This window comes from Argiope bruennichi, chromosome 9 (assembly GCF_947563725.1).
Source record: "Argiope bruennichi chromosome 9, qqArgBrue1.1, whole genome shotgun sequence".
NCBI lineage: Eukaryota > Metazoa > Arthropoda > Arachnida > Araneae > Araneidae > Argiope > Argiope bruennichi.
In genome coordinates this window covers 86667591-86811769 of record NC_079159.1, presented here as the reverse complement: position 1 = coordinate 86811769, position 144179 = coordinate 86667591, and the positions used below count along the sequence as shown (strand labels likewise).

The window sequence follows — 144179 nt, the reverse complement described above, 5'->3', positions numbered from 1 at the left end:
TTTCTATTTTTAATTAACTTTTTAAAATACTTTTAATGAAATTTACAATACATTTCTGTGTTAAAGCAAAACTGAAATTGTTTTTTACTTTTTTTTTGTTACTATCAATCTATCAATATTTCATTTTGTCTTTTTCTTTATTGTTTGTGATAAATTAAAATAAACTCATTTTTCCATGTTGAGACCATTTTTTCATAAGACATACTTTTATAAAATTTTATGAATGCTGCGGCAGTTACATCTAGTGTATCAATTCAGAACTAAATAATTGAAAAAAAAATTAATTGCACCAGTTTTTTAGAAGAGTCCTATCTCTCCTTTTATACAATTTAACTTATATAGATATAAATATAGAATTAGAGAAATGTAAAGCAGAACGACCGAACGTTTAAAGCTTCTAAAATAATATGAGTTACATATCTGGAAACATTTAAAGTGTATAAATATTTTCCTGAAGAAGATGTTGTTTGTAATGGCACTTGTCATAGACAAGCCCACTGACGTTATATGTCAATGATTTTAAGCGAAGGGTGCATCTTGTTCGTTTTCGGTAGCGCCATCTAGGGACAAGAGTACGACTTAGCTATACTCCTGAAGAAGTTATTAATACAAAGTTTAAAAAAACTATTTAATTTAAAGTTTAGTAACTATTAATCCTGAGAAACCAATGGTCGCCAAATAATGCAAGTTAAAAAACAATTTCGAAGATATGTCCATTGCCCAAAAAGCGCCAGATGAATGGATTGAATGGATTTGCGTATAATCGATTAATAAAACAGATAATATATGCTGATATACCTTGTTAAAAAATGCATGCATTATATATTTAGAAGAAGACACATCTGGAAGATTATATTAGAGTTTGAAGAAAACAGTGTATAAAAATTTTAAATTATTTAAGTTGCAAAGACACTATAAATATGTGTAAGGTTTAGGCACAATTTAGGTCTTTTTTTATATTTAGAAAGATAACTTGTCAACGATTTGTAAAATCTTTTATTTAATACTAACATAATATCCAAAAAACATACCCATCATAAAAACATTATCTAAGACTATTCCCAAAATTTATTCTTATTTACAAGATAAAATTTCTTCCAAAATCACATCCAAAATGTTCTTTTTCTTATTATTTTGAGCAACAAGGAAAGGAAAAACCTCAGCAAGCTGCCATCCTGATTGACAGCGACGCACTCCTTAAGTAAATTAAGCCACTGGGATAACCGGATTTGTTGGGAAACAGACCGAAAAAATTCTGGGTGAGAGAGAGGGAACCCGATATACGCCTTTTCTCGGATTCGGGTTGAAACTTAACGAAAAAGAACTTTTTCCTCCCGGTGTTCTATTCTAAGTTATGCAGCTCACAATCCAATTAGGGAGGATTAGTAGGTTCAACAGAGAAACAATTCGATAGCTAAAGAATTCCTAGAAAGCAAAAGAAAATGAAGTAAATGGTTATTTCATTGAGCTAAAATATAACTTCTTTGATTGCTTTTTTTTTCTCAATTTAAATAGTAGAGGAACTGGAAAAATAAATATTTAAGTATATATATATATATATATATATATATATATATATAGTTTTATAGAGCGCTCAAATATAGAGGTTTCTTTTATTCTATATTTTATATATTTTCTTTTAGTTTTTAGTCATTCATTTAATATTTCAAATATTACATTAATCTTAAAATCAGTTTATTTTAAAATTTCCTGGTAGATGTTGTCAAACGGAAACATAATTTAATTAAAGAAATCAATTAAAATTGGTCGACTAATGATAATTTAACTTAAAACTTTACATTGCCATAATCAGAAATACGTAAAGGTAAAATTTCCATTCAAATAATATTTGCATTAAAATGACAAGGACAAGTTTATGAAACAACTTCTTAAGTTGCTGCTCCAATTTTCCTCAAATGGGCAAAATATGAATTAGCTAAGTAATACTATTTTAGTCCATCATTTTATTATGTTTAAAAAATTTTTATCATTTTAAATGTTAGTCTGTTAGTTTATATGTTAGTCTGTTTCGTTACTTCAAGTCCAAATCAATTCCAATCAGAAACAAGATTGTATCAAAACTGGATACTAATAATTGCCAAAATGCTCAAATTACATCTTAAGTTTTTAAAACGTTATAAATAAAAAGTGAAATATAAAAAATATTGAATAATTTATGATAGAAGTGTTTCTTTAAATATGGGCTTTGTTGTTTCTAATGGCACTTGCCATGGACAAGCCCGCTGTCGAAGACAGTCGATTTAAGCCTCAAGGGGAACGCCTCTTGTTTCAATAGTAGCGCCAACTAGGGCCAAGAGTACGACTTAGCTACACACACGTCACAACCCTTTTTACGGGGTGGACTTCATTCACGCATTTCATTCACAGATCGTAATTTAGACCTGAATCAGAGAACGATCACCCCTGATCCAGTACCCCCAGGGGTATTACTCTCGACATGGAGGACTTTGTGACCACAACAGATTTAACGCGCGTCAGCCACCAAGCACGCGGGGAATCTTCGGCCGGCGGGGTTCGAACTCGCAACCTAAGGGACGCGAATCCGACGCTCTACCAACCAGGCTATCCCGGCCTTTAAATATGAGTAAAACGTATTAATGCATTTATTATTAATATATAAATGTGTCAAAATATTATGCTATACATATGAAATTAAGTAAACATATCATTTTACCAAAACATCAGTTTTCTCTCTTGTAAAAAACAGGCATTTACGAAATAAAGCAAGGTCAAATCATCATTCTCTTTTTTGCGTTTATTTATTTTTTTGTCACTATTATCTACTCAAAAGAATGTTGTGTTGGCAGGCGTATTTTTACTGTGACGCCTAGCATGATAAAAACACGAAGATTATCTTAAGATGCTGTATTTTGTTGTTTATGCAGGATGCCCTGATTTCTTCTCATTTTCCTTTATCGGAGAAAGTAGGCAGTAGTTATTTTTTTTTATCGTAGACATACATATGATATCTGGACTGAAAGGAAAAGAAAAGAAAGAAAAAAAGCTTGTAAGGAAAAAACTTATTTAATGAGGAAATATTTCTTCTGATATTCTTACTGCTTTCAATTCTATACTTTTCGAAAAAACATAACATCTACCTATAAAAAATTGGATGATGTTGTTTTCATTGTGTTTGCTGTATTTGCATTATATTGCTTTGAAACAGTATATTATTCAAACGTCAATTAAGCAGTTAAACATGTAGCAATCAAAATAATTACGTTTCAGATAGCTCTTATTTACATTTAGACCATTTTTAGATTTTAAAAAAATGGAAGAATCCAAATTAATAGGACTCAACTGAAAACGATATACAATAAATACTATCCAGTAAAGTTTAGATGAAATCATAAACTTATCACGTTTGGTAGAATATTAATTAAAATACCTAACTATTTAAGAACAGTAGTATATTAAATACTTTTTTATTTAATTTGAGCCAGTCTAACAAGTGGTTTCAGGAATCCATTGCTTCACTTTATCGAAAGATTGAATCCTCTATTGGATAAAGAAGTTAGTAGATAATTTCGATATCCTAGAAATATAAATCATTAGTCTTTAGTGAGAAGAAGAGCATTAGTCCATCAATTAATTCTCAGGAGCAGAATTCGCGAGTGCGTCATCTATGGTGCGTGTAAAATTTGTGAATTTTTGTTTAATTTAAACCATTCTAACAAGTGTTCTCAAGAATCCATTGTTCCACCCTATCGAAAAAGTAAATTCACTATTGAACAATGAAATTAATAATTACTTTCGATACCCTAGAAATAGAGAAATAATTTTTGGAGAAAAAAAAAAGCACATTACTCAATCAATTTTTAGAAACGAAGTTTGTGAGTGATTCATCTATCATAATCTATGATATTTTCAAATGTTTTCATGAGATTCAGAAAGAATCAGAATGGTTACGATTGTTCATAGTAAGAGAACGAGAATAGGATACAGATTTGGAGCTTTGGATTGATAATGGTAATACTTGTTGTTCAATGAAATATTATCCAAGATATTAAAGTCCATTCTTCTCGGAATTACTCTACCTCTCCTTCTAAAACAAGATTAATATCTTTGAATAAGCAACAAAAGGAGAACGAGAATAGGGTACAGATTTGGATCTTTGGATTGATAATGGTAATACTTGTTGTTCAATGAAATATTATCCAAGATATTAAAGTCCATTCTTCTCGGAATTACTCTACCTCTCCTTCTAAAACAAGATTAATATCTTTGAATAAGCAAAAAAAGGAGAACGAGAATAGGGTACAGATTTGGATCTTTGGATTGATAATGGTAATACTTGTTGTTCAATGAAATATTATCCAAGATATTAAAGTCCATTCTTCTCGGAATTACTCTACCTCTCCTTCTAAAACAAGATTAATATCTTTGAATAAGCAACAAAAGGAGAACGAGAATAGGGTACAGATTTGGATCTTTGGATTGATAATGGTAATACTTGTTGTTCAATGAAATATCTTCCAAGATATTAAAGTCCATTCTTCTCGGAATTACTCTACCTCTCCTTCTAAAACAAGATTAATATCTTTGAATAAGCAACAAAAGGAGAACGAGAATAGGATACAGATTTGGAGCTTTGGATTGATAATGGTAATACTTGTTGTTCAATGAAATATTATCCAAGATATTAAAGTCCATTCTTCTCGGAATTACTCTACCTCTCCTTCTAAAACAAGATTAATATCTTTGAATAAGCAACAAAAGGAGAACGAGAATAGGGTACAGATTTGGATCTTTGGATTGATAATGGTAATACTTGTTGTTCAGTGAAATATCTTCCAAGATATTAAAGTCCATTCTTCTGTGAATTATTCTACCTCTCCTTCTAAAACAAGATTAATATCTTTAAATAAGCAACAAAAAGAGAACGAGAATAGGGTACAGATTTGGAGCTTTGGATTGATAATGGTAATACTTGTGGCTCAGTGAAATATCTTCCAAGATATTAAAGTCCATTCTTCTTCGAATTATTCTACCTCTCCTTCTAAAACAAGATTAATATCTTTAAATAAGCAACAAAAGGAGAACGAGAATAGGGTACAGATTTGGATCTTTGGATTGATAATGGTAATACTTGTTGTTCAATGAAATATCTTCCAAGATATTAAAGTCCATTCTTCTCGGAATTACTCTACCTCTCCTTCTAAAACAAGATTAATATCTTTGAATAAGCAACAAAAGGAGAACGAGAATAGGATACAGATTTGGAGCTTTGGATTGATAATGGTAATACTTGTTGTTCAATGAAATATTATCCAAGATATTAAAGTCCATTCTTCTCGGAATTACTCTACCTCTCCTTCTAAAACAAGATTAATATCTTTGAATAAGCAACAAAAGGAGAACGAGAATAGGGTACAGATTTGGATCTTTGGATTGATAATGGTAATACTTGTTGTTCAGTGAAATATCTTCCAAGATATTAAAGTCCATTCTTCTGTGAATTATTCTACCTCTCCTTCTAAAACAAGATTAATATCTTTAAATAAGCAACAAAAAGAGAACGAGAATAGGGTACAGATTTGGAGCTTTGGATTGATAATGGTAATACTTGTGGCTCAGTGAAATATCTTCCAAGATATTAAAGTCCATTCTTCTTCGAATTATTCTACCTCTCCTTCTAAAACAAGATTAATATCTTTAAATAAGCAACAAAAGGAGAACGAGAATAGGGTACAGATTTGGAGCTTTGGATTGATAATGGTAATACTTGTTGTTCAGTGAAATATCTTCCAAGATATTAAAGTCCATTCTTCTTCGAATTATTCTACCTCTCCTTCTAAAACAAGATTAATATCTTTAAATAAGCAACAAAAAGAGAACGAGAATAGGGTACAGATTTGGAGCTTTGGATTGATAATGGTAATACTTGTGGCACAGTGAAATATCTTCCAAGATATTAAAGTCCATTCTTCTTCGAATTATTCTACCTCTCCTTCTAAAACAAGATTAATATCTTTAAATAAGCAACAAAAGGAGAACGAGAATAGGGTACAGATTTGGAGCTTTGGATTGATAATGGTAATACTTGTTGTTCAGTGAAATATCTTCCAAGATATTAAAGTCCATTCTTCTTCGAATTATTCTACCTCTCCTTCTAAAACAAGATTAATATCTTTAAATAAGCAACAAAAAGAGAACGAGAATAGGGTATAGATTTGGAGCTTTGGATTGATAATGGTAATACTTGTTGCTCAGTGAAATATCTTCCAAGATATTAAAGTCCATTCTTCTTCGAATTATTCTACCTCTCCTTCTAAAACAAGATTAATATCTTTAAATAAGCAAGAAAAACAAATAAATTATACATATATGGCGGAAACTTTTCTTTATCATGTCTCTTTGAGAAGCAAAAATAAATATGTATAGAAAGATCAAAATTTAACGTAAAAACTTGATGGCAGATAAGAAAGCACAAGAAGCAAAATAGTTCCAACCAATGGGCACCCAGTATTCTGGAATGAGAAGACAACAGGGAGTGATATCTATTTATTTTGTAATATCTTTTATGCCCAAAAGTTTTCACAAAGACTTTGTAAAGATTCAAAAAACCTTTCAAATTTATTTTGAAAGCATTTAAATCGACGATGGAAATTCTTTTACTTAAGAACTCGAGTCGCATCTCTCAGCATGCGAATTTTGTTGATGTTTTTCACACACAATAAGATTAAATTATTATAATTAAGAAATCAGCTACAAAAGAGGGAAGAACGTCTGGTATTGAATTCTTTTGGTGTTTCTAACAATGGTTTCCACCGGGATTTTTCTGCTAGATTTTGTGTTTTTATTTCCATTAACAGAGCACGTCCTTGAAGTTTCGTTACCGAGTGTATATGAAGACTATGTTACTTAGAAAAAGAGAGTTTAGAATTCGAACAATGCAATTTTATTCCATATATACAGTGTGTTTAATCAAAATTTTATAACGTTACAATTAATTAACTCCAAGTGCTTCAGAATGTATTTTTATTCATCAAAAATCTAGAGATAAAACAAAGACGTTAATACAAATTCTCCAGGTAAATTAGTTTGAATAAAATCTAAAATACAATTTAATTTTCTAAGAACATTCAGTAATTTTTTATTGTATTCTTTAGCTTAGTTTCATTATTCGTTTGCCTTCAGTGACTCATGCTTTGTTGCGATCGGTGGATAAAAAAATTTATAGTTTCTCCATTCTCAAAATAATAATTAGATAGTTTCAACATACTACTAATAATAATTAGATAATTTGAACATTTAAATAGTAATATTAATTTAGTAAATTACGTTATTCTTTTTTTTAATTAATGAAATTTATAATATATTTTTCTCAAAGTCATTACTAAATTTTGAAATAAAAGTTTAATCGGATTAAAAGCTAAAATATAAATGAAGTTAAGAAGATATTAAGAAGGTTTGTAGATGTTAAGATAACTTCAGATTTATAGCGAATCTAATAAAATTTTCATCTTAACCCTTAACTGGGGACGTGCGGTCTGTGAGACCGCTATCGATGTATTTTCGGTCACCCCTATTCTATTTTTAGCTCAATTGAATGGATTGACCCTGTAGCTTCCTGTTTTGTGATCCTTAATACACGTGCTCTTCTTCAACCGATTTCAGCTGATGCCTTTTAAGATAACTCAGCTATTTCTTTAAGCGCGGTCTCTGAGACCGCACCCCCCTGTTAGTGTCCCAGTGATAAACAAGGCTTAGCAGATGGCGCTAAGACTTGGGCGCTAAGACCGAAATATCATCCAATTTACTGATCCTATTATGAAGCAGTGTTCCAGACACTTTTAAATGAAGCAGAAAGTGATTTTTAGTGATAAGGATAATTGTACAGAAGTGTTTTTCGATGAAAGTTCGTATTCAACTGATTCTGATATGTATGTTCAAACATAATTAATTTTTCTAGTGATAATGTATTTTGATAAATTTATAAAATATATTAATATACCAAAAGATATATATTCAGAATTTATAGGTTGATTTTTATACTAGTTCTTAACCTGTATGTTTAAAATGCCCTAGAAAACTGTGCTATGAAAGTCACACAAGCCGATAAAAAAAGGAGCAATTTTACCCATTGCCAATTTTTTTTTTTATTTTTCATATAATTGTTGAATTTTACAATATATTGTCTTCTATATACCTTCATATACTGTAAAAATAAATATGATTTAAAAAGTAAAAAGTAATATGATTTTTCAAGAATGTTATTTATTGTAACATGTAATTTCAGAAGAAAACGTTTCTTCCAACGCATTTATTTTTTTCAATGATAATATATTTTAAAAATTTCTAAAACATATCTATATATCAAGAAAAATATCTGCAAAATATAATGGCAGTTTTTCATACTAATACATTCATTAGAAAATTTAATTTGAGTGTAAATGAAATGCTGTCTCGTAGACCGCACCTCCCCAGTTAAGTCCTAAAATTTTATCTCCCCATTTAAGGGTTAACGAGCATTTAATAAGTATTTATAAAAAAAGCAGGATATCGTTATTTAATTATATCACAGGCTCATAATATTGAGTCTCAAACAAGGGGATTGATCATTCGCATTTTTAAACACGAAATAAAAGTTTCTTCAGCATGTTGAATAATTTCAAAATACTTTTGCATAACGTACTGGATATCTAAATAATTGTCATTCCTTACCCCTCCAGTAAATGAGGTTTAAATTAAGCTGTCCAGTTAGTGGACAGTCTCTGCGGCCTTAAGTGAAGTTAAATGGTCTAAATGAAGGTCATTATTTAAGCTTCTAGATAGGATGAATGTGGGAGTTTATCCAAACTCTCTAGAGTGAAATCTGAGAGAACACCACGTATCTGAGCTGAAATATTTTAAAACATACCAGAGCTGGCTGCTAGCTTAACTTGAAATAGGATTCGTTACTCTGATTCTTAACAAGAGAACAGAGTGTAGCAAATAGGAGTCAAGGGAGTGATTGCAGAGAAGTTGGATGCAACACGTAATATTCGTCTTGCTGTTGTAATCCCTGAATAAGGCACATCTCTTTGAGCTTTTGTATGAAGAGAATGTTTCTTAGTTACACTCAATTCTCCTAAACAAGGTGATTTTCAGATATAAGTAAGGAAAATGTTCTTTCTTGAAATGTCATTTCAAATTTTCTTGAAGGAATACCTTTCGGTTTCTTGTTAGTGAGTGCTTGAGACATCGTAAACAAATTAATAAAATATCCCCAGGTTCCTTCTGGAATATCTTAATTCCAGCGAGTTAGATTTTAAGATAGATAGTTTGATATAATCATTTTATTAATATCTTTTTATAGAAACCAATATACATTTCATATAGAGATTGTATCATATCAAGGACGTTTATACGCCTTTTTTATATTATTGGCTCCTTGTGTTATCAGTCATTGTTACAAAAGCCCAGAAGAGCGAGTGTATACCCAATCTGGCCTTTGTATTTTTAAATTTGGAAGACGCCGGACAAACTAAACATGGTACTATTATGGAGATCATAAACCTAGGTATAACAATAAATAGCAATTATATGGAAAGTTGCTAGTGTCAGAATATCTTAAGAATAATCTATTATTAATAAAACAGTGAATTAGTAATGACAGTAACGATTAATCATATTGTCAAAAAATATGTGATTAATTGATATGTGACCGTAAGATCGTTAGACACAGAACAAATAAGGCTTTAAAATATTGAAACTTCTTCTTAACTCTTTAATCGGCACATGGTAAAAGATTTTAGAAAAAATTGTATAGTTTATTTATGTGTTTTTAGAAATTTATTTTAATGAATTGAATAATTAATCAGTTTAATCAAATCTTGGAAATTTATTTTAATGAATTGAATAATTAATCAATTTAATCCAATCTTGGAAATTTATTTTAATGAATAATTAATCAATTTAATCAAATCTTGGAAATTTATTTTAATTATTACCAAGAAATCTGTGTATGAAGGCATGCTTAAACTAATTATGTAAAGCAATGGACATGAAGATTTCTCATGTCAATGAAAATTGTGTTGCTTCTGAACAATCGTACCAAATAAATTATCTAATAGTGAAGTATGTAATCGAAATATTACACACCTACTTACATGTCTTCCTTCATCTTACTATCCTTACCTTATCAGCAAAAAGCTCCCATAAACACACTCTCTTCATAATTATGTACAGCTATTGGAATATCGTATAATTTGATAGAGACGCCGTACAATAACCTGCGCTAATAAGAGTACGGTTTATCCCGTGTTAAATGCTGTATAAACATCAATGCAACCTAAAGGCTTCTTAACATTATATGAAACTAATGTAAGTCATCATAATATTCTGTATATTACAGGAAATAATTTATTATTTTTCTTTTTAATTTTATTTTATGAATGGAAATTATCTATTCTATTCAAAAAATTAATAATAATAAGAAAAAAACTTCATATTAGTTGGATGAAATTTGCATCTCTCTCAGTGTTGCTGTATGGCCATTGCAACATAAAACATTACTTCTTATGAAGTGAAATGCAATCATGCAACATAATTTATAAATGTTTTTTTTTTAAGTGCAGCAATAACAGAAAAAAATATCTAGATTTTAATGCATAAAAGTATCACTTAAGCGAATTGGAAATGCAATAAAAAATGATATTTCAACATGAATACCTTCAGAAATTACACTTTGCTCAATGATTGCTTATAGCATTCTTTCATTTTACCATTACAATTTACATACACTATCTTTTCTCCAAAAGAATGCAACATCATTTAAAGACTACTTCAAATAGGCTTCATCGGGGCCACTGCACATGAGATAAAAGGCATATTGTGTGCATCCCCCCCCATATTTCCCATGCGGTGCAGCACTATTTAGATAAACAATCTTTCGTAGAAGAGTTTATTAGGGGTTTGCAACTTCCATAAATTTGAAGGAAGAATGAGAGGTTTCACTGCGTTCCCATGGAAAACTGTTGCTTTCGCGAAGGTTAGGCCAATCGATTACTACGCGCTTGGAGAATGGCGGAGGGAAATGGAATTCAATTTAAAGCACTCCCTTGAGATAGAAGAATAATAATGTTCTCTTAGAAGAGTTTGATTAAACCTGGTGCTATACCGGCGTATCCGGGGCTTAGATGGTATTTTTCAAACATCGAAAGTTGGAAAGGAATAGATATATGTATATTTCAAGTTTTCGCCTTTGTCGGTCTTTATTTTCTTCCGATGATATTTATCATTGTTTTGTAATATTTTACTGATCAATGCAATGATAAGAAAACATTTCATTATGTATTATTTGAAAGCCCTATTCTTATATACATAAAGATATTTATATTTTAATGTCTTTGTTCATTATACATTCTGCCATATATTTAGAATATATTAGATAATTTATTAGGTAATATGTATTAGGTAATTTGAAGAAATACAGTATGTCAAAAACATATAACAGTTTTCATTAGGATACAATAGTTAATTATAGAATTAGAAATTATGATTGGTTTTGCATATTTAGTAAATAAACTTTCTAAAGACCAATTCATAGATGCTCACAGCGCTATTGAAAATGCCCGGATAGGGATTTTTGTAATAAATATTTGGCAAAGTCATGTTGAGTACACCGTTTCTTATTAGGTATTAAATATATATATATTTTACTTTACGTTGACTACCAACAAAATGCAAGTATCCACACTGAAAATATTCTTATTCGACAATAATAGTCAGGTGAGCATTAGCAGATACTATCTTAGTGAGTAATGAAATCCAGATTTCCAAGGAGTGTATAAATCGTATACCCCTTTCTAGGGCCGTGGGAAGTATGCTTCCCACCAAATTTATCAATCTTTGTATGAAATTATGTAGGTTGGCTACATAAATTCATACAAAGATTTAACAATCTGTGTATGAAATTATGTAGGTTCTGACAAATTTTTTTAGTAAGTCAGAATCTTAGAGGCTTCAGTTCTTTATCACAGACAAAATGATGTGCCTTGATTTGTTACTTAATCATTAATTAACCAAATTAATTAATTAATCAAATTAAATTCATCTAATAAGCTAAATGAATACCTTTTTTTATTTTAATTGCAAGCCTAAAAATATTTTAACATAATATGACTAGAAAAAAATGGCCCTTTAAATGGATACTTCTTGTTCTCTGTTGTATATTGAACATAATGGTGAAAATGTAAAAAACAATTTTGATACCTGTATAAAAGTATTATAGTCTTACATAACGCGATTCACTTAATGGAGAATGGAACTATGTGAGAAGCACTTTGTAAGTCTATTTAAATGAAATATAAGAAGCTTTATTTTTCGGCCACTTAAAGTTTTGATAAGCTAAGCTCAAAGAGGATCAACTCTACTTCTTTGAAAAATTCAAGAGTATTGCAACGCTTTTGCTATACGAGACTTTCATTTTCTTCTAATTCTTCCAAACAAGAATCATGGAAAAATTTTTTAAGAATATTAAAAGCCCAAATTATGTAGGAGTATAAAGTTATACGATTTTCTGCGAACAAATTCGAATAAATTGAATAATGAAATTGATTATATCATTTAAAATTGAATGTAATGCCTTACCAAAATTTAGGCGGATGTGTTTCCTTTCTTTTTATACTTTTCTGTAAATGCGATGGAACTATCAATAAAAAAAGAAACATTCTATGAATTTGATAGTTTAAATAATATATCAAATTTTCATAAATAATTATAAGAAACTTCAAAAGTATTGTCTTTACAATAATTATGTATCAAATTTGATTTAATTTTACGCATAGGAATAAGAGATTGTAATAGACATAAAATTCGAGTTCAATATTTAGACAAATAATCATGTTTCAGAGCTCTGAAAATATATAGCGGTTATTATGTCTGTTTGTCCATCTGTTGTTTGTAAACACGATAACTCAAAGATTCTTAGTTTGGTTTGGTTTTTTGGCAAAAAAGCAGATGTTAACTATGCTACGCCAACCAAAAAGATCCTTTGAGTAACACAAATGAAATTTGGTACCAATATTTAAAACCAAAGTTGAAGATTTACTTCAAATTTTGAACGAAATCCATTCTAAGGAGCTCTGTTTCTTCGACTATTTAAGAACAAACGAACTTGATAGCTGAAAAATTAAAAAATCTAAATAGATAAAATTTATTACATAACATAACGCCATCCTGTGCCCTCGGTGCCTATAACACTAAGTTATCTAACTAGTTGGCTGAGCACAAGATGGAAGGGGGAAAAAAAGAAAATTGTTGATAGAAAGAAAGAGACGACAGATCATCCAGGGTTCTCCAGAGAGAATCCCATTGGTGTCAAATCCTACATGACTGTATTCAATTTTTGGTGATGTAATAACTGGATAGAGGGGACAAGAATACTTAAACAAATGCTGACTTTGAGTTGAACTTACAGGGAAATGAGAATACTAACTGAAAAAATTAATAAATAACATTGAGAACATCTGCATGACATGTATAAGCATATAAATAATCACTGAAGAGTCAGAAATCTATAACGTCCGTCTGAGTCCTGCACTTTTGAGGGACTTTTGAAGTTATAATTTCGGCTAATTTTGACAAGTGGCATTTTGGTCTCAGCTATTGTGTAGTCTTGAAGAGGTCTTGGTATTTATGAATATGGTTTACTCTGGAGTGGATCTTGCCGCGTGAAAGGGTATTCGATGCAACTCTCCTGTACCATTCTTCCTCGAGACTTGTCTCTGGCTTTTTCATGTGCCATGAGAGAGTCAGGCAATAGAGATTTAGCATCAAAACTTCAGATTCTTATAAAATTTGAACTAAATCTGTCAAAGGGTTGATAAATTTATGATTACAGTCTTTGCTTTCGCATGCATGTAAACTCAATAACTCATGACGCAACTCATGACTCAATCAATCAATGAAATTTAGTATGTAGTCTTATGACTACCACTGCAATTCCGCGTTGCATTTTAGTTAAAATGTTAGGAAATATGCGCCCAAAAGGCATATTTACACGACAGATTTAATAAAAATGCTAAATAAACGCCATGGATCTGCGATTTGCAACTATTGTTTGCCAATATTATGCAAGGTATTCGATACCTTACCCAAGATCCACCGTTTATTTCATGGAGAGGGCAATATAGTCTTTATTGAAAGGTATGCTAGCAAACCTTTCAATAAAGACTTCAATAAACAAATGTCGTGGATATCTTAAGTTAAATGAAATCTTATAAGCCTCATTTGCCTGATTTTGTAATAATCTGTTACGCTTATATTCACGTACAAAGAATCAAACAAACAATTATTTTACATGTTTGAAACTTTATTTTATCCTTGGGTTCAAATATGAATTAATAAACAGCATTTGCTATAATTTATCATGTATTTAATAAATAATGATAACGGAAATTCAGCAAAAGTATATAATTTAAGTTTATTTCAAGTAGTATCTTCGTAGGAGGTCTTAGTAGATCTTTTTCCAACATTACTCTTTGTTACTTTCACTAAAAAGGAAAGGGAGAAAAAGCCTCAACAAGTTGCCATCCTGATTGACAGAAACTCACTCCGTAACTAAATTAAGCCACTGGGGTAACCGGATTGGTTGGGAAGCCGACCGGGAAAATGTCTTCCTGGTTGAAAGAGAGGACTTGATACGTTTTTTTCCTTGACTTCCCCCGAGACTTAACAGAAAAGAACTTTTTCACAGACATTCTATTCTAAGTTATGCACCTCACAATCCAATTAGGAGGGATTTATAGGTTGAACTGGGAATCAATTCGATCTCTTCGGCACGAAAGAATTCTAATTAAGCAAAAGAAAATGCTGTAATTGATCATTTCTATGAATTGGACTGTAATAATAGTAGATAAATTTATTTTATCCAGTTTATTAAAAAAGGTAAAGGATAAAATTCCATTTTATCCAGTAAATATTTAAAAGAATAAAAATGTTATACGCAAATGATTTTCTTAAATTTATGTTACAATGGCAATCCTCTTTCGACAAATAAATTCATCCTCTATTGTTGTACTTGTGAAAAATCTGAAATGCTATAAATAAAAACTCTTAAGAAATAATGGCTCAAATTGTTCGTGTTTTGAATAAGGGATTTTATCCCAAAAGTCAGAGACATCATCAAAAGTGTAGCAAAAAGTGTTACTGCATCACATTATTTGAATTTTTTAATCTAAGGAAGTAAGAAAAGCAATTTGAGTATTTCCTTGGGAATCGACAATAACAATCTTCTTTTGACAAAAGAGATTCATCCTCTATTGTTGTGAAAATTCTGCAATAGTATATATGAGAAATTTTAAGAAATAATAGTCTAAATTGTTCACATTTTGAATAAGAAATTATCTCTCAAGAGATAGCGACATCAATAAATGTTTTGCAAAAAGTATTATTACATCGCATTATTTGAATTATTTAATTTAATGTGGTTGAAAAAGAAATTTGAGTAATTCCTTGGGAAACGTTTTCGATTAAAACCTCAGTGGATACATATATTGTACAATATTGTAAAGTACAAAACAATATTATAAATATTGTATAATATAATATTGTACAATTATATGCTAGCTTAGAATCATTCTCCTAAAATTTGAGAAACCATTCTGTCACTACTCTACTGAAAACATAATTGTTTCAGGTTCACACTTTTTCAGTCGTTTTGGAAGAGAGAAAAAAAAGCAAATTCTTTGAATTTAATTCTGTTTAAGAATACATTTTGAAACAAGAAGATGTATTCCACACATTGCAAACATTTCAATTTAAAATATTGAATACCAAATACTTGAGTTTTATCTTTTCGAAATTTTTAATATTTCCAGACAGACAGCATGACAGCATAAAGATTGTTTTGTGATTTTTCCGATTTCCCAGTTATTTTCGCTTTTTTTACAGCAGTCACAGCTTCCTGTTGAAGAGAAAAATTTAATACGTTGTGTATCTTTGACAAGGCAATTATCTTCAAAACAATGTCACTTGCTACTTTCTGTCTTGAAGTGGGTTAGAATTGAAGATAGAAAATTATGAAATGGCAAAGAACGGCTGAAAAATTAATATTGCGAGATGAAATATGAAAAGAATGTTTATTTTTAAAAAGCGATGGGGATTCAATGTTTTTCATTAGCATTTCATTGGCATCGAAGTATTTTAACGAGAAGAAAGGTAATATTAAAAGAAAGGTAATATTAAAAGAAAGGTAATATTAAAAACATAAGAGTATACATATACATATACATATAAGAGTATACATATACATATACATATAAGAGTATACATATACATATACATATAAGAGTATACATATACATATACATATAAGAGTATACATATGTAATGTTATTGAAATGTTCCCTTTTTGTGGGATTTTTTCTCTTAATTCAAATTCAAAATTATTTACGTAGGCTTTTTAAGTAATTTCCCCAATCGTAATGAGCATTAAATTTTCATGTTTCATTTCGTAAGATACTATTTATTTCAATAATTTTTTCAAGGACATGAAATTTTCAAATAATTCTCCTCTATGGATTTTTTTTTTTCCTTCAGGACAGTTTTTTTTTTCCTTCTTTTATTTTTGAGCAACAAAGTTCTGCTTTAATGAAGAAACAAAACAGACTTCTGGAAATAATTCAAATCTCTACTTGTAGTAAAGAAGTGTGTGTGTGTGTGTGTGTGTGTGTGTGTGTGTGTGTGTGTGTGTGTGTGTGCGTGCGTGTGTGTGTGTGTGTGTGTGTGTGTGTGCGTGCGTGCGTGTGTGTGTTAGCGAATAGTAAAGAATACCATTCACTGATAATTCAAATTATATCAGAACATGGGAGATTTCCTGCAAATTTCTAAAAATTTGGAACAATGCAGAAAAATAAATGCATTTGTGGAAGAATATGAAATGTTTACCACTATTTAAAGGAATGTATTGAAATCTCGGAGTTAAGAAAAAAAATCTGAAAATTGTGAATAATGAACTAAGTACGGTACTGATGGTGCCAGGTAATCTTAAAACTCTGAAGGACATAATACCAAAAATTGTCAATTTTCTACCAACTATTTGAGAGTTTGAAAGTATTCAGTTTTCTGTTGTAGTGTAACGAGGATTTGAAGAGATATTTTGAATTTCGAGGGGAGATTTTATCTTAGTAATGGCCGTTTCATTGTTTTATAGATAGATAAGGAAGAAGTACAGTAATTGACCACTTTGTGGCCAATTCCCTCGAAGAGAATGTCAGTTTGACAAATCGGTCAATGCAAGGATGGACAATGCTAAAGATAGCAGTCGCCCACAACAAATCCTGTCGATACTGTTACGTTCAGTGGTGGCGGGGTGGTCGGCTGTACGCAAGAAGAAGAAGAAGTAAAGAATACCGTTTGCCCTAGAGCTACCAAATATGAGGTAAATGTACTTTGGATGGTGAGAATATGTACCTGGAAACAATTTACTTTTTGAAATTTTTTTGATCATAATATTGAAAATATTGCAACACCATCATTATTTTTACTTTATTGTGAATTTCAAAAGTTATTGTTTTAATGATACCAATTCATAACTTATGCCACTTTATTTTCTGCATTTTTGGATTTTTTTTTTCTATTGCTAAATTTCCAAAAATAGAATGTTTTGCTGTCTAGAGATTCTATCGATTTTCAATGTTTTAACAAATATTTAATCCCGTAATTTTCGCTACAGTTCAAAGCTTAAAATTATTTTCATCACACGTTTTAGAGATCACATATTTAGAAAAATAAATTAAATTTTGAAGGAAACTTTGTATCTAAATTTTCATCAAAAGATTAAAAGACATTTTGAATGTTTTTAATAATTGATGCTATTCATCTTTTCAGACATATTTGTTATTTAATAATTTGACCGATGCACTAATTTTATCTTTTATTTAATAACTAATAGACTAACCATATAAAAACATGATTATTTAATTATTAAAACATGATTATTAATAATATTCCTATTTGTATGGTGTAATATTGTATGGCATTTCTTTCAAATTATATCGAAAATATTCTTTTTATAAAGCCAAAATCTTGTTCCTCCAAGCAACAAAGAAAAAAAAACACTCAACAAGTTGGCACCTTGATTGACAGCGACTCAGTAAGTAAATTAAGCCACTGGTATAACCGGATTTGTAGGGAAGCGGAGCAGGAAAATATTTCGCTAGAAGAAAGAGAAGATTTGATATATGCTTTTTTTCCCCGGATTCGCGCGGGGACTTAACGGAAAAGAACTTTTTCCACTGACGTTCTATTCTAAGTTATGCACCTCACAATCCAATTAGGAAGGGTTAGTAAGTTCAGCAGAGAATCAATTCGATCGCTTCGAAACAAAAAGAATTCCAATTAAACAAAAGAAAATGTAGTAAATGATCATTTCATTGAGTTGGACTGTAACTTTCTTTTCTTGTACTTTTTTTTTTGTTTAGTCGATATGGTTAAGGAGCAGAATAAGTAAATAAATTTATTAAAAACACTATTTACTACTGTATTCGAATGTAGAAATTCTTTTCTTTTAATTTTTTTACCTTAATTTTCAGTTTTTATTTAATTATTAAAAATATTGTGGAATCCTGAAATAAGCTTCCCGGAAATTTACTATTATAGAATATCAGGCAGAAATAAAAAAAATAATAAATTTATCAATAAACTTTATTTCCGAGTTCTGAAAATTTGAAATAGTATAAAGCTTTGTCCAATAAATATTAGTATAAGAAATTACAATCTTCTAACGCATTGATTCAAAGCTGAAATGAAAGTCAATTACAAAATTGAATATCTAAAAATATGTAACAAAATATTTCAAATTAAAATGTGTGAAAAAGAAAGTCGTTATTCAGATTACTTTTCATCAATTTTTATAAAAACAATTATAGATGATTTTTGCTTAAACTGTCTAAACTGAATTGTAGCATAAAGTATTTTTCGAAAATAGGCATTAAAAATTTTAGGTGATGCAGGCTGAAATTTCATAGTATCCATCACTTCATTACATATTATTATGTCTTATAAATAATTTAAAAAAATTTCTTATATTGTTAACATTTCATATAAGAGTTTCTTTTCAAGTTTTGAAAATTAGAACAATTAGTTTAGCTTATTTGTACTTTAGTACAATATTGAGTCCACACGAGGGTATTTTCAAATGGATCTCATAAATTTTAACTATGGTCAGATGATAAAGACGTCACAAGAGCTGGCAGCATTTCGTCAAATTTCTTTACCACACTAAAATATAGGATGCTTGATTTTCGATAAATTTAACTAGGGTTTTTAATGGGCATTCTCTGCGGATTTGAGTATTGAACCCGTATTCATCTAATTTTGAATCCTATAACTTGCCACAAAGGTAAAACAGAAACGTTAGAAGAATTTCAAAGAAATTTAATCTTATTTTCGTTTAAGATTAATATTTGTATACAAATGCTATTAGAAACCTAATTTGGTTTAAATAAATTCGACAGAATTCACGAAACCAAAATTTTAACAACAAATTTTAAATATATATATATATATATATATATATATATATATATATATATATATATATATATATATAACGGATAACTATTTTTAGCAATAGACTAGATATATAAGATTAAACATAAGATTCAGAGCTGTATTAAAATCTCTTTATTTTCAACTCCTTACACTTGTTTTGTTTATTGTATGCATGAACCTAACAATAACTGAGGCATTCCCTATGATATGACAGTACTATTAGTAACATGATTGTTTGAATAATCTATCATTAAATTGCACGTTGCAGAGGGACGAGACTTTATAACTTCATTATGAGGTAGAGGAAAATAAAAGACGAGATTCAGAAAAAGTTATTTATTAATTTTATAAATTCCACATTTCACAAAACAAAACAAACACGAACATGAAAATGCACGACACTAAAGTAGAATACAATTTAATGATGACCTCCAAGAAAGATCACGGCAAATATACCTTGATGTTAATAAGGTAACGCCATCTGTTGTATCAAAAGAGAATGTAGTAGAATTATGTAACCACTACAACGTTATCTTAAGTTGCTTAGTACCTACGTACATTTCTTACTTCGCACCTAGACAGGGCAAATAACAAAAATAAACTTTTTTAATTGTCTTCAACATTGGAAAATATTGATGAATTAATAAATTATATAAAAATTTCTTTCCTTGTAACATTGTTTTTATCAACTAATCTACAATATATTTGTTTCCATGTTCAGTTTATTTTTGAGTAACAGAATATCATCTTATTCTTTTACAGAAAGGAAAGAAATATATATATCATGTATAACTAAATATGATATTTATTCAAAATATATAAATTCATTCTGTGCCTAAGCTTTTATTCTGTAGAACAAATGATTGACTTTAATATTTTAAAATATATTAAACTTGGATTGATAAATTCATGGAATACCGCATCGAACAATGTTCACTGACAAAGTGACATTTCTCACAACCACGTTAAAGCGGAATTTAGATCAATTTAAAGAACCTCCAGCTATAAGTGAAAGTTAATAGCTGACAATACTTAAGCGGAGCTTTAGATATTCCTCAACTCGAGATAATCAGACTCAAATTGGCTTCTCTTACAGGAGAAATTCTCTAAGAGTTTATACGAATGGATCCCGGGTAATTGGGAGGAAATTTCATTTGCCGCGGCATCTTAACGTCAAATGCAATTACAGAACCGGACAGAGTGGAATTGCTATTAAAATGAGCAGACTTGTCGGAAGTTTCAGAGTATCTTTTATGTAATTACTTTAAGGATATTAGATGTGTCTGCTGGGAAATGAATGAAAGGATACTGATTGTGTAGTATATACAAATACATGTACTTACCTTGAAGTTAAAGTCACAGTGGAATTGATTAGAAGAAATTAATAAATATATTATTTTTTGAATAAAGATGGATTTTTCTTTTTTTTTAATTTTAAAATACCTGATTAACTGACTTTCCCCTATATTAAATTTAATAAATCTTACAAATTGAAAAAAAGGAATCAAGTTACATAAACAGCAAAGTACGTGGTAATTTTTAAAGAAATATTTAATTTTTTTGTAGTTTTGATGAAACTATAAGCACGTGTTATGATCTGAAAACATTTATAGCGCCTATAAAATTTTACATTTTTATTATCCACTATAACGTAAATAATAAAAGTTAATTTATAATACAAAATTTAAAAAAAAAAATTTTTAGTCTTAAAAAATTAAATGGTTTTGAATCTACTTTAATGTTTCCTTGAGTTTGTGGCTAACGCTGTATGTAACCTAAACAGGCAAGGAAAATAGATCTTGCAAACATGATGGTAAACTTGTAATTCATGTTTTGCCCTTATTTTTAATTTATGTTTATGTTTCAAGCTATACACTTCCTGTGGAGCTTAGCTTTCATGGAGAATTAAAAGAGGGCAATATAAGTAAATTTAATTATTTTTTAAAAAATATAATTAACCCTTAACTGGGGACGCGTGGTCTGTGAGACCGCTAGCGATGGATTTTCTGTCACCCCTATTCTATTTTTAGCTCAATAAAATGGATTGACCCTGTAGCTTCCAGTTTTATGGCCTTGAATACACGTGCACTTTTTCAACGGATTTAAGCAGATGATTTTTAAAATAATTCAGTTATTTCTTCGAGCGCGGTCTCTAAGACCGCATCTCCCTGTTAGTGTCCCAGTGATAAACAAGGCTTAGCAGATGGCGCTAAAACTTGGGCCCCGAAATATCATCCAGTTTACTGATCCTATTATGAAGCAGTGCTCCAGACACTTTTAAATGAAGAATAAAGTAATTTTAGTGATAAGGAAAATTGTACAGAAGAGTTTTTCGATGAATGTTCGCATTCAACTGATTTTGATATGTATGTTCAAACATAATTAATTTTCTAGTGATAATGTATTTTTAAAAAAATTATAAAATATATTAATATACTAAGATATATATATATATATATATATATATATATACAGAATTTATAGGTTGATTTTTATACTTGTTCTTAACCTGTATATTTAAAATTTCCTAGAAAACCGTGCTATGAAAGTCACACAAGCCGATAAAAAAAGGGTCAATTTTACCCATTGTCATTTTTTTTTTATTTTTCATATAATTGTTGAATTTTACATTATATTGTCTTCTATATACTTTCATATACTGTACAAATAAATATGATTTAAAAAGTAACTGTAATATGCTTTTTCAAGAATATTATTCATTGTAACATGTCATTTGAGAAGAAAATGTATGTTCCAACGCATTTGCTTTTTTCAATGATAATATATTTCTTAAAATTTCTAAAACATGTCTATATATCAAGAAAAATATCTGCAAAATATATTGGCAGTTTTTCATACTAATACATTCATTAGAAAATTTAATTTGGGTGAAATGAAATGCGGTCTCGGAGACCGCACCTCCCCAGTTAAGTCCTAAAATTTTACCTCCCCAGTTAAGGGTTAATTTTAAAAGAAAGTTTAATATAGTTAATAGCAGTATCATTAATATTATTTTATAAACAAACAAACATTGAGAAATATATCATATTAAATATTAATATGGAAAGAAATTTCTAAAATCATTAAACGAATGATGATAACATTGAGAACCAAAATAAATGAATAATAATGATATTTCAGAAATAAAGGATTAATTTGTATTGGAAAATACGTATTATTCTTTATTCTTAAGATTTGAAGCATTGTTTAAAGCATCTATTAAATGATGTTTCAAATAAACTGATATTAAATATATGTATGGAAACATTAAAATAATCCAATACGTAATTCATTTACTTCCTTAGTCTTTTTGTTCTTTTGTTTTGGTATTTAATTTCTAACTAATAAAACCATTGAGATTTGCATATTTACGAAGCAGCGAGTAAGATTTGAACGCATTTTAAAAACAAAAACTCTATTAAAAATTCATACCACAAAATGAATTTTCCGATGGTTGCTTTTCCACTCCAATTCCTCTCCTCAAACTATACATTCATTTCCAAAAAGGAAACAATGTTTCATTGTTTGAGACGAAATTGCTTTGTCAAGAGTAGAAAACATTTTAAATATTTTCCTTGAATAGCGAGGTGACTACTCTATAAAAAGAATGGAAATAATCAGTGAATGTAAAGTATCAAACGATAGAAATTCTGACAGGAAAATGTTGAAAATTAAACAAACCGGAAGCAATATATTTGTTTTTTAGCTCTTCTAAGAGGAATTTTCATGTCGTATGAATTATTACTCGCTGTTTTAGAATGTATTTTAAAACAAATTCTATACTTCAGAAGTAAAATATCCTAAGTCCAATCTTGCTCATTTTTCTTTGTGTGTATTTTATCATATATGCAAATACTCATCCTCGTTTTTAGTGAGCAAAATATAGTAATTCTAAATTGGAAAGAACAAACGATAATTTTTCTCAAAAAATAAATGACGCATTATTATAAATTACAATTTAAATTTTTTTCAGCATTCTGGTAAATTGTTAAAATTATTACTTACAATATTTTTTATCTTGCATATAGAATTATTCTCTTATTTTTTTCTCTTTTTTAAATCCTGTTTAATATCATATATCAAAAGTCTTTATATAAATTACTGACTGATTCCTCGTTTTCGATGAGCAAAAATAGTAACTGCAATCGAAAAGAACAAACGATAATTTCTTTCAAAAAATACATTGTACATTATTATTTATTGCGATTAAAATTTCTTTTGGAGTTTTGATAAATTGTTAAAATTATTACTTACAATACCTTTTCTCTAACTTATAAAATTATTCTCTGCCTTTTTGCTTTCTTTTATCTTTTTTTTAAAGACAAACATCGAAAGTTATCGATACAAATCACTATATCGGATAAATTTATTTAATATTTCTGGTAACTTTTCTGCATCTTGCGATATATTGGTGAAAGGATATTTTCTTGTGAATCAACGCTCTTGAAAGATTATTCTTTTTTCTAGTGATGATATATTAAAATATTTGCTAGACTGATTTAAATAATTTTACAGCTTTTAAGATAAAACAAATATCATGCTTAGTTTATTTAACAATATTTAAAGAAATGAAGACATTTAATAAGATTTGAGTTAAGATATCTTGGTTTGTTTGTAAAAGTAAGTAACAATTTTTTTTTTAATTTACGAAAAAAAAGTTATTTACACTTAGAATTAATAATTATAATTATTTTGAACATAATTATTTTGATAATTATTTAATACTAGCCACCTTTGGCGACCAGCCGGTTCGCCAATTTTAATGCTCGTTAAAATTTTAATAATTAAATATTAAATAAATAATTCCTACTTTAATAGCTTCTTCATCAAATATTTTAAAGCTTCAAATTTTGATAGTCATGTAATTCACTCATAATAATATAAAGTCCTTCAGCCATAACATAATATGTATCTCTCTAATTTTCTGTTAGTTCCGGTAGAATTTATGCTTTAAATTAAAATGGAAATGACTAAACCGTAATTAATATAATAATATTTTTTACTGAAACAAAGCATTTTTTTTTAATAATATGATTACTGATAATAGAGTCACTGAGCGTTTAAACTTTATGGACACTAAAGAATATCCTTCTTAAGTTATGTAATGTCTCAAGAATTTGTCAACAAAATTTTCTCAGATTCATCATGAACAGATCGATTCATTAACCTTCCTAAGTTATGTAATGTCTCAAGAATTTGTCAACAAAATTTTCTCAGATTCATCATGAACAGATCGATTCATTAACAATGTTTAATTTTAAATGCATCAAACTTTAAGAAAATGAATAGTTTAAAATAATCGGTCGGAAACAGGTTTAAAAAAACTACTTAAAAAACAATGTACTTAAAACTATAAGCAAATACAAAAAATATATATAACTAACATAAATACAATTTAATTACAAAAGCATGCAACGAACCTAAAAATAATTTAAATCATTGAAAACAGGTTAAAAAAAACCACTTAAAAAACGATGTACTTAAAACTATAGGCATATACAAAAAATATATAACTAACATAAATACAATTTACTTACAAAAGCATGCAACAACCTAAAAATAATTTAAATCATCCGTTGATAACGGTTGTCATGGCAACAATCAGAACATGCGTGAATGCGTGAATTTTCTTCGCCAGTTAAGGCAACGCAAATGCGTGAATTTTTCTACGCCAGTTGGGGTAACGCTATGCAGATTATACATTTTTAATTTCCTTTATTCTGTGTTATTTTAATTCAAAAATATTTCAGAATGAATCTGAAACATAGATTAATTAACAATGTTTAATTTTAAATGCATAAAACATTAAGAAAATAAATAGAATCGTTTGAAATAATCCGCCGAAAAATTTTATCCCTAGGAGAAAAAAAAAACTGAAGCCTTACTCATTTGGCGGTGGGAAAAATGGAAGATTTTTTTGGCGGAAAAATTGGCGGTGGGGAAAATGGAAGATTTTTTTGGCTGGAAAGTTAGTTTTTAATTAATAATTAAAATTTCAAAAAAAGGGACCCCAGGTGCACATTCCCGACCTCTAAGGTATACATGTACCAAATTTGACAGCTGTATGTCAAATGACCTGGCCTGTAGAGCGCCAACACACACACACACACACACACACACACACACACACACACACACACATACACATTGAGCTTTATTATAAGTATAGATATTATAATATATTAATTAATATGGATATTTTTTGATATAATATTATATAATTATTTTGAATTTTACAATAATGTAAATGATTTTTGAGTGGTAGTTCTCTCCAAAGTTTAAAAAAAAGTTATTTTAAAAAAGTTCATTATAAATTTAGATTAAAATTTAAAATATATATATATATATATAAAATTAATAAAATTTAGGCAAAGCCTTTTTTAAAGAGTGCATGTTACGACGAAATAAAACAGACAAAATCTAGTAATTCATATTTGGCAGACTGTTAAAATTTGTGAAAAAGGCAAAATATGTCATGTAATATTTTGTCCGTATTAAAAAATTATAAAGTTAAAATTATTGAAAAAATATTGGTCGTTTATTTAGAAATAGTTATTGTGTTTTATACCAAAATAATATCTAAACATTATGCTTAACCATTTTAACATTTTGAATACGACAAGTTTGAATTATATTTACCTTCAAAAGTCTCATTTGTTTTCTAAGTTACAATATTAAATACTGTAATTTTTTTATGCCTGTTATTGATATCATTCATGATTTAAGTATTATTGTTGATACGAAGTATTTCAAAGAATTTGTAATATTATATAATTATCTACATTGTGTACTTACAGACAAACTTGGAGAAAATATATAGAGAAAAAAAAAGAACGTTTTAAAACAGAATAACGAACTTCTAATGAAAGCAGTGACTACAGCATGGGTTGTTTTCCAGTGAATCAAATAAAAGAAAATGATATATTACATAGAAAGTATGCAGCACAAGTTTAACTCTATAATTACTGAAAGCCTCGAAACGTTCGTTCAATGAAATTACCATTTGTCCTTGGACACGAAAATACTTTACGCTTTTGCGCATGTGTCAGGATGCGTTTTTTAGTCACAATAAGGGAGAGAGGAAAGACGGAAGGAGAACATTTAGAAATAGAGCGAATTTAGATTTCAATGGAATTGGAGGTTTAAAGAGCTATGTTAAAACAATCAGGTATGAATCAAAGTTTAAACCAATTAGGAATAAGATTTTTGCAAATGTAACAGTAAACTTTTTAATAAGCATACAATTTAAAAAATAACAGTAACGAACGGTACTGAAAATTCTATATATGCAGAAGGAAAAGAATTGAAAGTAATAAATAACGCACCGTAAGCAAAAATAATACAGTGAATAATAAGCAAAATCCGAAATAGAGAAGTTTTCAATTTAGTCATGTGTATATCTTTAAATATCGTACTTTACATTTAATATTTTTTTTTAATCTGTGAATTAAAAAATCCAAATATGTTAGTATCCATACTTATTATCGATTTTTATGACAAATTATTTTTAGTTTGAAAAATATTTCAGAAAGAAACAAATGACTTTTTAATCTTTCAATTTCTATATCAAAAACACAAGTCTAATTTATTATTTTTTTTTTCATTTCTTACATCTTTCTAAAACTTCAAAGCTTAGTAAATCTCTCCCTGAAATGTAGTAGGAATACGAAAAAAAAATATACGAGAAAAGGGGAATTTTTCCTGGGCTGACTTAATGTAACATTTTCTAACCATTTTCTTTGAAATCGTCGAGGTAATTCCGTGAGCTTTGGAAGACAATCACAATTGAAAAGAGTGCCTTTCGAGGGGGGGGGGGGAAATGACTTTTTGATATCCAATGGTAGGAGCAATCCTTTCGAAATAGGTAAATAGATATATCTTATAGTATGTAAATTTCAATTACACAAGCTGAAATCTACAAATCCCTATGCATATATGCAAAGAATAAACCTGGGTCTAAAATTTTTTTATAATATATAAAGCCTTACTAATATGCATTATTTCTTTTTTTTTCTCGGCATCTTTATTGAATTAAGAATGTGCGTGAGTATACGTAAGTTTGTAGTGAAAGAATAACTTCAAACGACTTTTCGTTCAGAATCTACCATCTTCATAAAGGATCCAAGAAAACATTTCTTTGGGATTCTTAAAATATTTTTCAAAAATAAAAATAAACTAAATAAATATAAGCATTAAATAAATTGATGAAAATTCAATTTATTTTAAATGAGCTAATTTGAGTTTATATGAATTTTGTAGGACAGGATATATAACTTTTGCAGCAATTGTGATGCGTAGCATCATAATTTTATAGTCAATCTCTAAAATTCGTTCTTAAATTGTATGTAGAAAAATCCAACAATCCCGATAAAAGTAGCGAAGCTTTATTTTTTACAAAACGACGAATACGAAAACGAAACAACGAATGCGAAGGGAGGACCTCACTTGCAGTAAAAAGCATCAAATCAGTAATAATCAACCATAACATTGCAAAACGCTCCGTGAGAATACACAGTAGAGGGACTTCATTCAACTACGCACAATTCTCGGCTCGCCTGCTATTTTTACTGACTAATCCTATTTTATCGCTCAGCTTTTCATAATTTCCTAATCTAGTTAAAGAATTTTCTAGAAAGATTTTGTAACTTCATCCCTAATTGAAGTATCAATAATATTCAAGTAGTTTCAGAAACTTACGATTTTATTTCCGAAGGCGTCAAACTGGTTGCCGTATTTGAGGGTCACTGATGTAGCATTCATACAGCAATCGTTAAGGCTCCGGAAAACTTTTCTACCTGTCATGAAAGTAACTGTCTGAGAAAGCTACATTACTGATTCATAACAATAATAAAAGTGTTTTAGCAATTTATTGCAGTCAAAACAGTAGCAACCGGGACCCCATAAAATGTAATTTAAATTCCGAAATTCTTCACGTCTATTTTTTATCCTATGGTCCTTCAACGTTTTTTTTTTTTTTTTTCCGGCGATTTAAACAAATCCCTTTTTAAATCTGTAAAAGAAATGTTATAGGAATTTTTCAGATATCACTGAAATATGCCATCAAGATCAACAAGATTGACTATATGCGAAGGTCGTTGGGACTATATAACTATGCTTTTGTCTCATTTTCTGTCAATAACGATCCTCAATCTGATGCCCCTTTGTATTATGCACTTATATTTGTATTATTTGAATTAAATTCTTTCCAAAGAACATTCGCGAGCAGTGGTAAAAAAATAAATGTTAGTTTTTAGTTTCTTGTGTACGAAGTATATAGAGAGAGTATTGAAATCGTCAAAAAAATTCAAACTGAAAGTTTTATGTTTTAGACTTCTCTTAGTTAATAAAACACGATTTTGTATATCTGTTTGTCCATCCGTCCGTTCACTGTGACAACCATAGACTGCTACACCGACCCGTCGAAATGCACATTGAAAAATCAGAATGACCTGACCACGGCGACAGCAGCACTGGCTGGAACTATGGTTGAGTCCTAAGGGTCATCACCAGCCAATTTACAATAATTTCCGTATGAGGTACGTCCCGTCATCGACAAGAGGTAGCCGACCCGCACCATTTATGTATCCACCCGGGTAATGAGAACAAACCACCATACTGGAAGCTTCTTAACCTGATTTTTGAGGGTGTTTTCCGGTGAGAGGTCTGTCTATGACAAAGACGAATCAAAAACGCTTCGATCTTGACGGATGGAATTTGGCAGCTTCTTTACAACAAATCTGCATATTTCAATCAAATTTTAAGCAAAATACTTTCAGAGGAAATCTGTCAGCCTGGTCATTCGAATATTTATTAACGCGATAGATACAAAACGTTGACAGCTAGATGGATATAATTCGATATACATGTTTAACCGCGTTGCCTGAAATAGTCATCAAATAACTCGCCAAAGATCACACGATAGATAGATAGACTCGCCAAAGATCACATTTCAGTAAAAAGACTAAATTCATTCTAATAATTACTATTTCGTTATTATTGTACGCGGATACCATGCAACGCATTCTCTGGGATAAGTATACAAGAAAGTAATACTTTCCATTAGAAAAAGTAATTATATGCAAGCTTATTCATTGGATATAAGGATTCCTTTTACTATTATTTTAAGAAATAATAAATGCATTTTTTTATTTTTTTCAATAATTATTTTGTTATTTCATTAACTCTCGATGTATATTTGCCATCGAAATTGAGACGGTTGATCGATTCATTGCCTAGAATATTGCCGCATTGAAAAGAGGCAATCGTCTCTCCATGGCCGAATGGTCATAGCACTGGTCTCTTAATCAAGAGATAGGGAGTTGAATCCCGCTAGAGACAATGCGATTCACAGTCTGTGAAAATATTTAATTCCTTGATTTTATGTCTTCCTTTATTTCATGTTCCAGAAGATTCTGGATATTTCTTTAGTTTACCAGACAAGTGTTCTGGACTTTTCTTACTGTCTCCAGGAAAGTAGCTTGGAACTTTCTCTGCTAGTATAAAAGCAGAAGATCTGTCAGTCACTGTATTCTCAATTCAGAGTTGAGTTAATAAATTGGTTTAGTTCTACTTTTTGTTTGTGTCATTGAGTTCCACACTAAAGAACCTACGTGACAATATCATCTGACAAAAACCGTTATGATGGAAAGGATTAAAATTCATTCCGACTTTTAAAAAATAAGCATTATGTGAATCAAAAGGATTTAAAATGTGTTTATTATTTGCATAAATGGTTTTTAAAAAAAGGAAGTACTAGAATTATTTTTTTTGTTTCGAAAGTTTTAAAACTTTTTTGATTCAAAAGTTATACGAATGGATTCCATTGCCTATTCTCTCGATAACAAAATTAAATCATACTTTTTATATTGTTGCTTGCAATAAATGTAAGAGAAGATGAATATCATCATATTTATAACATTTCTGTTAATTTTGTTGTCGAAAGAAGTTGAACTCGTTCGGTTCTATTGAAATACACGATGCGGTTGCATTATTAATAACTCAAGTCCTATACTCACTGAAAAGGATTATGTTATCTCGGAATATAATAATATCTTACATTAAGTGAATAATTGACGAGAATGAGATTATTGGTATCAGTGATCATTATTGAGTAGGTTCCAATAGACAAAGTCTACTGAATCTAGCCCAATTACAACAGAATTGTTTAATTTGTTATTGGGAATGGACAATAAACGAGATAAAAAAGGATTTAGTTAATATATTGTAATATAGACTTGGGCCATGTAGTAAATAAGAAACTGAGGATCAGTTTAAATTTCGCTATCTAAAGATTATTTTGCTTGATAAGCAAATGACCATGGGACTGTCCAGACAATGATTAAATTTTAATTAATTTTCGAATTCAGTTAACGTGTTGATGAGGTAAAACTTTATTTCGCCCATTATTCAACAAAACAAAGATCGGTCATACCTACTCTAATTAACTAAATTGTATTGTGCAATAAATTATTTACTTGGAAATTTTATTAAAATTAAATCTATTTTTCCTTTGTATTAAAAAATATATACTTTTGATATTAGCGTTTAACACTCATGTAATATTTTAACTTTACGCTTTTTTTTAAAAAAAACAGTTGAACATAAAACTTTCAATACACCAACATAGATAATAGCAAGCGGTTTATATATAACGCATTATTCTAAATAGTACTGTACGAAGTGATTTGTTTTACTTCTAAATAAACTGTTCGACTATATAAATGACGGTCACGTTTACGAAAATCACGCTCTACGAAATCTACTGTTTCTGATTCTTTGGCGCTTTAGAAGAAACTACTCTATGTAGAAGCCTATTGTATATACAAAAAAAAAAAACTTTAAAGTATCGCAGCAGAGCTGTTTTCTCGAATTTTCGACTTTCCCAAGTCGGTCGATAAATAACTCCAGCAATGGCTCCGAATTTTTCCTTTGGAAAAGATTATGAAATACAATATGTTAAGCTCCTGCACAGCATCTATTTAATGAAAATATCAAATGAAGCAAAAAGGAATTCTAAAAACGTTACGTCATTTGTTTTAGAATAAGTATAATAAGCCGGATGGTTAGGAATACAAGATAAATTTATTCTATCTGTTATGAAAATAATTTTACGGAGTGACATTTAATTTTTTTCATATTATAATGGCAACTTGTATTTCTTTCAGGCTTAAAGCATGGTTCATACGAGACCAACTATTACGCGCAATTGAAGTTCACGCCTACTTCAGGAAGATCATGTGACCGCCATGGGGCAATGACAAATAATTGTTCCAATGAGACAACCATTTGCCATTGTCATATCGAGGCGACGTGATGTTCCTGAGGTAAGCTTGGCATTCCATTTCGATCAACAGTTGGCCTCTTGTAGACCCTGTTTAAGAATATAATCATCCTTTTGCTCTCGTATAGCAATACGAATCATTATTCAGTTCAGAGTAGACGCAAATGATTGGAAAAAGTTAATACAACTAACTCAGAATGAATAATACACCATTCTTTTGGTATCCTCCAGACCACAGAGATTTACCCTTGCATTATCTGATCGAAACCAAAAATGATGCCCGTAAAGTCCGTAGGCTATTGCAAAATGGTGCAAACCCGAACGAGAAAAGCTGCATAGGTAACACGCCTCTTCACCTAGCTGTTTTAAATATCGAAGAAAATGGAGAGATCGTCGAGACTTTGATCGAAGCTGGAGCCGATGTGAACGTGAAAAATTGTTACAAGAATACACCCTTAGATTTCGCTGTTATCTATAGAAAACATAGAGTAATTGAAATATTGCTGCTTGCGGGTGCGAACGTCAATGAAAAGGATGAACTCGGGAACACGCCTCTGCATTATGCAATAAAAAACTGTGTATTGTTCAAGAATATGAATTCAAAATACGTCTGTACAGAGAGTAACAAATTTGTCGACCTCTGGATCATCGAGAAACTGTTGCTACACAATGCTGAGGTTAACGCCAAAAATATTTTACAACAGACTCCTCTATATCTGGCTGTGGAAGTTGGAAATCTACATCTTGTTAGAATCCTTCTTAATAAGGGAGCATCAACACATGTTTACGATACCAGGTATGGTTTTACTCCTTTACATTTAGCATTAGACAGACGAACGATAAATCTAGCTATTGTATTTGAGCTTTTAAGTCATGGAGCCAAAACTAATTCCAGGAGCATATATTCTATCACACCTTGGCAGCTTGCAATACAGAAATACTTTTCTTCTCCTTGGTGGGAATATGAAAATGCTAAAATTCTGATCAAAACTTTTGTCTTGTTTACAAACGAATACCGTACATTTCGAATGCCGAGTGCAACACCCAGAACTGTGAGCTTAGTACGCTTTTATCACAAATGCACTTTTGAAGCTGATATCATGAAATCAGATGTTATTGCTTTGAAGTACACAGTTTACGATTTTGTTACTAAAAAACACGATGAAATGAACTGGAATAGTGGATATCCTGAAAGGAAGGCTTACGATTATGTATTCCATAATCTGAAGAAGGGAATATATGCTGTTTATGTTGTCGAGATTTTGAACAGGATCGGAAGATCATATTTGACTGAAGAATTTATAAAAACCAAAGTTTATGCGAAGGGTAGGAGGAATCAACAGAAAGTGTGTTTGAAATCTATTCATTTGCAGCAAATATCATTGTATTTGTCGCTTACAGACATATTCAATTTCATTCTCGCAAAATCAAAATGCAATTGGTTCAATACAAGTAATGGCTTCTTACAGAGAAGCATTCTGCGTGTATTTCATACATTTAGTCCAAATCTTATAAATACTACTTTTGTTTTACGGATATTATAAAAAAATATTATTTTTAAGTTTGAAATAGAAAGTATGTTGTTACTCAACTATCAAATTAACGCTAAAAGTTTTAATGTTTGGTATAATATGTCACTAGCTAACACAAATCATCTAGTAATTTTTTTTAAATTTCACGATTCCACATTAACTGCTTTCATTAATAGAATAATCTTTTGAAGTTTACATAAAATAAATTATTTTAACAAAAAGTGGTGTGCTGTCAAAGCTGAAGACGACATTTTTTTTCTTTAAAAAAATTATTTAAGTTTTTAAAGACCTAATGATCAATAAAGGTGTTTTTATATGAAATATTTGTTTTTGTTCTAATTCTCAGTATGAGAGGATGAATGCAATATTGTTAATAAGCATCCTTTATTCGTTGGTTCGTTACTTTTAAATTCAAATATGTTTAAAATGACTATTCCCTATTTCCTTAACCAAGCATTTTTAACCTTTTGTTCTCAGAAAAATAATTCGATGCATAATTTAACTATTACAAGGAATTGTTTATTGCTTAGATCAAAATATATTTGTTTGGAGTTGAATTTCCCTCAAAAAATTCACCAGCAACTTTTTACCACTCTGTCGGTGTTTTTAACAAAGGAAATTAATAAATAAATAAGCTGTTTGAATGGTAAGTGTGAGGCATCATCCGAGGGCAAATGGTTAAGTATCAAATTTAGCTGAACATCAAGGCTGTACAATTTCTAGCCTTACACCCATTTTTTTTATAGGGAACATAAACCTTCCCAGAGTCGAGTAAAATGATATGAGGGGCTGCAATGGCCTGTTAGTAAAATCTTAGCCAGAGCTCCAGCTTCGAAACCCAATCCCACTAAAGAGCGGTTGTGTATTTATTATAGGTCTGATGCCCTGGAACAAATGTCCTCCCATTAGTATTGAACTTTGAAGAAGGGTTGCCAGTTCAGGTGTCGTCTTCATTTGGCGGGGACTCAAAATTATGAGATCTGTCCCAATATAACCTAGTGTTGCTTTCAAACACAATGGTAATATAACTAATCTAACACAATGGCAAATTCGGTACTTGTAGTCTTATGTGTAAGACCCAACACATACAATCACCTATTCCCATTTATTAGTTTCGGAAATTTGTTATTAACTATTATATTTGTATTATTTTAATGGTTAGCTAAATGTCAGCCATAGATATATTCATTTTATTGACGGTATATATATTTTATCATTCAAAACTAAAACTCTTATTCGAAATCTAAATATTACTCATCTGATAAATATATCATCAGACAAGATTGTAAAGTTTCAGTTCCATTGATGAGAAACATTGATTCCTGAAGATATGATCGGTTTCTTATTCTGTCCTTTATTCATATATGTAATATTATTGTATTCATATATGGGTATACCTGAGTTTTGCAACAAAATTTAACACCTTAACTGTCGTGGGTGTGACCGGTGACGGACTGTACCAAACAAATTACATTGTAGGAAATTCAAGCAATGTGTCAATGCAGTCAATGTGTTAATAATGATTTTTGAATGAACAATGTTCAATATCCATTAAGTGCAAAACATTATGTACAAAATGAGAGCAATTCTTTCTTGTCCAAGCAATTTACATTTTTAAAAAAATGCATCGTTTATCTTTATTGTTCGCCATTTTTTCAGATTTCTTTTTTTTTTTTGCATTGTTGTAATAACCTATAAAATAACAATAAGAACTGAAACAAAATTCGTTATCTGAATTCTACATATTCAGAATATATTTTACCAAAATGTTGTATTTTCTGTCAAATACTTTGGTAGAAGCATCGTTTTTACAAGTTTTCATATTTCTTACGTGATTGCAATAGTTTCAATGCCGTGAAGCTTTCTGTAATCAGCGGACAGAAAAAAGAACAATGAGAAAATATTTATTTCCATCTCAGAAAATTGAATATTTCATCAGCGGACAGAAAAAAAGAATTATGAGAAAATATTTATTTTCATCTCGCAAGATTAAAGATTTCTAGTCGGGAAACAGGAAAGGAAATCCCTAAGCTGCAGTCCAAAAGAGAATCGGCGGTGGCCTGATGGTAAGGTCTTGGCTTGTGAGCCGTAGGGTTTCACCGTCGTCTGTTGCACATTAAATACCGTCATGTCAAACGTCCTCCCGTTGATGTGGTGTGGTGTGGCGTGGCGTGGCGTGGCGTGGAAGGGGGTGCCAGCTCAGGTGTCAAAATTACAAGGTCCGTAACAAAATAGCCCTAGTGTTGCTTTACAACGAGACGTTAATATAACTAAACTAAAAGAGAATCGGATTTGAAAAGTGTTATCTCTAAAGGGATAGTTTCTTAATATATAGGGCGGTTATAATTAAAATTCCTTTTTGAAATGGTCATAAAAGGAAAGCTAAAAGGAAAAGGTTATCAAACTTGGTAATAGTTTAAAGGAGGTCATGGGAATTTCTTTTCCGCCAAAATTAAATAAAGCTGAAAAAATCGCCAGTAGATGTGAACTGGCGCTTTATCAATATTGTTAAGCAAAATAGGACATGAAGACATCGGTTTAAAATGTGTTTAATCATTTCTGAAACGTGTTACAAAGCATATTCAATGTGGTTTCCACCATTTTCTGAAAGCATGTTAAATATTAACTTCTTGCATTCTCAACAGTAGCTCTTAGTATATCAGGATGAATGTTACGCACATGTCGGTGTATCGCATCTTTCAATTCCATCAAATTTTTGACTTTTAGATTATAATCATAAACAGTGCTTTTGAGATAACCCACACTGAACATGCTTTGTAACACATTTCAGAAATGATTAAACACATTTTAAACCGATGTCTTCATATCCTATTTTGCTTAACAATCTTAACAATATTGATAAAGCACCAATTCATCTCTGCTGGCGAGTTTTTGAACTATATTTATTTATTTTTTGCGGGAAAAAATTCCCAAGATCTCCTTTAAACTATTGCCAAGTTTGATAACATATGGTCCAGTAGTTTTCCTTTCATGGCAATTTCAAAGTGGAACCTTAATTATAACCACCCTGTATATTGCAAAAGAACAAGAAACGATTCTTTTATAAGATGAAAGTAATGGAAATATTTTTTTTTAATTTTATAAAAGTAATTTTCAACCTGCATCAATTTTTGTTTAATCTAGCAATTCCTAACTATTTTATATCAGCTTGCAATGGAATTTTTCATTTCTCGCATCATTACATACTAGCTGCTTTTGACGACCAACTGGTCCCTGAAATGAAGGTTTTCCTTTCAATGAATTCTCATGCATAATTTGATGTTCAGGATTCTTTCAACAAAATAATTTTAAGCATCAAATTGTGATGTGTATTATAACCACATAACTGTTAATATAATAGCATTAGTCTTGTTCTATTTATTGTGTGAATGTATCTGTGTAATGGTGACCGATCGCATGATATTATATAAAATTCTGGTTTTGTTTAATTTGAATAAAAATTTTTTGATTCACTTAATTTTCATGACTGCTTGGATGAAATATTTTTTCAAAATCAAATTGTTATATCTATTTTAATCTTATTCCGAATCTGTTAATTGCGCGTATGTGCGTTTCATATATAAACAACTCCCATGACCACCATAGTGCCAATTAAAAACTGAAATATCTTGGTAATCTATTTCAGCCTATACGTTACATTTTTTGGTAATGTAACTTCAGTTTTTAATTCTTTATGTAAACTGGGCAGGTAATGCTCAGAATTTTAACAACAAAAGAAATACCCACGAATATTTTAAGAAACAATGAAAAGAATTTGAATTTTATTGCAGCAATGAAATTGATTTTTAAAAATTACGCAAAAATATTTTTAAATTCGAAACATATTGACGCGGTAGATAAATTCATGCCATTAAAGTAACTTTAATATAATTTTAAATTCATATTAATCTCAGTTTTTGGCAAAAATTGTTACTTGATTTATTTTGGGAAAACGTCAAAATATCATTCAGTGTTTAATTAATTAAAATTTATAAAAATTGTTCTAATGCTCAAATTTTACCCTTCAAAGTTATTTCTATCAATTTTTATAGTTTTTGCCTGTAAATTGCCCCGACACATCCGCTTTTTATATTGCTATTATTTCATTTATCATCACTATTATTTAAATCAAAATGAGACGTATATTCACAATTTGGTGTACAGAACCTATGCTGTGTTCATTAGTCAAGCATGATGCATTTTTTATTATTACGTTCATCTACACAATACAAGAGATCAATCAAATAATTTGATTTGTAACAGCATTTAAGGTTTTTCTACCATTATAATAATAACGCCTTATAATAATTATTGTTACCTCTGAGGATTTTTTTAAACTTTCCTGTAACATCTCTATATGATTTAAATGTATTTTTTAAGCAATCAAAAGACAATTATTGATATATTCTGCAGTAAATTTAGTTTAAAATACAAAAACCAATTCTGTTATTGAGAAAATTATTAACTTTTAATATATAATTTGAAATTAATTCACAATTTTGTTTGTTTCACTGAATATAAACATTATATACACATGGAGAACTTCCAGGTAGATCCAGTTCTCAAATCTGTAATCAAACAAGGACGAATCTGTCTTGTTGTTGTTTCTCATGGCACTTGCCACTGACAAGCCCGCTGTTACGAAGACAGCGATTTAAGCCGCAGGGGGAGAGTCTCTTGTTTTTATAGTAGCGCCAACTAGGGCCACGAGTACGACTTTGCTACTCACGCATCACTCATTCGCTTGCACAACCCCTTTTTACAGGAGGGCACACTCACACATCTCACAGATAGAACAACAGAAGAACAACCATGCCCAAACCGGGACTCGAACCCGGGACTCCCAGATCACGGGAAAGACGCGCTACCCCTATGCCAGGACGCCGGCAATTCACAATTTTAAAATTAGTTTTAAACTAGTCAGAAATTATTTTTTATATTTAACTCATTTATTGGAAAGGCATCCTATTTTCCAGGCATCTGATTAACATAATCAGGAATGCATCTTAAAAGAAAATGCTTATTTCAATATGATTGAAAACTAATTATTTATCACTGTTTAAAAATTTGACATCTATTAATCTGCAAGCCGAATTATTATCTTTCAATACAACTTATTACTCACTTATTCAAACGATAATATAGTTAGAAAGTGGATCCTTGAAGCATAACGTCCCTTTATTACCCAATTGCTGAAAATCCACTTGGTTGGTTTTCTCCCTTGTTAGTTAATATAAATGTGAATTTTTGAAAACATTATAGGTTAGAAGGTAAAAGCATACATTACTAAATATTGGTAAAATTACTTTTGATGTAATCTATAAACAGAAATCACTGAAAAATGATTCCTCGATATCATTTACGTTGACTGCCGTGTCACTCACATTCACGTGACAGCAAATGTTCTCAATCAATGTAGAATCTCATGCAAGTATAGCAAGTTTACGTTTAGTTTATATCTCCTTGTTTTAAAGTTGTTGCTCAGAAAGTGAATCACCTGTGATTCACACAGACTATCTATATAGATATTTCCTTCTCCACTATAATTAAAAGAGCTTAAATAAGTAAGCATCTTATTATATAGTGGTTGGAATTACAGGCATGATTCATGGCAACGAATGTGTTACATTATTAATCTTATTTAACTCTCAGAGTTTTATTATTTACCTTTATTTTTCCATTTAATATCTGCCTGATAAAATAGCCTTTGGTTAAATATTAACGGGACAATATTTAAAATAAGATTTTGTTCAAAATTCATTTCACAAAATGAAATTTCATGACAGTTCCTTTTCTATCCCGTAACTTCCAAATGCAAAAGTAAACCCCTCTAGAAAGTAAAAGAAAATATTATCAAGAATAGAATTTTTTCTTCAATTTAACTGACGATCGAATTGTCAAAAGAATGCTACTACTTCGTACATGTAAATTTACCAAACAATGGAAATGTTGATTTGAAAATATCAAACACTGTGCATTTTTGTTCTGGAGTTTAAAATGGAAAACACAAATCAAATGGAATGAGGCCTGTCATCTTCTAAATTACTTTGTTGACACTGGTGTGTCTCACTTGTAAATTGAATAAAAGAATTTCTGTTGTTAAAATTTAACTGAATAAAGGGAAACAAAAACACATTGTGACGGCAAACTAAAAGACCAAGATACATTCCTTTTATACGGGTATTGAAAATCTCATCCGGTTTTCGGTTTCTCTTCCTCTAATATCGTAACAGTGTGATATATAGGAAAAAGGCTGACGGAAAAAAATAAAATTGATCGTAAATTTCCAAAAGAATGAATTATAAAGCTGTTGAAGTTAAATTTTAAAATTAATCTTCAGCTATTAAATTCTAAGTAGTTAATGTTACTGAAAAACTTCAGTGCAAATATTTTTTGTAATGCTGAGATAATTAAAATTTTTTATTTGTAATTACAATAATGTTATGGTAAAAAAATCGTTCAACTTTTCTCACCAAACTCAGCATTTGCCAGCGTCCTGGCCTAGGGGTAGCGCGTCTTCACCGTGATCTGGGCTTCCCGGGTTCGAGTCCTGGTTCGGACATGGTTGTTCTTAACCTTATGTTCTATCTGCGAGGTGTGTGAAAGAGACCCCCCCTCCCCTGTAAAAAGGGGTTGTTCAAACGAGTGTGTGAAGGTCATCTTCATATGAGCTAGAAGTCAGACTTCTTCCCTCGGGTGTTCAGGGGCCTTTACCCTCAAGAGCTACTGCACCTCTTATCCATGGTAACGAGGACATGACATCATCATTAACTCAGTATTTCCACGAGTTTTCTGCCGGCGTCCTGGCATAGGGGTAGCACGTCTTCCCGTGATCTGGGCTACCTGGGTTCGAGACCCGGTTTGGGCATGGTTGTTCTATCTGTGAGAATGTGCCCTCCTGTAAAACGGGGTTGTACAATCGTATGATTGATGCGTGAGTAGCAAAGTCGCACTCTTGGCCCTAGTTGGAGCTACTAAAAAACAAGAGACGCTCCCCCACCGGCTTAAAATTGCTATCTGTGGAACAGCGGGCTTGTCCATGGCAAGTGCCATAAGAAATAACAACAAGTTTTCTTTGAGTGTTTCTGTATGTCTTCAAACTGGTTCAACATTTTCATCTTTTTAAACCGATATTCTTCTCTGGTATTCAAACATCGAGTTCATAAGATATCATTCGTTAATCATTATATACATATATTTATTAAATTTTAATCAAAATGATGTTTAGGCTTAAAAGTTAAAAAAAAACTGAGTTAACATTTTTTTCTAAGTCTTCTTAAAAACCTTAAAAATTCTTTTTTAAAAAACAGTATTTTATGCTACACCTAAATTTTATATAAAATATTATAGATATTTGGGTTTCTAATACTTTTTTACGAGTCTCTAAATAAATTCTATTTCGATATGACATTCCTCAAGAACAACCCGAAGACAATAATTCAACAAATTTAGATTATAGGTGCAAATTTATTAGATGGACACATCAGTCAACAATGAAGTTTGAAGTTTAGTTTAGTTTAGTTAGAGAAATATCCTGATTAGAATCAGTAGGAAGTTAATTTTAAATTGACCTCATAGTTCTGAACCACAATCGCTTAGGCAAATAATAATTTCAAACTGGGCACAATATAGTAGATATCTGTTATGAATCTGATATGTATGAGGTTATATCAAATTATAATCTTCAAGGGCCATTTTATTGTTTGTTTGTTTGTTTCTTATGGCACTTGCCACTGACAAGCCCGCTGTTACGAAGACAGCGATTTAAGCCTGAGGGGGACGTCTCTTATTTTTTATAGCAGCGCCAACTAGGGCCAAGAGTACGACTTTGCCACTCACGCATCATTCATTCGCTTGCACAACCCCTTTTTACAGGAGGGCACATTCACACATCTCACAGATAGAACAACAGAAGAACAACCATGCCCAAACCGGGACTCGAACCCGGGACGCCCAGATCACGGGGAAGACGCGCTACCCCTATGCCAGGACGCCGGCGGGCCATTTTATATTAATTCTATAATACTTAGGGGAAAAAAATATATTAATATTTGTAATTGCATGTTTTGAAATTAAAAAAAAGGACAATTCAAATATCAGGAATTTAAAGCAGAAATGTTTCTGCATAAATTGAATATAATTTATGCACATTTTACAGAAAGAAAAAAAAAATATGCGAAATGATACAATTAGGTGGTTATCAAATAGTAGTACCAAATTTTATTGAAAAAAATTCCCTGCCACGACTAAAGCAGTCTTCACATGAGACCTACTATTGCGCACAATGAAAGGCTTCGCCTTCCACAAAAACATAATGTAACCCCAACGCGATAACGCAAAAGGTCGCTTCATTGGGACAACTGGAGTTATTTGCCATTGACCTGTTGGGATCACGTGATCTTCCTGAAGTAGCCATGGCCTTCCATTGCTCGAAAAAGTTCGCGTCGTTTAAAAGTTTCTTAACATACGGACAATCTATATATTTGGAAAACCTCCTCTTCATTAGTTCCTAATTAAAGTAGAGAAGTCAACGAAATAGATCTATGGCTTAGAACTGATAGATAAAATTTGTGAAGATAGTCGAATCAACTTGTTAAGCTGATGAAGAAGCTATGAATTATTGTTAATTGTAAAACGCTAAATGGAATTATACCATTAAAATTTAGCTTTAAACTCAACTTCAAAAGGAATTCACCGACTTGGGATTTAGCAGAAAAGAAAATTACCCGATTATTCCATATTATTTTTCAGTCAAGAAATTATATTTTATTAGTTGATATCATCAAAATGAGCTTATTGCATCGCTTAATAACAAGAGGGAATTATTCTGCAACAATTCGTGACCTACTCAGAGCAGGAATGAATCCGAATACGACAGATGAAATGGGAAAAACACCTCTACACATCGCCGTTTGCAAAAATGAAGACAATATACAAGAATCTGAAGCCAGTTTGCAAGTTGTACGGGAATTAATTTATTTTGGAGCCGATGTGAATCGTACGGACAACATCGGAAACACTCCTCTGCATTTTGCCGTTTGTTTTAGGAATTACGAAATGATGGAAATTCTTCTAAAATGCAATGCAGGAATAGATATACAGGATGATCTTGGAAATACTGCAATGCATTATGCTATTGATAACTGTAATTTGTTACAGTGGACAAAGTCTGACTATAAATGTCCTGGAGAAGGATCACATGCCGATTTGGCAGCAGTGAAACTACTTATGAACTATTTTCCGGATATCAACTTATATAATATTTTATCTGAAATTCCCCTGATATGGGCAGTGAAAGAACAGAACCATCAAATTGTTCAAATATTACTCAAGAAAGGTGCATCCTATTCTTTGAGAGATATACATGGCAATGACGCTTTGCATTATTCTTTAGATCAAGTAGAAATAAATGAGGGCATTGTGACGGAACTCCTCAAATATGGAAGTAACCATGAATACAAAAATAACCGTTCAGAAACTCCAGTGGATGTGTATCTAAAAAGACTTCACAATGCATCACCAACAGAACAAAAAAAAGCAGAATACTTATTTAAAATTTTTGTGTTTCAGAAAAATTATTTTAAGAATACACAATGCCGAGAAATAGCAGACATAAGCAGAAAAATGAAAAGCCTTCTGCGCAAATTCTTTTGGTACTGCCGCTTTGAAATTGAAAAAATGAAAATTGATGAACTAGTAACAGATTATACTATTTTTCAATTGGCTTCGAGGGGATTTTATTATAATACTTCTGAAGAGAAACCTCAGTCATTTGAAATATTTGACAAAACACTTGAAAAATTGAAGAGAGGCGATTATACCGTATATATTGACATAATCGTATCTGGTATTTGCAGAGACTATATGGCTATTAAAACTGCAGAAACTGGTTACTGGTTGGACCGAAAAGGTGAACGGGTAGAATTTTTAAATTTTGACACGCGATATCGCCTTTGTTACTATTTGACGAATTTTGAGATGTTTAATTTGATGCTAGCGTTTTCATCAAGACGCTGGTTTCTTAAAACCTGCAGAATCTGCAACGGCTTGTGTACAAATGTTTAATTGTGCTTTATTTCTGTAATTGAATATTTTTAAAAGGAAGAGTTGAACTAAAGGCATTTCTCTCTAAATACTGTTAAAGTAAGGATATTTTTGCGAGTCAAGCATAATTTTTACCATTATGTTAAAATTTTAAATTGAAGATCAACATACAATTTAATGTTTTCGTTTTTATTGTGTAATAAAAAAATCTTTTTAAAATGTTACTTTTTTTAACTAAGCTTTCAGATGCTCCTATGGTTTTAGATTCATGCAGTGGCGGATTTCGTAGGCAGTCTAAAAAGTTGCCTATAATATTGAAGCCGAATGAGTCACACACGCTGGCTAGTAAAAAAAATATAATTAGCCTACAATTCAAATAAAATTCATGAGAAATAAAATTAGCTGTGTAAAAAATTAGTACCTCAGTGTGTATTAACAATAACTTCTTATAGTCATTTATTAAAATGTAATAATATTGTATGACACATAGAAATATTAATATTCCATCAATGGTTCACTCTATATCGCATTTGTTGATTCCGTAAAATAATAGATTTTAATGTTAAAGTTCTTCAAAATTTAATTTTTTTCCATTCTTTCCCACTAATCAAATAACTTGTTTCCAAATTAGGGAATCAATAATAATTATGGTTAAATTTGAATGAATTTTATATCTTTAGCCCTTTTTCTATAACATAAATAAATAAGAAAGTTTTTGCTTTCTTTTTATTATAAGATTGCAAAAAGTTAGAAAATATTATGGTACATATTTTTCGAAGCCGCTGCGTTTATTAAAGTATCTATGGTTTCTGATTTCGAAACAAATATTTTGAATAGCCTTTTTAACATTGTAATTGAATTCAAGTGGTTTCCATTAAGTATGCATCTTTTATTAATGGGACTGAATAACAATATAATAAAGAATTTGTATTAATTGTAGCAATACCTTTATTGCTTGCAAATAGACAAAATAAAATTATTTATATATTTGTACTTTTCATTCAATGGAACTATAACCTTATCTTCTGACCATTTAGAAAGCAAATTTTCAACTGATATTTTAGTAGACAAACAGTATACAAACAAATAAAAGAATGCAAATTGCACACAAAGCTAATTTTTAAGGATAACAGTTTTGTTCTCTAACTGAACATCTTTTGAACTACTAAATATTGTATTTATTCAATCAAACTTATTTTCCGGTCAAAAATTCTCTAGGTTTAATAAGCATTCTATATAGGTTAATATTCCTATGAAGAGCTAAATAAAATAATTTATTATAAGTTTCAAGTATACTGCCATGTCACTCACATTCGCGTGACAGCAAAAATTTTCATTCAGTGTAGAATTTAATGCAAGTAGAGCAAGCTTACATTTAGTTCTCTTTGTTTTAACATTGGCGCGGTGATATTTTGGTAAAGTCTCGGCTTCCGAACTGGAGAGTTTCATGTTCGAGAACGGATTGCACAATCGTTCGAGAACAGTCGTATAAGCGGGTTTAGTGCACATTAAATCCGTTGGGGACAACTGCCCACCTGCTGGTGTGGTGTGGAAGTTTGGAGAGGAGGTGCCAGCTCAAGTGTCATCCTCGTCATTTGACCGTGGTTAAAAATTACGAGGTGCGTCCCAACATAGTCCAAGTGTTTCTTTAAAAAGGGGACATTAATATAACTATGCTAAACCTTGTTTAAAAAATTACGCAGGAAATGATTTATACATACCAAATAATTAGATATTTTCTTCCCTATTACAATTATAAGAACGTAAATAAGTAAGCATCTTATTAGACAGCGGTCGGAATCACACATGATTCATGGCAACGAATGGATTAAATTATTAATCTTATTTAACTCTCCGATATTTATTATTTGCTTTTATTTCTCCATTTAATAGTATCTCGTTAATATCTGCCTGAAACATTAATTTATCTTATTAATTCATCTCGTTAATATGTGCCTGAAAAAATCGCGTTTGGTTATATATAAATTATATTAATTATCATATAATATTAAAGAGATGAATGCTTAAAATAAGATTTTGTTCAAAATGTATTTCACAAAATGAAATTTCTCAACAGTTCCATTCATACCCTGTTGCTTTCAAGCGCAAAAATAAACCTCTCTAGAAAGTAAAAGAAAACATTGTCAAGAATAGAAAACCCGTTCTTTTTTTTCTCCTTCGATTTGAAAGACGATTGCGTTATCAAAAGAATGCAACTGCTTTGTACATGCAAAATGACCAAACAATGGAAATGTTGATTTGAAAATGTCAAAAACTATGCATTTGTGTTCTGGAGTTTCAAATGAAAACACAAATCAAATGGAATGAAACCTGTCTTTTGACTGTTCTGTTGAAATACTTTTCGACACTAGCGTGTCTCACTTGCAAATTGAAAGAAAGAATTTATGTTGTTTAAATTTAACTGAATAAAGGAAAGAAAACACATTGTTACGGCAAAACTGAAAGACAAAGATACATTCATTTTATATAGATATTGAAAATCTCATCCACTACTGCATATTTTGCCTTTCTTCCTCTAAAGTCGTAAAGATGATAGCTACAAGAATAAAGGTTGGCGGAAAAGAATATAATTCATCGTAGATTTCCAAAAGAACTCCAAAGACTGAATTATAAAGCTATTGAAGCTAGTTTTTAAAATTATTCTTCAGCTATCAAATTCTAAACAGTTCAGCGCAAATATTTTTTTTTGTAATGAGATAATTAAAATTTTATATCTGTAATTACAATAATGTTATGCTAAAATAACATTCAATTTTTCTCACCGAACTCAGCATTTGCAAGCGTCATGGCTTAGGGGTAGCGCGTCTTCCCCGTGATCTGGGCGTCCCCGGTTCGAGCATGTTTGTTCTTATTCCTGTGTTTTATCTGTGAGGTGTGTGAAAGAACCCCCTCCCCTTCTTCTGTAAAAAGGGGTTGTGCATTCGATTGTGTGGAGTGTCATCTTCATATGAGCTAGAAGTCAGACATCTGCCCTCTGGTGTTCAGGGGCATTTACCTTCAAGAGCTACCCAAACCCTTTCCTTGATAACGTAGACATTACAACATTATCAACTCAACATTTCCACGAGTTTTCTTTGATCGTTACTGTATGTCTTCCAACTGGATCAACGTTTTCATCTTTTTAAAACCATTTCTTTCTCTAGCTATATTCAAGCAAAATTACTCAAATATCGAATTCATAAGATATAATTCGTTAATTATTAAATGCATACATTTATTAAATTTTAAACGAAATGAGCTAAAAAATTTTTCTGTGTCTTCTTAAAAACCTTAAATATTCTTTTTAAAAAAAACCTTTATTTGATGTTGTATTTACATTTCGTATAAATTATTATCGATATTTGAGTTTCTACAACTTTTGTTTACGAGTCTTTAAATAAATTCAATTTCGATATAATCTTCCTCAAGAACAACCCAATGACAACACTGCAAACAAATTGTAATTATAAGTTCAAATTTACCAGATGTACACTTTGATAAAAGACTTTCATGAACATCAATTTGAAGTTTAGTTTAGTGTAGTTTAGTTAGAGAAATTTTTTGATAGGAATCAATCTGAATTTAATTTTGAATTGATCTCATATTCTAAACAACGAGCTCATAGGCAAATATAACAGATATCTGCTACGTATGAAATTATACCAAATTATAATTTTCAAGCGCTATTTAAGATTAATTCTACAATGCTTAAAAATATATATATATAAATATTTGTAATTGCATATTCTGATATTTAAATAAATACAATTCAAATACCAGGAATTTCAAACAGAAAATTTCTATATTGAATGAATACAATTTGAAGCAATTTTCAAAGAAAGAAAAAATATGTGACATGGTACAATCAGATGGTTATGAAATAGTATTGCTAAATTTTATTAAAAAGCATTTACTGCCACAACAAAATCCTGAAGCAACGTTTACAGGAGGCCATTTATTGCACACAATGGAAGCCCGTGCCTTTGTCAGTAGCACCACGTGGCCCCAAAGAGACAATGGCAAATGGTGTTTCTTTGGGATAGTTATTTGTCATTCCCCCACTGCGGTTTTGTGATCATAATGAAGAAGGCGTTACATTCCATTGCGCGCAATAGCTTACCTCGTGTAAATGCTGCTTGACATTAGGAATATCTATATGTTTAGAAATCCTCTTCTTCAATACGTCTTAGCTAATTTAGAGAAGAATTCATCTAATTAAATCGATGGCGCAGGATACTTAAGGTGGGTTCACACGAGGCTAACAGTTGCGCGCAATTGTTGTCTCTCTACTGTTGTCCCTGTATTGTCACCCTGTGAATGGGACAATGGTTCCCTTGTCGAGGGGTCAATGGCTAATTGTTGTCCCGACGGGACATTCATTTGCCATTGTCCCGTAGCAGTCACGTGATTTTCCTGAAGTAGGCGTGACCTTCTATTGCGCGCAATAGTTGGCTTCGTGTGAACCCACATTTAGACAGCATCTATGAAGGTAGGTGGATCACCTTGTTAAGCCGTTGAAGAAGATAAAGCCGCTAGGAATTATAGTAAATTTTAGAAAGCTAAATGGAGTGATAACTACCCAGCAAAATTTATATTTAACTTCAAAAGGAATTCATCAACTTTAGGTAAAGCAAAAAAAGAAATTGCACGTCGGTTCCAAAAATTTTCTAAACCGAGAAAATATATTTTATTAGTTGATGTAGTCAAAATGAGCCTATTGCACTACATAATCAGAGGAGAAAATAATTTTGCAATAATTCTTGACCTACTCATAGCAGGGGTAAATCCAAATAGTCCAGATGCCAGAGGAAAAACACCTCTACACATCGCCGTTTCCAAAAATGAGGCCAGTATAGAAGAATCCAAAGTTACTGAGCAAGTTGTACGGGAATTAATTTATTTTGGAGCCGACGTGAATCGTGCGGACAACTTCGGAAATACTCCTCTGCATTTGGCCGTTTGTTTTAGGAATTACAAATTGATGAAAATTCTTCTAAAATGCAATGCAGGTACAGATACGCAGGATCGACATGGAAACACTGCAATGCATTATGCCATTAACAACAACCGATTGTTACATTGGACAATTTATAACCAGGATCGTCCTGGATATCGATCACAGGCCGATTTGAAAGCAGTGAAATTACTTATGAACTATCACCCGGATATCAACTTATATAACAGTGAATGTGAAACTCCCCTGATGTGGGCCGCGAAAGCACAGAACCTTCAAATTGTTCAAATATTACTCAAAAACGGTGCCTCCTATACTTTGAGAGATGTATTCGGTCATGATGCTTTGTATTGTTCTTTAGATCAAAGAGAAATAAATGAGGAAATTGTTACGGAACTCATTAAATATGGAAGTGAACCTGAATACAATAACCACCCTTTTGAAAGTCCCATAGATGTGTATCTTAAAAGACTTCACAAGGCATCACCTTCAGAACAAAAAAAGGCAGAATACTTGTTCAAACTTTTTGTATTTCGTAAAAATAATTTTAAGCGTGCACAAAGTCAGGAGATAGCAAACATAGGCAGAAAAACGAAAACCAATCTGTGCCAATACTTTTGGCATTGCCGCTTTGAAATTCAAAAAATGAAAATTGATGAACTAGTAGCAGATTGTACTGTTTATGATTTGGCTTCGAAGGGATTTTATTACGGTATTCCTAAAGAAATACCTTATTCATTTGAAATTTTTGATAAAATACTTGAAAAACTGAAGAGAGGCGAATATACCGTATATAGTGACATAATCGTATCCAGTATTTCCAGACACTATATGGCTGTTAAAGCTTCAGAAAATGGCTACTGGTTGGACAGAGAAGGTGAAAAAGTAGAATTTTTAAATTTTGACACACGTTATCGCATTTGTTACTATTTGACAAATTTTGAAATGCTTAATTTGATGCTAGCGTTTTCATCAACAAGTTAGTTTTTTAAAAATATGCAACGTCTTGTATACAAATGTTTAATAGTATTTATTTTTGTTAATGAATATTTTTAAAAGGAAGACTTAAACTAAAGACATTTCGCTCTAAATAATGTTGAAAGTGAGGATATTTTTGTGAGTCAAGCATTATTTGTACCATTAAGTTAAAATTTTAAATTCATGATCATCATAAAATTTAATGCTTTCGATTTTATTGTATAATAAAAATAATCTTTAAAAATGTTACTTTTTTTAAGTAAGCATTCAGTTTTATGCAGTGGTGGACTTCGTAGAAGATCTAAGAAGTTGTCTACAACAGGGAGGCCGAATGATTCACACATGCAAGCCAGTAAAAAAAAATAATATATAATTAGCCTAAATGTCAAATAAAATTCATAAGAAATAAAATTATCAGTGTAAAAAATTAGTCCCTCGGTTTGTATTTACAATAACTTCTTATATTTATTCTCTAAAATGTCGTTACATTTTATGGCATATAGAAATATTAATATTCCATCAATTGTTTACTGAAAATCCCATCTGTTGATTCCGTAAAATAATAGTTTTAATGTTAAATTTCAACGAATTTTTTTTCTAATCATTTCCACTAAACAAATAACTTGTTTCCAAATTAGGGAATCAATAATTATGGCTAAATTTGAATGAATATTATTCCTTTAGTTCTCTTTCTATAATATAAATAAAGAAGAAAGTTTTTGCTTTCTTTTTATTATAAGATTGCAAAAGGTTTGAACAAAATTAACACCGTAATATTTTGGAACTGTAAAATTAAATCAGTAATTAGAAGAGGGTTCTCATAATATACATTGTTCGAAGCCGCTGCGTTTATTAAAGTATCTATAGTTTCCGATTTGGAAATACAAATATTTTGAATAGCCATTTTGATATTGTAATTGAATGCAAGTGGATTCCATTAAGTATGCATCCTTTATTAATAGGACTGAATAACAGTATAATAATAAAGAATTTGTATTAATTTCATCAGTAAATTTGTTACTTGCATATAGACAAAATATTATTTATATATTTGTATTTCTCTGTCAATGGAACTATACGCTTACCTTTTGACCATTTAGAAAGCAAATTTTCAACTGGTATTTTAGTAGACAACCAGTATACAAAAATTAAATAAATAAAAGAATGAAAATTGCACACAAAGCTAATTTTTTACAGATAACCGTTTTGTTTCTTTAACAATTGAGTATCTTTTTGAATACTATATTTTTTATTTGTTCAATCAAACTAATTTCCTCGTCAAAAATTCTCTAGGTTTAATGAGCGTTCTGTATAGGATAATATTTCTATGAAGAGCTAAATAAAATCATTTATTCAACTTTTCTAGTATACTTTATATTTTTTCATAAGTACGTAATCTAATTAATAAGTCAAATAAATTCGCATGTTATATTAAAAAATATTATTTTCTGACATTTTGTAGAATTAATATTTAACGACGAAAAACTGAGTTGTTCAATTCGTATTTCTTGAGACATTAAATTGCAAATGAAAGTTAGAAAAATGAAGGTCACTCTATCAGTCATATTCTAGATATGTGCTATATGGGTGACGGTAAATGAGAAGAATGGCAAGTTTTCTAGGTCAAAAGGACGTTGTTAAAAAAATCACTTCTATCAATTATGTTTTCATAATGTTTGTTGAACGAACAACCAAAAACCCATTTCCCAAAACCTTTTTTTTTAACCATATGAAAGAATTTGTATATTCGAACAATTGCTATTATTCTGTTTATACTATCTGTGTTATTGCATTATTCGTTTACGAGTACAAAAACAATAATTTTGCTTGTATTGGTCGCAAATATACAACTCTATGTAAGGTAGAAGATATCTACTGTATCTGGCCTGGTGGTAAGGTCTCGGCTCGGAGCCGGAGGGTTTCAGGTTCGAGACCCTATTCCACCGAAGAACCGTCGTGTAAGGGGGTCTGTTGCACGTTAAATCCGTCATGACCAAACGTCCTCCCGCTGGTGTGGTGTGGTGTGGAGAGGGGGGTGCCAGATCAGATGTCGTCCTCGTCATCTGACCGCGGTTCAAAATGACGAGGTCCGTCCCAAAATAGCCGTTGTGTTGCTTCAAACGGGACGTTAATATAACTAAAGTAAACTAAAATAAATATCTACCGTATCTAATTACATATAAAAATACGTGGATTCTAGTGATCAACAGTACTCTTGAAATAATAAATTCGATTGCTAGACTGGTAAGTTAGGCGGGGAGACAGATAAGGCAAAAGCAACAAAACTAACTTTCCATCTTGACTCTTATATCAACCAGTCTCTGTCTCTGAAACCGCAGTGCTCTGCTTTGCATTAGAAGAACTATCGAAAACTGTTATCTATTTTAGTTGAGCGCATGTCATTTTTTTATGCAATTTTAATACAATATGATTTTTGATACAATTTTTCAAATTCTGTATATGAGGGAATCGTTTATTAATTATTGAAATGATAATTAATTTACAACATTGGATATAATGAAGGAGTGATATTTAATCTACAGGCATTAGAATGATATTTTCTAAAATTGAAACATAACGAACGACACACTTATTAATGGACCATTTTCTGTGGATAGGCCGAAGACTTTGTAAAAACTGAATAAATATTCATAATTGAGTTTTTTACGTCTGGAAAAAGTAAAAATAGTGATAAAAAAAGCTATAGATAGCACAGCGGTGAAAAAATCACATTGAACTGAAGGAGCAAGCAAGCATATATCCAATATGAATTATCCGTTTTATTGCTGAGTATCTGTAGAGAAATATGTTCAACGTAATGAGACTATAATTGAATACAATAAAGTTTAAATGCTCTGAATAAAGTCCTAAATAAAGGGTAACTATATTGCAGAGTGCAAATATGTCTAGACTGAAAAAAATATAGCTGTTCATCAGTAAAACATAAAATCCAAGGAATTTTTTAAAACTACTTGGATTAAGTCTCCTTGGAGTTAATTCATTACGATATCGAACAACTATATTGCAGAGTGCAAATATGTCTAGACTGAAAAAAATATAGCTGTTCATCAGTAAAACATAAAATCCAAGGAATTTTTTAAAACTACTTGGATTAAGTCTCCTTGGAGTTAATTCATTACGATATCGAACAACTATATTGCAGAGTGCAAATATGTCTAGACTGAAAAAAATATAGCTGTTCATCAGTAAAACATAAAATCCAAGGAATTTTTTAAAACTACTTGGATTAAGTCTCCTTGGAGTTAATTCATTGCGATATCGAACACAATGCCTATAAAAATAAGAAGACGAATGAAGAAATGTGCACTGATTAGTTCACCAAGTACATTTAATATTTAGTTTAGTTTAGTTATATTAACGTCCCATTTTAAAGCAACAATAGGACTATTTTGCGACGGACTTCGTCATTTTGAACCACGGTCAGATGAGAAGGGCGACACCTGAGCTGGCAACCACATCAAATTTCCACACCACACCAGCGGCTGGACGTTTGGGCCGACGGATTTAACGTGCACCAGACCCACTTACGTGACGATACTTCAATGGAATCTGGACTTGAATCTGAGACCCTCCGTTCCCGAAGTCGAGATCTCAACATAGGCCACCGCGACCCTCGGACTGATATGTAAAGAGACGAACATTTTAATGGTAGTAGATAATTGTCTTGCTCGTAAGATTAGTCTAAAATCACATTAAAATTCATTTTCTGTCAACAAATGCATAAACCGGCTCCTGGCCTAGGGGAAGCGCGTCTTGCCTGTTATCTACGCGTCCCAGGCTCGAGTCCCGGTTTAGGCATCGTTGTTCTATCTGTGAGGAGTGTGAAAGATCTCTCCCATAAAAAAAGGGGTTGAGCAAACAAGTGTGTGAGTGTCATCGTCATATGAGCTAAAGTGAGACTTTTGTCCTCGGATGCTGAGGGGTCCTAACCCTCAGAAGCTACTGCACCTCTCTTTCTCCGATCTCTTGGGATTGGTTTGAATTGGTGTTCAATCCAAAGGTCATAAGCAACAACAACAATAAATACATAATCATTTTACCTGTCTTTTGATCAGGTAATTATTTGTTGTCTATTGGATATCGAGTTGAATTTAGAAGAAACATCATTATTTTCAATGAATAGTGTTTGGAAAAGACCGATACGCTCACTGTCAGCGAAATCATGAAGAAATTTATTAGAAATCTTGCAGTTCGTAAAGTAGGTCTAGATGGAAATCTCTATGTGAGCATAAGGAACTATTTTCGCAATCTGGGTTTCATCAATACCAAATAAGATGATCCCCATGTTTTTGAGAAGATAACTAGCCTTTCTAAAAGATATAACGAGGCCTATATTAAAATTTACTCGATTTTAGAAAATGATTATAAGAAATAGTAGAGAAAAATAGTTTTTTTATGTGCAGATGAATCAACGAGTTAAACATATAAGTCATAAAAAAGAATCTGGAGTGAAATCACGATCTCTCAAAAAGATTTGCGAGTCGTTCCTTGTTAACCCTTTTACTGCTAACTGTTCTAAGCTTCATTTGAGCAGCGTTTGGCAGGCAGTAGAGATCATTTGGGCTTGGATTAATGGCTTGCCTTCGGATATATGTATGCGCCTGCAAGTCAAACCAAACTACAAGTTTTTCCGAGTGTATATATGCGCCCATAGCAATCAAAAGGCTAAGAAAATTCTGTCAATTCTTTCTTGAATCACATGATAAACATTATTGACATGAATTGTTGTTGCTCTACAAAGTAATAGAATTCAGCTACAAATACAAAATGCCGAGAAATATATTTGTAGATAAAAAATCTGAAACTGTAGTGATTTTAAATATTATTAATTGAATTTGAGTTAATTAAAAACCAGGAAAGCCTTGAAATCTTTTCATTTAAAATAAAAAAACCGTTATTGTAGTACAGAAGTTCATTTGATTGCCTCTTAAAATCAAAATATCTTTATAATCTTAGAAATTAAACTATTTTGAAATTTTTTATGAATGTTCATGATTTTTTAAAACATTTTATGTGTAGTGTTTTAAACACATCTTATTGTTGGGGAAACTTTAAAACAATTTTTTATTGTCTTATCAAACATTTAAACACGTGAGTATCTTCAATTCTTAAAACCTAAGAAAGATGAATTTGGAAAATAATTTTACTTTTTAAGATAAATTTTGAAATTTATATTACATAATGAAAGTGTAAAGTAACAATCAATTACCTAAGGGCAATCCTATCCTTAAAGTTATCATCAATAGTTTCAAATCAATATTTTTCAGGAAACGTATTGCTAGTAAGGCTATAAATAAAGGAAAATTTTCACCATTAGGTCTGCAATATGTTACTCTGAAGAATTTTATTTGTAACATTGATTCTGAAATTTGTATGGAGAAGTCTAATATGCTGCATTAAAAATTTAATAAATATTATTTTATGTAAAACCAGTATTACAATATTTATAGATAAAACATTATAGATTTTTCATTTTCTCCTTCTTTCATTTACGAGTTTCTAAATACATCCCATTCCTTTATGATACTTCTCATGAACAACCCAAAGACAACAAATTGTAATCCTAGGTGCAGAGATGTAAGATGTACACTTCTATAATGGATTTATTGAACATTTGTATGAAGTTCAGTTTAGCTTAGTTGGAGTAATTTCCTGCCTGGAATCAATATGAAAATTTGGAGGTGATCACATAGTTCCGATCTGATAGCAAAGAGTCGTTTCAAATTGGGCACAAAGTAACGAATATCTGTTATGAATCTGATAGTATGGAGCTATTCCAAATTATAATATTCAAGCTGCATTTCAGAATGATTCCATAATGCTTTAAAAAATATTAATACTTATAGTTGAAAGTTTTGAAATTGCATATTTTAAAATTAAAGAGCCAATTTAAATGCAAGGAATTTGAAGCAGAAAAGCTCCTGCATTAATAGAATAAAATTTAAGCTTCTTTTAAGGAAAGAATAAAATATGTGAAATAATTCAATCAGGAGTTTATCAAATAGTTGCACCAAATTTGATTGCAAATACATTCACTTCCACAACCTAATCCCGAAGCAGCGTTCATATGAGACCAACTACTGCTCGCAGGGGAAGGCCACACCTACCTCAGGAACATCAGGTGACATGAGTCCAATAGGAAACTGGAAAATGATTGTTTTATTGGGACTCTCAATAGATACTCAACTTCCATTGTCCTGTTGCAGTCATGTGATTTTCCTGAATTAGGCGTGGCTTTCTATTGCATGCAATAGTTGACCACGTGTTAATGTTCCTTGACATTTGGACCATTTATATGATTAGAAATCCTCTTCGTCGATACATCGTAATTAAAGTAAAGAAATCATCTAATTTAAACGATAGCTCAGAACAATTAGATAGCATCTGTGACGATAGATATGTCAACTAGTTAAGCTATTGAAGAAGCTGAAGGCCAATCCACTATGAGTTTTTGTTAATTTCAAAAAAACTAAATGGAATGATAATAAACCAGTAAGATTTAACTTCAATTTCAAAAGGAATTCATCCACTTTGGATATAGAATAGAAAAAAATTAAACAATTGTTCCAAAATTTTTCTCTCTCGAGAAATTATATTTTATTAGTTTATGTATTCAAAATGAGCTTACTGCATGACTTAATCGAAGCTAATGATTTTGCAACACTTCGTGACCGACTCAGAGCAGGAGAAAATCCGAATACTGCCGATGCAAGAGGAAACACACCTCTACACATCGCCGTTTGTAAAAAGGAAGAAAATATACAAGAATGTGAAGCCAATTTGCAAGTTGTAAAGGAATTAATTTATTTTGGAGCCGATGTGAATCGTGCGGACAACCTCGGAGATACTCCTCTGCATTTTGCTGTTGGTTTTAGGAATTACAAAATAATGGAAGCACTTTTAAAATGCAGTGCGAGTATAGATATACAGGACATTATAGGGAACTCTGCAATGCATTATGCCATTGCAAATTTCCTTATATTACAGAGGAAAATATATGACTATGAAAGACCTAGAGATCGACCACATACAAATTTGAAAGCTGTCAAACTTCTTATGAAATATCATCCGAATATCAACTTACAGAACTGTTTATATGAAACTCCTCTGATAGTGGCAGTGAGAGAACAGAACCTTCAAATTGTCCAAATATTACTCGAAGGAGGGGCCCTCCATTCATTAAGTGATTTCTGCGGTAATGGACCTTTGCATTATTCTTTAACAGGAACGGACATTGATGTGGAAATTGTGACAGAACTCCTCAGACATGGATGTAATCATTTATCCGAAAATAACCGTCGGGAAAGTCCTGTAGATGTATATCTTAAAAGACTTTGCAATGCATCACCTTCAGAACAGAAAAAAGCGGAATACTTATTCAAACGTTTTGTGTTTCGGAAAAATAATTTTAAGTATGCACAATGTCATGAGATAGCAGACATAAGCAGAAAAACGAAAAGCTTTCTGTGCCAATTCTTTTGGTATTGCCGCTATGAAATTGAACAAATGAAAGGTGATGAACTAGTAACAAATTATACTGTTTATGATTTGGCTTCGAGGGGATTTTGTTATGGTATTTCTGAAGAGATGCCTCATTCATTTGAAATTTTTGATAAAATACTTGAAAAACTGAAGAGAGGCGAATATACCGTATATATTGACATAATCGTATCCGGTATTTGCAGACACTATATGGCTGTTAAAACTTCAGAAATTGGCTACTGGTTGGACAAAAATGGTGAACAAGTAGAATTTTTAAATTTTGACACGCGTTATCGCCTGTGTTATTATTTGACACATTTTGAAATGTTTAATTTGATGCTAGCGTTTTCTTCAACCAATTCGGTTTTAAAAATCTGTAGAATCTGCAACGTATTGTACAAAAATGCATTGATGTGATTTAAGTTGGCGATTGAATGATTTCAGAATGAAGATTTGTAATTGATACTTTTCATTCTAAAGAAAAGGGTGAAAAATATGAATTTCAGAGACAAGCATGAATTTTACCAATATGTTAAATTTTAAATTTATATGTTCATTATAAATTTATGAGCAGCATATAATTTTATATTTCAATTTTAATTGTTACGTTGCAATGTTTTTTAAAATGTTATTTTTTAGAACTGAGGTTTCCTTTTGGCCACTGCTTCTCTTATTGGTAGATTTGATACTCAGCTATTGAGAGCAGTAAGACTGGAAGAGAACATATGCAGGATAGTAAAAAAGATAAATGTGTGAATTTATCTAAATATGAAAATTTAATAGAAATACAATTTGCATTATAAAATATTTGAACCACATTAAGTATTTACAGTGACTTCTTAGAACTGTTGATTAAAGTGTTTGTAATTACATTTTATGTACATAAAAATATTAATTTTCCATCAAGTCCACCTTCCATAGAATCCACAATTTGATTCAGCAAAACAATTTTTATTGTTAAATTTGTCCCAAACTGATCAATTTACATGGACTATCAAATTATCGAAATTTTATATTTTTCTATTAAGAAATCAATAATTATCAAATATAAATCTTAAATTCTTTTATTCATTTTTTGCCTTTTCCTTAATAAAATAATGATAAATTAAAACAATGTTCTCGATGATTTACTATTATGAAATTGGATTAAATGTTTTACTAAATGTGTAACGTATTTTCTTGTTTTTTATAGAAATATGAAATTAAACTTATCTGTTATTCGAAGAGAATTGTTCTAATATACATTGTTCAGATTTTAAACATGAAAATCAGCCACTCATTTAATTAAACTAATTACAGTTTCCATTTTGAATATACAAATGTTTGCATATCCATTTTGATATTGTAATTGAATGGAAGTGGATTCCAGTAAGAATGCATCTTTTATTAATAGAACTGACTATATGTATAAAAAATATATAATTTGTATTGTTCTAAGCAGTACCTTTATTACCTGCAAGTAGACAAATATTAATATATTTACATATTTTTATCAATAGAACCATATACGTACCCTCTGACAATTAAGAAATTAAATTTTAAACTTGCATTTTAGTAGATAAGCAGTAGACAAAAAAAAGAAACTTTAATAAAATGTTAATTTTTAATGAAATCTGCTTAATTATCTAGCGGCTGAAAAATTCTTTGGTCTGCTAACTGTTACTAGTTTTTCATGAAAACAAATTTCCTTTTAAAAAATTCTCTGGGCTTTATGACCCTTTTATAAAAGATAATATTCCTATGAAAAGTATAAATAAAATCAATTATTCAAAATTTCAAGTATCCTTTATATTTTATACTTAAGATTGTTAATAGGTGAAATCAAAGATTATTATCAATATTACCTTGAACACATGTCGTTTTTTTTAATTTAAACTTTTTTGAATTTCTAAAATTGTGCGACCAATTTTCTAAATATAATCAGCTTGAATATGCTGGTATCGTTATTTTATTATTGAAATATAGGTTTGATAAGGAATCTACAACCAGATGGAGGATATAAACGAAGGCAATTTTGGAAAGATGAGTGCGTGTAACACGTGATGAAAGTACAGTTTCAGAAATTAGAGAATAAGAATGCACCTCTTAAAGAACCGTTTTTTTTGTGAAGATTCCGAAGACTTTGTAAAAAAATGAATACGTAAATGTAATTGGATTTATATGTTGAAAAAGAAACAGAAAGCGTCAGTAGAAACACAGTTTTCAAAAAGGTGTTGAATTAGCAGACGAAGCATATATCCCAGATGAATTTCGCGTTTCGTTTGCCGAGCATCAGTAGTCGAATGCATCTAACAGGATGAGGCGCTCTCTATATGAATACAAATTCGCTTCAAAGCTTAAAAATAAAGACATCGGACATATATATCAAGAGCAAGTGTTTGGTATTGTGCAAATATGTCTAGACTGGAAGCAAAGTTACGGTCCATCATTAAAATTAAAAATCTACGTTAAAAAAAACCACGTCCAAAAAAGTTAATTTATTACTATATCGAGCGCAATGCAAATTAAAATCAGAGGATGACTCAGGAAATGTTCACTGATTAGTTCCCCAACTGGGAATGTTATGTAAAGAGATGAACATTTTAATGGTTGTAGACAACTGTCTTTCCCGTAAGATTAAAATAAAATCATAATAAAAATCTTTTTCTGGCAACTAATACATCATCATTTATCCTGTCTTAGGATCAAGTAATAAACTGTAGTCTGACAGATATCGAACTGAAATCATTATTTTTAATGCTAGTGTTTGGACAAGGGCGATAACTGAAATTTGAAGAAACGTTATTATTTTAAATGGTAGTGCTTTTAAAAACGCGATAGGCTCACTCTGAATGAAATCATGAAAAAATTCAGTAGAAGTCTTGCAGTTCGTAAAGTAGACCTAGGTGGAAATTTCTATATGAGGAACTACTTTCGCCATGTGGGTTTCATAAACACAAAAAAATGACTCATGTTCTTGAGAAGATAACTAAACTTTCTCAAAAAGTTAATAAGATCGATATTAAAATGTACTCAAACTTAGATAATGCTTATAAAAAAATAGAGAAAAGCAGTTGTTATGAGCAGATGAATCGAATATTTAACCACATATGTCATAAATAAGAGCCAGAAGTGAAATCACCATCTGTCAAGAAAGTTTGAGAGTCGATCCTTGTTTAACCTTTTTACTGCTCACTGCACTGAGCTTCCTGTGACAGGCAGTAGAAATGTTTGAGGCTTGAATTAATAGCTTGCCTTCGGATATATGTATACGCTTACAAGCCAAACCATTAGTTTTACCGAGTGTATATATGCGACCAAAACAATCAAAAGTCTAAGAAAATTAGGTAAATTCTTTGTTAAATCATGTGATAAGCATTATTTGCATGAATTGTTTTTGCTCTATAGAGCAATCTAATCAAACTACAACTACGAAATCCATATATATATGTATATATTTGGAGATAAAAAAAAATCTGGAACTGTAGTGATTTTAAATGTTATTAATGAAAATTTGAATTAATTAAAAAAAACAAGAAAAGTCTTGACAATCTTTTTCTTTAAATTCAAAAAAGCATTACGGTAACAGAGAAGCTCATTTTATAGCCTTTTAAAATCAAAATATCTATAAAATTTCAGAAATGTAACTATTGTGACATTCTTAATGAATTTTCGCGATTTTTTTTAAATATTTTATGTGTAGTGTTTTAAATACATCTTATTGATACGAGATATGTAAAAAAAAGGAGCGTTCACACGAGGCTAACTACTTCGCGTAATGGAAATTCTCGTCCACCTCAGGAACATACGCTGACCCAATAAGAAAGTAGTTATTGGTTTTTTTCATTGGAACAGTTATTTCACATTGTCTGGTTGCGGTCACATGATTTTCCTTCAATAGGCATGGCTATCCATTGTGGGCAATATTTGGCCTCGTTAATAGGTCCTTGACATTCAGACCAATCATATGATTAGAAGTTCTCTTCTCCGATACGTCTCTACTGAAGTAAAGAAGAAGTCATCTAATTAAAACGATAGCTCAGAATTGTTGGGTAACATCTGTGAAGACAGGCAAGTCAACTCGTTAAAATGTTGAGAGAGCTGAAGGTAAATCTGCTTGAATTACTATTTGTTTCTAAAAAGTTAAATGTTCCAAAAAGTTTAATAAACCAGTAAAAATTAACTTTAAATTCAAAAGGAATGCATTAACTTTAGATTTAGCAGAAAAGCAAATTTAACGATTGTTCCAAAAAATTTTCAGACAAGAAATAATATTTTTATTAGATTATGTAATTAAAATGAGCTTATTGCGTGACTTTATCACGGCTAATGATTTTGCAGCACTTCGTGATTTCCTCAGTGAAGGGATAAATCCAAATATTGCAGATTGCGAAGGGAACACACCTCTACACTTCGCCGTTTGTAAAAAGGAAGAACATGAGCAAGAATCGGAAGCTTATTTGCAAGTTGTACGGGAATTAATTTATTTTGGAGCCGATGTGAATCGTACGGACAACCTCGGAAATACTCCTCTGCACTTCGCTGTTGGTTTTAGGAAATACAAAACAATGGAAATACTTCTAAAATGCAATGCGGGAATAGATATACAGGACGATTTTGGAAATACTGCAATGCATTATGCCATTGATAACTGGGAGTTTTTACAGTGGATAATGACTAACCATGAATGTCCTGGAGTTCGATCACATGCCGATTTGGAAGCCCTCAAACTTCTTATGAAATATCATCCGAATATCAACATATGTAACGGTTTATATGAAACTCCATTGATATGGGCAGTGAAAGAACAGAATCTTCAAATTGTCCAAATATTACTCGAAGGAGGGGCCAACCCTTCATTAAGCGATTACCTTGATCAGGATTCCTTACATTATTCTTTAGATAGAACAGAAATTAATGTTTCAATTGTGACTGAACTCCTCAGACATGAAAGTAGTCTTGCATACAAAAATACCTATTCAGAAAGTGCGTTAGATGTGTATCTTGAAAGGCTTTACAATGCATCTCCTTCAGAACAAGAAAAAGCAAAGTATTTATTCAAACTTTTTGTGTTTCGGAAAAATGATTTTAACAGTAGAGAATGTGAGATAATAGCAGACATAAGCGGAAAAACGAAAAATTATCTGTGCCAATTCTTTTGGTACTGCCGCTTTGAAATTGAACAAATGAAAGATGATGAACTTGTAACAGGTTATACTGTTTTTGATTTGGCTTCGAGGGGATTTTATTATAGTATTTCTGAAGAGATACCGCATTCATTTGAAATTTTTGATAAAACACTAGAAAAATTGAAGACATGCGAATATACCATATATATTGACATGATCGTATCTGGTATTTGCAGAGAGTATCTGGCTGTTAAAACTTCAGAAACTGGCTATTGGATGGACAGAAATGGTGAACTAGTAGAATTTTTAAATTTTGACTCGCGTTTTCGCATCTGTTATTATTTGAACAATTTTGAAATGTTTAATTTGTTTCTGGCCTTTTCTTTTGACAGCTCCTTTTTTAAAATCTGCAGAATCTGCAACATGTTGTATAAAAATGTATGAATGTTATATATTTTTGAAATTGAATGTTTTTAAGACGGAAATTCGAACTTCAATATTTTCATCCTCATAAATCGTTGAATGAAAATGTTGAAAAATAAAAAGCTATATTTATATCATTATGTTTAGATTTTAAATGTATTTGTGCTTTGTAAATTCATTTTCACCTTGCAATTTAAAGGTTTACTTTTTACAGCTAAGTTGAAATATTTTTTTTAAAAAACTTAGCTCCGGTTGCCCAATACTTCACTTATCTTCGGATTTCATAGACAGCTGCCTAGAGCAGTAAGACTGATGGAGGAAACGCATGTAGGACAGAAAAAAATGTTGGTTTAAATGTAAAAATGGATGAGAAATACAATTTGCATCATAAAATATTTGTACCACACTGTATTTACAATGACTACTTAGGATTGTTTATTAAAGTGTCAGTAATTGCTTTTTATGGTGCGTAGAAATTCAAATTTTCCACCAAGTTTCCACACTTTAATCAGCAAAATTATTTTTTTGATTTAAATTTATCCAGAATTTAAAAAAATTCGAAACTATCCCATTAATCATAAAATTATATTTATCTGTTAAAAATTAATAACTATAATGGGTAAATTTTAATTTTTTAAAATTTATTTTTCTCGCTTTTTTTAAAAAAATATTTATAAATAAAAACAATATTTTCGGTGATTTATTATGAAATTGTAATAAATATGTTTTTAAATAAGTGGCCTATTTTTTATTTTTTAAAAATGAAATGAAACATCTGTTATTCGGAGAGAATTTTTCTAATATACATTGTTGAGCTTTTAAAAGTGTAAATCAGCCGCTCGTTTTATTAAAGTAATTGCAGTTTCCATTTTGAAAATTCAAATGTTTTGCATATCCGTTTTGATATTATAATTGAATAGAAGTGGATTCCAGTAAAATGCATCTTTTATTAATAGGACAGACTATATGTATAAAAAAATACAATTTGTATTGTTTTTAGCAGTACCTTTATTACCTGCAAGTAGACAAAATATTAATATATTTACGTATTTTTATCATTAGAACCATATACGTACTTTCTGACAATTCAGAAATTAAATTTTAAACTTGCATTTTAGTAGATAAGCAGCATACAAAATATAAAGAAAATTCAACAAAATGCATCTTTTTTATGAAATCTGTTTAGTTATCTAGCAGCTGAAAAATGCTTTGGTCTGTTGTATTGCGGTTTTTCATGAAAACTAATTCCCTGGTCAAAAATTCTCTGGGCTTTATGACCCTTTTGTAAATGATGATATTCCTATGAAAATCAAAAATAAAATTAATTATTCAAAATTTCAAATATTCATTATATTTTATACTTAAGAATGTTAACAGGTGAAATAAATTCGCTTCATAAATATTTAGTATTATAATAATATTTTCTGACATTGAGTGGTAAAATTAAAATTTTTGAGCCATTAAATTGCAAACGAGGATTTGAAAATCCTAAGGTCACTTTATTAGTTATATTCTACTTATAAACCAGATGAGTGACGATAATGGAGAAACTTGGCAAGTTTTCATGATCAAAAAGACCGTAGAGAAAAGGTCACTTGTGAAATATATTTATCGAAAGAACATTGTTAAAATAGCACTTCGGTAAAGCATGCGTTTGATAATACTTGTTAAATGCACAACCAAAAACTTATTTTGCAAAATCAAGATACAGAACAATTTGTATTTTCGTGCCATTACTATTGTTCTACTTTAAATTGTTCATAAACAATTGTTCTTTTGGTTATGTTCAGTGATGTACGATTACTTTGGTTTTGTGCTCAAAATTATGTGGAAGAGATCTTAGATATCTAATTACATTAAAAAAAAATGCGGGTTCTAGAGATCAATAATTCGTAACGTTGAGTCTCTATCTTCTAAGACACTGAAATTACCTAGAAAATTTTTCAAATTTTTTTTTCGTATTAATAATAAGCAAATTTGGCGATACGGATTTATTTTTCAATATTAAGAAAGTTACATCGAAATGAAAATTACTCCTACCACCACTTCCACCTCCTTTGAGCTACCTGGGTCATTTACGAACTCATTTGAGATTTCGTATTTTTAACAACATATTCCAAGCCAAATAAAATCCAAGCAATATTACTCTAATTATCCAATTCAAATAAAAACATGCGCAAAGCGTTATACGCATATTATATATATATATAACATAATATGCGTGGTTTACTAATTATGAAATGAAATCATACTCAAGATCGGTGAAGAAAAATATTTGCATTCGACAGGACGTAAACGAAATTTGTGCTTTGAAAACATCGAAAAGTACAAACATTGACATAGAGATATTCCAAGAATTCAAATTCCCGAAATGGATGTTATATGCAAATGAATGTTTAAAGTGTCCGAACACGTTAAAAAATCCATTTTCGCTAAAAATGATATTTCTAAAAATTATTTTATTGGATATGTTAATCTTTGAGCTATCCAAAATAAGTTTACTTTTATCTCTACGTTAATTAGAAGTCAAGATATTAATACTTTCGTAATGATCTGTAAAGCGGAAGTGGACATTTAAATAACCGGAAGTACCATTTTCAAGCGCCCAAAAAACATGTTAAAAATTTTAATACACACAAATTTAGTTTTATATACAGAAAATTTTTACGTGACAAAATGTAGAATGACAATGAGAGTTTCAACGGTGTTTTGTGGAAATTTGTGCCTAAAGATGTCTTTGCTAAGCTCCGAACCTTCAGATTATCAGTATTTTTGTCTGTAATACATTTTAACGAAGGTTTTATGGTATTACTGAATATTCTTAATGTTATTTGAGTATATCCAAGCTCAACGCTCTGGAAGCATGCTTGACAAGTAATAGGATGCATATATACACATTTTTAATTTGCATTTGTTATTACACTTCCATAAAGTATTCTTAAATATTACTATATATTTTATACATGTATTTATTATATAAGATTTCTTACATTTTAGATATTATTTATCTCATAGACTTGAATAATGAATTAGAGTGTGATATTTGGTAAAGCATATTCCATTATGTAATTGTTTTCGACACGATTTGCAGCAGTATCTTCTTTTAAGACATTAAGGACCTCTCAGGAGTTTTCTGGTATTGCGTATCTTGTCTGTTATTGCTTAATAAATAACGAAGTTATGATAATTTTAGAAAGTACGTTTGCCCCAAAACGTGCTGTTCCAGGTATATATCTTACAAATTTCTTTGCGGCCCTTAATGTGCTAAATATTTGCCTCTTGTTGGATATGCATCGATTTAGCCGAAAAAAACATGAAAACGAGATATCTCGTGACACTGTCAAAACGTTCGGCCTGCTAAAAACGAGAAATCTTGTGACCCGTACGTGTGTTAAAATAAAGATGTGGTATTAAAAAGACACACGAGGGCATTACAAAATGAAGAAGAATGATATTTGGAATATTTTTGTGGATGGCGAGTTTTCCGGAGTAAATTTAATCTGTGGCCAATAAAGCAGGCAATATTTTACTTTACTTTGTACGAAACTTTGTCGGGGCGAAAAGAAAACAGCGACTTAACTTATTCAGGGAATGATGTCTCATTAATATTTTAACTTATCCATTAACTAGGTCAGTCAAACATATTGGAACTCATATAAAAAATTTAAAAGGTCTTCTCTCATTAATTTGCAAATAAGCAGAACATTTTAATTTTATTTAATATTTCGTTATATAGAATTATACTACTAATAATTATAGTTCATTTATGTAAAAAGTAAAGAAGTGGCACTATCACGTATGTAAAATTTTTTACTTCATTAGATTGATGCATTAGTAAATAGATATGCTGTGAAAAAGGAAAGTACTATATTACTATAGAACATATTCATGCACGTAATATTTGATCCTTAGAATATCAAAAAATGATAACAAATGGAGCACAAATTCACATCTTTATAACAATGTAAAATATCAAGTTACATAAAAGCTATTAATTTGATTTTGCAATCGGAATTCAATTTTAAATTTTACAGAATGCTGAGAATTTTATTTTAAGTTTCACCACACATCTCTATTATGCATAATCAATAATTTTTCGGAAAAGATGAAAAATCCAATACAAGCTAGAAGTGCGTATTACTAACAATACAAAATGTGGTTTTTGGAAATGTGTGACTCTACAGAATAAACCATTTGAACTAAAGCTGCAAATATATTTTGGATATGAAAAATCTTAAGGTGTATGTACACACTTAAAACTTCGAAATTCGTTCAAAATAACGAAAATTTTTTCTATTGCTTAATAATGTTCTCTGATCATTTAGCTTTCAAACGATACCAAGATGTTGTCAATATTCGAAACATTTCTCGAGTTATAATTATTTTTCTTGAGGTGCTTTCATTAAAACTCTAGTTACGGTTTTTTTAAAACTCATTTTATTAAGAATGATATTTTTCCACTATGTTGCTTCATTCATACAATCATAACTCAATAACAAATTAACCAACTACAATTATTTATATATAAAAATAATATGTATGAAATAACGGATGTTGTGTGCCTCAATCAAAGTTAAATTCATAGAAATAAATTTTTAATAGCTATTTAAAAGTTACAGAAAAACTCTCGCTTTTTCTATTCATCTTTGATGAAAAAATTGTTAAAAACAATTATATATTTTTATAACTTTATTGAGGCAGACAACATAAAGACTAATATTAGGCATAGTTTCCAACAAGAAGTTTGTGTCAGTACAAATTAGAATTTAAGATATCATGTTTCAAAAAATATGCTAATTAGCTCATTAAATATTATTTAATTAATTACAAATTAGTGTAATATGGTTTTTTCTCACTGAAATGAGTTTAAACATGTATTAATGACCTACTGTGAAAAAACTGGATTTTTAAAGTCAAAATTTAAAAAAAATCTTCTAGTGTGTACGTACAGCTTAACCAGTAGATTTTTTTTTTTTTCATTTCGAATTTTAATTAATTGAAAAGCAAGAAAAATCTTATAGTCTTTATTTATCTAAAATTTTAGGAAACGTCACTGTACGAAAACGATTTTTATATATTTTAAAATAAAATATGTTTTAAAATCACACTAATAAAAGTGTCTAACATTCTTCCTGAATTCTGGTACTTTTTTAGAATTTTTTTTTGTTTGTCGTTGTTACTTATAGAACTTGTCATAGACAAAGTCAGCGGTTTTAAACCGAGTTTTATGCAGTACCTTCTGAGAGTAAAGGCCCCTGAGAACGCGAGGGCAGAAGTCTGACTTCTAGCTCATATGAATATAACACTCACACAATCCCCTTTTTAAAAAGAGGCACTTTCATACATCTCACAGATAGAGCCCACGGTAAGGAACAATCATGCCAGAATCAGGACTTAAACCCGGGACGCCCAGATCATGGTGAATACGCGCTCTTCTTGGGCCAGGACGCCGGCAATTATTGTTTATTGTTTGAACGGTTTTTATATAGATTTTGTTCAGAAGAAATTTAAGCATTTTTCATTGTATCATCAAATATTTAATCGCGTGATTATCTCACATTCTTGAAACTTAAAAATTATAAATTTAAGAGATAAATTTACGTTTCAAAAATTTTGAAATTCATATTTTGAAAGTAAATATACGATTTGTAATCAGCTAATAAGTGATAATTCGATTTTTTCAGGTTTATGATCAGTAAACTCAAATCAATTTTCTTCTCTAAATTTATCGCTAGATAGACTATCAAATGCATAATATGTTTCACCATTTCTTGTGCATTATGTTTCTCGGTCATTAACCATCACTAGAACAGTTTTTTTTTTTTGAAGCGTTGTTTTTAACTGAAATTTATATGGAGAAATCAAATATGCACCAAGAAAAATTCTATAAATAATTGTTATTATATATAGTAGTCACATTTCAAAGTTGATATATAAAATATTTTCAATTTTTGCAATTAATTATTTCATCTTTACGAGCGTCAAAATAAATTCTTTTTTAAATATGGCATTTCTCAGAAAAAAACCCAAAGACAGGTCTGCAGCAAAATCATTGGTGGGAATTCATAAAATGTTATCTTCGATAAATAGAATAAATCTAAACCTATTTCTAGTTTATTTCAGTTCAGTTTAGATGGATTAATTTTCTTTTTAAAACTAATAGTAGCTTGATTTTGAGTTGGCCTCGTAGTTTTGAACCAAGAGCTGATTGCAAACAGTCATTTCAAACTGGACAAAATATATCACTTATAGATACGCTATGCTTGAAGTCACACCAATATATTATCAAACAGCTCCATTTAAGATTAATTCCATAAATCATAAGAAAAAAAATACTAATTTGTGATTGTATGTTTTGAATTATAATAAACCCAATCCAAACGCCAGGAACTTGTCAACAGAGAGGTTTCTGTATTTAGTGAATAAAATGTAAGCACATTTCACGAAAAGAAAAACTATTTGAAATATCACAATCGGAGGGTATCATTATTAAATATTAGTGCCACAGTTTCAAGGCGTTCACTGCCACAGATGAAATGTGGTGGCCTGGTGGTCAGGTCTCGTCTTCGGAACCAGATTTCTCAGGCTGGAGATCCGACTCCATCGAAGAACCATCTTGCAAGTGGGCCTTGTGCACGTTAAATCCATCGGCACCAAACGTGTTCGCCCTTTAGTGGTATGGATGTTTGGAGAAACTGGTGCCAACACAAGTACCATCCTTATCATCTGACCACAGTTCAAAATTACCAAATCCGTCCCAAAATAGATCTAATGTTGTTTAAAAAAAAGGGACTTAATGATATTCGGACCATTTATATGATTAGAAGTGCCCTTCTTCGATATCTCTTAGAAAGGAGTCATCTAATTGAGTCCATGTTCCGGAACAATTAGATAGCATCTGAGATGATACACGAGTCAAGCGGTGGTAAACTTGTTAAGCTGTTGAAGAAAATGAAAGTAAATCCACTATGAATAATTGGCAATTCCAAAAAATCCAAAATGGAATGATAGTAAAAAAGTAAAATTTAACTTTAACTTCAATTTCAAAAGTCATTCATCAAAGATTCATTCATTCATTAGGTTTAGCAGAAATGCCAACTTTACAATGAACTAGTTATAAGACGGCCACTAGGCAGCGCATACGTAAAAAGACTGAAAATGCTGTAATTAAGTGCTGCAAGTAATTATTCCGACGGGACACAACAGGCTGCTGAATTATTATTTTTTTTTCTTATTGCGCATGCGTTTCTAGAATATGACAGTTTATTTATATTAAAAAATATATCACTTATCATCGATTAATTCCAACGTTTTTTTGCTCTTTGCTCTTTCTGACACCATGTTGTGTTTTTTGTCCATTTAATTTGCCAATTCTTTTCTATAGTTTTCCAAATTTAAGTATGTTATCCCTTTTTTATTTTATGTTTTTTTGTGCAAATATACGACATTTTAAAACGATACGAAGTGGAAAAGAAAAATCAAAGGACGCCAAAATGGCAATTTAAAGCCAAACATGGATTGCCTGACTCCATTTTATAAAATTATGACAAACATAAATCAGTCCCTGTCTGCTCATGCTCTCCCTACTGGCCGTCTTATAACTAGCCGATTGAAAATAGTCAAAAACTAAGTAAACGATTGTTCAAAAACATTTCTCAGTCGAGAAATTTTATTTTATTAGTTGATATAATTAAAATGAGCTTATTGCATGATTTAATCACCGCTAATAATTTTGCAACACTTCGTGACCTTCTCGGAGCAGGGATAAATCCGAATACTGCAGATGCCGGAGGAAAAACACCTCTACACATCGCCGTTTCCAAAAATGAGGATAATATAGAAGAATCTGAAGCCAGTTTGCAAGTTGTAAGGGAATTAATTTATTTTGGAGCTGACGTGAATCGTGCGGACAACCTCGGAAATACTCCTCTGCATTTGGCCGTTTGTTTTAGAAATTACAAAATGATGGAAATTCTTCTAAAATGCAATGCAGGAATAGATATACAGGACGATCTTGGAAATACTGCAATGCATTATGCTATTGATAACTACCATTTCTTACAATGGACAATTTATAACCATGACTGTCCTGGAGATCGAAAACATGCCGATTTGACAGCAGTAAAACTACTTCTGAACTATCTTCCGGATATTAACTTATCTAACTGTTCATGTGAAACTCCCCTGATATGGGCCGTGAAAGAACAGAACCTTCAAATTGTTCAAATATTACTCAAGAAAGGTGCATTCTATTCTTTGAGAGATATACATGGCAATGACGCTTTGCATTATTCTTTAGATCAAATAGAAATAGATAAGGAAATTGTGGCGGAACTCCTCAAATATAGAAGCAATCATGATTACAAAAATAACGATTTAGAAAGTCCTGTAGATGCGTATCTTAAAAGACTACGAAATGCATCCCCTTCAGAACGAAAAAAAGCAGAATACTTATTCAAACTTTTTGTGTTTCGTAAAAATAATTTTGAGCTTGCACAATGCCGAGAAATAGCAGCCATGAGCAGAAAAACGAAAAGCCTTCTTGGCCAATTTTTTTGGTACTGCCGCTTTGAAATTGAAAAAATGAAAATTGATGAACTAGTAACATGTTATACTGTTTATGATTTGGCTTCGAGGGGATTTTATTATTCTATTTCTGAAGAGATACCTCATCCATTTGAAATATTTGATATAATACTTGAAAAATTGAAAAGAGGTGATTATACCGTATATATTGACATAATCGTATCTGGTATTTGCAGAGACTATATGGCTGTTAAAACTGCAGAAACTGGATACTGGATGAACAGCAAAGGTAAAAGAATAGAATTTTTAAATTTTGACACGCGTTATCGCCTTTGTTATTATTTAAACAATTTTGAAATGTTTAATTTGATGCTAGCGTTGTCATCAACCAGCTCGTTTTTAAAAATATGCAGAATCTGCAATGTCTTGTTTACAAATGTATAAATGTCATTTATTTCTGCAATTGAATATTTTTAAAGGGAAGACTTGAACTTGAGACATTTTACTCTAAATAATGTTGAAAGTAAGGATAATTTTGTAAATCGCGCATCATTTTTATCAATATGTTAAAATTTTAAATTCATGATCAACATACAAGTTTATATTTTCGTTTATACTGTTATAATCAAGTGTCTTTTAAAAAATGCTATTTTTTAACTAAGCTTCAGAGGCTACTGTGCTATCAGAATCATGCAATGGCGGATTTCATAAGCCGTCTAGGAATTTGCCTATAACAGAGCCAAAGGAGTCATTACATGCAGGCCAGTGAAAAATTATAATCAGCCAAAATGTCATATACAATTTATGGGAAAAAACTAGCACCCCAGTGTATATTTACAATAAATCTTTTGTTTATTAAAATGTAATTGCATTTTATGGCAAGTAGAAATGTTATTGTTCCATAAATTCTTCACTCAATATCCCATCTGTTGACTCTGTAAAATAAAATTTTTTATATTAAATTTCACCGAAAATAATTTTTCAATCATTCCAGCTAATCAAATAAATTTTTCCTAATTAGGAAATCAATTATAACTATGGCTAAATTTGAATGAATTTTATTTCTTTAACATAAATAATCGTAAATAAAATTCTTTTTGCTTTCTTACATAATAAGATTTCAAAACGTTTTAACAAAATAAATATCGTAATATATTTGGAAAGTAAAATTAAATAAGCAATAAAATGAGTTTTCATATATTATACATTGTTTGAAGCCTTTGGATTTATAAAAGTATCAGTAGTTTCTGATTTGGAAATGCATATAATTTCAATATCCATTTTGACGTTGTAATTGAATGCAAGTTTATTCCATAAAGAATGCATCTTTTATTAATAGGTCAGGATAGCAGTAAAATAATATCGAATTTGTATTAATTTCAGCGTACCTTTATTGTCTGCCTATAGACAAAATAATATTATTTATACATTAATACTTCTCTGTCAATGGAACTATACGCTTACCGTCTGACCATTTAAGCAAATTTTTAACTGGTATTTTAGTAGACAACCAGTATACAAATAAATAAAAGAATGAAAATTGCACACAAGGCTAATTTTTAAGGATACCCATTTTGTTCTCCAACAAATCAAACATCTCTTGATTGAACAAACAGAATATTTATTAGTCCAAATTAATTTCTAGTCAAAAACTCTCAAATTTTAATGAGCTTTCTGCATAGGATAATATTCCTATGAAAAACTTAAATAAAATCCTTTATTCAAAATTTCAAGTACCTTCTATATTTTTGCATAAGCACGTACTCTAATTATTAAGTGAAATAAATAATCATGATATATATTTAATGATAAAATATTATTTTCTGACATTTATAGAAGGAATATTTTACGGAAAAACATTCAATGGTGCAATCCACATTTTTTGAAACATTACAATACAAATGAACGATTCAAAAGCTGAAAGTCACTCTATCAGTCATATTCTAGCGATGAGCAACAGTTGAGGTTAAAAGAAAAGAGTGGCAAATTTTTCTCGGGCAAAGCGATCTTGTAAAATAATTCACAAATGAGGAATTCCTACAGAAAGAAGGTTCAAATCATTTCGATCAATCATGATTTTAATAATTCTTGTTGAACAAACAATCCAAAACACATTTTTCAAAACAATTTTCTTTTAACCACATAAAATAATTTACATATTAGTGCTATTCCTATTATTCTATTCTTACTATATGTGTAATGTATTATTCTTTTAAGTTTCTAAAAACAATAACTTCAACTAGTAGTGGTCTTTGATATAGCGATCAATGATTATATTGCTTAAAGCAGGGTAGAAGAGATTGCCCTTATCTAATACATAATCTAATTACAATAATTATATAATAATAATTAATCTAATTACATGAAATTTACGTACTTTCTAATGATCAACAATTCATTTGAAATTATCAATTTCGATTATTAAGATGGGTTCACACGAGGCTAACAATTGCGCGCAATTGTTGTCTCCCTGCTGTTGTCCCTGTATTGTCCCCGTGTGAACAGTTGAGAAAATGTCGATGTGACAATGGCAAATGGTTGTCCTGACGTGACAACCATTTGCCATTGTCCAGTTGCAGTCACGTGATTTTCCTGAAGTAGGCGTGACCTTATACTGCGCGCAATAGTTGGCCTCGTGTGAACCCACCTTTAAGCATGGAAATCTAAACCAGGGTCACAAGAGAATAGAGGATCACTATTGCGCGCAATTGAAGGTCAAGCCTACTTCGGGAAGCTCATGTGATCCCAATGAGACAATGGCAAATAGTTGACCCAATGAGACAAAAATTTGCTATTTTCCAGTTGGTGTGACGTGACGTCATGAAGTAAGAGGAGTTTTTTACTGCACGCAATACTTGGCCTCGTGTGAGCCATGTTTTAAGCTGACGGAGAAGGCAAAAGCAATAATGCTAGTATTCGATTGCTGATTAATTCCACTATACCAAATGCTTCCTGTCAAACCACAAGGTCCTGCTTTCTATTAGGGGGGCTATTTGGTCAAAGATTATTAACAATATTACCTTGAACACATGTCGTTTTTTGAGTTTAAAATTATTCGAATTTCTGAAATTGTGCGACTAATTTCCTAAATATAATCAGCTTCAATGTGCTGCTTTCTTATTTTATTTTTGAAATGTAGGTTTGATATTGAATCTACAACCAGATAAAGGATATAAACGAAAGCAATTTTGGAAAGATGAGTGCGTGTATAACACGTGTTGAAAGTACAGTTTCAGAAATTGAAAAATAAAGATACATTTATTAACGGACATTTGTGAACAGGCCGAAGACTTTATAAACAATAAATAAATAAATGTAATTGGATTTATATCTTGAAAAAGAAAAAGAAAGCGTCAGTAGAAACACAGTTTTCAAAAAGGTGCTGAAGGAGCAGATGAAGCATATATCCCAGATGAATTTCCAGTTTCGTTTGCCGAGCATCAGTAGTCGAATGCATCTAACAGGATGAGGCGCTCTCTATATGAAGACAAATTCGTTCAAAAAATAAAGACATCGAACATATATATCAAGAGAAAGTGTTTGGTACTGTGCAAATATGTCCAGACTGGAAGCAAATTTACAGTTCATCTTTAAAATTAAAAATCCACGATAAAAAAATCCACGTCCAAAAGAAATTAATTTATTACTATATCGAGCACAATGCAAATTAAAATTAGAGCATGACTCAGGAAATGTTCACTGATTGGTTCCCCAATCGAGAGTAATAGATAAAGAGAGGAACAATTTAATGGTTGTAGACAACTGTCTTTCCCGTAAGATTAAAATAAAATCATAGTAAAATTATTTTTCTGACAACAAATACACCATCATTTATCCTGTCTTAGGAATCAGGTAATAAACTGCAGTCTGACAGATATCGAACTGAAATAATTATTTTCAATGCTAGTGTTTCGAAAAGGGATGATAGCTGAAATTTGAAGAAACATTGTTATTTTAAATGGTAGTGCTTTTAAAAAAGCGATAGGCTCATTCTCAATGAAATCATGAAAAAATTCATTAGAAGTCTTGCAGTTCGTAAAGTAGACCTAGGTGGAAGTTTCTATATGAGGAACTACTTTCGCCATGTGGGTTTCATCAACACAAAAAAAATGACTCTCATGTTCTTGAGAACATATCTAGCCTTTCTCAAAATTGTCGATACTGCTACGTTCAGTGGTGGCGGGGTGGTCGGCTGTACGCAAGAAGAAGAAGCCTTTCTCAAAAAGACAATAAGATGTATATTAAAATGTACCCAAACTTAGATAATGCTTAAAAAAAATAGAGAAAAACAGTTTGTTATGGGCAGATGAATCGAATAGTTAATCACATATGTCATAAATTATATCCAGAAATCACCATCTGTCAAGAAAATTTGAAAGTCATTCCTTGTTTAAACGTTAACTGAGGATGTGCGGTCTGTGAGACCGCTAGCGATGGATTTTCTGTCACCCCTATTCTATTTTTAGCTCAATTGAATGGATTGACCTTGTAGCTTCCTGTTTTGTGACCTTCAATACATGTGCACTTTTTCAACCGATTTCAGCAGATAATTAAGTTATCTATTCGAGCGTGGTCTCTAAGACCGCATCTCCTTGTTAGTGTCTCAGTGATAAACAAGGCTTAGCAGATGACACTAAAACTTGGGCCCCGAAATATCATCCAGTTTATTGATCCTATTATGAAGCAGTGTTCCAGACACTTTTAAATGAAGCATAAAGTGATTTTAGTGATAAGGATAATTATATAGAAGAGTTTTTCGATGAAAATTGGCATTCAACTGAATTTGATATGTATGTTCAGGCATAATTAATTTTTCTAGTGATAATGTATTTTGAAAAATTGATAAAATATATTAATATACCAACAGATATATAAACAGAATTTATAAGTTGATTTTTATATTAGTTCTCAACCTGTTTAAAATGAACTAGGAAACCGTGCTATGAAAGTCACACAAGCCGATAAAAAAAAGAACCAATTTTACCCATTGTCATTTTTTATTTTTTTTATTTTTCATATAAATGTTGAATTTCACATCATATTGTCTTCTATATACCTTCATATACTGTAAAAACAAATATGATTTAAAAAATAAAAAGTAATATGCTTTTTCAAGAATATTATTTATTGTAACATGTAATTTGAGAAGAAAATGTATGCTCCAACGCGTTTTCTTTTTGCAATGATAATATATTTTGAAAAATTTCTAAAACATATCTATATGTCAAGAAAAATATCTGTAAAATATATTGGCAGTTTTTCATATTAATACAATTATTAGAAAATTTAATTTGAGTGTAAATGAAATATGGTCTCGTAGACCGCACCTCCCCAGTTAAGTCCTAAACTTTCCCCTCCCCAGTTAAGGGTTAACCCTTTTACCGATAACTGTACTGAACGGTTTTTTGGTGTGAAAAAAATGATCACTTATCATTGGTTAAAACCGACATTTTCTACTGTTTGTTCTTTCTGATAAAAATTAGTGTTTTTTTTTTTTTTTTTTTTCATTTTTTGTGGGTTTTTTTTTTTATAGTTTTCATTGTAGCATGTAAATTTCCATCCATTTAATACGATTTGCAGTGAAAGAGAAACAATAACAGATGCCAAAACGGCAATATATAGCCAAGCGTGGATTCCGAACACTCTCTTAAGTAATTATGGCAAACATAAATCGGTCCCTTTCAAATCATACGCTGCCTACTGACCGTCTTATACTGGCTGAGTGCAAACCCATCAAAAAGGAAATCACCCGATTGTTCAAAAACCTTTATCAGTCGAAAAATTACATTTTATAAGTTGATGTACTCAAAATGAGCTCATTGCATGACTTAATCACAGCAAATGATTTTTCAACACTTCAAGACCGACTCAGAGCAGGAGTGAATCCGAATACTAAAGATGCCAGAGGAAAAACACCTCTACACATCGCCGTTTGGAAAAAAGAAGAACATGAACAGAAATCTGAAGCTCATTTGCAAGTTGTACGGGATTTAATTCATTTTGGAGCCGATGTGAATCGTACGGACAACCTCGGAAATACTCCTCTGCATTTTGCCGTATGTTTTAGAAATTACAAAATGATGGAAATTCTTCTAAAATGTCGTGCGGGAATTAATATACAAGACAGTCAAGGAAACACTGCAATGCATTATGCCATTGATAATTGTAATTTGTTACAGTGGGCAATTTCTAACTATAAATGTCCTGGAGATCGAAAACATGCCGATTTGAAAGCAGTGAAATTACTTATGTACTATCACGCGGATATCAACTTATCTAACAGTTTATCTGAAACTCCCCTAATATGGGCAGTGAAAGAACAGAACTTTCAAATTGTTCAAATATTACTCGAAGGTGGGGCCCTCCATTCGTTAAGTGATTTCTGTGGAAATGGACCATTGCATTATTCCTTAGATAGAACAGAAATTAATGTTTCAATTGTGACTGAACTTCTCAGACATGGAAGTAATCATGCATCCAAAAATAAACGTTCAGAGAGTCCCGTAGATGTGTATCTTAAAAGACTTCGCAATGCGCCACCTTCAGAACAAAATAAAGCAGAATACGTATTCAAACTTTTTGTGTTTCGGAAAAATAATTTTAACATTACACAATGTGAGAAAATAGCAGACATAAGCAGAAAAACGAAAAATCTTCTGCTCCAATTCTTTTGGTGTTGCCGCTATGAAATTGAACAAATGAAAATTGATGAAGTATCAACAGATTACACTGTTTTTGAATTGGCTTCGAGGGGATTTTATTATAGTATTTCTGAAAAGATACCTCTTTCATTCGAAATTTTTGATAAAGTACTTGAAAAATTGAAGAAAGGCGAATATATCGTGTATATTGACATAATCGTATCCGCTATTTCTAAAAACTATATGGCTGTTAAAACTGCAGAAAATGGCTACTGGTTGAATAGAAAAGGTGAACAAGTAGAATTTTTAAATTTTGATACGCGTTATCGTCTTTGTTACTATTTGACGAATTCTGAATTGTTTAATTTGATGCTAGCGTTTTCATCAACCAGCTAGTTTTTTAAAAGTATGGAACGTCTTGTATACAAATGTTTAATAGTGATTTATTTTTGTAATTGAAAAATTTTAAAAGAAAGACTTAAACTAAAGACATTTCGCTCTAAATAATGTTGAATGCAAGGATATTTTTGTGAGTCAAGCATAATTTTTTCCAATATGTTAAAAGTTTAAATTTATGATTATCATATAATTTTATGTTTTCGTTTTTATTGTTATAATTAAATATCTTTTATAATTGTTATTTTTTAACTCAGTTTTCAGATGCTCTTTAGCTTTCAGATTTCTTCTTTGGTAGATTCCATTCACAGTATATTCAGCCTCATACGACAGTAAGACCGAGCGTTACATATATGCAGCCCAATAAATAAATGTTATTACTTTAAATGTCAAGAAACGTTTATGATAATATGTTTAGAAGTGTAAAAAAAAAAATAAAACCTCAGTGTGTATTCGTAATAACTTCTTAGAATTGGTAAAAAAAATGTAATTATAATTTATAGCCCATAGAAATATTAATTTTCCATCAATTGTTCACTCTACATAAATTCTATTGGATAGGATGCAAGATAATAGTTTTGATGTTAAATTTCTCTAACATTTTTTATTTTCCCAATCATTCCCATTAATCAAATCACTTACTTCCATATTAGGAAATGAATAATAATTATTATCGCTAAATTTTGAAGAATTTTATTTCTTTAGCCTTTTTTCTGTAACGAAAATAATTTTAAATAAGAACACTGTTTTTACTTTTTTATTATAATGAAATTTGAATAATGTTTTAATAAAATATATACCGTTGATTTATTTTGAAATGTGAAATTTGATTTATCAGTATCCGAATAATCATATATCTTATAATATACATTTTCCAAAATCTATAAACATATAAATATTATTCTTGGTTTATTAAACTATTTTGCAGTTTCTAATTTGGTACTACAAATGATTTAAATTGTTGTTTTGATAATGTAATTGAATTGAATTGGATTCCATTAAGAATGCATCCTTTATTAATAGGACTGATTACTCTATAAAAATATAGAATTAGTTTTCTTTTTATAAGTACCTGTATGTCATGAAAATAGATAAAATATTATGATTTATATATCTTTAATTTATCAATGGAAATACATGTTTACCTTCTGACAATTTAGAAAGCAAGTATTGTGCTGGCAGTATAATAAAACACTAAATAACTATGATAAAAATCCACACAAGGTTAATTTTTAGTGAAATCTTTTTCTTTCTATGGCAACTATTTTTTTTTTCATTAAATATTCATCAAATATTAATGATCACTTGAAACATTTGAAGTTATTTTGAAATATTTATATGGCACTAAAGAATTTGTACGTTTCAAGATGCATTTTCATAAATCTAGTATTAATTCTTATCTTTTTCTTAAACCTATTTTAAATTCTTAAAACCTAAGAAAGACGAATTTGGAAAATAATTTTACTTTTTAAGAGAAATATTGAAATTTATATTAAATAATGAAAGTGTAAAGTAACAATCAATTAACTAAGGGCAATCCTATCCTCAATGTTATCATCAATATTTTTCAGAAAACGTATTGCTAGGAAGGCTATAAATAAAGGAAAATTTTCACCATTAGGTCTGCAATATGTTACTCTAAAGAATTTTATTTGTAACATTGATTCTGAAATTTGTATGGAGAAGTCTAATATGCTGCATTAAAAATTTAATAAATATTATTTTATGTAAAACCAGCATTACAATATTTATAGATAAAACATTATAGATTTTTCATTTTCTCCTTCTTTCATTTACGAGTTTCTAAATACATCCCATTCCTTTATGATACTTCTCAGGAACAACCCAATGACAACAAATTTTAATCCTAGATGTAGAGATGTAAGATGTACACTTCTATAATGGATTTATTGAACATTTGTATGAAGTTCAGTTTAGCTTAGTTGGAATAATTTCCTGACTGGAATCAATATGAAAAATTGGAGTTGACCACATAGTTCCGAATCACGATCTGATAGCAAAGAGTCATTTCAAATCGGTCACAATGTAACGAATATCTGTTATGAGTCTGCTAGTATGGAGCTATTACAAATTATAATTTCCAAGCTGCATTTCAGAATACTTCCATAATACTTCCCAAAAATATTAATACTTATAGTTGAAAGTTTTGAAATTGCATATTTTAAAATTAAAAAGCCAATTCAAATGCAAGGAATTTGAAGCAGAAAAGTTCCGGCATTAATTGAATAAAATTAAAGCTTCTTTTAAGGAAAGAAAAAAAATATGTGAAATAATACAATCAGGAGTTTATCAAATAGATGCGTCAAATTTTATTGTAAACACATTCCCTGACACAACCTAAGCCTGAAGCGCCTACTGCGCGCGATGGAAGATCATGCCTACCTCAGGAACATCACATGATCCCAACAGGACAGTGGCAAATGATCGTTTCATCGGGACACTCAATTGCCATTGTCTTGTGGCGATCATATGATTTTACTGAAGTAGGCGTGGCTTCCCATTGCGCGGAAAATTTGGCCTCGTGTACTGTCCTTAACAATCGGACCATTTGTATGATTAGAATTCCTCTTCTTCGATAGGTATTAACTAAAGAACAGAAGTAATCTAATTAAAACGAGAGATCAGAACAGTTGGATAGCATCTGTGAAGATAGGCAAATCAACTCGTTAAGCTGTTGAAGAAGCTGAAGGCAATTCCGCTATGAATTATTGTTAAGTTCAAAAAGCCAAATAGAATGATAATAAACCAGTAAAATTAAACTTCAATTACAAAAGAAATTCTTTCATTTTAGATATAGTAAAAAAGAAAATTACACAATTGTTCCAAATCCTTTCTCAGTCGATAAAATATATCTTAATTAGTTTATGTAATCAAAATGAGCTTATTACATGACTTAATCACAACTAATGATTTTGAAAAACTTCGTGACTTAATCAGAACAGGGATAAATCCGAATACTGCAGATGCCTGAGGAAACACACCTCTACACATCGCCGTTTGGAAAAAAGAAGAACATGAGCAAGAAACTGAAGCCGATTTGGAATTTGTACGGGAATTAATACATTTTGGAGTCGATGTTAATCACACAGATGATTCCGGAAACACTGCTCTGCATTTTGCTGTTGGTTTCAGGAAATACAAAACAATGGAAATGCTTTTAAAATGCAATGCGGGACTAGATAGGCAGGACATTTTGGGGAACTCTGCAATGCATTACGCCATTGATAATTGCTATATGTTACAGAGGAAAATATATAACTATGAAAGTCCTGGAGATGGATCACATACCGATTTGGAAGCTGTCAAACTTCTTATCAAATATCATCCGAATATCAACATATGTAACAGTTTATCCGAAACTCCATTGATATGGGCAGTGAAAAAACAGAATCTTCAAACTGTCCAAATATTAATTGAAGGTGGGGCCATCCATTCATTAAGTGATTACTGTGATAATGGACCTTTGCATTATTCTTTAGATAGAACAGAAATTAATGTTTTAATTGTGACTGAACTCCTCAGACATGGAAGTAATCATTTATCCGAAAATAATCGTCGGGAAACTCCTGTAGATGTATATCTTAAAAGACTTCGCAATGCATCACCTTCAGAACATGTAAAGGCAAAATACTTATTCAAACTTTTTGTGTTTCGGAAAAATTATTTTAAGAATACACAATGCCGAGAAATAGCAGATATAAGTAGAAAAACGAAAAGCAGCCTGTGCCAATTCTTTTGGTACTGCCGCTTTGAAATTGAACAAATGAAAAGTGCTGAAGTAGCAACTGGTTTTAGTGTTTATTATTTGGCTTCGAGGGTATTTTATTATGGTATTTCTGAAGAGATACCTCCTTCACTTGACATTTTTGATATAGTACTTGAGAAATTGAAGGGACCCGAATATACCATATATATTGACATGATCGTGTCTGGTATTTGCAGAGAGTATTTGGCTGTGAAAACTGCTGAAACTGGCTACTGGGTGGACAGAAATGATGAACTAGTAGAATTTTTAAATTTTGCCACTCGTTATCGCATTTGTTATTATTTGGACAATTTTGAAATGTTTAATTTGATTCTGGCTTTTTCTTCAGGCAGCTCGTTTTTTAAAATCTGCAGAATCTGCAATATGTTGTATGAAAAGTTTACAATGTGATATATTTTTGCAATTGAATGTTTTTAAAACGGAAATTAGAACTATTTTAGAACTATTTCTACTAGAACTAGAATATTTTCATCTTCATAAATCGTTGAATGAAAATGTTGAAAGAAAAAGCTATATTTCATAGACGAGCATAATTTATACCAATATGTTTAAATTTTAAATGTTATTTCTAAATTCATGGCCAACATACAATTTTAAAGTTGCCTTTTTTAAAGCTATGTTGAAATATTTTTAAAACATATTTTTTTTTATACTTAGCTCCTGTTGTCAAATGCTTCACTAAGGAATGGATTTCATAGATAGCTACCTAGAGTAGAAAGACTGAAGGAAAAACACATGCAGGACAGTAAAAAAAAAAAAAAGTTGGCTTAAATGACAATTTATGAAAAGTGCAAATTTTTAATTTTTTTCTCTTTTTTTATAAAAGGAATAATTATAAATAAAAACAATGTTTTCGATGATTTATTATTATGAAATTGAAATACATATTTTACTAAATAAGTAGCCTACTTTTAAATTTTTTTAAGTATGAAATTAAACTTATCTGTTATTAGGAGATAATTTTCCTCATATCCGTTATTGAGCCTTTAAACGTGCAAATCAGCCTCTGGTATTATTAAATTATCTGCACTTTCCATTTTAAAAATACAAATTATGGCCCATTCATTTTGATTTGTAAGTGAATGCAAGTGGATTCCATTAAGAATGCATCTTTTATTAATAGGAACGACTATATATATATATATATAAACTAATATAATTTGTATTCTTTTCAGCAGTACCTTTATTGCCTGCAAATAGACAAAATTTTAAGAATATACATTTTTATCAATGGAACCATATGCTTACCTTCTGAGAATTTAGAAAACAAGTTTTAAACTGGCATTTTAGTAGACAAGCAGTATACAAAAAATAAGAGAAAATTCAACACAGTGCTAATTTTTTATGAAATCTATTTAGTTAACTACCACCTGAAAAATTTTTCGGCTTGTTAAATTTTACTAGTTTTTAAATAAAATTAAATTCCTGTTCAAAAATTCTCTCGGTTTTATGACCCGTCTGCAGAAGTTAATACACCCATGAAAAGCGTAAATAAAATCAACCATTCAAAATTTCAAGTATTCTTTATATTTTTACCTAAGTACATAATGTTATTAGTAGGTTAAGTAAATTCGCTTGACAAACGTTTAATATTTTAATATTATTTTCTAACATTTTATAGCAGGAGTGTTTAACGGAAAAAATTCACCGATGCAATTCACATTTCAATTCGCATTTTTTTTTCTTACTATTAATAGTTCACACACTACATTTCATCTATTGGTTCTGCATAATAATAATTTTGAATCTTACATTTGTCCGATATTTTTAATTTTTCCAATCTTTCATACTAATCAATTAATTATATATATATATATATATATATATATATATATATATATATATATATATATAATTAATTGATATATATATATATATATCAATTAATTATATAGATATAATAGATTCTAGATATATAATACTTCTCTAGATATATAATAATTACTTATTTACCCATATATATATATATATATATATATATATATATATATATGGGTAAATAAGTAATTATTATAGTGATTTTTTTAAGAATTTTATTTAAGCCTTTTTTAATATAAATATCTATAAATAAAACCGATTTTGTGAAGTTACTACAATGAAATTTTTATAAATACTTTTTAACAATATAAATGATGTAAATCTGTTTTTTTCTGAAATGCTATATTAAATTTATTATTTATTAGAAGACGTTTCTTATTATATTCATTGACCGCAGCCACTAAATGTTTAAATAATCCACTAGTTTTATTAAATTATATGCGGTTTTTCTTTTGGAATTGCAAATGCTTTAAAATGCCATTGTAATAATCTGATTGGATGGAAGAGGATTTCATTAAGAATGCATCCTTATTAACTGGACTAAGTAATTGTATAAAAATATATAATGATTTTTATTCCTTTTAGCAATACGTTTCTTGCCTGTAGGGATTGCAATATCGAACCAAAATTTTAATACCGGTATTCGGTATTTTTTAGATCTTAATAGTCGGGATACCGGTTTTAATACTGGTATTATAAATTTTAGAAAAAGAAAGAAAACACAGGTGTTTCTTAGTTTTATTTGCCAGTTTTATTAGAGATTGTAAATATCACAAAAAATCATTTGTAACTTATAAATTATAACAGTATATAAAGAATCACAAAAAAAGTAAATGAACATCTTATTTATTTAAATCACAAAAAAAGTGTAAATATCACTATTCAGTCTGTGATACTATTACAAATTTTTGAAATGCGATCTTATAAAACATAATGCATCCATTGTACTGTTATTAAGCCTGAAAAGTAATTTCGTGTAAAAATTACCAGCTGTCGAAAACGCTCTTTCGGCATCTACGCTAGTTGGTGGTACTGTTAGCAATGCGCGATATACTTTTTCCAAGTATTTATCTCTAAATCGCTCATCTTCAAATTAATAGATTTTTCGTCGGATGGTTTTGGATATAGCTGATTTCTGTATTGTATTTTGGTTCGTTGATTTTTTTTTATTTATCGCTCATTCTAATTTTTATTCAAGAGACAGTACCTTTTCACTATGGACATTAGTGTTATCATAATCTTCGATAACTCAACCGAATTCTTCTGAATGTGGATAGGTTTGTTGGTAAAAAATTTTAAGAAAATTTACTCTAAACTTAATCAGATTTGAATTGGTTATTTTCTTTTCTTCTTTTTTATTTTCATTTTTAAAATCTTTATAATTATGTAAATACCATAAGACATTTTCTATTTCGGTATGCCTTTCTTCTGTGCGATTTTTCAATGTAATATATAATTATTCATATAGTGATGTGTGCTGTTTTTCAGTGACTGCAACATGAAATTTATTGTTGCATTAGCTGTTAATAAATTAAAATCTCTCCGACATAATGCCTCAATAGTCAGTTTTATTAGAAGTAGAGCTGATAATGCTCGGGATATTAAGTCGATTTCCCTATCTGAAAAAATAATTTACAGTTTTAAGTCGATTATTGCTTTTTGGATTGGATTTCTCAGTTTCAAAAATCGTTCCATCATTACGAGTCAATATTAACATATATTCTGTTTTATTTTCACTTAGTATATATTTTAGTAATATATCATTTTTATAGAGGAATGTTTAAATATCTTAACAAATTTTCGTACTTTATAAATTATAGGAAGCAATTCTTGATGGATTAATATTTCATCCTCGTTAGCAGTATCTTCTTCAACAATTACATTGTCATTATCTTCATTGTCAATATCATCTCACTCTTACTCTCCTCAAGGTTGGAATCCGCAGTTTTTAGAAGTTTTTATCGCCACAGTATTTGGATTCTTCTGCTCTTATTATTTTGGTATAATACATCTATTACTTCTAATTGAATTCCATGTGCATAGCACAATTGCTGATTTGCACCAATCAACTTTCCATTTTTTTTCATAATTGTTGCTCCATCAGTCGTTATGGATACAATATCTTCTTTCAGGGATAATCCATGTTACGCTAATTCAGATTTAAGCAATTAATTAGGCCATTAATTAGCTAATTAATTTCGCCCCTTAGGGAGACATAAAAACAAACGTATATTATTTTGCTATGTTGACTTATCCCTGAACATATAGTGGAGACAATTTTAAAAATGTCTAGTAAATACTGAAAAACCGGTATTTAAACTTGTAAATACCGGTATTACAAAATTGTACAAATGGCTCAAAATACCGGTATTCGGTATCCCGGTATTGCAATCCCTAGCAAAGGAAGAAAATATTATTCAATTTTTATCATTGTGGCTGTATGCCACCCTTCGGGCAATTTAGGAAGTATTAGGTGAACCAGCATTTTAATAAACGACCGGTACACAAAATAAGTATTAAAATTCCGAACACCACTAATTTTTAACTAAATCTGTTTATTTTTAACGAAATCTGTTATTTTATCACAACTAGAACAGCTTATGCACCGCTAATTGTTCAATTTGCCGATTAAAACTAATTCCCAAATCAAAAACTCCACAAGTCGAATGACACTTTTGCAATCGATATTCCTGTAAACTTATGAAACTTATAATCGATTCTTGTAAACTTATAATCGATATTCCTTTAAACTTTGCTTATTGAAAGTTTATTAGAAATGATTAAAAATTTCAAAAATCCTTAATATTTTTACAAAATATGTAATCTAATTAGTAGGTTAAATAAATTCGCATAATAATATTTTATACTAATTTTTTTCTTTTCTAACACTTTACAGAAGGAATGTTTAACGGAAAAAAATTCAGTAGTATAATTTATAGTTCTGAAACATTAAATCGCAGTGGAATTTTGAAATACCGAAGATCATTTTATTAATCATATTCTAACTATAAGTTAAAGTTGAATTAAATCACTATTGTTAAATGCACAACCAAAACCCATTTAGCGTGATCATTTATATGACCTTGCGGAACAATTTATTAGTGCCATTACTATTGTTCTATTTTAACTTTTTTGTATTCGGTTAAGTTTTCAAAAACAAATGTTCTGCTTGTAATGACCAGAAACGTAGCGGTCAGTCGGTTTTTCTGCTCAAAATTGTATATTCCATATATAAATACATAAAGTCCATATCTAATTACATAAAGTCCATTATTCCATATCTAATTACATAAAGTCTGTGGTTTCTACTGATCAACAATTCACAACGTTTGATTCAGAAGCATTGAATTTATTCAAAAACTTCTTTAAAAACATTATTCGCCATAATGATAGAAAATAAATAAATCCGATTAGCAAAATTAGCCTATCTTCAATATTAAGAATATTATAGCGAAATGAAAATGTCAACCTCTTGCCACCATTTCCTCATCTTTGAGCTATTTGGGCCATTTACGAAATCCTTTGTGATTTTTTACGTTTCCAACAACACATTCCAAACCAGTTAAAATACAAACAAAATTATTATAGTTTCCCCTGTTTAAAACGTGTATATATATATATATATATATATATATATATATATATATATATATAATCTTTTAATCGACAGGTGGTTTGGGTTTCAGGGACCAGGAACGGTGAAGAAATACTGAAATTATCTCGAAGTCATGTCACGAGAACCATTGAAATAGGTAGTCTTCCTATAGGAATCTACTTAAAATAGTATTGAAAGCGGGGCTTACCCACAATGAAATCAAGTAACACTCAAGAGCGGTCGAAAAAAATGTTTGCACTCGACAGAATGGAAAACATAGAGAAATTCCGAGAATTCAATTTCCCGAAATGAATGTTATACGGAAAAGAATGTTTGAAAACAATAGAGACGTGCAAGTGTTTTGATTAGGTCACAAACCGTGATCGAAAAATATCCGTAAAGGGTTTGGCTTTGTTAGAATGAAAATAGTGGATTGAAAAGTTACACGATGGCTTTGCTAAATGGAGAAGAAAGAGATTTTGGCGATTTTTGAGAGTGGAGAATTGTCTGGTGTGAAATTAAACAGTGATCGATAATGGAGGCTTATTTTACCTAATTACCCGACGAGACAACAGCAGGCCTCTGAATTGTATTTTTTTCCCCTAACTGCGTATGTGTTTGCAGAATATGGCGGTTTTCTGGTGTGGAAAAAATGATCAATTATCATTGATTAAAACCGACATTTTCTGCTGTTTGTTCTTTCTGATACGAGTTAGTGTTTTTCTCCATTTTATGTGAGCTCTCTTTTTAATAGTTTTCATAGTAGCATGTCTCTTGGAGTAAATTTCCATTCTTTTAATACTATATGCAGTGAAAGAGAAGAACTTCCAGATGAAAAAAAGGGCAATTTATAGCCAAGCGTGGATTCCGGACACTATCTTAAGTAATTATGGTAAACATAAATCAGTCCCTTTCAACTCATACGCTGCCTGCTGATCGTCTTATACTGGCTGAGTATAAACCCAGCAAAAAGTAAATTACCCGATTGTTAAAAAACGTTTGTCAGACGAGAAATTATATTTTATTAGTTAATGCAAACAAAATGAGTTTATTGCATGATTTAATCACAGCTAATGATTTTACAACACTTCGTGACCTACTCAGAGCAGGAGTGAATCCGAATACTGCAGATGAAAGAGGAAAAACACCTCTACACATCGCCGTTTGCAAGAAGGAAGAAAATATACAAGAATTTGAACCCAATTTGCAAGTTGTACGGGAATTAATTTATTTTGGAGCCGATGTGAATCGTACGGACAACCTCGGAAATACTCCTCTGCATTTTGCCGTTTGTTTTAGGAATTACAAAATGATGGAAATACTTCTAAAATGCAGTGCCGGAATAGATATACAGAACAGACAAGGAAACACTGCAATGCATTATGCCATTGATAACTGTAAGTTGTTACATTGGGCAATTCCTAACTATAAATGTCCTGGAGATCGAAAACATACCGATTTGGAAGCAGTGAAATTACTTATGAACTATCACGCGGATATCAACTTATCTAACAGTTTATCTGAAACTCCATTGATATGGGCAGTGAAAGTACCGAACCTTCAAATTGTCCAAGCATTACTCGAAGGAGGGGCCCTCCATTCGTTAAGTGATTTCCTTGGAAATGGACCATTGCATTATTCTTTAGATAGAACACAAATATATACGAAAATTGTGAATGAACTGCTGAGATATGGAAGTAATCATGCATCCAAAAATAAGCGTTCACAAAGTCCTGTAGATGTGTGTCTAAAAAGACTTCACAATGCATCACCAACAGAACAAGAAAAAGCAGCATACTTGTTGAAACTTTTTGTGTTTCGGAAAAATACTTTTAAGAGTACACAATGTAAGAAAATAGCAGACATAAGCAGAAAAACGAAAAGTCTTCTGCTCCAATTCTTTTGGCATTGCCGCGAAGAAATTGAAAAAATGAAAATTGATGAAGTATCAAAAGACTATACTCTTTTTCAAATAGCTTCGAAGGGATTTTATTATAATAATTCTGAAGAGATACCTCATTCATTCGAAATTTTTGATAAAGTGCTTGAAAAATTGAAGAAAGATGATTACATCGTGTATATTGATATAATCGTATCCGCTATTTCTAGAAACTATATGGCTTTTAAAACTGCAGAAAATGGCTACTGGTTGGACAGAAAAGGTGAACAAGTAGAATTTTTAAATTTTGACACGCGTTATCGTCTTTGTTACTATTTGACGAATTCTGAAATGTTTAATTTGATGCTAGCGTTTTCATCAACAAGCTAGTTTTTTAAAAGTATGCAACGTCTTGTATACAAATGTTTAATAGTGATTTATTTTTGTAATTGAAAATTTTTAAAAGAAAGACTTAAACCAAAGACATTTCGCTCTAAATAATGTTGAATGCAAGGATATTTTTGTGAGTCAAGCATAATTTTTTCCAATGTGTTAAAATTTTAAATTGATGATCACCATATAATTTTATGTTTTCGTTTTTATTGTTATAATTAAATATCTTTTATAATTGTTATTTTTTAACTCAGTTTTCAGATGCTCTTTAGCTTTCAGATTTTTTCTTTTGTGGATTCCATTCGCAGTATATTCAGCCTCATACGACAGTAAGACCGAGCGTTACATATATGCAGCCCAATAAATAAATGTTATTACTTTAAATGTCAAGAAACGTTCATGAGAATATGTTTAGAAGTGTAAAAAAAAATAAAACCTCAGTGTGTATTCGTAATAACGTCTTAGAATTGGTAAAAAAAAATGTAATTATAATTTATAGCACATAGAAATATTAATTTTCCATCAATTGTTCACTCTACATCAATTCTATTGGATAGGATGCAAGATAATAGCTTTGATATTAAATTTCTCTAACATTTTTTATTTTCCCAATCATTCCCATTTATCAAATCACTTACTTCCATATTAGGAAATGAATAATAATTATGGCTAAATTTTAAAGAATTTTATTTCTTTAGCCTTTTTTCTGTAACGAAAATAATTTTAAATAAGAACAATGTTTTTACTTTTTTATTATAATGAAATTTGAATAATGTTTTAATAAAATGTATACCGTTGATTTATTTTGAAATGTGAAATTTGATTTATTAGTATCTGAATAATCATGTATCTTATAATATACATTTTCCCAAATCTCTAAACATATAAATATTATTCTTGGTTTATTAAACTATTTTGCAGTTTCTAATTTGGTACAACAAAGGATTTGAATTGTGATTTTGATAATGTAATTGAATTGGATTCCATTAATAATGCATGCTTTATTAATAGGACTGATCAGCTCTATAGAAATATAGAATTAGTTATCTTTTTATAAGAACCTGAATTTTTATGAAAATAGATAAAATATTATGATTTATATATTTTTAATTTATCAGTGGAAATATATGTTTACCTTCTGACAATTTAAAAAGCAAGTATTGTACTGGCACTATAATCAAACACTAAATAGCTATGATAAAAATCCACATAAGGTTAATTTTTAGTGAAATCTTTTTCTCCCTATGGCGACTATTTTTTTTTTTCATTAAAAATATTCATCAAATATTAATGATCACTTGAAACGTTTGAAGTTTTTTTGAAATATTTATATGGCACTGAAGAATTTGTACGTTTGAAGATGCATTTTCATAGATCTAATATTAATTTTTATCTTCTTCTTAAACATATCTTCAATTCTTTAAACCTAAGAAAGATGAATTTGGAAAATAGTTCTACTTTTTCAGATAAATTTTGAAATTCATATCGCATAATGAAAACGTAAAGTAACAATCAATTACCTAAGGACAATCTTGCCGCTCATACTAATCATCAATACTTTCAAATCAATATTTTTCGCAAAACTTATTGCTAGGAGGGCTATAATGAAGGATGGGTTTCACAATTTTTTCTGCAATATGATTCTTTGTTATTACCCATCACAGGAACAATTTTGAAACATTGATTCTGAAATTTAAATGCATAAAACTTATATGCTGCATTAAAAATTCAATAAATGAATATTATTTTGTGTAGCACCAGCATTTAAATATTGAGAGAAAACATTATAGATTTTTCAGTTTCTCCTTCTTTTAATTACGAGTTTCTAAATACATCCCATTCCGCTATGATACTTCTCAGGAGCAACCCAAAGACAACAAATTTTAATCCTAGGTGCAGAGATGTAGGATGTACACTTCTATAATGGATTTATTGAACATTTGTATGAAGTTCAGTTTAGCTTAGTCGGAATTATTTCCTCACTGGAATCAATATGAAAAATTGGAGATGACCACATAGTTCCGAACCACGATCTGATAGCAAAGAGTCATTTCCAATTGGGCACAAAGTAACGAATATCTGTTATGAATCTGCTAGTATGGAGCTATTTCAAATTTTAATATTCAAGCTGCATTTCAGAATAATTTAATAATGCTTCAAAAAATCTTAATTCTTATTGATAAAGGTTTGAAATTGCACATTTTAAAATTAAAAAGCCAATTCAAATACAAGGCATTTGAAGCACAAAAGTCCCTCATTAATTGAATAAAATTTAAGCTTCTTTCACTGAAAGAAAAAAAAAGTATGTGAAATACTACAATCAGGAGTTTATCAAATATATGCATCAAATTTTATTGTAAACACATTTCCTGCCACAACCTAATCCAGAAGCACCTACTGCGCGCAATGGAAGGCCATGCCTACCTCACGAACATCACATGACCCCAACAGGACAGTGGCAAATGATCGTTTCATTAAGACACTCAATTGCCATTGTCCTGTTGCGGTCATGTGATTTTACTGAAGTAGGCGTGGCTAAAATTTATCATCGTGTAAACGCTCCTTGACATTCGGACCAATTACATGATTAGAATTCATCTTCTTCGATACATATTAACTAAACTAAAGTACAGAAGTCATCTAATTAAAACGATAGATCAGAACAGTTGGATAGCACCTGTGAAGATAGGCAAGTCAACTCGTTAAGCTGTTGACGATGCTGAAGGCAAATCCGCTATGAATTATTACTAACTTCAAAAGGCTAAATGGAATGATAATGAACCAGTAAAATTTAACTTCAATTTAAAAAAAAAATTCATTCATTTTAGATATAGTAGAGAAGAAAATTAACAATTGTTCCAGAATTTTTTTCTCAGTCGAGAAATTATATCTTTATTAGTTGATGTAATCAAAATGAGCTTATTGCATGACTTAATCACAGCTAATGATTTTGAAATACTTCGTGACTTACTCAGAACAGGGATAAATCCGAATACTGCAGATGCCAGAGGAAACACGCCTCTAGACATCGCCGTTTGGAAAAAAGAAGAAAATATACAAGAATGTGAAGCCAATTTGCAATTTGTACGGGAATTAATTCATTTTGGAGCCAATGTTAATCATACAGATGATTCCCGAAATACTGCTCTGCATTTTGCTGTTGGTTTCAGGAAATACAAAACAATGGAAATACTTTTAAAATGCAATGCGGGACTAGATAGGCAGGGCATTTTGGAGAACTCTGCAATGCATTACGCCATTGATAATTTCTATATGTTACAGAGGAAAATATATAACTATGAAAGTCCTAGAGATCAACCACATACCGATTTGGAAGCTATCAAACTTCTTATGAAATATCATCCGAACAGAATCTGCCCATATCAATGGAGTTTATCCGAAACTCCATTGATATGGGCAGTGAAAAAACAGAATCTTCAAACTGTCCAAATATTAATTGAAGGTGGGGCCATCCATTCATTAAGTGATTACTGTGATAATAGACCTTTGCATTATTCTTTAGATAGAACAGAAATTAATGTTTCAATTGTGACTGAACTCCTCAGACATGGAAGTAGTCATGCATCCAAAAATAACCGTTTAGAAAGTCCAATAGATTTATATCTTAAAAGACTTCGCAATGCATCACCTTCAGAACATGTAAAGGCAAAATACTTATTCAAACTTTTTGTGTTTCGAAAAAATTATTTTAAGAATACACAATGCCGAGAAATAGCAGATATAAGTAGAAAAACGAAAAGCAGCCTGTGCCAATTCTTTTGGTACTGCCGCTTTGAAATAGAACAAATGAAAAGTGCTGAAGTAGCAACTGGTTTTAGTGTTTATTATTTGGCTTCGAGGGTATTTTATTATAGTATTTCTGAAGAGATACCTCCTTCATTTGACATTTTTGATATAGTACTTGAGAAATTGAAGAGACCCGAATATACCATATATATTGACATGATTGTGTCCGGTATTTGCAGAGAGTATTTGGCTGTGAAAACGGCTGAAACTGGCTACTGGGTGGACAGAAATGGTGAACTAGTAGAATTTTTAAATTTTGCCACTCGTTATCGCATTTGTTATTATTTGAACAATTTTGAAATGTTTAATTTGATTCTGGCTTTTTCTTCAGGCAGCTCCTTTTTTAAAATCTGTAGAATCTGCAACATGTTGTATGAAAATGCTTCACTGTGATATATTTTTGCAAATGAAAGTTTTTAAGACGGAAATTCAATCAAATATTTTCATCTTCATAAATCGTTGAATGAAAATGTTGAAAAATAAAAAGCTATATTTCAGAGACAAGCATAATTTATACCAATATGTTTAGATTTTAAATTTATTTGCAAATTCATGGTCAACATACAATTTCAAGATTTCCGTTTTTACAGCTATGTTGAAATATTTTTTTTAAAAAATCTTATTTGTTTTATACTTAGCTCCTGTTGTCAAATGCTTCACTCAGGAGTGGATTTCATAGACAGCTACATAGAGAAGAAAGATTGAAGGAGAAACACATGCAACACAGTAAAAAAAAAAAGTTGGCTTAAAGACAAAATTTAAGAAAAGTGCAAATTCTAATACTCCCATGTTAATACTGTCATTTTAATACACCCATGAAAAGCTTAAATAAAATCAACCATTCAAAATATCAAGTATCCTTTATATTTTTACCTAAGTACGTAATGTTATTAGTAGGTTAAGTAAATTCGCTTGACAAACGTTTAATATTTTAATATTATTTTCTAACATTTTATAGCAGGAGTGTTTAACGGAAAAAATTCAGCGATGCAATTCACATTTCAATTCGCATTTTTTTTTCTTACTATTAATAGTTCACACACTACATTTCATCTATTGGTTCTGCATAATAATAATTTTGAATCTTACATTTGTCCGATATTTTTAATTTTTCCAATCTTTAGTATGAAAGATTGGAAAAGAAATTAATTATATATATATATATATATATATGGGTAAATAAGTAATTATTATAGTGATTTTTTTAAGAATTTTATTTAAGCCTTTTTTAATATAAATATATATAAATAAAACCGATTTTGTGAAGTTGCTACAATGAAATTTTTATAAATACTCCTTTAACAATATAAATGATGTAAATCTGTTTTTTTCTGAAATGCTATATTAAATTTATTATTTATTAGAAGACGTTTCTTATTATATTCATTGACCGCAGCCGCTAAATGTTTAAATAATCCACTAGTTTTATTAAAATATATGCGGTTTTTCTTTTGGAATTGCAAATGCTTTAAAATGCCATTGTAATAATCTGATTGGATGGAATACGATTTCATTAAGAATGCATCCTTTATTACCAGGACTAAATAATTGTATAAAAATATATAATGATTTTTATTCCTTTTATCAATACGTTTATTGCCTGTAGGGATTGCAATATCGAACCAAAATTTTAATACCGGTATTCGGTATTTTTTAGATCTTAATAGTCGGGATACCGGTTTTAATACTGGTATTATAAATTTTAGAAAAAGAAAGAAAACATAGGTGTTTCTTTGTTTTATTTGCCAGTTTTATTAGAGAGTGTAAATATCCCAAAAAATAATTTGTAACTTATATTGTTAAATTATAACAGTATATAAAGAATCACAAAAAAAGTAAAGGAACATCTTATTTATTTAAATCACAAAAAAAGTGTAAATATCACTATTCAGTCTGTGATACTATTACAAATTTTTGAAATGCGATCTTATTAAACATAATGCAACAATTGTACTGTTATTAAGCTTGAAAAGTAATTTCGTGTAAAAATTACCAGCTGTCGAAAACGCTCTTTCGGCATCTACGCTAGTTGGTGGTACTGTTAGCAATGCGCGCTATACATTTTTTAAGTATTTACCTCTAAATCCCTCATCTTCAAATTAATAGATTTTTCGTCGGATGGTTTTGGATATAGCTGATTTCTGTATTGTATTTTGGTTCGTTGAATTTTTTTTATTTATCGCTAATTCTAATTTTTGTTCAAGAGACAGTTCCTTTTCACTATGGACATTAGTGTTATCATAATCTTCGATAACTCAACCGAATTCTTCTGAATGTGGTTAGGTTTGTTGGTAAAACATTTTAAGAACATTTACTCTAAACTTAATCAGATTTGAATTGGTTATTTTTTTCTTCTTCTTTTTTATTTTCATTTTTAAAATCTTTATAGTTATGTAAATACCATAAGACATTTTCTATTTCGGTATGCCTTTCTTCTGTGCGATTTTTCAATGTAATATATAATTATTCATATAGTGATGTGTGCTGTTTTTCAGTGACTGCAACATGAAATTTATTGTTGCATTAGCTGTTAATAAATTAAAATCTCTCCGACATAATGCCTCAATAGTCAGTTTTATTAGAAGTAGAGCTGATAATGTTCGGGATATTAAGTCGATTTCACTTTCTGAAAAAATAATTTTTAGTTTTAAGTCGATCATTGCTTTTTGGATTGGATTTCTCAGTTTCAAAAATCGTTCCATCATTAGGAGTCAATATTAACATATATTCTGTTTTATTTTCACTTAGTATATATTTTAGTAATATATCATTTTTATAGAGGAATGTTTAAATATCTTAACAGATTTTCGTACTTTATAAATTATAGGAAGCAATTCTTGATGGATTAATATTTCATCCTCGTTAGCAGTATCTTCTTCAACAATTACATTGTCATTATCTTCATTGTCAATATCATCTCACTCTTACTCTCCTCAAGGTCGGAATCCGAAGTTTTTAGAAGTTTTTATCGCCACAGTATTTGGATTCTTCTGCTCTTATTATTTTGGTATAATACATCTATTACTCCTAATTGAATTCCATGTGCATAGCACAACTGCTGATTTGCACCAATCAACTTTCCATTTTTTTTCATAATTGTTGCTCCATCAGTCGTTATGGATACAATATCTTCTTTCAGGGATAATCCATGTTTCGCTAATTTAGATTTAAGCAATTAATTAGGCCATTAATTAGCTAATTAATTTCGCCCCTTAGGGAGACATAAAAACGAAACGTATACTATTTTGCTATGTTGACTTATCCCTGAACATATAGAGGAGACAATTTTTAAAAATATCTAGTAAATACCGAAAAACCGGTATTTAAACTTGTGAATACCGGTATTACAAAATTGTACAAATGGCTCAAAATACCGGTATTCGGTATCCCGGTATTGCAATCCCTAGCAAAGGAAGAAAATATTATTAACATTTTTATCATTGAGGCTGTATGCCACCCTTCGGGCAATTTAGGAAGTATTAGGCGAACCAGCATTTTAATAAACAACCTGTACACAAAATAAGTATTAAAATTCCGAACACCGCTAATTTTTAACGAAATCTGTTTTATTTTATCACAACTTGAACAGCTTATGCACCGCTAATTGTTCAATTTGCCTATTAAAACTAATTCCCAAATCAAAAACTCCACAAGTCGGATGACACTTCTGCAATCGATATTCCTGTAAACTTATGAAACTTATAATCGATTCTTGTAAACTTATAATCGATATTCTTTAAACTTTGCTTATTGAAAGTTTATTAGAAATGATTCAAAATTTCAAAAATCCTTAATATTTTTACAAAATATGTAATCTAATTAGTAGGTTAAATAAATTCTCATAATAATATTTTATACTAATTTTTTCTTTTCTAACACTTTACAGAAGGAATGTTTAACGGAAAAAAATTCAGTAGTATAATTTATAGTTCTGAAACATTAAATCGCAGTGGAATTTTGAAATACCGAAGATCATTTTATTAATCATATTCTAACTATAAGTTAAAGTTGAATTAAATCACTATTGTTAAATGCACAACCAAAACCCATTTAGCGTGATCATTTATATGACCTTGCGGAACAATTTATTAGTGCCATTACTATTGTTCTATTTTAACTTTTTTGTATTCGGTTAAGTTTTCAAAAACAAATGTTCTGCTTGTAATGACCAGAAACGTAGCGGTCAGTCGGTTTTTTTGCTCAAAATTGTATATTCCATATATAAATACATAAAGTCCATTATTCCATATCTAATTACATAAAGTCTGTGGGTTCTACTGATCAACAATTCGCAACGTTTGATTCTCTAACTTCAGAAGCATTGAATTTATCCAAAAACTTCTTTAAAAACATTATTCGTCATAATGATAGAAAATAAATAAATCCGATTAGCGAAATTAGCCTATCTTCAATATTAAGAATATTATAGCGAAATGAAAATGTCAACCTCTTGCCACCATTTCCTCATCTTTGAGCTATTTGGGCCATTTACGAAATTCTTTGTGATTTTTTACGTTTCCAACAACACATTCCAAACCAGTTAAAATCCAAACAAAATTATTATAGTTTCCCCTGTTTAAAACGTGTATATTCATAGCGGCAATGCCAAAAGAATTGGAGCAGAAGACTTTTCGTTTTTCTGGTTATGTCTGCTATTTTCTTACATTGTGTAATGTTAAAATTATTTTTCCGAAACACAAAAAGTTTGAATAAGTATCCTGCTTTTTCTTGTTCTGTTGGTGATGCATTGTGAAGTCTTTTTAGATACACATCTACAGGACTTTGTGAACGCTTATTTTTGGATGCATGATTACTTCCATATCTGAGCAGTTCATTCACAATTTTCGTATGTATTTGTGTTCTATCTAAAGAATAATGCAATGGTCCATTTCCACGGAAATCACTTAACGAATGGAGGGCCCCTCCTTCGAGTAATGCTTGGACAATTTGAAGGTTCGGTACTTTCACTGCGCATATCAATGGAGTTTCAGATAAACTGTTGGATAAGTTGATATCAGCGTGATAGTTCATAAGTAATTTCACTGCTTTCAAATCGGTATGTTTTCCATCTCCAGGACATTTATAGTTAGGAATTGCCCAATGTAACAACTTACAGTTATCAATGGCATAATGCATTGCAGTGTTTCCTTGTCTGTTCTGTATATCTATTCCCGCATTGCATTTTAGAAGTATTTCCATCATTTTGTAATTCCTAAAACAAACGGCAAAATGCAGAGGAGTATCTCCAAAGTTGTCCGTACGATTCACATCGGCTCCAAAATAAATTAATTCCCGTACAACTTGCAAATTGTGTTCAAATTCTTGTATATTTTCTTCCTTCTTGCAAACGGCGATGTGTAGAGGTGTTTTTCCTCTTTCATCTGCAGTATTCGGATTCACTCCTGCTCTGAGTAAGTCACGAAGTGTTGTAAAATCATTAGCTATGATTAAGTCATGCAATAAGCTCATTTTGTTTGCATTAACTAATAAAATATAATTTCTCGTCTGATAAACGTTTTTTAACAATCGGGTGATTTCCTTTTTGCTGGGTTTATACTCAGCCAGTATAAGACGATCAGTAGGCAGAGTATGAGTTGAAAGGGACTGATTTATGTTTACCATAATTACTTAAGATAGTGTCCGGAATCCACGCTTGGCTATAAATTGCCGTTTTTTCATCTAGCAGTTCTTCTCTTTCACTGCATATAGTATTAAAAGAATGGAAATTTACTCCAAGAGACATGCTACTATGGAAACTATTGAAAAGAGAGCTCACATAAAATGGAGAAAAACACTAACTCGTATCAGAAAGAACAAACAGCAGAAAATGTCGGTTTTAATCAATGATAATTGATCATTTTTTCTACACCAAAAAACCGCCATGTTCTGCAAACACATACGCAGTTAGGGAAAAAAAATACAATTCAGAGGTCTGCTGTTGTCTCGTCGGGTAATTAGGTAAAATAAGCCTCCATTATCGATCACTGTTTAATTTCACACCAGACAATTCTCCACTCTCAAAAATCGCCAAAATCTCTTTCTTCTCCATTTAGCAAAGCCATCCTGTCTTTTCAATCCAATATTTTTATTCTAACAAAGCCAAGCCTTTACGGAGATTTTTCGATCACGGTTTGTGACTTAATCAAAACACTTGCACGTCTCTATTGTTTTCAAACATTCCTTTCCGTATAAAGTTCATTTCGTTAAATTGAATTCTCGGAATTTCTCTATGTTTTCCATTCTGTCGCTTGCAAACATTTTTTTCGACCGTTCTTGAGTGTTACTTGATTTCATTGTGGGTAGGCCCCGCTTTCAATACTATTTTAAGTGGATTCCTATAGGAAGACTACCTATTTCAATGGTTCTCGTGACATGACTTCGAGATAATTTCAGTATTTCTTCACCGTTCCTGGTCCCTGAAACCCAAACCACCTGTCGATTAAAAGATATATATATATATATTTATATATATATATATATATATATATATATATATATAAATATATATATATATATCTTTTAATCGACAGGTGGTTTGGGTTTCAGGGACCAGGAACGGTGAAGAAATACTGAAAGTATCTCGAAGTCATGTCACGAGAACCATTGAAATAGGTAGTCTTCCTATAGGAATCTACTTAAAATAGTATTGAAAGCGGGGCTTACCCACAATGAAATCAAGTAACACTCAAGAGCGGTCGAAAAAAATGTTTGCACTCGACAGAATGGAAAACATAGAGAAATTCCGAGAATTCAATTTCCCGAAATGAATGTTATACGGAAAAGAATGTTTGAAAACAATAGAGACGTGCAAGTGTTTTGATTAGGTCACAAACCGTGATCGAAAAATCTCCGTAAAGGGTTTGGCTTTGTTAGAATGAAAATAGTGGATTGAAAAGTTACACGATGGCTTTGCTAAATGGAGAAGAAAGAGATTTTGGCGATTTTTGAGAGTGGAGAATTGTCTGGTGTGAAATTAAACAGTGATCGATAATGGAGGCTTATTTTACCTAATTACCCGACGAGACAACAGCAGGCCTCTGAATTGTATTTTTTTCCCCTAACTGCGTATGTGTTTGCAGAATATGGCGGTTTTCTGGTGTGGAAAAAATGATCAATTATCATTGATTAAAACCGACATTTTCTGCTGTTTGTTCTTTCTGATACGAGTTAGTGTTTTTCTCCATTTTATGTGAGCTCTCTTTTTAATAGTTTTCATAGTAGCATGTCTCTTGGAGTAAATTTCCATTCTTTTAATACTATATGCAGTGAAAGAGAAGAACTTCCAGATGAAAAAAAGGGCAATTTATAGCCAAGCGTGGATTCCGGACACTATCTTAAGTAATTATGGTAAACATAAATCAGTCCCTTTCAACTCATACGCTGCCTGCTGATCGTCTTATACTGGCTGAGTATAAACCCAGCAAAAAGTAAATAACCCGATTGTTAAAAAACGTTTGTCAGACGAGAAATTATATTTTATTAGTTAATGCAAACAAAATGAGTTTATTGCATGATTTAATCACAGCTAATGATTTTACAACACTTCGTGACCTACTCAGAGCAGGAGTGAATCCGAATACTGCAGATGAAAGAGGAAAAACACCTCTACACATCGCCGTTTGCAAGAAGGAAGAAAATATACAAGAATTTGAACACAATTTGCAAGTTGTACGGGAATTAATTTATTTTGGAGCCGATGTGAATCGTACGGACAACTTTGGAGATACTCCTCTGCATTTTGCCGTTTGTTTTAGGAATTACAAAATGATGGAAATACTTCTAAAATGCAATGCGGGAATAGATATACAGAACAGACAAGGAAACACTGCAATGCATTATGCCATTGATAACTGTAAGTTGTTACATTGGGCAATTCCTAACTATAAATGTCCTGGAGATGGAAAACATACCGATTTGAAAGCAGTGAAATTACTTATGAACTATCACGCTGATATCAACTTATCCAACAGTTTATCTGAAACTCCATTGATATGCGCAGTGAAAGTACCGAACCTTCAAATTGTCCAAGCATTACTCGAAGGAGGGGCCCTCCATTCGTTAAGTGATTTCCGTGGAAATGGACCATTGCATTATTCTTTAGATAGAACACAAATACATACGAAAATTGTGAATGAACTGCTCAGATATGGAAGTAATCATGCATCCAAAAATAAGCGTTCACAAAGTCCTGTAGATGTGTATCTAAAAAGACTTCACAATGCATCACCAACAGAACAAGAAAAAGCAGGATACTTATTCAAACTTTTTGTGTTTCGGAAAAATAATTTTAACATTACACAATGTAAGAAAATAGCAGACATAACCAGAAAAACGAAAAGTCTTCTGCTCCAATTCTTTTGGCATTGCCGCTATGAAATTGAAAAAATGAAAATTGATGAAGTATCAACAGACTATACTGTTTTTCAAATAGCTTCGAAGGTATTTTATTATAGTAATTCTGAAGATATACCTCATTCATTCGAAATTTTTGATAAAGTACTTGAAAAATTGAAGAAAGGCGAATATGTCGTGTATATTGATATAATCGTATCCGCTATTTCTAGAAACTATATGGCTGTTAAAACTGCAGAAAATGGCTATTGGTTGGACAGAAAAGGTGAACGGATAGAATTTTTAAATTTTGACACGCGTTATCGTCTTTCATACTATTTGACGAATTCTGAAATGTTTGATTTGATGCTAGCGTTTTCATCAACCAGCTAGTTTTTTAAAAGTATGCAACGTCTTGTATACAAATGTTTAATAGTGATTTTTTTTTTGTTAATGAATAGTTTTAAAAGGAAGACTTAAACCAAAGAAATTTCGCTCTAAATTATGTTGAATGTAAGGATATTTTTGTGAGTCAAGCATAATTTTTCCAATATGTTAAAATTTTAAATTCATGATCAACATACAATTTTATGGTTTCATTTTCATTATTGTAATAAAATATCTTTTAATTATGATAATTAACTTATAATAATAAAATATATTTTTATAATATCTTATACTTATCTTACTTATAATAATTTTACTTATAATAAACTATGTTTTATAGTAATTATCAAAAAATATCTTATTGTTTCTTTTTAACTTACTTTTCAGATTTTTTTTTCTCTGTTTTATTCCATAATCAGTGTATTTAGCTTCATACGACAGTAAGACCAAGTGAGATATATACACAGCCTAATAAAAATTATGATAAATAAATTTAGAAGAGTATAAAATTAGAACCTTAGTGTTTATTTACAATAATTCTTATAATTGGTAAATAAATTGTAATTACGTTTTATGGCACAAAAAAATATTAATATTCCATCAGATGTTGACTCTAAATCAATTCAATTGAATGGGATGCAAAATAATAATTTTGATGTTAAATTTCTCCAAAATTTATATTTTTCTATTGATTTCAACTAATCTAATAACTTACTTCCATATTAAGAAATTAATAATAATTATGGCTCAATTTTAATGAATTTTATTTCTTTAGGCATTTTAATCTAAAGAAAATAATTATAAATAAGAACAATGTTTTTGCTTTTTTTAGTATAATGAAATTCGAATAAATTTTTTAATAAAACACATACCGTAAATTTTTTTGAAATGTGAAATTTAATATGTTAGTATCTGAATAATCATATATCTTATTATATGCATTTTACGAAAACTCTAAAAATAAAAATTTTATTCTTGGTTTATTAAACTATTTTGCGGTTTCTAATTTGGTACTACAAATGATTTGAATTGTCATTTTGATACTGTAATTGGATTCCATTAAGAATGCATCCTTTATTAATAGGACTGATTAGCTCAATAAAAATATAAATTAGTTTTCTTTTTATAAATACCTGTATTTCATGAAAGTAGATAAAATATTATGATTTATATATCTATAATTTATCAAAGGAAATATATGTTTACCTTCTGACAATTTAGAAAGCAAGTATTGTACTGGCACTATAATAAACCACTAAATTACTATGATAAAAATCCAAACAAGGTTCATTTTTAGTGAAATCTTTTTCTTTCTATGGCAACTACTTATTTTTTTTTTCATTAAAAATAATCAATTATTAAAGATCACTTGAAAGTGTTGAAGTTATTTTGAAATATTAATATTACACTGAAGAATTCGTAAGTTTGAAGATGCATTTTTATAGATCTAGTATTAATTCAAACTTGTAGAATTTGACTTCTAAATTTTTTTCATGCTTCTTTGTTATTATCATTAGTTTATTATGTCATTGACTAAAATAAAAATAAAATACTTAAAAACCGTTTTATATTGAATTCCTTGAAGTACTTTATAAATATTAATATAAATGTGTAGCATTTATTGAGCTTTTTTTTATCGTACACTGATGGCTTTTTTTATGTTTTAAACTTTTAAAAATACTTTTGAATGCAAAATTTGTTGAAATGATAAAGCTCTAATCTTAGTAAGAAAATGTCTGAGGATTGTTACTTTCGGAATTAATAATTGCACCAACCATTTTGTATGTAACAAATTTTGCATGAACTATCTCAAAGGAAGGATGTTATTTTACAAAATGTTTGTTTTATGTAGTAATTGCTACCATTATACAATTTTTTTTACCCGTGCTTTTAACACATTGACTGCCGGAATACCCGCCTGTGCGTTACAGATAATATGTAATTGTACCAAACCATCTATCGTATTATATGACCCCTTTTTTTATTATAGTTAAAAGATAGCAAAGAAGAGGTCATCTAATTAGATAGATGGTCTGGATATCAGGTGTGAGTCGTGGCATCAAAAGCGTTAAATCTACTATTTGTTTGGTGTAGTGTAGCCAAATTTGGCTTTTCGCCATTAAACTCCAATATCCATAGAAAGGACGCCAGCCTTTGACCCTTTTTATCACTCCTATGTCCATCTGGTACCTAATCATGCAGTTATAGCTGTCAATGAGAAGGCTGACTGAGCTGCGAAAGCGGCTCTACATAATCTATTACGATCATGCACACAGACTGGTCTGTTTGCCACATATGAGAAGTACATACTTTCTGTTTGGCAAGAATCATGGGATAAGGAAATACAAAATAAGCTGTATTTTACTAAACCGACTATACTAGTGGCCTATTGTCTCGGTTAGAGGGTCAGTTGTCAAATTAACCAGTCATTAGTCACACTCGCCTTACACACAAACATCTTTTGTTTGGTCAGCGTACATTGATATGCTGCACTGTTAATCTTACAGTTTTACACATTTTAATTCGGTGTCCTAAATTGCCTTCTCATCGTATGCGGTTTCTTACTTATAACTTCAATAACATTGGAAATGCGTGAATTGATGGGAGAATACCATCACAAGAATATCTTTAGATTTGTAACAGCTATAAATTTTATCCATTTTATATAAATATCATCAGGCTTTTAAACATTTTTTCTGTAATTAGATTCATACTTTTAAGATCTTTGTCCTTTAAATTTACTGTGCTTTGTTTTTATAAATGTGATACGTTGTTTGTATTTTAACCTTGAAGAATTTTCTTTAATAGATCATATGGCAATATATACATACCTCTTGATTTAGCTTTTGAGCCATAAAAATTCAAAAATCTAATCCAATCCATTCCGGTTGCTATTATGTAGAATGCATTGCTTTCGTATTTTTGTTGGATAATGATTAAAATATTAGAAAGGTTCACATTAAGAATTTTAACAAATCTACAGCTATTTCTGAGATTTGTTAGCAGTAAATGGAATCTCAGAAATAGATTCCATTGTATGCATGTATAATAATGTATCACACCATTTTTAAGAGGGCAAAAAGTTTAAAAAGTATTATCTTCAAAGAATATAAGATGAATAGATAAGCACCACTTCGTCCAAATTCTCAGTTTGTAATGAACATATTCGTCTTGAGTGGGAAAAAAGAGATAGAGTGGGTTTTAATGAGTAACTTCGGACGAATGGGAATGCTTTTTCTCTTGGCTCTTTGATTTAACATACGAAGCAGTTAGGAAACAAATTTTATTAGCACATTAATGATTCTTCCATTTTCTTGGATAAGTAGTTATTATTTCTTTTCTGCTTTGTCTTGTGTTGCATGAATTTAGCTTTCCGCTTCATCTCTTTCCTTTATATCGCTTTAAGTTTATGTTTGAAGCATTATCTTTCTTGTACAAATTTTGTCAAACTTCTCCTCAAAACAACTATTTCTATTAAGATTCCAGAAAAATGGAGATAAAGCGGAAGATAGGGAAGTACGAATTTCAAAGCACAAGTGAACTGAACTGAGCTGAATTGGCAGATAATCAGAATTGTCCATACCCATTCATTTATGCCGGGATTACACTTGGCCAGTTATAAGACAGCCAGTAGAAAGGGCATGCGCAGAAAGTCTAAAAAATGTTGTTCGGTCGATGGCCAGTAATTGTCCCGACGGGACAGCAACATGCAGCTATATCGTATTTTTTCTCTTACTGAGCATCAGTTTGTAGAATTTGGTGTTTTTTGCGTGAAAAAAATTGTTTACTTATCATAGACTTATTTCGGTCTTTATTTTTTATTTATTTTTTTTTTGCTCTTTTTTCTTTCTGATGCGAAGTTTTTTTATTTTTTTTTTATTTATTTATTTGTCATTTGTTTTCTGTACTTTCCCAAATTTAGGTATGTTGACCTTTTTTTTTTATTTTATCATGTTTTTTTTGTGTAAATATCCATCATTTTAATACGATACGCAGTGGAAAAGAAAGAATCAGGGACGCCAAAGAGCCAATTTGTAACGAAGTATTGGATGTCTGAATCTATCTTATGAAATTGTGGCAAACATAAATGAGTCACTTTCTACGCATGCGCTGTCTACTAGCCGTCTTATAACTGGCCGAGAATAAACCCGGCATTAAGCAGCTTTCATTCGAGGCCAGTTGTTGCGAGGAATAGAAGGAAGATTACAGTGGGACAGTGGGAAATAGTAGTCCTGGTGAAACAACCATTTTCCACTGTCCCGTTGGGTTCACGTGATGTTCCTGAGGTAGGCGTGGCATTAGAGTACACGCATTAGGTGGCATCGTGTGAACCCTGCTTTATTCAGTGCTGAACTGTGTCCTTGAAGGACGACTTTATTCAAAAATAGCATACTGAGTAATTTTTTTCATCATAATCCTTTTTCTTTGTCAGAAAAGTAAAAAGATTTAACTACTGAAATTAACGCTTGCAAGAAAATTTGTTTTTTGGTATTCAAAATGTTTATTCTTCATGATTTGGCGAAATCGGGAAACAACTTATTAAGACTTCGTGAATTACTCGAAGCAGGAGAAAATCCTAACAGCCGAGATGGCGCAGATAATACTCCACTACATATTGCTTCTTTAATAGTCGTCCAATCTGATGATCTAGAAGGAAATTTGCAAATTGCGCGTGAATTGATCCGCTTTGGAGCGGGGGTGGACGAAAAAAATAGAACTGGATTTTCCCCTCTACATTTCGCAGTAGCTAGTCGAAAAACTGAAATGGTTCGGCTCCTTTTACAAGCCAAAGCTGACATAAATATAAGAAACGAAAAAGAGCAAACTCCGTTGATGTTGGCTGCAAAATTCCAAAATTTCCAGATTGTTGAAGAATTATTAAAACAACATGCATCTGTGAATTTGCAAGATTGGGAAGGTGATTCTGAAATGCATTATATTTTATCTCAACGAAGTGTGGAAAAGGATGTAGTGGTGGAACTCTTAAGGCATCAATGCGATCATACGATCATGAACAGAGATCAAATGATGCCTTTGGATCTTTATCTTCAAGGACTTGTCGAGGCTCCGTTTAACGAAGTACTAAAAGCAAGAGATTTATTCAAACAATTTTTATTTCAGCGCAACTACTTCACCACTCGACAATTAGAACTTACAAATTCTATTAGTTATAGAAGTGGAATCGATTTGGGTAGTTTTTATAATGAATGCTGCAAAGAAGTAGCTCAGATGAAAGACGATTTTCTTTCATTTGATTGCACAGTGCATACCATAGCTATGCGGGGTTTTCATAACAACAAATCTAAAATTCCCTGCAATGTTTCGATTGATGTTTATGATAGTATGTTAGACAGACTTATAAAGGGCAAATATCCCATTTATCATGACATCCTGGTGTCTGACATTTGTACCCTTTATTTGAGAAATAAATTTTCGGAAGTATGCAGTAGCAGAGAAAATAATAGAGGAATTTTGAGTTTTGACGTGCTTTTCTTAATTTCTTCATATTTATCACATTTGCAGATGTTACATATGATAACTGCATTCTCATCGGATTAAGTCTGAGATATTTTTCAAGCGTTACATTCTTTTAATAATTTTTAGATTTTAAAATCTAATTTATCTTTGTTTTAACATGATCGCTGATAGAATTCACACCCGTGTTTTAAATCAATTACCTAATTGGACGATTCTTTCTTTGCTGAATTTTTAATTGTAATAGAGAAAATATTCATATAATTAGACCGCGAGTATGAAACAAATATTATGTGTAAATCAGTGATGAGTCACTCGGAAGCTAAAATGTTAATTACCAATTTTACACAAATTGATTTGTGCTATAAATCGATTAAAAAGTTTATATGGAATTAAGCTTTACTTTTAATGGTAATATTTTTAATGCAGTTTTTGTTACTTCTTAGATGTTGAATAATTAAACGACGTCTCTCACAAAGAGATAAAATGAAAATTAGTTTATGAGCTCCATGCCATTTTTTAGATGAGGTTTTGCTTTTATTGATACAAATGAACCATTATTTTATTGTCTGGAGACATTTTAATATAATGTTTTTTTTTATCAAATACTTTATCAAATAAAAATGTTTAAATATGTTGATTTTTTTTCTTTTTCTAAAATACTTTTCGCTTGTAAGTGTACCATTTATTCGGGGCCGTAGAATTTTAGTGATAAGGTTCTCGCAGGATAATTCCAATCTAGAAATCAGATATCACCAAAGAATCGCTTCATAAACGAACTTAGCTAAATCCACCGGGACCTCATCTCCTACTACCAATGAAGTATGTAAACTTGCAGAGAAGGGGGGGGGGGGGGGTATTAGGCTACATATCGTCTTTGCTATCACGCTGCTGTTCGAAATTGTGGCGGTGATATAAAAAGAACCTTAGTTTCGTTTTAAAATGGTTCATTAATGTGATTAATGTGTTGCATTTATATATGGATAAAAATTAGTTTTGTTTCTGTTAACTGAATGGAAATTTGTCGTAAGCAAAAATAACTAAATTTTGTTAGGAAGTAAAAATGTAAAATTTTCTAACAATTTATGATGTGTGTTATCGATATTTGTACTGGTAACTACCTTCCTTTAACCCTTTATAGTTTTTTGGTCTATAATTATTATCGCCTGCAAAAGATTTTTTTTTATGAAGGCTCAAAAAAGCATTTTAAAATGATAAATAAGGTAATCAGATGCTTAAAATTTGACTGAATTACCTAAATGGCTCAGAAATGCATTAGCTGTAGTTAATATAATTTATATAAAAAAGTTGTAAATATGCTTACCACTGCCCGTTTCCGATGCAAGGGTTTTAGTAGCGACATTAAGTTCCAGGTTTGTCACTAAATTTAACTCCTGAAAAAGTTTCCAAAAAGGGAACACCACAGTGTTGTGTTCCTTATGTCTAAGATATTCTTATATTTAATTATCATTTGTTGATGAATTTAAATTCAAATTTGTTGCATCTTTAAAATTCAAGCATTGTTGCATCTTTAAAAATAATCAAAAACTGTTGATGAGGTTGGAATTTCTGAAAATTTGAAATATTCCTGTTAAGGATTTTACGCATATTCTGAATTCATTTTTAATGTGTTTTTTATTTGAATACTGTAGTTTCCGACATTTTATTTTATTTTTTATACTTAACGCAAAAGATGGAAACGGTGATATTAATCAAATTTCATCAGTTTGATTTTTATGCAATATAGCGATCCACCTAGCCAGCCTAAAAAATGCAAAATGTGCTTCTAACTTTAATGTAAATCATTATTGAGTTTGAATTCTGAATAATTGCATGATTTTTAACTGAAAAAAAACTGTATAAAGTTGTTTTACAGTTACCACTCAATTTTAGGTAACTTATTTACTAATGAACATTTGATGATATTTTTGCCCTTAGCGCTCAGGATTAAGTATGCTTACAGCTTTCAGTTTCCCCTGAATAATCTTTGGTAAGTATATTTACCACACCTTATTTTATAAAGTGAGTGACGATTCAACGAACTTTTGCGATTTTAGTATTTACATCAAAAGTTTATTATATAACCCTAAATATTTTTATTTGATTGAACCCTTTGATTTTTAATATTCTAATGTATATCTTTGAAAAGCTCTTTAAAACAAAATATATTATTATTAAAAAAACTTTTTAAAATCTTAAAATATTTCAACGAACAAATTATTTCTTAATAACATATAAAAATAATCATTTTTATTTCAAATATATCTTGTTGCTATATTGAAGAATTAACCCTTTGCAGAAGAAGAAAGTAATTCGATGCATAATTATTCATCAAATATAAAGATTTCTTTATTGCTCTGAAAAATAAATATGCATAATTGTTTTAAGTCGAATTTCTTTGAACAATTAATCTACGTCTTTTTACTATTCTGTAGACGTTTCTAACAGTCAAGATTGAAAAGTCCCGTGTCTGTAAAATAATTCAAATTTGACATTCTCAAGAAAAATAAATAGAATGAATGGTTTTTAAAATATTTAATTATTCTGTATTATTTAAGAAAAGCATAGTTTGATATGAAAAAAAGTCCAGATATCTCTAATCTGGACTGAGTACCTAATTTACATTTATATCTAATAAGAAAAATTATATATATATATGTAATGATATTTTAAACTCTCAATTTCAATTTAATTAATTTCCAAGATTTTATCTTAATTTAGCTCATAGTAACTTCATTCTAAAAATATTCTCTTATTTCGTGATCCAATTCCACTTTCTCTACTTAATTAATTCAAGAGAAGCTTCATAAAATTGCTTAGTCAGCTAAACGCCGATATCTTCACACGCTCGGCGTGAAGGGGTAAGAATGTCCAGTAAGCACATTCTTTCTTAAAAGATCCCTGTGTTTCCCTTACATGTGATTGACATGCATCAGAAATCCCTATGAGAATCTTATTAATATATTGGCACTGTGAAGAAATATTTTCCCTATCAAAATCTAAGGTTATATAAGGCGAGGGATAATTTATTTCGGCCCCTTTTTTTCCCCACTCTGGCTTTTGTACTGCGCTGTGGTGGACGTCTTGTCCGCGTTTCTGCTTGTAAATAATTATGCTTTCCCGATGGATTAAAAAGAAGTTAAAAAGATAAAAAGTCTCTTCACTGCTGGTCACAACTGCATTCTGCTCACATAAAATAATATTACATATTAAAAAGCCGACAGGATTCGAAAAGTGTTACATATTAAAAAGTCGACAGGATAGTTGCCTGTGAAAAATTGTCAAATGAACTGAAAGAATTAAAATTAAATTCGCGTGAAAAGAAAATGAATCATGCAATAGCTCTTCGCCGACGCTCTTCGTTCCGGCCAGCCGTCTGCTGTATCTCCGTGGCCGTGGTTCGAAATGACCAGCCGTCTACAGTCTCCCGTGACATGGCTTCGCTGCATCTTTCCATGTCAACCGATGCAATATCTCATGCATTCCATAACCTGAGCTCTCATCCGACATTCCTGCTCTGCTAATCAATAGATATCCTTGTACTATTGCTCCATATCGTCATGTGTGTGCTCCTTATATCCTCAAGGAGTTGGTGCTCCTTGTCATCTTAAAAATTTTCTGGCTCCTTACCTGTGCTGAATAATTCCGATATCAACATAATTTCCTTATTATATCCTCATCACAATAATAATCGCCTGCTTTACTCGTCAGTGGTCTCCAATGCTAAAGTGAATCAACCAGATTTTCAAAATATCACTTGTGATTTACGTAATCACCAAAATAATAGTCAACTGCCGTAGTCTTCAGTCTCCAGTTCCAGTGCTCAAAATTGCATTTTGTGATTAATTAAAAAAATATATATATTATTCTTCAAAAAGTGATCAGTGTTTAAAGAAAAAAAAAATCATCCATCAACTGACTCAACGAATGAAATTCAAAATTTATTTTCTGTACTTTTGATTTGATTTTTAAATTGTATTTTTCTGTTATAATACAATTGCAAATAATCTTTTTATATTATTATTCAAAATATCATGAGTTTTAGTTTAAAATATTGAGTTTTTTAATTTTTTCATATTTATTATTTAAAATTTATTCATAATATTATAATTTGTTGAATTTGAAATTTATATGCTTGCTATTAATAATTAAGAAAAAATGATTTCCCCAATTTAATTAAATTTATCTAACTGAAAGATTTTTAAAAATTGTGCATACAAACCTTGTGAAGGAAAAAAATAACATACCAAGATTCTTATATACTTAATAATTAATGGCACATGATGATTAGACAAATGTAGTGAATACCTCAGGGGAAATATTTGCACCTCTGACAGTTATTGAGCTGCTGTCTGTTATCACTGTGTCCAAATACTTGTTTTTTACAAAATACAAATATTTTTTTATATTACATATTTTTTTTTATCTTTTCCAAATACTATAAGAGTATTTTGAGTCTTGTGTTTTTGTTACATTCATTCACAAGTGTTTTGTTTGAACTCTTTGAATTTCACATTTATTTTCAGTTTCAAGTTTTTCATTTTATATTTTTGAATTTTGCAATTATTATTATTGTCATTTCCAAATGATTTATTTGAAATATATGAATCTTACATTTATTTGCATTTTCAAAAGTTTTATATGAAACCATTCAATTTTACAAGTATTCTCATTTTCAAGATTTTCATTATATATTTTTGAATCTTATATTTATAGTTTCAGTTCCCAGTGTTTAATATGAAATATTTCAATTTTGCAAGTATTAATTTCATATCCAAGTTTTACCTGAAGTTTTGAATCTTGTGTTTCTATTTCCTGCTAAAATACTTAACTTAAAATCATAATTATACTGATATTTCAATTGGGTGAAATCATAACAAGATTGAAATTATATTTAATACTTTATTTCTAAATTAATAATTTTGTTGAGTCAGACTTTCTAGAATTTAAGAATAATATAAGCAAGACTGTCATATTATTTTCATCAAATTAAGTGAAATGCAGAATAATAACAAGAATACATTTGTACACTATAACATTTAATTTTTAATATTTTGTTATTACTGATGATTATTAAGATTTTTATATACTATTTTCACAAATATAATTCTTTTTATACTTCTAATGTAAAATGATGAATGGGATTTCTGAATTAATGTTTATATAATGTGAAGGTAAGGGAAACTTTGGTATCAGTTATAATATGCTTTTAAATTTTAATTTTTCTTACTTGACCACCACTGTAAGATAAGGCTGTGTGTAAAGGGCCCGACATACTTTCACGTCATGCAGTGGGGGGGAAATGTAATGATATTTTAAACTCTCAATTTCAATTTAATTAATTTCCAAGATTTTATCTTAATTTAGCTCATAGTAACTTCATTCTAAAAATATTCTCTTATTTCGTGATCCAATTCCACTTTCTCTACTTAATTAATTCAAGAGAAGCTTCATAAAATTGCTTAGTCAGCTAAACGCCGATATCTTCACACGCTCGGCGTGAAGGGGTAAGAATGTCCAGTAAGCACATTCTTTCTTAAAAGATCCCTGTGTTTCCCTTACATGTGATTGACATGCATCAGAAATCCCTATGAGAATCTTATTAATATATTGTCACTGTGAAGAAATATTTTCCCTATCAAAATCTAAGGTTATATAAGGCGAGGGATAATTTATTTCGGCCCCTTTTTTTCCCCACTCTGGCTTTTGTACTGCGCTATGGCGGACGTCTTGTCCGCGTTTCTGCTTGTAAATAATTATGCTTTCCCGATGGATTAAAAAGAAGTTAAAAAGATAAAAAGTCTCTTCACTGCTGGTCACAACTGCATTCTGCTCACATAAAATAATATTACATATTAAAAAGCCGAACGGATTCGAAAAGTGTTACATATATATAAAAAAATAATCATAATTTTTGCAATTTGAATCAATAAAGATTTTGATTCCCGGCGTCCTGGCATAGGGGTAGCGCGTCTTCCCCGTGACCTGGGCGTCCTGGGTTCGAGTCCCGGTTCGGGCATGGTTGTTCTTCCTGTTCTATCTGTGAGAGGTGTGAATGTGCCCCCCTGTAAAAAGGGGTTGTGCAAGCGAATGTGATGCGTGAGTAGCTAAGACGTACTCTTCGCCTTAGTTGGCGCTACTAAAACAAGAGACGCTCCCTTGGCTTAAAATCACTGACTTCGTCAGCGAGCTTCTCCATGGCAAGTGCCATTATAAACAACAACAACAACAAGATTTTGATGAATTGAAATTTAAAATTATTCTACGAACTCTGGGTACTCTGAGCTATATTTATTAAATTCTTTCTTACTTGTAATAAATCGAATACATATACCGAATATGATGTAAGTCTCAAATTCTTTTGTGAGTAATACTTCAATTTGCTTTTTTATTGTAAATAATATTCTGCAGCACACATGAGACATCAATGTTGAACTATTCTATATTCTGTGATCATATCAGAAAACATTTGGTAACATTTCTATTAAAATATTTTTGTATTAATTCAAGCTTAAGCGTTTTCTTTTCAAATGAAATTTCAAATTTTAGAAAAATGCATAGTACAATGAACTGAATAGAGTAGGACTTCTTTAAAAAATGCAACATATATGACTGTAAAAATTTGAAGCTTAACAATACTTTGATGAGAAGTCTATTGAATCCTGTTTACATAAAATATTTAATTGATAATTTTAACAGTCATTAAACTCGGTGAACCAACTGATCGCCAAAGGCGGCAAATAATAAAAACTAGAATGGAATGAAAATAAAATAATCTTTCGATTTTCAAATTAGTACAGATATTTATCAATTATTAATGCAGCATCTCATCTCTTCAGTCATCAAAGTTGCATGACTGAAACTGAGTTCACACGAGGCCAACTATTGCGCGCAATATATTTCACGCCTACCTCAGAATCATCACGTGATCCCAATGGGACAGTAGCAAATGTTTGTCTCATCGGGACAGCTGTTTCCTATTGCCCTCTTGCAGTCACGTGATCTTTATGAAATAGGCATGACCTTCGATTGCCCGGAATTTTCTTAAGTAATTAGAAATTTGTGGGAATGGATCGGCAGTTGTGAGTGTCAAAGTATATAATTCAATACTAGTATGTATTTTTTTGTTAAAAATCTAACACACAACAACAATTTGTCTAAAATTATTTCAAACGGTATCAAAGAATTTAAGAAAATGAAAAACCATCATAATTTCAGATCACAAAGAACAAAATTAATGTGTGGTGAATCAAAATTGCATTCATTAAAAATTAAGAATAAATGAAGATATTCAAATGTGAGACCTAGATTAGAATATTGAACCATTTATCCTGTTCTTTTTCAGTAAAATATTTTCGGTAAAGATAATATTTTGAATGTCTTATAATTTTTTGATGATTTTGGACTGAATAAGAGATACCTTAGTAGCACTGTCGATAAGTCACTTGTGGAAGGGCAATTGATCTTTCCAAATGTAATTGTCCAAATGGTTACCTTCGACAAAACTATCAAATACTCTCATATCAGAGATTGATTCTGATTTGCAAGCAAAACACATTTAAAAAACCCACTTAAACTATTTTAATTCTCTTAAAACTTTTTTTGAAGGAAATATTTGATTTAATTGCTCTTATATATGCGCTTCATTTACTCATTCGATTTAAATTCATAAGTTTTGTGTATCTTCTTTATGTACGAAGTTTGGAATTTCTCAACATATTAAAAAGTGAATGTTTATATAGCCAAGATCTGCCCATTTATCAATTATTGCAAGTTATTTTCCAGAACCAGCCTATTGTAAAGAGTATAATTAAATTTATCTCACAACATTCACAGCTATACATCGAGATATTTTGAAGCTCCGGATATAATGGCGTTCTAAATTTGAAAATCTGGATATATCGGATACATTTCGAACATATTATAATCCTTTTATATTGGCAATAAATATTTATGCCAAATGTTTTTATTGCTTATTATCGTATATTTCAATCATTCAAACCAAATGTTTTTCCATTTTTATATAATCAGAATCTACACTTTTTATAGCTATAGCAAGTTATTTTCTAAGTCAGCTTATTGTAAAGTACATAATTAAACTTATGTCTCACAACTTTCACAGACATACCTCGATATATTTTGATGCTTCGGAAATTAATGGTGTTTTTAAATTGTAAATTACGATGGTTCGAATGAATTCCGAACATATTATAACTCTTTTATGTAAAAAATAATAATTTATGACTGTTTTTTTTCACCTTAAATTTCAATCATTCACTGAAATTACATCTTGATTTATTTTCAAATTCACACCTTTATGTCTGTTTGAATTCATATCATTTAGGAAACTGACATTAATCCAGAACATTTCGGCTTTACTCCATGTTTTGTTTAGTTTAGTTATATAAGCGTCCCGTATTAAAACAACACTGGGGCTATTATGGGACGGACGGCATAATTTTGAACCACGGTTAGATGACCAAGGCGATAACTTAGCTGGCAGCCCCCTCTCCAAACTCCACACCACACCAGTGGCAGGACATGTGGACTTATGGAGTTTTGTGAATTTATGGATTTATGGAATCGGGTCTCGAACCTGCAACACTCCGGTCCGAAACCGCGACCTTACCACCAGATCAATGCTGCCCTTGACTTTACTCCATGAATTTTGCACTCTGATTGATTCCCCCATGGCAGAATGGACAGAGAAACGACAAGCATTGTTGCATCTTTCATGAATGGCTGCAGCTTCGACCATATTATTCTTCATTATATATATAATATATCGAAAAGGAAATTTAGAAAATACAACTTAAAGACAATTCAGTTCAAAACTTATATCTTGATTAGAGCTAACAAGACCAAATGAAATTGATTTTAAGGGTTTATCGTCCGTAGAACAGCTTCCAGAAGCCAAAATTTGCTTCATACAAAAGTTTGAAGTATTTTCTATTACATCGTTTCTAAACAGATTTCGCATATTAATAGTGTATTAGAAACATTTTAAGGAAATAAAACATATCACCATGAATGAATTTTTGTTTTGGTTATAGCGCGACTACAATGCAACTAATAAAATATAAGCATAGTTGAAATTGTGACATAGAGACAGCAGTTAAGGATAAAGTCTTTAAAAATAAAATACAATTTTTAAATTAGCGAACTGAAGATAAATAATAATGGTAAGATTTTTTTATACTCCTTGATATATCTCTCTCTATATATATATAGATACATAATTAAAAGAAATTCCCTTTAAAGACACATCGGTAGATCAAACCGAATTAATTCTGGTGAATTATTTGACTTTTAAAATCAAGATGTCGATTCTCCATCACTTGATCAGAGCAAGGGACCAAGATGGAAGACTTCAAACATTTCGTGAGCGACTCGCTGCAGGAGAAGATCCAAACGCCGAATCTTCTCAAGGGACTCCACTTTTTCTACTCGCTTTTAATAATGCAACAAATCCTCAAGATATGGAAGTTCATCTGCAAATGGCTCGTGAATTGATCATATTTGGAGCTGATGTTAATGTGCAAGATGGGCTTGGATGGACTCCTTTGATTGTTGCAGTAATTGTTCGTAATTTAAGAATGTTTGAATTTCTTTTAGATGTAAACGCTGAAGTAAACCTGAGAGACAACAATGGAAACACTGCATTACACCATGCTGTTGAAAGTGGCCGTTTTCAAATCTCGGAAAGAAATGACGTTGTTACTTATAATAGGAAGATACATATAGTTAAAACCCTTATAAGATTTAATTCAGAACTGGAAAGGGTGAACAATTTGAATCAAACCCCATTAATGCTTGCTGTAAAAGATCAAGATTATCTAATTGTCAAACAGCTGCTAAAGAATAACGCATCTCCGAAAAAGAAAGATATGTATAACAATTCTCTTATGCATTACGCTTTAGGACGGACAAATGTGAGTCTGGATATAGTGTCGGAACTTGTGAGACACAGATGTCGATTTTCTTCAAGAAATCGATATAGAGACACTTCCATGTCTGTCTATGTAAAACACCTTTCGAATGCTTCCCCTGCTGAATTGGAGAAAGCAAAATATGTGTTCAAAGTTTTTCTGTTGGATGAGAATGAATTTACAGAAGCCGAAATTTCCAAAATAGATGAAATAAGTAGAGACACAAATTGCAACTTATTTAATTATTGTCAGCGTTGCTACAAGGAAATTTCGGGAATGATAGGGGATAAATTAACAAAGAAGTGTTACATATATACCCTGGCAACGTCTGGCATTTACTGCAAAAATATTAAAGACGAACCAAGTATGTTTGATATTTACGATAAAGTACTTAACAAATTATTTAAAGGCAAGTACCCTGTGTATTGTGATGTGATCGTATCGGGAATTTCCCGCAAATATTTGAACAAAGAGTTTGTTGAAACGTGTTGTTCGGTTGAAATCACGGGTATAGGATTTTTGAGTATCGATACACTCTGTTTGCTGACATCCTATTTGTCAAATGTTGACATGTTTAACATGATGCGAGCATGCTGCCCTGATAAAAGATGGTCCAAAAGTTCCCATTGCTCTATAATGTAGATTTTAAACTTTTATTTTATACCAAACTTGGATTTCAATAATCCTATTTTAAATTGAATTTGTTTATCTAGCAAATGTAATTAATAATCTGAGAAATCAATTGACGTTATTTGTTGAAGGATAATTCGGTTTGATTGATGACTATTGCTATTTTATCGCTAAATTATATTTATGATCGTTGAATTTAATTATGTGTGGCTGTTTAAATTTTATATGAAATAAAAAAAAATATACAAGGTGATGAACTTGTTTTTTATTTCTTTGGCATTGTTTCCATTTTTTTCATTTATACATGGAGATTAGTTATATTTCAGTTTATGGAATGAAAATTGGTTTTAAGACTGAAGAGACTTCGGTGATTATTAATTCAAGAAATTAAAAAATATTTTAGATTAAAATAACTTATTCAATTTTTAAGTATTAGTTCAAATAAAGAATGCAAGTAAATTTTCTTATTTCTATTAGAGAAAAGATTGCTAATAGTAGTTAATATATCCAGTTTGATTATTGGAACGTACTATAAACTCTGGTATTTTCAAAATCAAGATGGCATTATTCTGGTAGATAATTTATAAAGTAGCGGACATTTAAATGCAGAGAATTATTCATGATTTAGAAATACTCGTTCTAAACAATTGATTGCATCCCAAATGTAGATTATTATATGCTTCCAATCTTTGGGACGCTTTTATTTATCTTGTTACAATTTTGAATAAATTATTTTTAAGGAACTGTTGCTGGCTGGTATTAGCATTTTTGCAGTGATATTCTGTGCATTCAATCATATTGTCAATTATACTCAATAAATTCCGATTTTTAAGAATTCCGCTGAAATAGTCTTGGATTTCAATTTATTTTTTCATATAACAGGGCGAGTCAAAAAGTAAAGAGACTTATGGAATCTCTTAGTCCAGAGTATGGTTACATTGCTAGTGTGCAGCGATGAATTAGTGTAGCCGGCAACACTTCAATTGAACGTGTCACTCTTTAACCCTTAACTGGGAAGGTGAAATTTTAGGACTTAAATGGGGAGGTGCGGTCTACGAGACCGCACTTTATTTACACTCAAATTAAATTTTCTAATGAATGTATTAGTATGAAAAACTGCCAATATATTACGCAGATATTTTTCTTGATATATAGATATGTTTTAGAAAATTTTCGAAATATATTGTCATTGAAAAAAGTAAATGCGTTGGAACATACATTTTCTTCTCAAATTACATGTTACAATAAATAATATTCTTGAAAAGGCATATAACTTTTTACTTTTTAAATCATATTTATTTTTACAGTATAGGAAGGTATGTAGAAGACAATATAATGTAAAATTCAACATATATATGAAAAATAAAAAAAATGACACTGGGTAAAATTGACCCTTTTTTTATCGGCTTGTGTGACTGTCATAGCACGGTTTTCTAGGTCGTTTTAAACATACAAGTTAAGAACTAGTATAAAATTCAACCTATAAATTCTGTATATATATCTCTTGGTATATTAATATATTTTATAAATTTTTCAAAATACATTATCACAAGAAATATTATGTTTGAACATACATATCAAAATGAGTTCAATGCGAAGTTTTATCGAAAAAACTCTTCTGTATAATTATTCTTATCACTAAAATCGCTTTATGTTTCATTTAAAAGTGACTGGAGTACTGCTTCATAATAGGATTAGTAAACTGGATGATATTTCATTCCCTAAGTTTTAACGCCATCTGTTAAGCCTTGTTTATCACTGGGACACTAACAGGGAGATGCGGTCTTAGAGACCGCGCTCGAAGAAATAACTGAATTATTTAAAAAAAAAAAAAAAAAAAAAAAAAAAACATCTGCTGAAATCGGTTGAATAGGTGCACGTGTATTGAAGGTCACAAAACAAGAAGCTACAAGGTCAACCCATTCAATTGAGCTAAAAATAGAATAGGGGTGAGGGAAAATTCATCACTAGCGGTCTCACAGAGCTCCGTCTTAAAATAGCCTTAGAATTGCTTTAAAACGGTGACGTTAATATAATTAAACTGAACCTCTTAATTAATTACTCTTTTTTTATGAGTATATCATAAAATTTTATTTCATTTGCCTTTAAACGTATATCTTGTTTTTAAAATCAACATTTCATATTTTATGGATTGTACTAATATCCATACCTTAATATCCGTGGTTTAGGAGCATTCTTTCGGTCACAAATTATTCAGTTGTCTTTAATAACTTAGAAATAAAGTATAAATTTACATGAATCATACAGTGAGAAAATATGCTCTTATTCTGCTCCTCTTTTAACGAACGGTTATTATAAAGTCAGTGAACGTGGCTTTTTACACTTAATTTCTAGATCCACATCTCACTGTTAACTACACCTAGAAAAAGTGCAATTTCAGCCCGTGTCTGTAAAATAAAACAAATTTGACATTCTCAAGAAAAATAAATACAATGAATGGTTTTTAAAATATTTAATTATTCTGTATTATTTAAGAAAAGGATAGTTTGATATGAAAAAAAGTCCAGATATCTCTAATCTGGACTGAGTACCTAATTTACATTTATATCTAATAAGAAAAATTATATATAAAATAAATAAATTATATATAAAATAAATAATAATAATTTATGTAATTTGAATCAATAAGGATTTTGATGAATTGAAATTTAAAATTATTCTACGAACTCTGGGTACTCTGAGCCTTGTTTATTAAATTATTTCTTACTTGTTATAAATCGAATACATATACCGAATATGATGTAAGTCTCAAATTCTTTTGTGAGTAATACTTCAATTTGCTTTTTTATTGTAAATAATATTCTGCAGCACACATGAGACATCAATGTTGAACTATTCTATATTCTGTGATCATATCAGAAAACATTTGGTAACATTTCTATTAAAATATTTTTGTATTAATTCAAGCTTAAGCGTTTTCTTTTCAAATGAAATTTCAAATTTTAGAAAAATGCATAGTACAATGAACTGAATAGAGTAGGACTTCTTTAAAAAATGCAACATATATGACTGTAAAAATTTGAAGCTTAACAATACTTTGATGAGAAGGCTATTGAATCCTGTTTACATAAAATATTTAATTGATAATTTTAGCATTCATTAAACTTGGTTAACCAACTGATCGCCAAAGGCGGCAAATAATAAAAATTGGAATGGAATGAAAAAAAATTAATCTTTCAATTTTCAAATTAGTACAGATATTTATCAATTATTAATGCAGCATCTCATCTCTTCAGTCATCAAAGTTGCATGACTGAAACTGAGTTCACACGAGGCCAACTATTGCGCGCAATATAAGGTCACGCCTACCTCAGAATCATCACGTGATCCCAATGGGACAGTAGCAAATGTTTGTCTCATCGGGACAGCTGTTTCCTATTGCCCTCTTGCAGTCACGTGATCTTTATGAAATAGGCATGACCTTCCATTGCCCGGAATTTTCTTAAGTAATTAGAAATTTGTGGGAATGGATCGGCAGTTGTGAGTGTCAAAATATATAATTCAATACTAGTATGTATTTTTTTGTTAAAAATCTAACACACAACAACATTTTGCCTAAAATTATTTCATAACGGTATCAAAGAATTTAAGAAAATGAAAAACTATCATAATTTCAGATCACAAAGAACAAAATTGATGTGTGGTGAATCAAAATTGCATTCATTAAAAATTAAGAATAAATGAAGATATTCAAATTTGAGTCCTAGATTAGAATATAGAACCATTTATCCTGTTCTTTTTCAGTAAAATATTTTCGGTAAAGATAATATTTTGAATGTCTTATAATTTTTTGATGATTTTGGACTGAATAAGAGATACCTTCGTAGCACTGTCGATAAGTCACTTGTGGAAGGGCAATTGATCTTTCCAAATGTAATTGTCCAAATGGTTACCTTCGCCAAAACTATCAAATACTCTCATATCAGAGATTGATTCTGATTTGCAAGCAAAACACATTTAAAAAACCCACTTAAACTATTTTAATTCTCTTAAAACTGTTTTTGAAGAAAATATTTGATTTAATTGCTCTTATATATTCGCTTCATTTACTCATTCGATTTAAATTCATAAGTTTTGTGTATCTTCTTTATGTACGAAGTTTGGAATTTCTCAACATATTAAAAAGTGAATGTTTATATAGCCACGATCTGCCCATTTATCAATTATTGCAAGTTATTTTCCAGAACCAGCCTATTGTAAAGAGTATAATTAATTTTATCTCACAACATTCACAGGCATACATCGAGATATTTTGAAGCTCCGGATATAATGGCGTTCTAAATTTGAAAATCTGGATATATCGGATAAATTTCGAACATATTATAATCCTTTTATATTGGCAATAAATATTTATGCCAAATGTTTTTATTGCTTATCATCGTATATTTCAATCATTCAAACCAAATGCTTTTCCATTTTTATATAATCAGAATCTACACTTTTTATAGCTATAGCAAGTTATTTTCTAAGTCAGCTTATTGTAAAGTACATAATTAAACTTATGTCTCACAACTTTCACAGACATACCTCGAGATATTTTGATGCTTCGGAAATTAATGGTGTTTTTAAATTGTAAATTACGATGGTTCGAATGAATTCCGAACATATTATAACTCTTTTATGTAAAAAATAATAATTTATGACTGTTTTTTTTCACCTTAAATTTCAATCATTCACTGAAATTACATCTTGATTTATTTTCAAATTCACACCTTTATGTCTGTTTGAATTCATATCATTTAGGAAACTGACATTAATCCAGAACATTTCGGCTTTACTCCATGTTTTGTTTAGTTTAGTTATATAAGCGTCCCGTATTAAAACAACACTAGGGCTATTATGGGACGGACGGCATAATTTTGAACCACGGTTAGATGACCAAGGCGATAACTTAGCTGGCAGCCCCCTCTCCAAACTCCACACCACACCAGTGGCAGGACATGTGGACTTATGGAGTTTTGTGAATTTATGGATTTATGGAATCGGGTCTCGAACCTGCAACACTCCGGTTCCGAAACCGCGACCTTACCACCAGATCAATGCTGCCCTTGACTTTACTCCATGAATTTTGCACTCTGATTGATTCCCCCATGGCAGAATGGACAGAGAAACGACAAGCATTGTTGCATCTTTCATGAATGGCTGCAGCTTCGACCATATTATTCTTCATTATATATATAATATATCGAAAAGTAAATTTAGAAAATACAACTTAAAGACAATTCAGTTCAAAACTTATATCTTGATTAGAGCTAACAAGACCAAATGAAATTGATTTTAAGGGTTTATCGTCCGTAGAACAGCTTCCAGAAGCCAAAATTTGCTTCATACAAAAGTTTGAAGTATTTTCTATTACATCGTTTCTAAACAGATTTCGCATATTAATAGTGTATTAGAAACATTTTAAGGAAATAAAACATATCACCATAAACGAATTTTTGTTTTGGTTATAGCGCGACTACAATGCAACTAATAAAATATAAGCATAGTTGAAATTTTGACATAGAGACAGCAGTTAAGGATAAAGTCTTTAAAAATAAAATACAATTTTTAAATTAGCGAACTGAAGATAAATAATCATGGTAAGATTTTTTTATACCCCTTGATATATCTCTCTATATATATATATAGATACATAATTGAAAGAAATTCCCTTTAAAGACACATCGGTAGATCAAACCGAATTAATTCTGGTGAATTATTTGACTTTTAAAATCAAGATGTCGATTCTCCATCACTTGATAAGAGCAAGGGACCAAGATGGAAGACTTCAAACATTTCGCGATCGACTCGCTGCAGGAGAAGATCCAAACGCCGAATCTTCTCAAGGGACTCCACTTTTTCTACTCGCTTTTAATAATGTAACAAATCCTCAAGATATGGAAGTTCATCTACAAATGGCTCGTCAATTGATCATATTTGGAGCTGATGTTAATGTGCAAGATGGGCTTGGATGGACTCCTTTGATTGTTGCAGTAATTGTTCGTAATTTCAAAATGGTTGAATTTCTTTTAGATGTAAACGCTGAAGTAAACCTGAGAGACAACAATGGAAACACTGCATTACACCATGCTGTTGAAAGTGGCCGTTTTCAAATCTCGGAAAGAAATGACGTTGTTACTTATAATAGGAAGATACATATAGTTAAAACCCTTATAAGATTCAATTCAGAACTGGAAAGGGTGAACAATTTGAATCAAACTCCATTAATGCTTGCTGTAAAAGATCAAGATTATCTAATTATGAAACAGCTGCTAAAGAATATCGCATCTCCGGAAGTGAAAGATATGTATGGCGATTCTCTTATGCATTACGCTTTAGGGCGGACAAATGTGAGTCTGAATATAGTGTCGGAACTTGTGAGACACATTCCATTTTCAACAAGAAATCGATATGGAGATTATCCTATGTCTGTCTATGTAAAACACCTTTCGAATGCTTCCCCTGATGAATTGGAGAAAGCAAAATATGTGTTCAAAGTTTTTCTGTTGGATGAGAATAAATTTACAGATGCCGAAATGGCCAAAATATATGAAATAAGTAGAGACACAAATTGCAACTTATTTAATTATTGTGACTGTTGCTACAAGGAAATTGCGGGAATGAAGGGGGATAAATTGGCAAAGAAGTGTAGCCTATATACCCTGGCCATGTCTGCCATTTACTGCAGAAATATTAAAGACGAACCAAGTATGTTTGATAAAGTACTTGATAAATTATTTAAAGGCAAGTACCCTGTGTATTGTGACTTGATCGTATCGGGAATTTCCCGCAAATATTTGAACAAAGAGTTTGTTGAAACGTGTTGTTCGGTTGAAATCACGGGTATAGGATTTTTGAGTAATGATACACTCTGTTCGCTGACATCCTATTTGTCAAATGTTGACATGTTTAACATGATGCGAGCATGCTGCCCTGATAAAAGATGGTCCAAAAGTTCTCATTGCTCTATAATGTAGATTTTAAACTTTTATTTTATAACAAACTTGGATTTCAATAATCCTATTTTAAATTCAATTTGTTTATCTAGCAAATGTAATTAATAATCTGAGAAATCAATTGACGTTATTTGTTGAAGGATAATTCGGTTTGATTGATGACTATTGCTATTTTATCGCTAAATTATATTTATGATCGTTTAATTATGTGTGGCTGTTTAAATTTTATATGAAATAAAAAAATATACAAGGTGATGAGTTTGTCTTTTATTTCTTTGGCATTGTTTCCAATTTTTTTCATTTATACATGGAGATTAATTATATTTCAGTTTATGGAATGAAAATTGGTTTTAAGACTGAAGAGACTTCGGTGATTATAATTCAAGAAATTAAAAAAATATTTTAGATTAAAATAAGTTATTCAATTTTTAAGTATTAGTTCAAATAAAGAATGCAAGTAAATTTTCTTATTTCTATTAGAGAAAAGATTGCTAATAGTAGTTAATATATCCAGTTTGATTATTGGAACGTACTATAAACTTTGGTATTTTCAAAATCAAGATGGCATTATTCTGGTAGATAATTTATAAAGTAGCGGACATTTAAATGCAGAGAAGTTTTCATGATTTAGAAATACTCGTTCTAAACAATTGATTGCATCCTAAATGTAGATTACTATATGCTTCCAATCTTTGGGACGCTTTTATTTATCTTGTTACAATTTTGAATAAATTATTTTTAAGGAACTGTTGCTGGCTGGTATTAGCATTTTTGCAATGATATTCTGTGCATTCAATTATATTGTCAATTATACTCAATAAATTCTGATTTTTAAGAATTCCGCTGAAATAGTCTTGGATTTCAATTTATTTTTTCATATAACAGGGCGAGTCAAAAAGTAAAGAGACTTATGGAATCTCTCAGTCCAGAGTATGGTTACATTGCTAGTGTGCAGCGATGAATTAGTGTAGCCGGCAACACTTCAGCTGAATGTGTTACTCTTTAACCAGCATTAGCTGTTCGAATGTAGCAGACGATTTAATATAGCAACTCCAATGTCGATCTGTATCAAGGAGAAAATGAGGGAAATGATTCGCTTTTTGTTTGAGGAAGTTGTAAAATTGTGGATATTATTCGAGAGGTAATTTAATCGCAGTACGGCGACAGTTGTTTATTGCGAAACAAGACCTACGAATGGATACGCTTTAAACAGGGAAAGACTTCTTTATGTGACAAGAGATAAAGTAGGCTATCGACGTCAACCACTGAGGAAAATTTGAAAGTCTTGGACGGTGTGGTAGCGGATAACTGTCTAAACTAGACTAAATAGAAACCTGCTATCAGGTGCAAACATCGTGGGGAAAATTGCGAAAAATTATCCTGCAGCAACATAACACTCGCCCACCCTCAGCCCAACGGACGGCCGAAACAATAAGAATTAGGTAAGAAGTGCTAGAACATCCGCTATGCAGTCCAGACATAGTTCCAAGATATTTTCATATGTTAGGAACATTGAAGAAAACGCTAAGGAGAAGAAGGTTTGCAACTTATGAAAAAATCATTGATGCTTGCAAAATTGATTACACCGGTTACTTTTTTCCCCAACAGAACGAAAAAAAAAACTTGTGAAATGTTTGGAAAATGTGTTGAAATCAAGCGTATTTATATAGAAAAATATATATTTCAGTTTTCTATCATTAGAATAAAGCCACCTTTTCTCAAATGCCCCTTCACATTTTGACACTCCTTCATATATTAACAATTTGGAATTGACATTACTATGTCGCGTTGAAACGTTGGAAGAAAGTATTTTCAAAATTTAGAGTGCATTGTATATCCAATTGTTTTTACAACTGAATACTTTGATTTAAAATTTTCAGAATAGTTTAGAAAGGGGGTATGTCTCACTAGCCAATAAAACATACTGGCATCACCCTTGTATAAGCACGTGTATAAAATTCTCCTTACTATTCATTAACTTTGTAAATGTTATCCAATTTGTTCCTGTATTCTTTACTATAATATGTGGAAGGAATTAAATTGCAAATATAGTATAACGAATCTACGTTTTTTCCTGTAATCTCCATAAGGTAAGTAACGAAACGCCTGTTGTAATTAAGGAAATTTTATTGTAAATTGCTGCTACAATGTCCTTACATTATATGTATAATGGAAAAAAAAATTGGAAGATTCTGAATTTCCATTGGGGGAACCATAGTTTGAAACTTCTATTTGTAGCAGTTCATTCAGCAAAAAGATTTTCTTTCACTCAAAAGTGTAAAAAGCCCATAAGTATCTTTATGGATTCCCATTTATTAGATGGGTCCTAGTATCGTAGTTAATATGGATCTTCATTCCTATCAATTTTACCCACCATTCGTCTTCCGGTTCACTTTTTCCATCTGCAGACGTCAGGCCTCGGAAATCTACATAAGACGATGTTGTCAGTCTATTTGCTTCTTGATAGTCATGAATGACCCCCCACCCACACACACGCACGTATTGACCATGCATAATATTGTTACGAAATTTCCGGGGTTCGTTTAGATAGTGAAAGTTATATGGTGTGGAGAACGCTCAATCAGCAGGCGGCAGTAGAAAATAAAACAACGACGTTTATTTACACGAAGACACACAGGACAGCACAAGGACGACAACTATATAAAGCACAGAAGACGATTATCTTCAGCCGAGACGTGCAGCACACACAGCAGCATACAACAAGACTCTCTACTGCAGACAGTAGCGCACAGCTTAGTTCAGCACTAGCTTGACGCCTCGCTGCTCTGCTAATCTCTGGAAGGCCAGTTCTTTATCGTCGATTCTGACTTCGACTCCACTGCTCCACGACTACTCCCCGGCAGCTGCAGCTCCTTTTATAGGTCTCAGTAGGCGGGGCTAGGAGCCTCTGAACCAATCAGGAACGTTCGAGGCGTATGGACCTAAGACCTAATGGACGGATCGATAAAATTCTCGATGTTTCGCGTATAATCTATTTTGGCGCCAAAGTCACCAAATTCGTCGCCAAGCTCTGGGACCTCCTATGGAACCCACTATGCTGGGAAGCCGCATCGCAGATTCGTAACAATATGAAGCAATACCTTGGACTTCAGTGGTTACGAAAGAATGGGAATGAGATGCTCATGAGATTATGAGGTCAAGCTAGAATTAACGGAAATGCTGATAATGAGAAGACTCATAACTGGAGGCCTCTTTCCATTTTAGGGCTACAAAGTTTCACCATGTTGCTTGGTAATTAAACTCTAACTTCACATCAGTGGGAATTATAATGTATTCGCATTTGGTACTAATCATCAACAATTTGATCGCCGTTTTGCAGTTAAAGAAATTTTTTTTAATTAATATTTTAACTCTGTTTCCCATTCTCCCTTTCTAAAGAATTTCCTCAAAAAATGTCGGTAAAGATGATGGTATCCATAAAATGCTTTCATTTACTTTTAGAAATCTCTACTAAAAGCAAGCGCAGCGGTTTGTGAAAAATTAAAGGTTTTAGGTATCATTCGTATTGCCGTCAATTCTCATGTAATGTTTGATTTTTTTTCCACAGAAGCAATAATACGTGGGGAACTGTTAAATGTTCTTCTTGAGGAGATCTCTACAGAATTGAAGCCCAATGAGTTATATATGAATACCAAACAAAAGGGATTCCAAAATAAATTCAATATTTGAATTTGCCACCATTCTTGCGGTATAGTGTTGGCAAACCTATTAAGAGACCGTTTGACATTTGATAATTTAGGGTTATAAAAATGGAGCTTTGCAGGCTAGAACAACGCGTTAACGCAGAATTTGAATTATATAAAAATAAGTTTTTTTTCTCTTTAATATTTATTGAATCGTAAAGTATGCAGGATAGGAATATGCATGGGTTAACAACAAACCGTGCCGGCGTCCTGGCATAGGGGTAGCGCGTCTTCCCCGTGATCTGGGCGTCCCGGGTTCGAGTCCCGGTTTGGGCATGGTTGTTCTTCTGTTGTTCTATCTGTGAGATGTGTGAATGTGCCCTCCTGTAAAAAGGGGTTGTGCAAGCGAATGAGTGATGCGTGAGTAGCAAAGTCGTACTCTTGGCCCTAGTTGGCGCTGCTATAAAAAATAAGAGACGTCCCCCTCAGGCTTAAATCGCTGTCTTCGTAACAGCGGGCTTGTCGGTGGCAAGTGCCATGGGAAACAAACAAACAAACCGTAGGTCAAATGACCTCTACAGCTTTGCTGGCACATACGCAATCTTTTGTCGAAATTTTCCATGACCATATTTCAGGCATCGTTGAGGAAGCATTGAAGTTCCTCCTTGTTTTCTTCTTGGCATAGATCTTAGACTCCAAATAACCCCATAAAAAGAAATCCAATGGTGTTAACTCACATGGTCTTTCGCTACAGAATATCCCCGAACATGGAATCGCTAGGTTTTCTTCTTATTTGAATGGGTGTAAGTGGAAAGATTTATTAATAAGAACAAAAAAAAATGTTGAAGTTTACACAGAGTACATTAAATAATAACTATACACAATATAATAATGAAAAAGGGAGTGTTTATTGGGAGGGGCCATTTCTCATATTTTCGAACTGTCATTATTTTTGAAATATTGTTCAACAATGGAAATACGTTGTTCTATCGGGTAAAGCTAAATTTTTATTAAGCCTGAACTCTCAGTTGTGAAAAGGTTTTTCTAATAAGGTTGCCAGCAAATGATTACATGAATGGTGATAAATCCATATATTATGTGCATTTTGGATGCTCTACAGTTCAGAAGGAGGAACAATTCCTCCCCACAAACCATTATATCCTTACTTTTCAGTAATCCAAATTTTCAGAAATTATATGTGTGTGTGTGTGTGTGTGTGTAGGTTACATAAACTTGCAAATTCTGCATTATATCCTAAACTCTTTGAGGGGTTTTCTATGCCAGCATTTTGTTTATTTGAAGACCAATTGCAATGCAGCTCTCTCTCGTGGACACTATTCAGAAAATGCCATAATTTTATAGCACAAGGAAACTACATAAACAGCAATCGCAATCATTCATCATTTTCTCTATTCATTGAAAATTACATTAGAAAATAATAAAAAAACTAATCTCAATCAAAAATTAAGAATACATCATTAATCTTGAATGTAGATAAAAAAAATTCTAGTTCCTCAACATCCAGATTTGGACTAAGCAGCTTTTACTGTCAAAATACTTTTTTAGCAAATTGTTTATACAAAGGATCTTATTTAGAGGCTGAAATGCCAACAAATACTGTTCCTGAAATTGGGAAACCAGTCCGACGCAAATCAAAATTATCAAAGTTCTCTTCTTTATAATTTCCGAAATTTTAAATTTTAAATTCTTAAATATTTCTCAGACTAAAACAAACAAACAAAAAAAACTTTCATAAAAAAGACTTTAATCAAAGTTAAAAATCATTCTAAATATTTCGTCGGTTTGATATTTATTATTTAAAGTATTCAACTATTTACTATCCATAAGGTTATGGCATTAATATTCGACCGCGGTGGTCTGGTAGTAGGGTCTCGGCTTATTAAGTGAAGTGCTTCAGATTCAAGACCCTATTACACCGAAGAACGCCTTATAAGTGGGTCTGGTGCACGCTAAATCCTTCAGGGCCAAACGTCCTACCACTGGTGTGACGTGGAAGTTTGGAGAGGGGGTGTCAGCTCAGGTGTCGTCCTCGTCATCTGACAGAGGTTTAAACTTACGAGGTCCGTCCCAAAATAGCCCTAGTTTTGTTTTTAAAAACAGGCTGATATAAATAAAATAGTTCTTAAGTTGTTAAATAAAATTAGGGTCTTTTTATTTTCATTACTCCTTAATTTTTATATTTTTAATTCACAGTTAATATTTTTATATAATATATTTTGAAAATAATTATTTTTAAATTCACCACAAGAAGTCACCATTTAAACGGATGGAGTTAAATTAGATAATTTGATTTAATTTAATAAAATTGAATGTAAGTTTATCTGATTTTAAAGTACTCAAATTGAAAAAAAAATGAATGAAAAAAAATGAATCAAAAGCATAAAATTTCTAATAGTATCTATATATTGTCATATGAGGATTTCTTTTAAGGTGTCATTTTGTGTTGCCCTGCATTGTGTCCTCGCCGAATAGTTTAACATTACTATAGTAATCCATCAATAATGAAAGTAATATAAGGAAAATGTTTTAACATATTTCCTCGAATGTATTAACATTTTGCTTTAAAAATAACACATTATTCTTCAGGTGTTATTCTTATCATATGAATGCGGCTCAAAATTATGAGACCCAGCCCAATATAGCTGTATTATTATTTCAAACCCGGATTAGTCCATGGCGTACTTCCTCCCCTTGATGCAGCATACTAAGAAAGGTGAATTAGGTGTGAACATTGCAATGCTTTATTTTCATGATAGTAGACTGAAAAAGAAATTAATTTTAATATTTTCGTTTAATATTTCAAGTAAAATATTTGACGCGGACCTACATAAATTTTATGAATCAGCAAACTAGGAGGAAGACAGTTCAGAAAAAATATTCTACAAGCCTATCTAGGATGGAAACGTTGTAATTTTTCACATATGAGAGCTGATATGGCAAAGAATTACAATCCTCGATATTAGAGCTGATATGGCAAGAATAGAATTAAAAAGAAAAGACTCGATTTTTGGAACAAATCAACAGAATGGAGATCGACAACAGCTTCGATGAAAAAAAAAGAGGGAGACCAGAAGTGTAAAGGCTGAATAAAACCCTAGGACCCCACGTATAATAAATACCAGCCCCCCCCACCTCCATCCCCAGCAATCAACCTGAAATTAGAAGCAAAAAAATTGCAGAATACTCTAAGACATCAATCTGAAATATCCAAAGACGGATACTTCTAAACGGATACATTAGGATCCAGTCCAGAAGCAAGATGAAAACGAGCATCTCCAGAAAATCCAGAAGGAAAACCATGAAAGGTGTTGGAGATCGATCATGACAAAAGAGAATTGGACAAAGCATTGGAAACATTCGATTACAAAGTCAAATGGATCTCCTAATAGAGTCGCACTTCTACAGAAGAAGCAAAATGACTTTTACCTGTCAGGAAACTCAGATAGCAAACCACTAAAAGTGATAACAAAGAAACTGTCGGTCAACCATGACAAAGAAGAATTGCACAAAGAACAGGAAATATTCGATTACAGAATTCGAAAGAATATCTCAATGGAATTGAACTTCTACAGAAGAATCAGAAGGACTTCTTCTCTAGTTCTTGTGTATAGCCGAAGATCCCACCACCACTGAACGAAGAGTATCGATAGTCTGCTGCTTTCTTTAGCATAACACGTCCATAACAATGCCCGATTCACCGAACTGACACTTTCTTCGAAGCAGTTGATCCCCAGCCACAAGATGGTCAATCACCGACCTTCCCCCTTATGTTCCTGTACACAAATCATCCTGTCAAATGAGGAACAGGCAACCACTTTAAGAAAATATCCATGAAAGTCCCAATATTTCGCCAAATTCTCGTTACATAAAAAGAGAAATCCACACTTTAAAACTTTCAAATAGTTAGTAAAAAAAACTGTCAATTTTAACATCATATCCTTCACTGTTTTGAGATAATCCGGTGCCATCAGTACTGTACTTAAAACATCATTTTCAACTTTCATATTCTGTCTTAATTCCGAGGATATTTACCCGTCAGGAACATGAAAAGCAAAATTGGCCCTAAGAACTGAAAAAATTTGATTACTGAGTCGAAAGGATCTCCCAACTGAAGAATTTTGGATAAAAGACCCTATACTTCATCTTCCTGTTGGGGATCAAGTAAATTGGAAATTTCAAAAATAAATATACAGTAAAAAAGCAATGCACTACCTGAGAACGAAAACTGAACCTTACACAAGAAAACCAAAGCCAGTATATGCAGGATTTTTCCATGGTGCCTATTCTCTTATTAAAGACATTCTACTAATATTTCTTAACCCCTTGACATACGAATTTATTTAACTCTCTAATTGGATGATACATTCTATATTTGACATTTATTGTTATTTCGAATATTATAATAAGTCTGTATTTGAATGTCTTATAAGGAGCATTTGAGATATTGAAGCGTTTATGAGTGATTTTTGCAATTTAAAATACTTAATTCTGTTCGCATAGTTGCAGACTTAAAAATTCAGTAATTTGATGCGTCGAGAATTGAAATAATAAGATTACTAAATATAAACATTATATACACATGGAGAACTTCCAGGTAGATCCAGTTCTCAAATCTGTAATCAAGCAAGGACGAATCTGTCTTGTTGTTGTTTCTCATGGCACTTGCCACGGACAAGCCCGCTGTTGCGAAGACAGCGATTTAAGCCGCAGGGGGAGAGTCTCTTGTTTTTATAGTAGCGCCAACTAGGGCCACGAGTACGACTTTGCTACTCATGCATCACTCATTCGCTTGCACAACCCCTTTTTACAGGAGGGTATATTCACACATAGTACAACGGAAGAACAACCATGCCCAAACCGGGACTTGAACCCGGGACGCCCAGATCACGGGGAAGACGCGCTACCCCTATGCCAGGACGCCGGCTGAATGTGTCTTTGTTACTTTGCGAAGTCTTGGAAATTATTTCAAACACGTTATACGTTAAATATTCGGAATTAAAGAACATATTTAGGTAGAAGTTAACAACTATTGCAAAATAGAGAGAAGGTTTTTTCGGTTTTCGTAAGTGTGACTAACTTTAAGTGTCCTTTAAAAAAGTAAACAGTGCCTACTTATATCAAAACTAAAATCAAAGAATGCTCAATTAATATTATCTTCAGTTTTTCCTAGTACTTTATCTCCTCTAATCTTCTAGGCATAAATGTAAAGACTTTTTTTGTCAGTTTGTGCCAGATTTATTGCCATTATGCTTTGATAGATTTTTTTTTTTATTTTCTGTATTCAAGTGGAGTTTTGGCGTGCTTAGTTATCAAGATATAACAACAAATTTTCAATGCCTTAGGCTTTCTATATAATGAATAATAACTCAAAGTCTAAATTGTTTGATTTAGAAATTATTTCTTCACAATTCTTTGTGCTTTGATGCCATTATCATGTTGAAGGATAAGTTATTCGTGACAACCTCGCCATTTTCATTCAAAAAATTTAAGTTGGAAATTTTCTTCATTGATTAGATTTTTAAATATAAATTTTTCATCCCCTACTGTTGCTATCTACTTCCGTTAAATTCATTGCTATATTTTAATTTATTCTTTTTGCTATATTCATTCTCCATTTTTGGATTGCTCTTTTGTGTCAAAAATTTGAAATACTTCTCCATTACGAAAAGAACTGTCATTCTGGTGTGCTTTGGAAATTTGGAGAGAGTTTGACAGGGTAAGTGTCGTCCTCATCATCTGACTGCGGTTCAAAATTACGAGGTCCATCCCAAAATCCCAATGTTACTTTAAAATGGGACGATAATGTAACTAAACTAAGCTAACTTTGTGCAAATCTTTTTTTCATCGGGGAATTTTCCAGTTTACTTCGCATTTAGTTTTTTAATTCTTTAGTTTGTCTCTATTTATTTTTTGAACTTATTTTTTCATAGGACTTTTTTCCCTATGTTTTTAAACTATCCAGTATTAAATCAGTACCGATGTGAACTCATCTTGTTTCAACACCCAATAAAAAAATGGAAAACTCGAAACATTTCAAACGAAAACTTGCAGTCCATACATTTTTTAAATGTAAAAGTAGATGTATTTTTTGATTTGGTGAATTATTTATATTATTATTTTATCCTCTTCGGTATTTACAAGGCATTTGCATCTTTACAGAGATCCCACGGCATTTGGGTCTTTTGGGCTTGCCGCCAAATATTAATGATAAATCTTTATGGAGAGTAAATTGTTCAATACTTTGAATCGCAAATACCAAACTGATGAAACATTTCGATGCTAATTTTTAACTTTGATCTAAGGTCTTTCTGTGAAAGTCCATTTTTTTTTCAGTTTAAGAGATCTGTAAAAATTTAAGATTTAAAATTTCGGGTATTAAAAAGAAGAGATATTTGAACATTTTTATTTACGATTGATTAGTTTCCCAGTTTCAGAAACACAATTGGAAATTCAGTCTCGGAATTAACCAGATTTCTGTAAGAAAATTCCCTTAAAGTATTTTGAAAGTAAAAACTGCTTAATCCAGATCTGTATGTTTTGGACTATAATTTTTCATCTAAATTCGGGATTAGAGACTTCTTAAATTTTGATGGAGAAAATGATGAATGATTGACATTGCTGTTTATGTACATTTCTTGTACTTTAAAATTTTGGTGTTGTCTAGACAGTGTGCACGGACCAATTAGTCTTCTAATGAACAACCTGCTGGTATTGAAAACACCTCAAAGAGTTTTTGGATATAATGTAGAATTGACAAGTTGATGCAACCTGAATATACATATTAGGAAAATTTTGGGTTCTGATAAGTAAAGATGTAAAGTTTTGTCGAAAGGATTTCTTCATCTTTCTGAATTGTAGGTTGTTGTTCATACTTTACTCAGGGTTGCTGTTCCGTTGAAATATCCTCAATAAAATCATTGAACAATTCCCCACTTGCTATTATACCTTTGTGAAAAAAACAATGATGTATGAGAACTGACGGCAATACGAATGATATTTAAAGCCTTTAATTGTTCACTAATTGCCATGTTTGTTTTTTTAAAGCGTAAAGTAAGTTAAAGCATTTTATAAATACCATTATCTTTACCAATTTTTTGTGAAATTTTTTTAAAAAGGCAGTAAGGGAAACAGTTTTAAAATATTAATTAAAAAACTCCATTTAATTACAAAATGACGATTAAAATGTTGATGATTAGCACCTAATGCAAATTCCTTATAATGCCCATTTATGAGAGGTCAGTGTTTAACTATCAAACAACGTGTAAAACTTTGCTCCAATCATTCAACCCCGAAATGGAAAGAGACCACCGGCTATGGGTATTCTCATTATCAACATATATTAATTCTAGCTTGGACTTATAATCCCGTAAACACCTCTTGGCCATTCTATCGTAAACAATAACTACTCTTAAAGCCAAGATATTGACTCTTAAGTTGCAAGGCCAATACTTGTGGATGGAATCATCCATGATAGCCAAGAAGCAAAGAGAATTGCAACAGCATCTTATGGAAATTTCCGTTACCTGGTGAAAAGGGAGTCAGAAGATGAAAGAAGGGTAAAAATGATATGACTAAATACCTTTGTTAACCTCGATATTAGGATACCTGCTCATCCAATAAATGTGTAATATTGAAGTCTAATCTTCTGAGTAAAGACGAGAGTTGCTTTCCATTAAAATACTTGCACTATTTGCATTTCTGAAGGAGATTCCGATGCAAAGATGTTTTAAACTATGTGGTTCCGTGTTGGAGACCAAACATTTTCCATTTTTTTTTCCTTATAATGTCACATCAGTCCAACAGTCTAAGGCCATCGAGCTTGTAGTGTACAGTAAAATTTCCTTAATTATAAAAAATGTCTCGTTACTTTCCTTATGAAGATTACAGGGAAAACCTAGATAAGTTATAAAGTCTTAGAAATATAATTTCTTTTGCCAAATATAGTAGGAAATGTAGTAACAAATTAAATAGCATTTACAACGTTAATTAATAGTACAAATAATTCCGTACAGACGCTAAGACAAAGCTGACATCAATGTGTTTTGCTGATTAAAGAAAGGAAACCCATTTCTAATCCATTATGAAAATTTTAGTTCAAAGCAGCCATGCAGACAAGAATACAAAAGTATTCCGTTGTAAAAACAATTAGATTTTCTAAGCACTCTCAATTTAGATAAACCATTTTCCCGATGTTTTATCTAAACATTGCAACGAGAATATCAAATTGATTACATATAAATATGAAAAAATACATTGAACACAGAGAATTCTTAAAAATCCGAATTTACTGAATACGATTCAAACCTGCCGATACGGGACAAAGCACAGCTTATGTTTTTTTTTTTTTTTTTTTTTTCTTCTTTTAACCCGCGAGCACTCGCACCGGGTATGACATGCCCGATCCATTTTCATTCAACGTTTTTATTACTTCCTGTTTTTCGGATTAGGCCAGAATTTCATGTAGCTGTATCCAAGGCCACATTCTTTCAGTAGGGGAAAAACCAGTTCTGTTCTAAAAATAGATTTTGAGATAGAGGGGTTGGGGGCATGTCATACCCTTGCGAGTCCTCGCGTTCGTCAAACGTTTCCATTTTTGTTTCTTAGTTTAGTGCAGTATGACGCGCTATATGAATTACGAGGAAGAAAGGGAATATTTACGACACCTTATAGAAACTGTTTCTAGTGACGATGAACCGTTATCTGACGATAGTGTTGCCTCTGAGGATAAAGAATACTGCAGCGATCACGATTCTTCTACTGAAATTGAGGCAGAAATAGAAGATGAATGTTCACTGTCAACAACAGATTGTTATATAGGTAAAGATAAAGTAACAAAATGGGAAAAGACAAAATATCGGCAAAATGTTAGGAAGCCTTCAAGGAATATAATTAGCAAGCTTCCAGGTAATACACCTTATTCAAGAAATGTCGCTTCTCCCGTAGATGCATGGAGTATTCTCTTCGATAGCAATATGCTAAATATGATGGTGCAGTGCACAAACATTTATATCGAGTCCATTCAAGAACGTTTTACTCGAGAGCGAGATGCAAAGAAGACAGATGAAATAGAAATAAAAGCATTTCTTGGACTACTATACTTATGTGGAACTCACAAATCATCGCACACTAATTTGAAAGATTTATATGCCACTGATGGAACCGGGATCGACTTATTTCCTAAAACCATGAGTCGCAATCGATTCCTCTTTTTGATGAGATGTTTACGCATTTTGCAATATCAATGATCGTCAAAGTAGAAGAGAGATAGATAAATTGGCTCCCATCAGGAATTTTTTTGAAACATTTGTAACAAATTGTAAAAATGCGTATTCTGTAGGAGAATTTGTCACTATTGATGAAAAACTTGAACCTTTTCGGGGGAGGTGTGGATTCAGGCAGTATATGCCCAAAAAACCTGCTAAGTACGGCATCAAGATATTTGCATTGGTAGATTCTAGAGTTTTTTATACCTGGAATATGGAGATCTATGCTGGTAAGCAACCTGAAGGACCCTTCAAAATAGACTGTAGTTCGAAAGCCATTGTGATGCAGTTGATGAAACCGCTTTTCAATTCTGGACGTAACGTGACAACTGATAACTGGTATACGGGATATGAGCTAGCACAAGAACTTTTGAAAAGCAAAATTACAATTGTTGGAACACTTAGACAAAATAAAAGAGAAATACCGCCTGAATTTTTGGTTAGAAAGGAGTTGTACTCCTCAGTCTTTGGGTTTCAAAAAGAAACTACAATTGTTTCGTATTCTGCAAAAAAGAACAAGAATGTAGTTATGTTGTCCACAATGCACACTGATGATAAAATAGACGAAACTACCATGGAATTGAAGAAACCAGATATAATCACGTTTTATAATCTTACGAAAGGTGCTGTGGATGTTGTCGATGAAATGGCTGCAGCATACACTACTGCAAGAGTATCAAATCGCTGGCCAATGGTTATTCTGTTTTCAATTTTGAATGTGGCCGGTATTAATTCTAGGATTTTGTTGATGTCCACGAAAAATCCTCCCACACAGTTCAGAAACAGACGTTTCTTTTTGAAAACACTGGGACTCGCTCTTTCAGAACAACACAGAAACCGTAAGCCTCAAGGAATAATAACAAATCCAAGCACTTCTAAGGAATTGGGATTTACTAATAGTGAGCCGCCTGCAAAAAAGCTCAAAGGAAACTATAAACGATGTGCATTTTGTCCATGTAATAAAGACAGAAAATCAAGGTTTATGTGCCAAAAATGTGGAAGGAGTCTCTGTGTAGAGCATCAGTATGTAATTTGTAAAAATTGTCTCTAAACATGTAAGTAATTATTATTAAATTCACTTAAATTCTTAAATGCATTGTTTTGTAATATTTAATTACCTAAGGTTTGCTTATAAACAGTATTAATTAATATTTAAATAGCAGAAATGAATTAGGGTATGAGATACCCGGTGCGAGTTCTCGTGTTCGAAAATGGCTGCGAGTGCTCGCGGGTTAATAACTTCAAAAATACTAATACCGGCTAGCAGCAGTTCCTTAATAAATTCAAATCGCTACATGATGTAAATTTCAATAAAGGTGCCTCACGATTGGAAAGCATATCGTAATCTACACTTAGAATGATGTCGATTGGCAAGCGTTTATAAATCGTGAGAAATTCTCTATAGTTAATTTATGAAGTTGCGAAAGTTGATCTACCAGAATAATGCCATCTTGTTATTGCAAATATCAAAGTTTACAGTAAGTCTTCATAATGAAACTGAATATATCGACAACAATAGAGCATTTATTTTCTCTGCTAGGAAAGAAAATTTACTTGCGTTCTAGATTCAAGACAATATTTTAAAAATGATTTTAATTATAGAAATATTTTTTTGTCCTTCAAATCACAGACACAGGAGTTTCTTTAATCTTAAACTTTCATTCAGTAAACTGAAAAGAATAACCATTTAATATTCATTTCAATTGGAAACACTAAATGCCATATAAATAAAAGACAAGTTCAACACCTTGTACAGTTTTTATTTCATACAAATAAAAATTAAACAACCATACATAATTCAGCTAAACAATAATTTCTATAGGATGCAATAAAAACATTTCTTTGATTTCTAGCGATAGTCGTCAATCAAACTGAATTACCCTTCAACTGCTAACGTCAATTAATTTCTCAGATTATTAAATTATATTCGTTAGATAAACTAATTCAATTTAAAATAGGATTATTAATATCAAAGTTCAGTATAAAATATTATTTTAAAATTTACATTATAGAGCAATTGGGAGCGAATGCTAGAAATACAATAAAAAGATTACCTCCGATTTTAGAGGTAGTCGTCAATTAAACAGAGTTATCCTTCAACAATTAACTTAAATTTCAGATTATTAATTACATTTAGATAGATATACAAATTCAGCATAGACTAAAATTTTAAAATCTACGATATGGAGCAATAGGAACGTCTACTAGTTCTTTCTTCCTCCTGGGCACTGGGAGAACATGCCAACATCATATTAAGCATATCACGATGTGACAAATGGGATGCCAGCAAATGGAGAGCATCAAAACTCAAAAATTCCCCACCCGTGGTTTCAACTGAACTACAAATTTCAGCAAATTTTTTGTTCAAATAAGGGCGACAAATACCAGATAATATAAAGTCACAATACACAGGATACTGGCCTTTCAGTAATTTATCAAGTACCTTATCGAAAACTTCTAACGGAAGATGAGAGTCATCTACGTTTCTATAATAAACGCCACGCAAGGCCATGTTGTAAACATAGTAATTCGGTACTATCTCATCCCGATCCATTTGCATCATTTCGTCTGTGCAACACCGACAAAATTTAAGTAATTCGTCTTTTCTTTCTCTACTCATTCTATCTAATTCTCTAAATTCGTAATGAGTAAAAAAATTCCCATCAAACAAAAAGACTTTTATCAGATTTTTTGCCTTCCTTAATTCAGCAGGAGGAGCGTCTGAAAGTCCGCGAAAATAAAGAGCCATACTCTTTTCAGATCTGCTACTGTAAGGAAATGCGCATCCATATCTCACGAGTTCCAGCACTATATCGACATCCACGTCCGGTTGTTTCAAAGCATATTGCATAATAGAAGTCTGGTAAATATCTCTCGCATCCAGAGATACATTTCTCTTTAGCAGTTCTTTGACAATTAGATAATCTCTATTTCCCACAGCTCGCATCAGTGGGGTTTGATTCAAGCGGTTCTTCAAGTCAAGTTCGCAATTGTATCTCATAAGTGTTTTAACTATACGTATCTTTCTGTTATAACTATCAACGTCATGCATTTCAATGTATGCTGAACGGTAACTAACAACAGCATGATGCAATGCGGCATTTCCATTGACGTCTTTCTGGTTTACATCAGCGTTTGCTTCTAAAAGCAATTGAACCATTCTATAGTTGCGAGCACGTACTGCATTTATCAAAGGAGTCCATCCATACTCATTTCCCATATTAACACTCGCTCCAAACCTGATTAATTCACGAGCCATTTGCAAACCATTTTCTACTTCTTGAGAATTTGTTATTCTATAAGAAGCGAGTACAGTAAGTGGAGTTCCTTTACGAGTTCGGATGTTCGGATTTTCACCCATCTCTAGTACCCGGCGAAGTCTTTGCACGGTGCACCCTTCTTGAACCAAATCATGAAGAAGCGACATCTTGATTTTCAGAACTCAAATAATTCAATAAAAACAATTCTCTTCGACCTACGAAGACATACTGATAAGAATTTTATATGTAATCTTTCAATGAAGCATCTTAAAGGAATGCCTTTGAATTTTATATATACGTAATATGTCAGTGAGTATGGAAAAAGCTTACCATGATTATTTATCTTCAGTTCGGTAATTTAATAATTGAATTTTATTTTTAAAGACTATCGTTAACTGCTGCCTCTATGTCACAATTTCAACTATGCTTATATTTTATTTTATCTTATTAGTTGTATTGTAGTGGCGCTATAACCAAGGCAAAAACATGTTCATGGTGACGTAGTTTATTTCTTTTAAATGTTTATAATACACCAGTAATAGAATTTCTGTTTAGAAAATATATACTGAAAAATACATCAAAACTTTGCATAAAGCAAATTTTGGTTTAAGCAATTAAGATCAATTTCATTTCGTGGTACTGGCTCTAATCAAGACATAATTTTTGAACTGAATTGCCTTTAAGTTGATTTTTCTAAATATCTTTACGAGTTATATCTTTCTAAATATCTTTCTTTTTGATATTTTATGTATATATAATGAAGCACAATAAGTTAGAAACAGCAACCATGCTTGGAAGAGGCAACAAATCTTATAGGTTCTCTGTCCGTTCTGCCATGGGGTATTCACTCAGAGTGCGAAATTCATGGAGTAATACCAAGGGCAGCAATGGCATGGTGGTAAGGTCATGGATTCCGAACCGGAGTGTTTCAGGTTCGAGACCAGATTCCATGTAAGACCTGCCAAATATCCTGCCACTGGCTTAGTGTGAAATTTTGGAGAGGGGGGGCTGTTCAGGTGTCGTCTTCGTCATCTGACCCCATTTTAAAATTAAGGGGCATGCCCCAAAGTAGCTCTAGTGTTCATTAAAACGGGATGTTAATGTAACTAAAGTAAATTAAACATGGAGTTAAGCCGAAATGTTCTGGATTAATGTCAGTTTGCTAAATGATATGAATGCAAACAGACATAAAGGATTGAATTTTAAAATAAGTCAAGATGTAATTTCAGTGAATGATTGAAATATAACGTGATAAATAATAAAAACAATCATAAATTATTAATTTTTATATAAAAGGGTTATAATATGTTCGGAATTCATTCGATATATTCTAATTTACAATTTAGAAACACCATAATTTCCGGAGCTTCAAAATATATCGATGCATGTCTGTGAAAGTTGTGAGGCATAAATTTAATCATACAAGAGCTGATTACAATAAGCTGGCTTAGAAAATAACATACTATAATTCTTAAAAGTGTATATCTTGATTATATAAAAGTCGAAAAACATTTGATTTGTACGTTTAGTGAAAAATAATAAAAACAGTCATGAATTATTAATTTTGATATAAAAGGATTATAATATGTTTGGGAATTTATATGATCTATCGAAATTTACAATTTAAAAACACCTTAATTTCTGGAGCTTCAAAACATCTCGATGTATGCATGTGCGACATAAGTGTAATTATACACTTTACAAAAGCTGGCTTGGAAAATAACTTGTTATAACTATAAAAATATGTGCCGGCGTCCCGGCATAGGGGTCGTGCGTCTTCCCCGTGATCTGGGCGTCCCGGGTTCGGGCATGGTTGTTCTTCTTCTGTGTTCTATCTGTGAGGTGTGTGAATGCCACCCCCCCCCTTGTAAAAAAGGATTTTGCAAGCCAATGTGACTCATGAAATAGCTAAGTCGTACTCTTCGGCCTAATTGGCACTGCTAAAAAAGAAGAGACGTTCACTCTGCTTAAATCGCTGACAGTCTGTCAGCGGGCTTCTAAATTGCCATAGGTCACAACAACGCAAAAAAGTGTAGAATAGACTATATAAAAGTGGAAATAACATTTGATAAGCGTTCATTTTTCAATATGTTGAAAAATTTCAAACTTAAATGGGATTTCATACGTAAAGAACTGAAAAAGAAACAACCCTGAATCTAAATCGAATGGGATAATGAATCAAATATTTAATATCTACTAGACTAAATAATTCCTTCAGGAAAAATTTTAAAAGAATTAAAACAGTTTAAGTAGTTAGCAGTTTAACAGTTTTCTTTTTCTTAAATGTATTTTGCTTGTTGAAGAGAAGCAGGCTCTTACCGTACAAGATAGTTTTGGTGAAGGTAACCATTTGGACAATCGTTGAAAGGCAATTGATCTTTCCAAATGTAAGTGACTTATCGACAGCGCTACTAAGATATTGTTCATTTCAGTATTCTGAGACGGCCACTTTTTGACGTTTCTATCCCATTAAAGGGAGATAATAGAAAGGAGGAGAGCATTTCCTGAATTCTTCGTCTATTGTTTGACCTTGATTTTTGCCCTTTTTCATTGTTTTTTGTTCGATTTTTTTTTCACGTGTATGTGAGTATCGTGTCGTTTCTGACCGTATTATTTTAATTCAGTCCGCGAGTAACCCGAGTTTACTTTATTGTTAAATGTAAACTTCTCCTCCTTTCATATCGCCCCTATTTTGACGAATTTTACCAAACCTAACGCATGCGGGAAAGGCCGGATGGTTTCAGAACCGTTATCAAATATCTCTTTTGAGTTCAAAATCATCAAAAAATTGTAAGGTATTTCAGGAAAAAAAATCTTTACCTAAAATTATTTATTAAAAAAGAACACTATAAACGATTGAAACTCCTAAAACAGTAACTAGTTGAAACAGAAAATTAACCCTTTTACATTCGGAAAAGTAATTCGATGCATATTTATTCACTTAAGACAAGGACTTGTTCATTGCTCCGAAATATTGCACATGATTGCTTTAATTTATATTTTACCGAATTATTTTCCATTTCTTCTTACCATTTTGTAGGTATTTTTAACAAAATTAAGAAATAAACAAATAAAAATTCAAAACGATGCACCGTCTTGAATGGTGAGTAAGA

The 144179-nt window shown here is 31.0% G+C and overlaps 10 protein-coding genes across 10 annotated transcripts; 9 read left to right on the top strand and 1 right to left on the bottom strand.

Annotated features, from left to right (window-relative positions):
- Positions 1–31787: 31787 nt before the first annotated feature.
- LOC129984367 (ankyrin-3-like) lies at positions 31788–33558 on the top strand. The gene has a single exon (XM_056094237.1). The coding sequence runs from the start codon at positions 31981–31983 to the stop codon at positions 33325–33327; it is 1347 nt and encodes a 448-aa protein (XP_055950212.1). The 5' UTR covers positions 31788–31980; the 3' UTR covers positions 33328–33558.
- Positions 33559–41567: 8009 nt separating this feature from the next.
- On the top strand, positions 41568–44030 carry LOC129984460 (serine/threonine-protein phosphatase 6 regulatory ankyrin repeat subunit B-like). Its single transcript, XM_056094347.1, has one exon. The coding sequence runs from the start codon at positions 42103–42105 to the stop codon at positions 43378–43380; it is 1278 nt and encodes a 425-aa protein (XP_055950322.1). The 5' UTR covers positions 41568–42102; the 3' UTR covers positions 43381–44030.
- Positions 44031–47813: 3783 nt separating this feature from the next.
- LOC129984513 (serine/threonine-protein phosphatase 6 regulatory ankyrin repeat subunit B-like) lies at positions 47814–49634 on the top strand. Its single transcript, XM_056094406.1, has one exon. The coding sequence runs from the start codon at positions 48068–48070 to the stop codon at positions 49295–49297; it is 1230 nt and encodes a 409-aa protein (XP_055950381.1). The 5' UTR covers positions 47814–48067; the 3' UTR covers positions 49298–49634.
- A 10382-nt stretch (positions 49635–60016) lies between these two features.
- On the top strand, positions 60017–62440 carry LOC129984524 (serine/threonine-protein phosphatase 6 regulatory ankyrin repeat subunit C-like). The gene has a single exon (XM_056094421.1). The coding sequence runs from the start codon at positions 61072–61074 to the stop codon at positions 62344–62346; it is 1275 nt and encodes a 424-aa protein (XP_055950396.1). The 5' UTR covers positions 60017–61071; the 3' UTR covers positions 62347–62440.
- A 7087-nt stretch (positions 62441–69527) lies between these two features.
- On the top strand, positions 69528–71804 carry LOC129983611 (putative ankyrin repeat protein RBE_0997). The gene has a single exon (XM_056093138.1). It carries the CDS (start codon positions 70021–70023, stop codon positions 71293–71295), a length of 1275 nt encoding a protein of 424 aa, XP_055949113.1. The 5' UTR covers positions 69528–70020; the 3' UTR covers positions 71296–71804.
- A 4743-nt stretch (positions 71805–76547) lies between these two features.
- Positions 76548–78495, top strand: LOC129983610 (serine/threonine-protein phosphatase 6 regulatory ankyrin repeat subunit A-like). Its single transcript, XM_056093137.1, has one exon. It carries the CDS (start codon positions 76662–76664, stop codon positions 77886–77888), a length of 1227 nt encoding a protein of 408 aa, XP_055949112.1. The 5' UTR covers positions 76548–76661; the 3' UTR covers positions 77889–78495.
- A 2559-nt stretch (positions 78496–81054) lies between these two features.
- On the top strand, positions 81055–93560 carry LOC129985007 (serine/threonine-protein phosphatase 6 regulatory ankyrin repeat subunit A-like). The gene is made up of 4 exons (XM_056094938.1): positions 81055–81937; positions 88159–88935; positions 92302–93399; positions 93499–93560. The coding sequence occupies exons 1-4, from the start codon at positions 81055–81057 to the stop codon at positions 93558–93560; spliced, it is 2820 nt and encodes a 939-aa protein (XP_055950913.1).
- A 4167-nt stretch (positions 93561–97727) lies between these two features.
- Positions 97728–98789, bottom strand: LOC129985006 (serine/threonine-protein phosphatase 6 regulatory ankyrin repeat subunit B-like). The gene has a single exon (XM_056094937.1). It carries the CDS (start codon positions 98787–98789, stop codon positions 97728–97730), a length of 1062 nt encoding a protein of 353 aa, XP_055950912.1.
- A 1811-nt stretch (positions 98790–100600) lies between these two features.
- Positions 100601–102029, top strand: LOC129984765 (putative ankyrin repeat protein RF_0381). The gene has a single exon (XM_056094718.1). The coding sequence runs from the start codon at positions 100665–100667 to the stop codon at positions 101889–101891; it is 1227 nt and encodes a 408-aa protein (XP_055950693.1). The 5' UTR covers positions 100601–100664; the 3' UTR covers positions 101892–102029.
- Positions 102030–106243: 4214 nt separating this feature from the next.
- LOC129985004 (uncharacterized) lies at positions 106244–118147 on the top strand. Its single transcript, XM_056094936.1, has 3 exons — positions 106244–107410; positions 115103–115164; positions 116607–118147. Exons 1-3 carry the CDS (start codon positions 106383–106385, stop codon positions 117929–117931), a joined length of 2415 nt encoding a protein of 804 aa, XP_055950911.1. The 5' UTR covers positions 106244–106382; the 3' UTR covers positions 117932–118147.
- The last annotated feature ends 26032 nt before the right edge of the window (positions 118148–144179 follow it).

Excerpts from the sequence above, each read along its gene's own strand:
- LOC129985007 (XM_056094938.1), top strand. The coding sequence starts at position 81,055 with ATGGAAATGCTTTTAAAATGCAATGCGGGACTAGATAGGCAGGACATT. Across the intron at positions 81,938-88,158 it reads ATTTTTAAATTTTGCCACTC|CTAATGATTTTACAACACTT; the intron begins GTTATCGCATTT and ends ATTTAATCACAG. Across the intron at positions 93,400-93,498 it reads CTACTGGGTGGACAGAAATG|GCAGCTCCTTTTTTAAAATC; the intron begins GTGAACTAGTAG and ends CTTTTTCTTCAG.
- LOC129983610 (XM_056093137.1), top strand. The coding sequence starts at position 76,662 with ATGAGCTCATTGCATGACTTAATCACAGCAAATGATTTTTCAACACTT.
- LOC129984524 (XM_056094421.1), top strand. The coding sequence starts at position 61,072 with ATGAGCTTATTGCGTGACTTTATCACGGCTAATGATTTTGCAGCACTT.
- LOC129984460 (XM_056094347.1), top strand. The coding sequence starts at position 42,103 with ATGAGCTTATTGCATCGCTTAATAACAAGAGGGAATTATTCTGCAACA.
- LOC129984765 (XM_056094718.1), top strand. The coding sequence starts at position 100,665 with ATGAGTTTATTGCATGATTTAATCACAGCTAATGATTTTACAACACTT.
- LOC129984513 (XM_056094406.1), top strand. The coding sequence starts at position 48,068 with ATGAGCCTATTGCACTACATAATCAGAGGAGAAAATAATTTTGCAATA.
- LOC129985004 (XM_056094936.1), top strand. The coding sequence starts at position 106,383 with ATGTTTATTCTTCATGATTTGGCGAAATCGGGAAACAACTTATTAAGA. Across the intron at positions 107,411-115,102 it reads TATTTATCACATTTGCAGAT|CCAAGATCTGCCCATTTATC; the intron begins GTTACATATGAT and ends ATGTTTATATAG. Across the intron at positions 115,165-116,606 it reads GAACCAGCCTATTGTAAAGA|AAATTCCCTTTAAAGACACA; the intron begins GTATAATTAAAT and ends CATAATTAAAAG.
- LOC129984367 (XM_056094237.1), top strand. The coding sequence starts at position 31,981 with ATGAATAATACACCATTCTTTTGGTATCCTCCAGACCACAGAGATTTA.
- LOC129983611 (XM_056093138.1), top strand. The coding sequence starts at position 70,021 with ATGAGCTTATTGCATGATTTAATCACCGCTAATAATTTTGCAACACTT.
- LOC129985006 (XM_056094937.1), bottom strand. The coding sequence starts at position 98,789 with ATGGTAAACATAAATCAGTCCCTTTCAACTCATACTCTGCCTACTGAT.